Below are 127,361 nucleotides of genomic sequence, written 5' to 3' on the forward strand. Positions count from 1 at the left end.
AAGTACATTCTTGAATATTAATGCAAGAGGAAAGACAAAAAACCCTGAGAATGAGATGGAGGTGCTTACTGGAAAAGAACCAGAAGAGTTTTCTTCTTTTAAGCTGAGTATTTTCACTTCTAGCTTTAGTAAGATAGATGCTGTTTATATTGAACTTTAACTGTTTATATTGTCTGTTTGCTTTATGAAAACTGTTGCCATTCAGCTACGTGTCAATGTCTGCTCTAGTTTTAAAAATGAAAGGGAATACACTCCATATTTGATACCAGAGAGATCCTTAATATAATAAAGCTTAAAGTTTGGAGAGCGAACATTGGTTCATGTAAGAGCTGTCAGACAGACATGAGGTCCTCCTCATTTCTATTCGAGTAGGTTTTTCCCGTGTCATGGAAATTATTTTCTGTTTTTTTTTTTTGTTTTTTTTTTTGTTTTTTTTTTAATAAATCAGACTGTGTGAGAAGCAGACACTTGAACAGACGCTCGTTTAGCTGATGTGGAGAATCTGATTCACTCTCTTTCTCAGGCTACATGAAAGGTGAGTTAAACAGTTAATAGAGCTGCAGCAAGGCTCAGTTTCAGCTCAATTATCTGCATTAGGACAGAAAGCATGAAGAGTGAAGCATCTCATCCCATATTTGTGTGTTTAAGGTGTTTCAGGCTTTCGGCTCAGTGTCAGCACAGCTCTCTGATGGACTGACCTCAGAGCAGCTTTGAATACACGTGACCTGAACAGAGGGCCCTGAATAACACCTGAGCTCGTCTAAAAACATTGGGAGTGAAGTCTGATGTCAGTAAAGTACAGACATGATAATGTTTATTTCTATTTTTCTGCATGTTCATTATTGATCATATGTAAAATTAGGCCGAAAAAGTTTGAAGGTGTTTTCATGAGTGTGCTTTAATTAATAATAATTTTCAGGCTAAACACCATCAAACAAAGGAAAAATCAATGCTGGCGCTCTGAATCACAGTTATTCATTTCTTTGTTCTGCAGTCAGCACACGGTGTGTGAAAATGAATTCACGTAGGGTGGTGCATTAATAAAATCTATCAACAATAAAGTGCAATGCTGCTTTTACTGGAATAAAAAGCTACTCGCCCTGTCAGTGCTGAGAGCCGCAGCTTTTACCTGCTTTCATATTCTTGTTCTTCGTGTTCTTGTGCATAAAGAAAAATTAAAGCTAAACTGAGTACTTTCTAAATGTTCAGACCAAGAAAAAGCAAAAATAAAATGAACTTATAATCAGATTTCCTCCAACAGGTATAATTTAAAGAAAGTTCTTCGGCAGACAGGGCTCACCTGGTGAAAACACACCTGTTTGCAGAAACCATCCCTGTTAGTCTGAAGGCTCCTCCTGCACTGCCTTCATGCTCAGGTGTTTGCAGGTAAATGTTAGATAATATGAGGAAGGGGAGGGATTGTGTGTATGTATTTTAATCACACTATGGGTTTTTCTACTTTTTTACTACATCAAACATACTACATGTCCCATGAGCCTCAGCACAGAGCTGCTGAAGGAAGAGATGAGCCATCCCTTTTTCTTTGAATAGTTAAACTAAATAAGCTCATATATATATAATTTTCTCTTTAGGTTCCTTTTTGGGGCCCTGAGGCAGTGTTTCTCTCACTGCAACCATCTCAACTAATGAAGAAGAAACGTTTCTTCTGCTGTCTGTACCACCTGAGGTGAAAGAGAGCTGAGTCTCACCTAGCTGATCAGCCAGGTGTTTTCCCTTCTCAGGGGGTACCACTCTCTCCTCGTCCATGTCGCACTTGTTGCCCACCATGATCACCTGGGCGTTATCCCACGAGTACGTCTTAATCTGCGTGGCCCTGCAAACACACAGCAACATGACCTGAGCTGAGTTTCACTTTCTGAGCTGAATCACAGGCTTCCAGCCAATCACCTACCAGTCCTGGACGGCGTTGAAGGATTCCTCGTTGGTGATGTCATACATGAGAATGAAGCCCATGGCACCGCGGTAGTAGGCTGTGGTGATGGTGCGATAACGCTCCTGACCGGCCGTGTCCTGAAAACAAACACACAGCTAGTCACATGACCAGAGATGGGCACGCGTTAGTGTAATCTGATTACTTTTTTTTTGCGAGAATGTCTCATGACAGTGACGTAAGCGAGTGCGACGTTCGTGACAACAGCTGTGTGCAGATCAACAAGGGATCATATATGGAGTGCGGGAGAGAGTATGAGCGTGCAGCGTTTAAAGCGTGGAGGTACTGACCTTACTTTGAGTTTGATTTCGTAAAAAGTGACAAAAACATTAGTGTCCGTTGTGTGTGGGAAGAAAACTTCCCCTTATTAGCAAAAAACCCCCTAAACTTCCAAGCAAGCACCGAGTGCGCTACGACGTAATGGGAAATTCACAGAGAAACTCGCGGATTCTTCCACTGACCGCTGCGGCACACCTACACCAGGGTAAACCTCCGCCTACCCCACTCCTGCTTTACAGGTGAAAATAGAGCAACAGGACCGCTAGTCTTTGATTTTATTTATTTTCTGCTGTGTTTTACTTTCATCTATTTGAAAGAGTGAGTGTAAACACAAAAAAATATTTTATTTTATGTGCTGGAATGTGCAGAAAATAGGTTTAAATATTAAACAAATTTCTTCCAGTCAGAGAATGTTGCATATAATTACATTTTTGCTTGATGCATAAAGTTAAAAGATTAAAACTAATAAAACAAGTTTTAAAAAGATACTTTTCCATTTGATTACATTTTGTGTGATGGATTATGCAGAAAAAGTAGAATTGGGCTGAAAGATCTATCGCTTTATCACCTATTCAGGTTGTAAATCATGTTTTTAAAAAGTAACTAAGTAATTAATTACTTTTGAAAATAAGTAATCAGTAAAGTAACGGGATTACTTTTTGGGAAAGTAATCAGTAATTAGTTACTGATTACTTTTTTCAAGTAACTTGACCAACACTGCACATGACTGTGCCAGCTGCAAACAGACTTTAACTAATCAGCAGCCTCCAAGTACTAAAAGCTGCAGTTCTTCCAACGTCCAGCAGAGGCTCCAGCAGTGAGTCAGCCCCTTCAGACTCCGATGTTAAAGGTTTACAGCAAAAATAAACATATTTACAGCTCGATACACAAGCTTGTCTGGTCTCTATCGATAATTTCCCCCTTTATAACAACAGTATGGGGGGAGTGGTTTTAGCACTCGCCTGGAAAGTTTGCATTATTAGAGGCGTGGCCTCTTTGACTGACAGGTAAATGGTGACACAAGTGGCTGTAGCTGCTACCAGTCAATACCTCTGGACCCTGTTTGTGCTGTTAGAGCCTTTTTAATGACTTTATGTGACCAATAATATGGCTGCTGTGAGGTTACTGTACTAACAGACCATCTAGGAAGTGAAATTCTAGGTATCTGTGTCTGTGTGATGTACCCATACAGTCTGTAGATGCATACTGATAACAAGAGCGTTAGCTGATAACTTAGCATTCCAGCCTCTCGTCTGAATATGATCTGGAAACAATCAAAAAAAAAAAAAAAAACAGCACGGTGAAGGCCGAAAGTAAACTCCAAAACTTCCAGACTTCGTGGCTGCATCCATATTTAAGGTCCACTCTATGAATCTACCATGATGAAGCCATCAGTGCTGAAGCTCCAGAAATAAAGCTGTAAAAATGTCTGTAAATCTGCAGGAGAAGAAAAAGAGAGGAAGACGCTGGATTGAGACACAGCGGGGAAAAACTCCTGAAACAAACATCCTCACAAATACATAAACTACACAGCAGGTTCATTATAGATAATTTGTTTGGAACCTAAAATATGAGTGTGTTGATTCAGCTTAAGTGTTTCTTTAGACACCTGCTGGGTTTCTGCAGAAGCTCAAAGGCTTGAAAGAACAACTTCTGAAGAGTAAAGGGTGATGAATAAAAAGTTCGTTTTTAATATTTAAGCAAAACAGTCATTCAGCTAACGGCATCAGCATCCCTCCCTGTGCTAATGTATATGTGTCAGTGCTGCTTTAATAACTCTGACTTGTGATATGACAGATTGAATACACATCATTACTGTGGAAACTGAAGACGATCAATAAAAATGATCTAAGAAAGCACCAGAGACTCTTTCAGCTAGTCTCAGGCCATTGATCTCTGCAACAAGCAGCCGGGCCACAGTGTGACTTTCACGCCACCGTCCTCCACCACTTCATCCTCCGTATCACTACAGCTGCCCCGAGTCACTCTGCTAATTTTAGCTCTGACTCAACACTTCCTGATTCTGCCTTTATCCGGAGAGACACAGCGAGAGCTCGTATACGATTAATTAATTCAGACTGTGGAGTGTGTGTGTGTGTGTGTTTACGATGGAGGATGATCAGCCTCAAAAATATGCAGACAGCTGAAACACTCTCCTACTTCCTACTCCTGTATGACACTAACAGAGCCAAAAAGTCCAAAATAAATATCACGTTTTATTCCATAAGACCTGAGGCCATAAACTCATCAGAGGTTTGCACTGAGCTCGGCTGAGCGGGAGGATCAATCTCCTCTTAAACTTCTATCCAATCACACTTTTGACAACCAGAGGTGTCGCCCGTAGTGACTACATGTGTCTGTAAGCAGAGCCAGTGATCTAAAATCTGTGTTAACATGTTGAAGTTAACAGCCATAAACTACACCTCCCATGATGCTTTGGTCATAGCTCTCCATCCAACAGTTTGTGTTCAGTCTATTTTTACTCACAACGATGCTTTCAGTTTGAATCAGCTGGCTCTGATTGGCTCCAATTATGTCAACAACATACACACACACACACACACACATGCATGCACACAAACACCTTCTGGGCCCTTTGTCTCCCGCCAGGTCTCAACCTCTCCACCCTGAGAGCTCCTTTTAATTGCCACTAAAGTCAACACAGTAACGGAGTGTGTGTGTGTGTGTGTGCCTGTGTGTGTGAGCGTAAAGGGCCGCTGCCATGGCAACAACATCACCACTGATAAAAGGAGCTGTGAGTGTGTTTTTGCTGCAAGCAGAGCTCAGTCTGCTGATCCACTTTAAACGCATGCAGCTGATCATTACTGCGCTTTATGAAGACGTGCGCTCTGTCACAGCACGTTCAACATTACAGCTGACGTCACAGAATTGTAACGTTTCGTCGCAGTGTATTAAAGCAGCGAGAGCAGAGACATTAAAGGACGAGGAGACACATCACTGAACCCTCTGAGAGATTCAGCATCAGCAAAGATGGAGGCACAAGTTTAACCTGCAGGGAAAAGATGCTTTTTAAACTTTAATTTAAAGGAATAAACAGACAATTTTACAAAAACTGCCCGAATGGAACAAGTAAAGGCTAAATCCACATCAATCAAGCCAATCAAATAAAAAACAGAGCAGGAAGCATCAGTGCGATCTGCAGCGGCTAAACATTCGATCAAACCTTAGATCAGCGTTGGGCTGTCAAATGAACATCAGATGATGTCTGTGGTCAGTTTGTGGAAGGTTTTTGATTGTTTTGGTGTAGTATGCATGAAAGATGTGGTCTGATCTCGACTTAATGTGAGATCATTCTATTCATGCAGTTTTTATTTATGGACATGAAAGCAAAAATTAAAAAAAAAAAAAAAAAAAGTTAATTTCAGTAATTCTTCACAATAACTGCTCCAGTTCAATTCAGTTTTATTCAGACAGCACCAATTCAGAGCAACAATTGTCCCATGATGCTTCATAGTGTAAGATAAAGAGAAAACACCAACAATCAGACGATCCCCTGTGTGAGCAGGACGTGGCAACAGGAGGAAGAAAGAACTCCCTTTGAACAGGAAGTTAAATCACATAAGATTTGATCAGGCAAGTGCTTTAAGGTGTTTCCGAATTTCTGCTGATTGGTGAAAAGTGCATCTTCAAGCACTTTGGCTCTGCAGCTCAACATCTAAACCACATGGAGTATTTCCAGTATTTAGAATGGGTCCGCTCAGTCAGCATCCTCCTGACCCATCAGGACAGCGTGTTCTGCCATACCACAAAACCTCACCAGGAACAGGATGAGGAACATGGTGCGTCCATGGAGCTGGCCCGACCTCCAGACTTCCCCAATGGCTGCAGGTGAGCAGACATCCATTTCCCCAACAACATTTTCAGCTGAAAGATCTCTCTTAGAAAAGCTTTCATCCTTGTTAACAGCTCACTTGGTGCTGTGTCAGCTGAGATGCTCAGCATTGTAAGAGGGGCTGATTGGCTCACAAACTGTGACTTTCTCTATGGTTCATCTTCACTTTTGCACAGAGATGTATCTAAAAAAAGGAGAGACCTTGGAGAAAATGTGTCACTCTTCCAGCGACTGTATCTGAGCGGGTAACCTGAGGTTAACTTTGTATTTGGTGAGCTCAGACAACCTTCAGAGGAAGCTCATTTCTGCTGCCTGTATACTCAGTCTGCCATCACTGCCCACAGCTCTTGGTCATATGTGGGGTAGGAGTGTGTAAGTTTGCTCACTTACAAATAAATGAACTGTCTCTATTTTTTATGATAGTTTCATTTTAATGGACAGAGACAGAATATTATTTGAAAATCCAGAAATTGACATTACATAAACGTTATAAATACATCTGTATGTTCATTGAGGGAAACAAGTATTTGATGCTCTGCGAACCAGCCAGAACCTCCTACAGACTGGCTGTTTGCCATGTGGCGAACAGATTACAATCAATCAATCAATCAATCAATCAAAAACTCAGTGACCATCAATCAGTCTAAGTCTGGAGCTTCATGCGAGATCTTGCCTCATGCGATGAGGATAATCATAGGAAAAGTAGTGGATCAGCCCAGAACTCCATGGGATGAGCTTCATAATGTTATCGTGTTACACTGTAATGGATTGGAATCTTCAAGGAGGCTCATGTTCAGGCCCATCTTAAGTTTACCAGTGAACACTTAAATCAGTGAGAGAAGGCTTGGGAGAAAGACCTGTGGTCAGATGAAACCAAAATCGGTCTCCTGCTGAGGTTAGAGGAAGAGAAATGCTGAGTACGACTCAAAGAATAGCATCCCCACAGTCAGGCACAGAGGTGGAAACATTATGCTTTGGGCTGTTTTTCTGCTGAGGGTACATGATGAGGGGGCCGATGTATGACGCCAAACTAGAACCAGAACCTCCTTCCCTCAGCCTGATCACTGAAGATGGGTCAAGGATGGGACTTCCAGCATGAGAATGACTCAAAACATATCGCCAAGGCAACAAAGGAGTGGCTAAAAAAGAAGCAAGTCCTGTGAAGCTACTAAGGCTTTGAGTTGGCAACTTGAGAAGTGAGCAAACCTAATGACCAACAACAAGAAACTGCTCTGATCGCCAACAAGGCAACAAGACATGCAAGTCAGTTTATAATTTTTATGTAATGTGTTTGTTTTGGTTTTTTTTGGTTGATATTCATCTCTCATCATTAAAATGAAACCACCATAAAAAACAGAGACTCTTCATTTCAACTGGGATCAAATCATTATTCCCCCTTTAAACTTTTCTGTAAACCAGCTCCGCTTCAGTATTCATCGTCACCACGACACACCGATAAGAAGCTTGCATTAAGTCCGAGGTCCGACTGACACATTGGTGCATCTCATGCTTTTATCATCCCTTTTAAACAACATCCTGAGATACTGAAGCAGCTGTGTGTTACGTCCCTGAATGACCATCAGTGTTGAGCCCTGAGTCTGTATGAGGGAAAGAGGTTATTGTTTGGTACCAACTTTTTAAAGGGCTGTTACAGAATCCAGGTAATGTTGCATCACCTTTCACCGTCTCAGCCTTACCTGCATGGACCCTACCACCTGCCCAGGTAAGGATGATGCAAATGAGACAAAATATAAACAAAGAGAAGTTCCTGCTGACTCCTCACTGCTAATTGACGCTACCATCGCATTCCCTGACTAACAAAAGAGCCACACAAAAAAACAGACACACAAACACAGAGTTTAAACTGATAATCTGATGATCAATAATTAATTTTATGACTAAAACATTTTGTGGTTGCAAAACCACTTCTTCCTAACAGAGGGGCTGGTTCTGAGGCCTGACACCAATGCAGGTGTCCTCTGACGTCAAAGCGAACCAGGTTTAACATCTAACCACCAGCCTTACAACTTCTTTCTATTATTTTTTACTTTATAGCTAAAAAAAAAAAAAGAATATCACAGAGGCAGAGACTGAAGACATCAATGCAACAAGACACCATGTGCATAATTTGTGACATCAGCATCTGTTTCCACAAGCCAGTTCGTCTCCGGCATCTCAGACAAGCAAACCGTCCTCACCCAGATCTGCAGCTTGATCCTCTTGTCGTTGCGATACACCGTTTTCACTTTGAAGTCAATGCCCACGGTGCTGACGAAGGAGTTGCTGAAGGAGTCGTCGGCGTAGCGGAACAGGAAGGACGTCTTCCCCACGCTGCTGTTGCCGATGATCAGCAGCTTGAACATGTAGTCGAAGTTCTGGTCAGAGCCATCCCGCTGGCCGAAACGCTGGTCTGCCTTTGCCATCTGAAGATTTGAAAAGGACAAAAACACAAGAATCAGCAACATGAATATTCATCCAGACTGAGAGCTTCTTTTAAGTCTCACCTGAGATTGCAGAGTTTACATTTGCTTGTGTAACAGTCTGAGCATGTCAGTGGTATAAAAGCTCTTTTACTTTGATGGGATCAGTTGGGATGGGAAGAATCTGTCTGCTTACAGTGTTGTCACTCAGTATTCCAAACTCTCTTGATTATTTAGACCCATGAATGTATAGAAAAAGGGTAAAGAAAATCCTTTGAAGGTGATTAAACATTTAGTGAAGAGAACACCTGAACAGCAGACGTCTGTGGTCGCCTAAAACTCACTCTCATGGTGCCTGAACCTCGTACAGGTCTGATGCACTGCTGGTTTCAGTGGTGTTTCTGAGGTGGGATGCAGAGTGTTGTGCACGCGTGGACTACAGGAGCAGATTTCATGGTGGCATGAGCGTCGTTTTAACCTAGTGTAACCAGTCAACTTCACCACCAACAACATCAAGCGACTGCCTCACTGGTGAGTCCATAACGTGCAGACAAAGGAAACGTAGAATAACCAACACTGACTTCATGTTTTATTCAGTACAACCTAAAACAAGTGGCTGAGCAGATAAAACACACAGAGGTCAGAGATCTCATAGACTTCTACAGGACCGAAGTCTGTTTGCAGCCACAGCTCTCGCCCCCTGGTGGCCATTAAAAAGAAGGCAGCTTTAAGGCATTTTCCACACCGGCTTCATTTTTCACACCTGAAGGTGCGTTAGTCTTTTCTACGGCCTGTGGGTGTTTTCTGCACGGCATCCAGTATCTGCCTGCTCCTCCACAGAATGACGCGGTGCAATGTAAATCGTAAATAAATCGTCAAAGCTGTGCAGATGATTCCAGGTGTTTGATTTGTAGGTGTGGTTGAAGGAGCTGAATAAAAAAGGACGTTCTGGGTGCAAACATCAAGCAGATCCATCAGGAGAGGACACATCACAGCTTGGTCCATTCAGAGGTCAAAGGTCTGGAAGTTACATCACAACATGAGGAAGCACTGTGTGTAGCGTGAAGAGAAGAACTGCAGGTGCAGAGGGTTCAGCCCGAGCTGGTAATATCCATCAGGTGAAGCTGAACCCGAGCCATCCCGTGCCGCTTCCATTAGCGCATGTCATAATGCAATATGATTGTTACCCCCAAAACAACCACTAGTGGAGAGCATACTGTAGATAATGTAACTGAGTACATTTACTCAAGTACTTTACTTAAATACAGTCTTAATGTACTTAATGTACTTGTCCTTGAAGTATTTCTGATCTCAGCCACTTTAATTATTTTGGATGTTGTACTTTGTTTCTTCTTCTTCTGTAGATTTAAAATATAAATTAATTAACACATTAAAGGTGCAACATTAAAGTCATAAACACATTAAAGAAGCAACAATTGGTGGTTTAATGAATCAATAATCACCATAGTGATTTTATACTGGCTGTAGGTGTGAATGGTTGTCTCTCTCTCTCTCTCTCTGTTAACCTTGTGATACCTGTGCAGGCGTGCCCGCCTGTCACCCTATGACAGCTGGGACAGACTCGTCAGCTGGATAAGAAAATTAATCAATTTTATTTTATTTCTATAGCACCAAATCACAACAACAGTCACCTCGTTGTATGGGGTACAATGACTAACACAGATGCTGCAGAGGCCAATGGAAATAGTCGCGTTTTCGCTTCTTTGGATAAAAATGATTGAAAAGTATAACGAACAAAAGAGGTTTAAACTTCATGAAGTATCATGTAAAACGTGTGTGAAGGCACGGGACCAATCAGGGACCACAGAATCACACCCAGCAGGTCTGAGCTCACGTGCTGCTCTCCTGATCAGAAGCATCATACCAGAGAGGATTATCTGATCATCACCAGGTTAACATCAGCACGCTTATTATCGCTAAATGAAAGGTGAAGTTGATGAAGGTGCTGTTTGATAATCAGAATGAGCAGCCATCCCTCCAATAGGGCCTCCGCAGGGAGGAGAAGCCACGGAGCAGCCTGAATCCCCGCAGACCAGCTGCACCTCTGACTTCATCATCACCATCATCACCATCATCCCACATGGACGTCATCAAGCTTCAGCGTCGAAAAATACAAACCATCGATTAGAGAAGGATCGAAGCCATCGATCACCGACGATGATGTGAAGATGATGATGATGAGGCTGGAGGAAAATCGCAGAGATGCACGAGCCCCGGTGTCGCACCGGTGCAGGTGTGACCGACGTTTCTGGATCAGTGTGTGTGTGTCCGTATGTGTGTGTGTGTGTGTGTCCGTGTGTGTCACCTCTGCTGGGCGGATCGGACGCTCTCTCGGTGTCTCGGTGTGCAGATAAAATCCGTGTGTTCTCAGCAGTGGCTCCTGTGCTGGGGAGAGGAGGAGGCGCGTGCAGACCGGATGTTTGCTGTGAAACGATCTGAAGAGTCTGAATCTGTCCGCGCGCAGCTGTTTCACGCACGGCGGCAGGATGACATGCTGCACACAACTCCTGCTGCTCCTCACGCGCCAGCAGCGGCTCTTCCACGGTCAACGAGCGGCTCCGTGCGCGCGCAGGCGGCTCCTCTTCAACCAATCACAGCGCGCCGCTCCGCAGACGCTGCGCGCGATGACTCATAACAACGGAGGAGGCTGAAGGAGCGCGAGGACAGCAGCCTGTTGGAACTACTGCACCATCATCATCTTCATCCTCTTCATCACCATTGTCTTCATTCTCATCATCTTCATCACATCATCATCTCATCATCATCACATGATTTTCATGATCTTCGTCATCATCATTATTTTCATAATCTTCATCACATGATCATATTATCATCTTCCTCATCATCACATCATCATCATCATCTTTATCACCATTATTTTCATCATCAGTATTTTCATCATCTTCATCCCATCATCATCTTCAGCATCATCATCCTCAGCAGCAGCAGGCAGACACACTTGCAGATTCACACTGTGAGAAACTTCAGCTGAGGGATCTGATCGGTTCATGCATGTGCAGGAAACACATGCAGATGGTGCAGTGCTGTAAGAACAGGTGGAGCAGCAGGGGGCGGGGCTGGCATTTTAAAAAGAGACACAATTTACACAATGACTGAAACTAGCTCACTGAATAAACAAGTAGAACAAGTAGAAAGATATGTGCTGCCCCAACACTCACAGAGCAGAGCTGTTGCAGCCCGTCTGCAGGGCATCTGCCTTGTAGCGCAGCCTCTGCAGTCGAGACCACGCAGTTACAACAGACCTACAACCATGCAGGCATCTGCACAGAGCCCCACAAAACTGACCTCACACACCTCGCAGAAACTATATTTTTCAGCACATTTGTTTCCTTCTACACATCATTGCCTCGGTCTTTATATGAATCTGTGCGCTCTTTAAACATTTACATTATGACACAAACTATAAGGATCTGCAATGATCCAACATTTGAAACAGAACAGGTGAAAATGCTCACCTGCCTGATGCCTGCAGAGAAACCACTGTAGAACCTGACAGTCTACCTGATGGAAACTTTATTTCATTCAAAAGCTTTCCCCGTGATTTCAGCCTTGCTTAGAGTGTATATCCAGTAGATGGCGCTGTGACTCAATTTATTCACTCAGTGTCTGGGAGCTGGTGTTGTGACAAAAAGTGTTGTAAATGACTTTTTGGCATATAATCTGCCAAAGCTTTGCCAAACATATGAGTGATGAAGGATATAAAGTCACTTTGAGGCAGAAAGGACATTCCTGTCCTGTCAGTTTTTGGCAAAAGTGACTTTTACCCTTTGAATTAAATTTTTGTTTTTATGTCTTTTCATATAAAGGATGTAGCCAACAGGGCAGCAGAAATCGCAACAAACATAACATTGCTGTTTGATAAAGATATTTGAAGTGGCCAAATCAGGTTTTAAGACCATGCAAGTGAACTGCTGTTATAATATATATATATATATAGCTCCTAACCTAGAAACTGCTTCTCAGTTTTTCAGTGCGTGACAAGTGTGTATGAGTCACTGTCAAGAACTCACCAAAACTCTGAAGCCAGGACTCAAACTAATGATCCAATCCAGACACAGGAGCCTGGCAGAGGCCAATCACTGCACTCCACCTGTCACTGCATCACTCACACACACACACACACACACACACACACACACACACACACACAGTTAGGAGGAGCAGCAGATACTGGCTCTTGTTGTGGTTCAGTCAATGGCAGATGTGTCAGACAGTGTCTGTCGCTATAAATGTATCCAGTTCACTTGTTTTATTGAACAGTCTGTGTGAGAGCAGCTGCAGCACAGAGAAAAAGAAACCTGACTGAAGCTCAGCTCTTTATTTTTGACTCCAAACTTTACCTGCTTGATATTGAGCTGCATTGTTATTGATTTATTTTTAAATCATGTACAGCTCCTCAGGCTCTCCAGCCTCTCACTGCTGACCTTACTCGACCTTTTTATTCTAACTTTCATTATTTAAAGTGCGTGCCACATACTCGACTATCGTGATGCCGATGTCATCACTTCCTGTTCATATTCAGCGTGATCACCTTTTTTTCCCTGACTGAAGACATTTAAACACATGTGAAGAGGAAACTCATAAAACACTAAAGCTTTCATCACAGAGAAGAATGTAAACATCAGACAGACACCGGGGAATCATTTTCAAAGAGTTTATTAAAGCACAGAGATAACCATGAAGCTATAATCAATAACCCCTCACCGATTTACAGATCAATACAATCATCTTTCATTAAAAATTCATTTTTGTAGCTCAGATGATCAGAATACGATTAGATTCTAAGCTTTACGTGATAATTCACTGCATAAGAGAAACAGCCTGATTAAAAACAAAACAAAACAACAACAATTTTCGAAAAGCAGACGAGTTTCTCTTCAGTCTTTAAAGCTGCACTAATCACTCAAGCCTTTCAGCCTCTTTTGCAGTTTCGGTTCTGCAGACATTCACTGCCTGACTTCAAATTTAAAGACCAATTTTGATGCTTTTCTTTATTAAACATGGGAGAAAATGAACATCAGACCAGACAAAAACCTTTATCCACCAATCACATCGCAGAGGCTGATAAATTTAATCCTATTCTACTTATATAGCGCCAAATCACAACAACCGTCACCTCGAGGTTAAAGCAATCATTGCAGCTTTAAACGAGAGAAACCCTGCAGGTTCTCGCGGTTACTGTCAAAGAAGGGACAACATAATAGACCTATGACACCAAACCACAGAAAAAGCAAAGAGCAGATAAATTTAAAAGAGGAAATCAAACCATGTTTACACCAGCTGGCCTGATTTTTACATCAATGTTTATACAATATAAGAATCTAAGTCCAGGAGCCCTGACACAGAAAACCAGACAAACTGCATGTCTTTGTGTGCAACATGAAAACCATCAGCATATATATACATATATATTTATTATATTATAGTAATATATATGATTAAAATCTCCCAACTTCCACAGCGGAAGACCAGTCAGAGCAGCTGAAACACAGCTTGTGTCTCTGCTGCTGACTTGAAAACTTTATGTGATACTTCAGAAAATAAATAGAAGTATCTGCTTCATCGCGTTTCCTCGTTTATAAACCATGGCTCTGCGTCCTACGCGGCGATATGTAACAGACTGTCGGGTTTATAACGTTTAGTAGGATTCGGCATTCAAAGCCTGTTGTTGGCTCCAGGAGCCAAAAGCCCCGATGCACCAAGCCGAGCCCTGTTCCACCTGGACGTCCAGAGGATCGGATCTTAAAGGAAACTAAAGAGTGATTTCATGAACATTGCAGAGCTCCTGTGACATTCATGTGGGATTTAAGCAGAGGCCAGATTCTCCATGAAGCTTTTTTCTCTGATGTGGGCAGCGTGGGTTTCAGGGTCGTTTGAGGTCAGCTTGGTGTGTCGGGGCACTGAATGTGGTTACGAACGTCAGGTGAATAACACACGGAGGTCCATATACCAGGAGGAGTAAGACAGGACGGAAAAAACGCCGGTCGTAACACCCGCTTCTTTTTTGGAAGCTTTTTTTTTTTAACGTTCAGACGACATCTCCGAACTAGAAGCCTCATGAGGAGATGTCAGTCTGGATCATCAGGTGTGAGCTGTGCTGTGAACACAATCACGGGGCACCTGCACCTGCGGTGTGCATCAGCACAATTATACTGTGAAGTTGGGATGTTGGTGATGGTTTGGACACAGTGGGACTGACAGCGTGAACATTCAAGTATAAATGAAGTCATCACGAGTAACATGATGCTGCACATAGTGAGTAAACGCGTCACGTACGGCCCACTGGGCTACAGAGCTTACAGACATGCAGCTTTACGTTGTAACCTGAAGAGCCAGACCTGAAGCTGCTCCAGGATCTGTTTCACTAAGAAAACCATCTCTGTGCAGAACCTCAGACTGGATCTCCTGGCTCGTTTTAACACGTGAACATAAACTATCGGGACCCGAAGGGCACCTTTAACCCCAAACACTGGATAAACAAAGGAAGAGTCCACTGTCGTGTGTGTTTGGATCGGCAGTAAAACTGGTGCGGGCAGGATATACAGAAATTTTCAGTGAGAAAAACGAGAAATTAACTTCTATCCTGACGGCATTAAAATGAATTCATGGCCAGTTTCTGTTATGTTTCTATAAGAACTGCTCAAGGCGGGAACGCCTGCTGGTGCAGCAGGTGGGTGATTGAGGTGGGGGTGGGGTTTGGATGACCTGTGAGGAACTGAAGAAGCGGTTAACCCTGTAATGCCAAATGTGTCACGTGCAACATGACTTTGAGGCCTCTACATTCATCAGCGTGATTTTTTTCCTGTGTAACCGTGATAAACCGAACAATACGTTTGTAACATTTTTGTGCAGTTGCTTATAAAGTAAAAGTCATAAACAAACTGATAGTAAATAAAAACAAGTCTGTCAGGTTTAATTAAAGATTAAAAAATGTGAATGTTTGTAGTAATTATTTCATGATCCAGGCTTTACAGGGTTAACAGCTTCTCTCTGATTAACACGGGGATGTCGACGCTGCGTTGATGGACAGGAAGTGAAGTCACAGCTGGCTGCTCGCTCAGATTCATCTGTGATCGTTCCCTGTTTAGAAGCTCTGTTTATCCTGAGGGTACCTGTGTAGCCCTGACCTCTGGTCGGACTGAAGCTACGAAATCAACGAACTTATTGCTAAAAAGCAAAAAAAAAGCAAAAAAAAAAAAAAGGGGGTTTTTTTGTTATTTTTTTTTAAACAGCTGGATCTGTTTGGGGCTCCTGGACTAAAACAAAACGTTTATCTTTACATCTGGCTCCATCATCATTTTAAACATATATATATTTAAAGAGAATATCTAATAATACACTGAATGTTTATTTAACAGTCAATTATTATTATTATTATCATTATTATTATTGTTTTTATTATTGTTGATGATGGAGCCGTGCAATGGGTTTGTTTGCAGTGTTTAAACAGTTTGAGCTGGAGTGTAAAGAGCAGTTGGGGTCGTCACAGAACGTTTTTTCTTATAGAAGCGCCAAAGCATGGCAACAATGATGAAGATGACAGATGACAGAAGGCTAACAGCGATGATGGCTCCGGTTGTCCACTCCGGCTTGTCTGGGTGGGTGGGGTTTGCTGAGGAGACAAAAACATGAGGGCATTCTCAGTATCATTATTATTTTCACAGCTCGAACAGAAACATCCTGCTGGATGGTGACGGTGTGGTCCTGACAGAAACAGACTTTTTTTAAAGTCTTACTTCCGTTTCTACAGAGCGCCGCAGAGTCCATAGAGGTGAAAAATATTTCAAATGAGCGTGTGCTGAAAGCAGAGCGCTCTGATGAGGCCGTAGGAAGGACAAGAAGATTTTGTTTAGTGTTTGTTAATGAGGAAAATTTAATTGAAGGTGGACTGTCAAAAATTAGCGATTAAACAGAACGTAGAGAACAGTCTGGACCTGTTTTCATTCAGCTCTGCTGGGAGGAGCTTATGTATGAAATGACCCAGGGATGCTGAGATATAACCCTCAGCCTGCTCTGCTGTTAGCTTTTTACTAAGACTTAAACAACCTGCCCAGGAAAGACGTCCTGTATGTGCCCGTGCTCCTAAACCAAAGTCATGTGGCACAGCTGAAAGTGAACGGGCGGCACAAACCTTCAGGAAAAAGTTTTTAAGATCATCGATTTAAACTGAGTGAAGAAACGTGCAAAAGTTTGATATCTGTGGCTTCTCCTGTCTGCTCTCCTCAGATATGAACAGTTTAGTCTTCGATGTTAAACTGACACTAAACTGTTATTAATGCAAACTAACCAGTTAGATTCTACAGGGAGTACATATGTGAAGTAATCCATTACTTTAAAGAAACAGTCTCCAGGTGTTCCTCTGAGCTGAGGCGGTGTGGCGTTTACTGACACTCTGTGAGGCTGCAGTTCATGTCAGAGCAGAGTGAGGAGACTTGAACACCCCAACCTGTTCAGGAAACATGTGACTTACGGGAAGGTGAAGCAGGGTCCAGGTGAGAACTGCAGTTCACTAGAAGAGAAAAAGAAATGTGGTGAATGAAACAGCGGATGATGGAAAGCATTTCCTGTCTGCTGGAAAAACGAACAAACAAAAAACAAAAAAACTTTTAAGCTGAGTGTGGGAACACCTGTATGAATTAATTATTAATTACTCTTTAGAGCTCTCACCTGCGCATTCGATCTCCTGCAGCATCTGAGGGAAAAAAAAGTTGAGGTCAGAGCTAAAAATAGTTTTCTGAGAGCATACAAAGAACAGGAAACAGTCGCTCTGTCAAACTGTGGAGATGATCTGATTTTTCTGGTAATATCTCCTCTGACTGAGAAACTGAAGAAACAGTATGCTCACATTTGCAACCTGTTAATCAATGTGTAACCCCGCCCCATTTCCTCACGTTCTTCTGCTCCTTTTTTGCTTTTAACAGCTCCATAATCTCAAAAATAACATGTTTAAATTTCCTGTCATAAAGTTAAACAAACAAATAAAAAAAAAACAGATCAGATACAGAGATGCACAGTTTGTTTTTCAGTCAGTGACACAGAAGTGTTCAGTGTTCAGCTGCACGCACTGAAATGTAAATCTGTGTTTTGAAATGATGAACTCCGTTTCTGTAAAGTTAAAATATCACCGTTAAACTTTGCACACTGATAGTTCAGGACTGAGCTCAGCAGTGGAAGATTTTAGTCTTTTTGTAATAAAACCACAGAAAAAAAGGTCTGAATCTGAGCAAGAAGCTTGTTTTTACCCCAGAGCACTCCAGGATGTAGCGCAGGGGACGACAGTCAGCCAGGATGATGGAGTTGTCCGTCAGACTGTGGACAAAGACTTCATAAAAGTTTGAGTCTCGTGCCATGACAGTTTTCTGCAAAAGAAACAAAATACTAATTACCATCCATACGCAGGTGACGGAGGCAGCAGTCTAACAGAGACTCTCAGACCTCCCTTTCTCAGAAACCTCTGAAAACATCAACGCATTCCCACACCATCCTGCAGACATAATCCCCAGCCAGGAGATGTCCTGGACAAACACTAAACCACCCTAGCTGGCCGACACAGGTAACACCCATTCTTGACCTTTCCCTAACTGTCTCAGAATCGCTCTTCGTCTGGCCCCTCACCCAGGACCACTTTGCCTTGGTAGACCCTAACAGGGGCAAAATGCCCCTGACAACATAGCTCCTGGGATCACACGGGTACACAAACCCCTCCACCACGATAAGGTGGCGATTCACGGAGGGGGTTATTGTAATTCTTCAGCAGCTAATCAAGGTTGAAATGATTGATCACCAGAACACAGAGGTAGACTCTCTCAACTTTCATCTAGCACCAGCAACAGGTCAAATTTTGTTGCTCCGGGATTTAGAAAGTGCATTTGGTTTGAACAGAGACACAGGCTGATGTTACAAACACAGTTAAAGGCAATAAGAAGATCTTCAGCTGGACTGTAAGCACTCAGTGTTAGGACCTGAATGCAGTATGGTCCAGTGGGTCATTCTGTGTTTTTGAGTGAAGAGTTCACAGACTAAACATTACTGACTGGAGGTGACAAATGATTCCACATCTTCCACGGCGAGGTTTTATTTTTTGTTTCATTTTTCACGCTGTTGCCACTAAATGTTGTTATTGTAACTGTTGTTTCCATAATCGAGTTTAAAAAGTGAAAACGTTACTTTACTGCTGTGTAACATTTGCCTGAACCCTCCGAGTTTCAGGTTTCACAGAACGACGAGAAATGAAACGAAAAACAAAAGAGCAAAGACACACACACGCGTGCGCACGCACGCACACACACACTCTATGCAATGCCGTCAGCCACAACTTTACAACCACACGAAGCTTCCAGCTTTCACTGAGAGGTTGATAAAGCAAAGAATGTTAATAACTTTGTGACTGAGATACATCAGAGCTGCAGACCAAGAAAACAAACAAATTCTTCTGCTCTGCTTCTTCCGCTTCACCTCACGGGGAAAGTCCAGTGGAAATCTGGGGAAAGTCCTCCTGCTATTGTTCCCTTTTTAAAACTCTGTTCATCAACTTTATACGTAGATTCACCGAGTCCTAGCATCCAAGGGGAAGGTCAAAAAGCTTCCAAAACATACAGAATAGATTTGTGGATGAAACACAAAATAGATGCCACAATAGAGAAAATAAGCAATAGATGAGAAATAAAAATGAAAAAAGCTACAACTCTCTGTATATAAGGGCACCAAAAGTAAAGAGATTTGTGTTTGGTTGATTATTTTTGCTGTAACAATGCTTGTTGGCACCTGGCACCTCTTCCTCGTGCAGGTCAGTGGCCTGGTCACACACTGCTGTGGGATGGATCCCATTCATCAACTAGCGTTTGTCAGCCAGTGTGGTTGTGTTGGCCACTCTGGCACAAAAGGCTGATCCCACAAGCGTTCAGTGAGGTTGAATGCGTTCACACATACAGCCAATTTATAATCGGCAGTTAAACTAACCCATTAACCCGTCTTTTGACTGAGCCGGGCGACTCCTTTTTCCCTACAGCGCATTGCGCCACAGCCTGTGAAAGTCGCTTTGATGATTTATGATGTAATACAGCAGTCAAACCTGCTTCCTGTCTGATTACCTCACCCTCAGCCTCAGTCAGACATTCTCAAACATTCCTGATAATCTGCCTGAGATCAGACCCACTGCTGTCATGTTTCAGTGTGTTCACAAACAGGCGTTTGGCATTCGATCAGCAATTCTCTGGGAATTGCTGATCGAATTCTCTGGGAGGATTGGGAGGAAGTCTCAAAGAGATGCCGTCTTTGAGACGCGGTCTCTTTGAGACGCGGTCTCTTTGAGATGCGGTCTCAAAGAGACTGAAGTCAGACTCTGACTTCAGTCCTTCTGCCTGCAGAGTATCTCTTACTTGTCTGCATCACACAAACACAGAATCTGGTTTCCTGTTTAGCTTCAGTCTGACTTAAATGACACAAACGTGACGGATTTACTGCCACAAATCAAAGAAAACTGGTTTCAGTTTCAAAGACACCTGATTCTGTGAAAACACCACAAACCTCCACCTCAGAGCTTCCTGCTGGCTCACAGCATCACTGGCACTGATGCTCTGTTTCATGATCACTAAAATCAACTTTTCACTCAGCCAGCTGATTTTTGCTTTGTCTGAGAATCAAAAGAAACACTTAAGCAATTGAGGAAGGCCACACCCAAAACATGGCAGCTGAGGCATTAGGAAGTATAACTGGAAGGACTAGATTTGATACCCATTCAGGTATTTATGTATGGCAGGATCTGACATTGCACTCAGTGAGCATTCTGAAAACGAGCTACAGACATAACAACGAGCCTGAATGTACCTGAAGATGTGTCCTCTAGGAGCAAACATGCTGTTCTTCTCTTAGCCTTTATCAATTAATTTATTATTCACCTGTGCTATGTGAGCCCCGCCCTTCACTGCTGCTAGTCACCTAGCAGCCAAGTCACCTTGAGCGCCTGTGATCACTCGGGTTTACATTCCCTGTCTGTTTATGGATTTCTCTGAGGTGCACAGCCAGTCCAATGACCCGCCCAATGTTTGAAGTGTCCAGAGTTCTCCAAACAAGGAAGTTAAAAGAACAAAATCTATGATGTAATCGTGGTGTTGATCAATAGCAGCAGGTTGTGAAAGTGAAATGTGTAATTGCTTGTGATTTGCTGATCTAACTCTGAGAGCATGTGTGCAGCAGTAACAGCAATGGCATCATGCTGAGTGTGGTGGACTCACGTTCTGATCCTCCCAGCAGGTGCTGCAGCTGGATGAACTGGGCCCATGTGGCAGCTGGAACAGGACTGACCCATTAGAGAGCCGTGTGGAGTTACAGGTTAGACTTGATGGAGACTCTGCTGCAGAAGGCTGAAGACCAGGCAGCAGCACGAGGGCAAAAACTGAAAGTAAACAAACGGCACGGTCACACAACTTCAAAACTCTGACACTGGACCGGTCTAACACCTAAAGATTGTCTCAGAGCTACGACGGCAGTTTGTTGCTGTATAAAGCAGCAGCAAAAGTGGAACGACTGGATCTTTTCCAGATGTTTATATCTAAAGCCAGCTGTCAAATTTATAGCAGTGCTCTGATACTACATTTTAAACTGTAGGGGCACACTAATAGAGCCCTGTGGGGATCCATACTGTGTTTAAAGTCTTCGATTTGATTACCAGAACATTTCTAAAAGCTGAGCTTCAATTAAATTTTAGTTCTATAGCACCAAATCACAACCTCAGTCGCCTCAAAGTGTTTAATATATGTAAAGACCCTACAATAATACAGAGAAACACCCCCTATGAGCAAACACTTAGTAACAGTGGGAAGGAAAAACTCCCAACATTTGCTCTGTAAGTTATAACGATCATAAAGGTTCAAAACAGTCTGATAGCTGAGGCCCAAAGAAAAAATGCTGTTTATGATGCATTACTTCAGAGGGGTGGTTTACAGAGGTTTAACCCTTTAAGTGAGAGGCACGAGAGGCAGGGTACACCTGGACAGGTTGGCATTCGATCGCAAAGGTAACCATTCACTCCTGCAGCCAATTTAAAAATCACCAATTACCTTATTAACCCATCTTTGGCCCGAGTTGGAGAGAATCCACAGACACGGGGAGAACACGTAAATGCTGCACAGCTGTGAGGCGACAGTGCTAACCACTGTGACACCTGTATTTGTCATTTTTACTTTACCGATTCAGTGCTTTGTCTCGGCGACGTTTCAACTCAGTAAGTAACCGACTGCTAGCTGTCTGCTAGCTTCACCTGAACTGGACCTCCTGACCGTGTTTGTGCTGTTGGAGCATTTTAAAGAGATTATCTGTCCATTAATATGTCTGGAGTGAGGTTACTGTATTAACACACTGAGAAGTCTGAGTTCCAGCTTTTCTGAGTGAAATTCTGGGATTTATCCCGGATGTGACTGAACTCTGATAAGCAGGTATCTGTGTTTGTGTGATGCTCCCATAACGTCGGTAAGTGCAGACTGATAACCGGCATAGGTAGTATTAAAAGATAACTTAGTGTTCCACCCTCTCACCCAAATATGGTCACTTCTGGTCACTGACAAGCCAACAGGGTGGCGGCCAAAACACCATCTCTGCTGTTCCTCCGGACGAGTTTCAAAGATTTTTTCATCACTGGGAAAGTCCAGTGAGAAATGCCTACAAAGTCCTTGTGCTACTGTTGTAACAAACATGAGCCTTCATTCTGTGAGTGTGAGGACACTCCCACTGACATACTTTCACCTGTACACTGCAAGCCACGCCGCCTTGCCACTGTTAGATTCTAACCATGAAGGCGAATGCCTTTGGAAGAGTTCCTCCTCCTCTTCCTGATGTGTTCGTGTGTTGCTATGAAACACACTCCAGCACGCTGCCTCACGTTAAAACTGTGTCAGAGTTTAAAGTGTGCCAGCCTCGGCGAGCCTTCTGCTTTTTATCACAGCGTGTCCTGACAGAAGGAAACGTACAGAGTGAAAATCCCCAAACAACAGCTCACAACAAACACGTTTCCATGGAAACATCCAGCTCTGATGGATGTTTCCATGGACTGTTCAGCTGACTGAACAGTCTGTGGTTCAAAGTTTTTCAGGCTGTGAAAGTCACTCTCATGTTTTTATGATGCAATACAACCATCAAACTTCCTTTCTTCGTCAGTGAAACCTCCGACTTCAGCCTGTTAGTCAGTCCTCCTCCTGAAAACATTCCTGATAACTTGTTTGTGGGTTTTACAGGAATCTTAAACCACTGCAGGATCTCACTTCACTTACATCTGTTAAAAAACAGATTCCCGTTGCTGGTTCCTCTCAGCAATGGGAAAACAAGTCCAAGAGACTCTTATCTGAATCTGATGTTTCCTGACCAGCTCCAGTCTGACAGTCTGACGTAATGACACAAACACAATGGATTTACTGACACAGATGCAACCTCAGAGCCAGGATGGGACTAACAGACTCAAACGAGCATAGTTAAAGGAAAACTCGTCTGCTTTCAGGTTCTGAAGCTGATCCTGTGAATACACCACAAACCTCCACCTGTTATCCTCTTTACCAACAGAAACACTCAGGAAAGCAAACAGGTGAATCTGAAGCAGCTAAACACATTAATACATCACAGTTCAGGTGACCTCGTGTTTCACTCTATTTGGGATTCCCAAAAGGTTGATTGTTTTCATCTGGACGTGATGTTTTCAGTGAGAGAAACATTTCGTCACTCATCTAGGTGACTTCTTCAGTCTCAGCTGAATGAAACGTTTCTTCAGATGTAATTTTAAAAGGTCAACGTGTGAATCTCGCAGGTTGTGCAGTTAGAAAGAGAACATCCGATGAGCTCATCCAGCATGAAGCAGTGGAAAGAGGAAGTTTCAAAACACACTTAAGACTCAACCATCATGATGCATACAAACTACCCTTAAACATGAAGAAAATACTCTGAAACAACAAAGATGAGACCATTTCTCATCTAAATGTTTAGGCTACGTTCTAATTTGCAGAGGTCAACATGTGACAGGAAACAAGGCTCACAAACGGCTTGTAACAAACTTTAGCTTCCATTCATGATCAGATTCACGCGATCAGTCCCAAATGAAACCACATCAAACATCAGAGACTATCAGCAACCAACACGAAGACAAGTGCCTCCAACCAGAGCAGATCCAACCGTGTTTGGATCTGCTCTCTCTGACACTCGTGCCCTGCGCTCGGAGTGACGTCAGCTGCTCTGATGGCTGTTTGTTTGTCTTTTTTCCCCCTTCAATTGAGCTGAGCTAGTTTCATTACTGCAGCGTGGATTTGAAACTCCACCCAACAAAAAGTCCCCCAACAGCCCAGCCGGATCTCTGACTTTCCCTTCACGTTCACTGTTTTTGTGCAGACCGATGATCTGTAGGTCAAAGGGCAGGCTGCTGTTTCCACGCTCCACCTGTTCTTACTTGCAGGTGAGACTCCATCAAAGGGAAATCAGCACTGCAGAGTTCTTTAAATATGTCAATGTCACAGATTTAAAGAAAGTTGTCACAGGTTCTTCTTGGTCATTCGCCTGTTTCAATCACATTCACCCTTCAGGCAAACAGACACAGGGCTCAGGAATATAAAACGGTAACCAAAGGAATGCGCTGTTCATAATAATTTAGCGGGTCAAGATAACAGGACTGGTCATCCGTGTCAAATTGTCCCATTATTCAGGCTGATTAATCAGTTTGCGCATTTATTTGAAGGATGGAGACCGTCTGCCTCCCCTCACAGGAAGCCAACAAACAGGATTGTTTGAGGAGAAGCAAGAAACACCTCCTCTGAGCGCCGGACTTTCCAGGAAATCACTTCACATTAACTAAATCACAGCTGCGTGTGCAGAAGGACTAAAAACACTGAAGCCATCATTAAAAATATGATGTCTGTTACTTTGTTTTTATTTACTGAGCGCAGCTGGCACTGTAATATGCTGTAACTACAAGAGTGACGTCATTATTACTCGTGATCTTGTTGGCGCATTATAAAGCAACAAGTTATTTATGATGGATTCAATTCCAGCAGTCATTTTTTGGTAAATACCGAAAATCCCTTTTTGACTTTTTGGCACAGCACCGGCTATCGGAGTGCGTCAAAGTGTGTCCGCTGTGTTCACCTGTTGCAGGTGAGACAGAAACCCTGACTGTGACTGTTCACAGAAGAAATAAAGCGAAGGAGGAAAATTTGAAACAAAGATCACACACAGAGACCGTCAGAGGGACAGACAACTCACCGTACACGGAGACAATCATGATGTTCATGCTGGGAGAAATGTTGGCAGCGGAGGGTAAACGCACCAAGCACTGAGTCTGTTTGCTTTTATGTTTGCTTTTACGTCAGAAAGCCCCGCCCTCCATTGCTTCTCCCCACCCTCCCTTTTTGACGCCATCTGTCGGTGGTCGCTATCATTACACTACTTTTACGTCTCACAAACGTAATAATAATAATAATAATAATAATAATAATAATAATAATAATAATAATAATAATAATAAAATTGCGAGTTTAGACCTTTTCTGGGGGACCTCTAAATTCCATCATAGCATCCCTTAAATATCTCCAGTAATCCTAATAATAATAATAATACTATCCTAATGTCAAATTTAGCCAACTTGTCTTTTGGAGATGGTAAATGAATGAAAACAGGCTTAAACACACAGAGTTCTTCATGTCAGAATGTCACAGTGCACTTGTTAATATAGACTAGAGCAAATTCTCATGCTGGAATATCACGAGTTATCAGCCCAGGAGCTGATGAGCATTATGGTTATAGTTTCATGATCTGTTTACAGCACATTTATAGGTAGTGACAGAACCAGGGTTTTCTTTCTACATGAATTTAAAGCTGTTACCTATCAGCAGCAGCTCAATTACAATGTTGCAATAATTTCTGCTACACTATTACATTTACTATTTGCGTGACAGCACAGAGCTTGAGAGGTAACAGTGGACATGTAGTCAGAAGCACAGTTATAATGCCAAGGTACCTTGTGCTTTGTCCACATTCACTGATGGTGATCATTTCACATAACAAAGCAGCGATTTGCACTGTTATCAAATGTGGATCTCCAACCTGCTCTAATAAGAACTCAGATTATTTTTGTTATTATCATTTTTGTGTGATTGTTAGAGCAAAGAATGAGTGAGGAGGATGCAGAGATCATACAAAAGTGGGAAGACCAGGTGAGCAAATTTGCAGGTAGGGAAGAAAAACCATAACTGTCTGGGTAATTTAAAAAAAAAAATAGATTTACACCCATTTCACAGATGCATTGTGTGTTTTTATCATGGACATTCTAAATAGTATTGATATGAACTGATATGCATTTAACAGAACTGACAGGACTATAAACATGCTTGAACGGGAATGATCCTTCTGATCTTTGCTGTGTCTGCACGCCCACATTACCTGGTAATGGTCATCATTTAAAAGGTGCTGCTCAGTAACCAAACATCGTTGTGTTATTTTGTCCTAAATATACAAACCTGTCTCATCTTTGATCAGCTCAGAAAGCTGGACTACTGGATGCTTGTGGATGACATATATATATATATGTATATAGAATTTAAGAGGAAGGGGTGGAGGACATGATAGAAACAGACCTATTAGTGAACCAGGCTGGAATAAACTGAGTGTTGCTCCTGTTTCTTTCAATCTGAAATCATGTGTTGGGGTAAGTTTAATGCACTCAGAGCTGATCAGTGTCTTTAAACTGAGCTGCAGATAAAACAAACAACATTACAAAACAGTGTTGTGAGCAAAAATAAATGGATTTAATGAAACTCACTGATTATATTGGTCATTGTTGGACCCTAAATTGTTCAACATATATATCAATGACGTGTATTGTGCCCAACAAATTATACTTTTTCTATTATGCTAATATTTTTCATTCCCAAATTTATTGGATGAGATGAATACTAAAATGAATAACTGTCATAACTGTGGAGCGGTGAGGAGTGTGGACCCAAATGCAGGCACTAATGATTAACTGTGAGTGAGTTTTATTTTTACTGGAAAGAGAAATGCAAACAAAAGCAGGGCATGGCAGTGACTTAAACTAACAAAACCTAAACTGGGAGAAGCTACAAAAGAATAATACAAAGGAACAAAAAGCCTGTGACTAGAAACCTGAGACAGGGAAACACGGAACATGAAGACCAGTGAGGAGAAACATGCAACCTGGAACATGGAGAAATACAACAGGAGACATGCAGTAGAAATGCACACAGAGTGACACACAACTAAGACAACAACATACGGAGACAAATAAGGAGACTGGAACTAAACCTTCACTAGAGTCATGACACCAGGAACACAGGGGAGGCACAGAAACAGAACAGAAACCTCAACCAGGAACTATAAATGTAATACAGAAAACAATAATTCAAAGAGTATAACTTAAACCAAAAAACACTGGCTCACAGACCCAGTACTGCGACAATAACAGCACGCTTTAGCTTGATTGATGAGCTTTCTTGGGGTAATAACAGATGAGAGACTTAGTTGAAAAACACTTGTTAATGAGGTATTCATCCCAAAATATCAAGAAGCATTCCAATACTGTCAAAGGAAGCTAACAGCAGTGGCTAATATTTCCTTTACACCACCTTATTAGAATAACGGGAGCATCCACATGGTGCATCAGCAAACAGTCAACCTTAAATACAGGAAACGGATCACTGTAGGTCAAAGACACAAGACCACAGGACTGGTTTGCTCAGGAGCCACACTCCAATGTAATTTACTTTCCATTCCAGTAGGTGGTGCATCACTACACAACATGTAAGGTGGAGCTGAACAACAAGACAACACTTGTATAGAATTGTATAACATAAAAAACAGTGATCAGTTTTTTATGATACCTTAATCATCTTATGGTACCATATCACACTCATTAGAGCACTTCACTGTCACACTGCAGGCTTACTTGTTGCTCCTAGAGTATTTAAAAGTAGAATGGGAGGGAGAGCCTTCAGTTTTCAGGGGAACCAGCTTCCAGTTTGGATTTAGGAGACAGACGCTGTCTCTACTTATACGATTAGGCTTTAAACGTTCCTTTTTGCTAAAGCATATAGCTAGTTTTGGATCAGGTGACCCTGAATCCTCCGCTTGCTGGGGAATTCCCATGATGCATTGAATGTTTCTTCTTCACTCTGTGTGTTTATACATCTCTCTGCATTTAACTCCTTAGTGCCTGAAATATGATGTATTTTCAGAAAAGTACATTTCTTTGAAAATGGAGATATTATTGAACCATTTGACAAATTTGTCTAAAAAATTAATTACATTTTAATTTCAATCATATTTACTATGTTTGCCCTTTAACAAAATTGTTTAAAAATGTATTGTGTAATTTATTAAGGTTTTCCCTGGGGAAAATTATATCAAATATGTTACACTAGGTGTTAAGAGATTTAATTTACGAAATCAGTAGAATATGTCAGAAACTCCACAGACAAAAACAACTGTGTTTTTGGGATTTTCATGGACTTTTATCGGACAGTTTATTGGATGTGATTTTTTGTTGAGAGAGAAGAAAATTATACTTTTTGTGTTTCTGTGCTTGGAGTGAAAGGAACGGTCTGAGTGTAAAGCTCTTCAAGATGAGGTACAACTATATAGTTTTAATGAGATATAAAGAAGAGAAAAAGATCAATGATGAAGATGAAGAGAGAGCTGAGTATAAAAGCAAAGCTTTCAGTGCACCAGCTGATCTGCATCCCCAGCCTCACTTACGGTCACAAGCTCTGAAAGAATGAGATCTTGGATACAAGCGATGGAGTTTTCTCCGAGGCGGGGCTGGCCTCTCTCTCAGAGAGGGAGTGCAGAGTTCAGTCATTCAAGAGGAGCTCAAAGTAGAGCTACTACACAGCAAAAAGAGCCGGTTGAGGTGGTTCTGGCATCTGCCTAGGATGCCTTCTTTTAGGCGAGGTGTCTTAGACATGTCCCACTGGGAGGAGTCCCCAGTGCGGACATGATGGCGAGCTTACAACCCCTGAATGGCCTGGGAACGCCGGTGTGAGTTGGAGGAGATGGCTGGAAAGCTGGAAGTCTGGGCTTCCAGATAAGCGGAAGGAAATGGAAAGATGGATGAACTGATGAATGGATGGATGTCTGTCTTCAGTTAGTTACTACTTCATACTTATTGTAACTGTCCCTGAGACAGTCATGCTTACTTTAGTTCATTTATTTGTTGGAAAGAATACAAAATGTATTGGATAAGATTATAAACGTGCAGCATTGATTGAACTTGAACTGGTTACAAAATAAGGGTTTGTTAAAGATGTAAAGTTTGTTTGAGGTAGAGTTTGTAATGGTCACATGACCAGAGTTTGGCTGAGAGCACAACCCTGGCATTGTGGGTCAGAACTAGCATGGAGCTACAGATGCTGCTACAGCCACAACATTAATGTTATTCTGCATGTGGTCCAAGAGGCACACAAGGTATGGTTTTCATGTATATTGTTTATAAAATGCTGCATACATGTACAGGACATTTTCAGTAATATCTATTATTTTGCATTTTTTCTGTTCTGCTGGCTCAAGACTGTTTATGGACACTAACATGAGAGACTTTGATAAGATAAAAGATATTTATGTTGTAAACTTTGTGTTTTCTTCACTTTTCACAGTGTTTGAAGACAATAAGAGAGAGAGAGAGAATGTTTTTTTTTTCGAAGACATCAGTATGATGCGTGGCCATTCTTTGTTGGACCCCTGTAGTTACACTTATTCAGAGTTTTAATTAACATTCCAAAACTGGAGGCACTTGCTTTGATGTGTCCATGTAATCATGAAGCTCTAAAAACAAGATAATGTGACAATATTTTGTATTTTATGTACCTTATGTTTGCTAATGTGTAATTAGCAGCATACTTATAGTTGTTGTTGAGGTTTATAACAATAAAGATAATTAAAAACTGATAACTTATAGCAAAGTGGTGGGATTAAATAGGCATGCACTTCTTCCCACTCCTTATCGATATGTAAACTGAATCTGCTGGTGTCCGATTTGGGTTCTTTCTGTCTGCTTTCATAACAGCTGGGGTTATTTAATCATGTGTGATATCACTTATGTGTGCTATGGTTTATGCAGCGAAAACATGTTTACAGATGTGTAACGATGTGCAGCCATCAGCATGTTTTTATCTGGAGTTTGGTGAATGTCTATCAACAAACATTTCTTTGAATTCGGTGATGGATCACACGAAGCAGTTTCCTGCTTCACCTCTAGCATCACGTAGTCTCTCTTATCAATCTACTGCCATACAAATTCTCTTGATGTCTGTTTGCATCATTTACACAACACACTCCCCACTCACTTTAAAATAAAGTGTGTAACTGTGCATGTGCTGGAATATACATATGTATATATGCTGCACGCAGAACACTACATAGGTACATTTATGTTTGTTTCATTTATATTATTTAAGTGTACATGACTCAGCAAACTTTGAGAAGACTGTGGCTGGTGATAATCATCTGTTGTTTTCTGAAGATGACAATAAAACAGAACAGAGTGTATAATTTTTATATTGGGTGGAGAAATAAATACGTTTTATTATTTTGAGCTATTTAAATTAATTTCTAATGCATCTGCAAAGTGACCTTTGTTTGGTGAAGTAAATGTTGTTGTATTTGTATTGTAGGTCTACACTAATATAGTTATACATGAATATTATCTGAGTATATATCATTTGGAAGAATTTATTATTTAAATGTACAGTACATGTTCAAAATAAATGAGGAAGTCACAGGTTTAATGCTGCGGTATATTTTTATTTTCATTTTTGGTTATGCTAACAGAGAATCAGAAATCCTGACATTTCAATAATATACAAGCCAAACTGTCAGTGAAGTTTTTACTCCTCATATTTTCTGGATTTCACAATCCCGTCAATCCACTGACGGTATTTTGAGATGTCTGTATAGATGTTGGGTTTATTGGGGTAACTGCAGTTTTTGTTATAGTTGAAAGAAACAACGCCAACAGCCAACCCGTCGCACAGCAGAGGACCACCAGAATCTCCCTGTGAGGAGGAAGAATTTTAATTTACCAGCTTTTATTCAGTTTTTTATATATTTGCAATCAAGGAGCCATTTTAAACTGAAAGGACAGAAAACATACCTGACAGAATCCTTTGGTTGTTTTGTATCCACCTGCACAGATAACATTGGCAGGAAGACCATGCCATAGTTCCTCACAGACCCTTGGGTTAATGACAGACACGTTCACCACCCTCAGCTCATCAACAGATTCACCATCAGTTTTAGTTTTTCCCCATCCAGCCACCTGACACACTTGGTTTTCTTCAAGGTGTATTTCAGCAGGTGGAAGCTGAATTGTTTGTACCCTTTCATTTAGCTGAACTTTGTAAAGCAGCTGGAGACATGACATGAAGTAAAAAATATAAATATGTTCATACGATAGTTCTTTAGTTATAATTTGAATAATAAAACCACACGAACATGTACTTACTTCAAGGAGCATGATGTCATTACCCTGTCCAATGTTTTGATAATTTTCACGAATGTTTTTGTTTTTAATCTTTATTTTTTGATGATTGTCATTCTTGAGATTGTGGTTGCCGAGAACAACGTCTGTGGGGTTGCTGAAGGAGTGATCAATGAAAGGAAATCAACACATTTTCTAAATGCATTTCAGTGACATGAGTTAGAGAGTACAGGAAAAGATGTCTGATTACTCACTATTCATCACAGTGTGCAGCCGAGACTACAAAGTCCTCAGTGATGAGAAATCCTCCACAAACATGTTGACCCTTGTTGTTCTGCACAGAGGCCATGTAGTGCGAGGAGTTCTCTGGGGCTTTTTCACCATTTATGATATCACTTCCATGTGCTGAAAAAAGGAAATCAAAATGAAGTTACTGTTCCATTAAACAATTGGAGTATAATAACAAAGACTTGCAGTTCTTACCAAGTCGTCCGAGGCATGCCAGAACATGGACAAACAGAAATTTCTGCAGACCCAGCATGATGCCAGCACAAAGGTGAAGTTGTGTTTGTAGGAGTGTCGAGGTGAACCTTTTATACGTCAGTTTGCTTCATTGCCAAATAAGATTATAATCCATCAAATTTGGCATTCAGCCACATCCTTTACTCAGCGCAAGATTGAAACTGGTGTTATCATCATGTTCATCAGCTTATCGGTGTGAAACACACAAATCATGTTTAGTTGTCGTTATTTTAACTCCATTTGCTGCTCACTTTTATTCATGTATTTAAGAGCCTTTGGGCCTCCTGATCATGTGTGATTATAAATCACTTTTAATGGGTGAAACTTCGTCTGTAACACTGAGATTCTTCTCTGTGGAAATCACACTTGGTCAGATTGAATGAGTGGCTGTTTTTGTAGTTCACACTCATTTCTGACTTTCTTCTTTGCTGTCTTTCAGTCTCGTTATGAGGACCTGCTTCTCCTCACTGTGACAATAAATCAGGTAAATCTGAAAACTAAAACCTTCCCCTTGTAGTCAGTTCACTCATCTTCACTCCTGATCATCTCAACAAATGAAAACATTTTTTCTTTTTGTAATCGAGTCGGCTGTGTTACTAACACTGTCACAGACTGCCGGCCTGTCCATCATGCACTTCACCTTTCACCCTCACCTGGTTTTCAAGATTTTATTTTTAAAAATCACAATCAAAACATTTGAAAAAAAAAAAATCAGGAAACGTGGGTATAGGTAGACCCAGCTGTTCCCCTCCCTGCTCGTCCATGTTAAAGGTGGCCTGCTGGGCCCACAGGTTACGGGGGCTCAGAAGAATGAGGAAGGTTACATCAGGATGGACATGCAGCATAAAATATTTGCATAATCAAACACATGGACCAAAAAAACTCCACACAGCTCGGCTGACGCCCAGATTGAGGCATGAAACTTGTGCAGACAGTCTGACAGTCATCAGGCTCAGACACCGTCCTCGTTCACACCACCTCAAGCTTCAACAAACACCCAAATGAAAGACCTTAAATATTTCATTGTTGATCAAACACTCAAACATTAAAATATAATAAAAAACAGTAAAATAAATAAATAAATGAAACCACATAAATAAAACCAGAATTTCTGTTCATGTTTTGTGCAGATATTTAGAAAGTCCTGACAGCTGCCACAATGTGAATAACAAAAAAAAGATTTTGATAAAAAATGTTATATTATGATATATATGATAATATAACCTCCACATGTGGACAAAAACATTCCAGATAAACAGGCCAGGATGAGCTGTGGGTGTCAGTGATCTGTCAGCCAGACAATAAGGACCAGGACCAGTATGGACCAGGTAGCAGACCCAACACACAGGAAGTTCAATGGTTTCAGTGATTTATTTATCATGTGGATCATTGCAGGCAGAGCGAGCAGTCTTGACATCATGTGTCTGCACAATTGCATCACTCACCTGCTAAACCTACGCTCCTCACAGCTGACAGAAAGGAGCTGCAGCGTGTTTTCTGAAACACACAGCTTTGTGTCTGACAGCCTTATATTTCTGAACCATCCATGCCGGGGTCACACCCCCACTTTAGTTTTATTTGGATAAAGACTTTTATATACTTTGAGCTCCTTTGATGAACTCAGTTTTTTTTCCTATTGAGCTCTTTAGGGTGATTTTCAGCCTGATGAACTCTTTGATTTAGTTAGCTTTTATTTAATTGAGCTCTACTTTATAGAAGCTACTCTGTTGGAGGTAGTGGTTAATACCTTGGCTGCTGTAACACAGGACTTTCTAAACTTTTGTGATAAGTACAAAAATTGTTATTTGTATGTTTTTAGACTTCAGAGCCATGAAAAAAAGTTTGAGTTCATTAAAGAGGCCGGAGCTGTGGGCGGGGTGGGGCTTTTGTTTTGTTCTTCCTCCTTACACATCTTTGGAGCAGGAGTTGCAAATTCGATTCCCACCCGGTATCCAGGAGCGGTCCTGGTTAGACCCCCCCTACTAAAACCAAGCCCTGAAATGGCGCGGCTACGTCTGCAGCCTGTCCCAGCTCAGACACAAAAGCATTTCACTACATGAAATTGTTTACGTGATTGTTTATGTGACGAATAAAAGGTTATTTGATTTTGTCTCCCAGGTGGATGTGTGGGCAGGTCGTGTCTACCAGGCCTGCCTTGTGCACCTGAGAGCTACCTATTCATCAGTGAGTATTTATGCTTGGCCGTGCCTCCGGTTTGCAGCCAGATCCTCATCTTCATTGCTACTCAATTCAATTCAATTCAATTTTATTTATATAGCGCCAAATCACAACAAAAGTCGCCTCAAGGCGCTTCATAGATACAGAGAAAAACCCAACAATCATATGACCCCCTATGAGCAAGCACTTTGGCGACAGTGAGAAGGAAAAACTCCCTTTTAACAGGAAGAAACCTCCAGCAGAACCAGGCTCAGGGAGGGGCGGCCATCTGCTGCGACCGGTTGGGGTGAGAGAAGGAAGACAGGATAATAGACATGCTGTGGAAGAGAGACAGAGGTTAATAACAGATATGATTCAATGCAGAGAGGTCTGTTAACACATTGTGAGTGAGAAAGGTGACTGGAAAGGAAAAACTCAATGCATCATGGGAATCCCCCGGCAGCCTATGTCTATTGCAACATAACTAAGGGAGGATTCAGGGTCACCTGGTCCAGCCCTAACTATATGCTTTAGCAAAAAGGAAAGGTTTAAGCCTAATCTTAAAAGTAGAGATAGTGTCTGTCTCCCGAATCCAAACTGGAAGCTGGTTCCACAGAAGAGGGGCCTGAAAACTGAAGGCTCTCCCTCCCATTCTACTTTTAAATACTCTAGGAACAACAAGTAGGCCTGCAGAGCGAGAGCGAAGTGCTCTAATAGGGTGATATGGTACTACAAGGTCATTAAGATAAGATGGGGCCTGATTATTTAAGACCTTGTATGTGAGGAGCAGGATTTTAAATTCTGGATTTAACAGGAAGCCAATGAAGGGAAGAACAGGATAAATATGCTCTCTCTTTCTAGTCCCTGTCAGTACTCTTGCTGCAGCATTTTGGATTAGCTGAAGGCTTTTCAGTGAGTTTTTTGGACATCCTGATAATAATGAATTACAGTAGTCCAGCCTGGAAGTAATAAATGCATGAACTAGTTTTTCAGCGTCACTCTGAGACGGGATATTTCTAATTTTAGAGATGTTGCGCAAATGGAAGAACGCAGTCTTACATATTTGTTTAATATGTGCGTTGAAGGACATGTCCTGGTCAAAAATGACTCCAAGGTTCCTCACAGCGTTACTGGAGGCCAAGGTAATGCCATCCAGAGTAAGAATCTGCTTAGATACCATATTTCTAAGATTTTCAGGGCCGAGTACAATAACCTCAGTTTTATCTGAATTAAGAAGCAAAAAGTTAGCGGCCATCCAGGTCTTTATGTCTTTAAGAAATTCCTGCAGTTTAACTAATTGGTGTGTATTATCTGGCTTCATGGACAGATAGAGCTGGGTGTCATCTGCATAGCAGTGAAAATGTATACTATGTCTTCTGATGATACTGCCTAAGGGAAGCATTTATAATGTAAACAGAATTGGTCCTAGCACCGAACCCTGTAGAACTCCATAATTAACCTCAGTGTGTGAAGAGGACTCTCCATTTACATGCACAAATTGGAGTCTATTAGATAGATATGATACAAACCACTGCAGTGCAGTACCTGTAATACCTACAGCATGTTCTAACCGCTCTAATAGGATATTATGGTCAACAGTATCGAATGCTGCACTAAGGTCTAGCAGGACAAGCACAGAGATGAGTCCACTGTCAAAGGCCATAAGAAGATCATTTGTAACCTTCACTAAAGCTGTTTCTGTGCTGTGATGAGCTCTGAAACCTGACTGAAACTCTTCAAATAAGCCATTCCGCTGCAGATGATCTGTTAGCTGTTTGACAACTACTCTTTCAAGGATTGGCCTATAATTAGCTAAGACTGCTGGGTCTAGAGATGGCTTTTTGAGTAAAGGTTTAACTACAGCCAGCTTGAAGGCCTGTGGTACATAGCCGATTATTAGAGATAGGTTGATCATATTTAAGATCGAAGAATTAATTAATGGCAGGACTTCTTTGAGCAGTTTTGTAGGAATGGGGTCTAAAAGACACGTTGATGGTTTGGAGGAAGTAATTATTGAAGTTAACTCAGAAAGATCAATTGGAGAAAAAGAGTCTAACTTAACATCAATGCTAATAAGAGTAGCTGTGCCAAACATATGAGTGATGAAGGATATAAAGTCACTTTGAGGCAGAAAGGACATTCCTGTCCTGTCAGTTTTTGGCAAAAGTGACTTTTACCCTTTGAATTAAATTTTTGTTTTTATGTCTTTTCATATAAAGGATGTAGCCAACAGGGCAGCAGAAATCGCAACAAACATAACATTGCTGTTTGATAAAGATATTTGAAGTGGCCAAATCAGGTTTTAAGACCATGCAAGTGAACTGCTGTTATAATATATATATATATATAGCTCCTAACCTAGAAACTGCTTCTCAGTTTTTCAGTGCGTGACAAGTGTGTATGAGTCACTGTCAAGAACTCACCAAAACTCTGAAGCCAGGACTCAAACTAATGATCCAATCCAGACACAGGAGCCTGGCAGAGGCCAATCACTGCACTCCACCTGTCACTGCATCACTCACACACACACACACACACACACACACACACACACACACACACAGTTAGGAGGAGCAGCAGATACTGGCTCTTGTTGTGGTTCAGTCAATGGCAGATGTGTCAGACAGTGTCTGTCGCTATAAATGTATCCAGTTCACTTGTTTTATTGAACAGTCTGTGTGAGAGCAGCTGCAGCACAGAGAAAAAGAAACCTGACTGAAGCTCAGCTCTTTATTTTTGACTCCAAACTTTACCTGCTTGATATTGAGCTGCATTGTTATTGATTTATTTTTAAATCATGTACAGCTCCTCAGGCTCTCCAGCCTCTCACTGCTGACCTTACTCGACCTTTTTATTCTAACTTTCATTATTTAAAGTGCGTGCCACATACTCGACTATCGTGATGCCGATGTCATCACTTCCTGTTCATATTCAGCGTGATCACCTTTTTTTCCCTGACTGAAGACATTTAAACACATGTGAAGAGGAAACTCATAAAACACTAAAGCTTTCATCACAGAGAAGAATGTAAACATCAGACAGACACCGGGGAATCATTTTCAAAGAGTTTATTAAAGCACAGAGATAACCATGAAGCTATAATCAATAACCCCTCACCGATTTACAGATCAATACAATCATCTTTCATTAAAAATTCATTTTTGTAGCTCAGATGATCAGAATACGATTAGATTCTAAGCTTTACGTGATAATTCACTGCATAAGAGAAACAGCCTGATTAAAAACAAAACAAAACAACAACAATTTTCGAAAAGCAGACGAGTTTCTCTTCAGTCTTTAAAGCTGCACTAATCACTCAAGCCTTTCAGCCTCTTTTGCAGTTTCGGTTCTGCAGACATTCACTGCCTGACTTCAAATTTAAAGACCAATTTTGATGCTTTTCTTTATTAAACATGGGAGAAAATGAACATCAGACCAGACAAAAACCTTTATCCACCAATCACATCGCAGAGGCTGATAAATTTAATCCTATTCTACTTATATAGCGCCAAATCACAACAACCGTCACCTCGAGGTTAAAGCAATCATTGCAGCTTTAAACGAGAGAAACCCTGCAGGTTCTCGCGGTTACTGTCAAAGAAGGGACAACATAATAGACCTATGACACCAAACCACAGAAAAAGCAAAGAGCAGATAAATTTAAAAGAGGAAATCAAACCATGTTTACACCAGCTGGCCTGATTTTTACATCAATGTTTATACAATATAAGAATCTAAGTCCAGGAGCCCTGACACAGAAAACCAGACAAACTGCATGTCTTTGTGTGCAACATGAAAACCATCAGCATATATATACATATATATTTATTATATTATAGTAATATATATGATTAAAATCTCCCAACTTCCACAGCGGAAGACCAGTCAGAGCAGCTGAAACACAGCTTGTGTCTCTGCTGCTGACTTGAAAACTTTATGTGATACTTCAGAAAATAAATAGAAGTATCTGCTTCATCGCGTTTCCTCGTTTATAAACCATGGCTCTGCGTCCTACGCGGCGATATGTAACAGACTGTCGGGTTTATAACGTTTAGTAGGATTCGGCATTCAAAGCCTGTTGTTGGCTCCAGGAGCCAAAAGCCCCGATGCACCAAGCCGAGCCCTGTTCCACCTGGACGTCCAGAGGATCGGATCTTAAAGGAAACTAAAGAGTGATTTCATGAACATTGCAGAGCTCCTGTGACATTCATGTGGGATTTAAGCAGAGGCCAGATTCTCCATGAAGCTTTTTTCTCTGATGTGGGCAGCGTGGGTTTCAGGGTCGTTTGAGGTCAGCTTGGTGTGTCGGGGCACTGAATGTGGTTACGAACGTCAGGTGAATAACACACGGAGGTCCATATACCAGGAGGAGTAAGACAGGACGGAAAAAACGCCGGTCGTAACACCCGCTTCTTTTTTGGAAGCTTTTTTTTTTTAACGTTCAGACGACATCTCCGAACTAGAAGCCTCATGAGGAGATGTCAGTCTGGATCATCAGGTGTGAGCTGTGCTGTGAACACAATCACGGGGCACCTGCACCTGCGGTGTGCATCAGCACAATTATACTGTGAAGTTGGGATGTTGGTGATGGTTTGGACACAGTGGGACTGACAGCGTGAACATTCAAGTATAAATGAAGTCATCACGAGTAACATGATGCTGCACATAGTGAGTAAACGCGTCACGTACGGCCCACTGGGCTACAGAGCTTACAGACATGCAGCTTTACGTTGTAACCTGAAGAGCCAGACCTGAAGCTGCTCCAGGATCTGTTTCACTAAGAAAACCATCTCTGTGCAGAACCTCAGACTGGATCTCCTGGCTCGTTTTAACACGTGAACATAAACTATCGGGACCCGAAGGGCACCTTTAACCCCAAACACTGGATAAACAAAGGAAGAGTCCACTGTCGTGTGTGTTTGGATCGGCAGTAAAACTGGTGCGGGCAGGATATACAGAAATTTTCAGTGAGAAAAACGAGAAATTAACTTCTATCCTGACGGCATTAAAATGAATTCATGGCCAGTTTCTGTTATGTTTCTATAAGAACTGCTCAAGGCGGGAACGCCTGCTGGTGCAGCAGGTGGGTGATTGAGGTGGGGGTGGGGTTTGGATGACCTGTGAGGAACTGAAGAAGCGGTTAACCCTGTAATGCCAAATGTGTCACGTGCAACATGACTTTGAGGCCTCTACATTCATCAGCGTGATTTTTTTCCTGTGTAACCGTGATAAACCGAACAATACGTTTGTAACATTTTTGTGCAGTTGCTTATAAAGTAAAAGTCATAAACAAACTGATAGTAAATAAAAACAAGTCTGTCAGGTTTAATTAAAGATTAAAAAATGTGAATGTTTGTAGTAATTATTTCATGATCCAGGCTTTACAGGGTTAACAGCTTCTCTCTGATTAACACGGGGATGTCGACGCTGCGTTGATGGACAGGAAGTGAAGTCACAGCTGGCTGCTCGCTCAGATTCATCTGTGATCGTTCCCTGTTTAGAAGCTCTGTTTATCCTGAGGGTACCTGTGTAGCCCTGACCTCTGGTCGGACTGAAGCTACGAAATCAACGAACTTATTGCTAAAAAGCAAAAAAAAAGCAAAAAAAAAAAAAAGGGGGTTTTTTTGTTATTTTTTTTTAAACAGCTGGATCTGTTTGGGGCTCCTGGACTAAAACAAAACGTTTATCTTTACATCTGGCTCCATCATCATTTTAAACATATATATATTTAAAGAGAATATCTAATAATACACTGAATGTTTATTTAACAGTCAATTATTATTATTATTATCATTATTATTATTGTTTTTATTATTGTTGATGATGGAGCCGTGCAATGGGTTTGTTTGCAGTGTTTAAACAGTTTGAGCTGGAGTGTAAAGAGCAGTTGGGGTCGTCACAGAACGTTTTTTCTTATAGAAGCGCCAAAGCATGGCAACAATGATGAAGATGACAGATGACAGAAGGCTAACAGCGATGATGGCTCCGGTTGTCCACTCCGGCTTGTCTGGGTGGGTGGGGTTTGCTGAGGAGACAAAAACATGAGGGCATTCTCAGTATCATTATTATTTTCACAGCTCGAACAGAAACATCCTGCTGGATGGTGACGGTGTGGTCCTGACAGAAACAGACTTTTTTTAAAGTCTTACTTCCGTTTCTACAGAGCGCCGCAGAGTCCATAGAGGTGAAAAATATTTCAAATGAGCGTGTGCTGAAAGCAGAGCGCTCTGATGAGGCCGTAGGAAGGACAAGAAGATTTTGTTTAGTGTTTGTTAATGAGGAAAATTTAATTGAAGGTGGACTGTCAAAAATTAGCGATTAAACAGAACGTAGAGAACAGTCTGGACCTGTTTTCATTCAGCTCTGCTGGGAGGAGCTTATGTATGAAATGACCCAGGGATGCTGAGATATAACCCTCAGCCTGCTCTGCTGTTAGCTTTTTACTAAGACTTAAACAACCTGCCCAGGAAAGACGTCCTGTATGTGCCCGTGCTCCTAAACCAAAGTCATGTGGCACAGCTGAAAGTGAACGGGCGGCACAAACCTTCAGGAAAAAGTTTTTAAGATCATCGATTTAAACTGAGTGAAGAAACGTGCAAAAGTTTGATATCTGTGGCTTCTCCTGTCTGCTCTCCTCAGATATGAACAGTTTAGTCTTCGATGTTAAACTGACACTAAACTGTTATTAATGCAAACTAACCAGTTAGATTCTACAGGGAGTACATATGTGAAGTAATCCATTACTTTAAAGAAACAGTCTCCAGGTGTTCCTCTGAGCTGAGGCGGTGTGGCGTTTACTGACACTCTGTGAGGCTGCAGTTCATGTCAGAGCAGAGTGAGGAGACTTGAACACCCCAACCTGTTCAGGAAACATGTGACTTACGGGAAGGTGAAGCAGGGTCCAGGTGAGAACTGCAGTTCACTAGAAGAGAAAAAGAAATGTGGTGAATGAAACAGCGGATGATGGAAAGCATTTCCTGTCTGCTGGAAAAACGAACAAACAAAAAACAAAAAAACTTTTAAGCTGAGTGTGGGAACACCTGTATGAATTAATTATTAATTACTCTTTAGAGCTCTCACCTGCGCATTCGATCTCCTGCAGCATCTGAGGGAAAAAAAAGTTGAGGTCAGAGCTAAAAATAGTTTTCTGAGAGCATACAAAGAACAGGAAACAGTCGCTCTGTCAAACTGTGGAGATGATCTGATTTTTCTGGTAATATCTCCTCTGACTGAGAAACTGAAGAAACAGTATGCTCACATTTGCAACCTGTTAATCAATGTGTAACCCCGCCCCATTTCCTCACGTTCTTCTGCTCCTTTTTTGCTTTTAACAGCTCCATAATCTCAAAAATAACATGTTTAAATTTCCTGTCATAAAGTTAAACAAACAAATAAAAAAAAAACAGATCAGATACAGAGATGCACAGTTTGTTTTTCAGTCAGTGACACAGAAGTGTTCAGTGTTCAGCTGCACGCACTGAAATGTAAATCTGTGTTTTGAAATGATGAACTCCGTTTCTGTAAAGTTAAAATATCACCGTTAAACTTTGCACACTGATAGTTCAGGACTGAGCTCAGCAGTGGAAGATTTTAGTCTTTTTGTAATAAAACCACAGAAAAAAAGGTCTGAATCTGAGCAAGAAGCTTGTTTTTACCCCAGAGCACTCCAGGATGTAGCGCAGGGGACGACAGTCAGCCAGGATGATGGAGTTGTCCGTCAGACTGTGGACAAAGACTTCATAAAAGTTTGAGTCTCGTGCCATGACAGTTTTCTGCAAAAGAAACAAAATACTAATTACCATCCATACGCAGGTGACGGAGGCAGCAGTCTAACAGAGACTCTCAGACCTCCCTTTCTCAGAAACCTCTGAAAACATCAACGCATTCCCACACCATCCTGCAGACATAATCCCCAGCCAGGAGATGTCCTGGACAAACACTAAACCACCCTAGCTGGCCGACACAGGTAACACCCATTCTTGACCTTTCCCTAACTGTCTCAGAATCGCTCTTCGTCTGGCCCCTCACCCAGGACCACTTTGCCTTGGTAGACCCTAACAGGGGCAAAATGCCCCTGACAACATAGCTCCTGGGATCACACGGGTACACAAACCCCTCCACCACGATAAGGTGGCGATTCACGGAGGGGGTTATTGTAATTCTTCAGCAGCTAATCAAGGTTGAAATGATTGATCACCAGAACACAGAGGTAGACTCTCTCAACTTTCATCTAGCACCAGCAACAGGTCAAATTTTGTTGCTCCGGGATTTAGAAAGTGCATTTGGTTTGAACAGAGACACAGGCTGATGTTACAAACACAGTTAAAGGCAATAAGAAGATCTTCAGCTGGACTGTAAGCACTCAGTGTTAGGACCTGAATGCAGTATGGTCCAGTGGGTCATTCTGTGTTTTTGAGTGAAGAGTTCACAGACTAAACATTACTGACTGGAGGTGACAAATGATTCCACATCTTCCACGGCGAGGTTTTATTTTTTGTTTCATTTTTCACGCTGTTGCCACTAAATGTTGTTATTGTAACTGTTGTTTCCATAATCGAGTTTAAAAAGTGAAAACGTTACTTTACTGCTGTGTAACATTTGCCTGAACCCTCCGAGTTTCAGGTTTCACAGAACGACGAGAAATGAAACGAAAAACAAAAGAGCAAAGACACACACACGCGTGCGCACGCACGCACACACACACTCTATGCAATGCCGTCAGCCACAACTTTACAACCACACGAAGCTTCCAGCTTTCACTGAGAGGTTGATAAAGCAAAGAATGTTAATAACTTTGTGACTGAGATACATCAGAGCTGCAGACCAAGAAAACAAACAAATTCTTCTGCTCTGCTTCTTCCGCTTCACCTCACGGGGAAAGTCCAGTGGAAATCTGGGGAAAGTCCTCCTGCTATTGTTCCCTTTTTAAAACTCTGTTCATCAACTTTATACGTAGATTCACCGAGTCCTAGCATCCAAGGGGAAGGTCAAAAAGCTTCCAAAACATACAGAATAGATTTGTGGATGAAACACAAAATAGATGCCACAATAGAGAAAATAAGCAATAGATGAGAAATAAAAATGAAAAAAGCTACAACTCTCTGTATATAAGGGCACCAAAAGTAAAGAGATTTGTGTTTGGTTGATTATTTTTGCTGTAACAATGCTTGTTGGCACCTGGCACCTCTTCCTCGTGCAGGTCAGTGGCCTGGTCACACACTGCTGTGGGATGGATCCCATTCATCAACTAGCGTTTGTCAGCCAGTGTGGTTGTGTTGGCCACTCTGGCACAAAAGGCTGATCCCACAAGCGTTCAGTGAGGTTGAATGCGTTCACACATACAGCCAATTTATAATCGGCAGTTAAACTAACCCATTAACCCGTCTTTTGACTGAGCCGGGCGACTCCTTTTTCCCTACAGCGCATTGCGCCACAGCCTGTGAAAGTCGCTTTGATGATTTATGATGTAATACAGCAGTCAAACCTGCTTCCTGTCTGATTACCTCACCCTCAGCCTCAGTCAGACATTCTCAAACATTCCTGATAATCTGCCTGAGATCAGACCCACTGCTGTCATGTTTCAGTGTGTTCACAAACAGGCGTTTGGCATTCGATCAGCAATTCTCTGGGAATTGCTGATCGAATTCTCTGGGAGGATTGGGAGGAAGTCTCAAAGAGATGCCGTCTTTGAGACGCGGTCTCTTTGAGACGCGGTCTCTTTGAGATGCGGTCTCAAAGAGACTGAAGTCAGACTCTGACTTCAGTCCTTCTGCCTGCAGAGTATCTCTTACTTGTCTGCATCACACAAACACAGAATCTGGTTTCCTGTTTAGCTTCAGTCTGACTTAAATGACACAAACGTGACGGATTTACTGCCACAAATCAAAGAAAACTGGTTTCAGTTTCAAAGACACCTGATTCTGTGAAAACACCACAAACCTCCACCTCAGAGCTTCCTGCTGGCTCACAGCATCACTGGCACTGATGCTCTGTTTCATGATCACTAAAATCAACTTTTCACTCAGCCAGCTGATTTTTGCTTTGTCTGAGAATCAAAAGAAACACTTAAGCAATTGAGGAAGGCCACACCCAAAACATGGCAGCTGAGGCATTAGGAAGTATAACTGGAAGGACTAGATTTGATACCCATTCAGGTATTTATGTATGGCAGGATCTGACATTGCACTCAGTGAGCATTCTGAAAACGAGCTACAGACATAACAACGAGCCTGAATGTACCTGAAGATGTGTCCTCTAGGAGCAAACATGCTGTTCTTCTCTTAGCCTTTATCAATTAATTTATTATTCACCTGTGCTATGTGAGCCCCGCCCTTCACTGCTGCTAGTCACCTAGCAGCCAAGTCACCTTGAGCGCCTGTGATCACTCGGGTTTACATTCCCTGTCTGTTTATGGATTTCTCTGAGGTGCACAGCCAGTCCAATGACCCGCCCAATGTTTGAAGTGTCCAGAGTTCTCCAAACAAGGAAGTTAAAAGAACAAAATCTATGATGTAATCGTGGTGTTGATCAATAGCAGCAGGTTGTGAAAGTGAAATGTGTAATTGCTTGTGATTTGCTGATCTAACTCTGAGAGCATGTGTGCAGCAGTAACAGCAATGGCATCATGCTGAGTGTGGTGGACTCACGTTCTGATCCTCCCAGCAGGTGCTGCAGCTGGATGAACTGGGCCCATGTGGCAGCTGGAACAGGACTGACCCATTAGAGAGCCGTGTGGAGTTACAGGTTAGACTTGATGGAGACTCTGCTGCAGAAGGCTGAAGACCAGGCAGCAGCACGAGGGCAAAAACTGAAAGTAAACAAACGGCACGGTCACACAACTTCAAAACTCTGACACTGGACCGGTCTAACACCTAAAGATTGTCTCAGAGCTACGACGGCAGTTTGTTGCTGTATAAAGCAGCAGCAAAAGTGGAACGACTGGATCTTTTCCAGATGTTTATATCTAAAGCCAGCTGTCAAATTTATAGCAGTGCTCTGATACTACATTTTAAACTGTAGGGGCACACTAATAGAGCCCTGTGGGGATCCATACTGTGTTTAAAGTCTTCGATTTGATTACCAGAACATTTCTAAAAGCTGAGCTTCAATTAAATTTTAGTTCTATAGCACCAAATCACAACCTCAGTCGCCTCAAAGTGTTTAATATATGTAAAGACCCTACAATAATACAGAGAAACACCCCCTATGAGCAAACACTTAGTAACAGTGGGAAGGAAAAACTCCCAACATTTGCTCTGTAAGTTATAACGATCATAAAGGTTCAAAACAGTCTGATAGCTGAGGCCCAAAGAAAAAATGCTGTTTATGATGCATTACTTCAGAGGGGTGGTTTACAGAGGTTTAACCCTTTAAGTGAGAGGCACGAGAGGCAGGGTACACCTGGACAGGTTGGCATTCGATCGCAAAGGTAACCATTCACTCCTGCAGCCAATTTAAAAATCACCAATTACCTTATTAACCCATCTTTGGCCCGAGTTGGAGAGAATCCACAGACACGGGGAGAACACGTAAATGCTGCACAGCTGTGAGGCGACAGTGCTAACCACTGTGACACCTGTATTTGTCATTTTTACTTTACCGATTCAGTGCTTTGTCTCGGCGACGTTTCAACTCAGTAAGTAACCGACTGCTAGCTGTCTGCTAGCTTCACCTGAACTGGACCTCCTGACCGTGTTTGTGCTGTTGGAGCATTTTAAAGAGATTATCTGTCCATTAATATGTCTGGAGTGAGGTTACTGTATTAACACACTGAGAAGTCTGAGTTCCAGCTTTTCTGAGTGAAATTCTGGGATTTATCCCGGATGTGACTGAACTCTGATAAGCAGGTATCTGTGTTTGTGTGATGCTCCCATAACGTCGGTAAGTGCAGACTGATAACCGGCATAGGTAGTATTAAAAGATAACTTAGTGTTCCACCCTCTCACCCAAATATGGTCACTTCTGGTCACTGACAAGCCAACAGGGTGGCGGCCAAAACACCATCTCTGCTGTTCCTCCGGACGAGTTTCAAAGATTTTTTCATCACTGGGAAAGTCCAGTGAGAAATGCCTACAAAGTCCTTGTGCTACTGTTGTAACAAACATGAGCCTTCATTCTGTGAGTGTGAGGACACTCCCACTGACATACTTTCACCTGTACACTGCAAGCCACGCCGCCTTGCCACTGTTAGATTCTAACCATGAAGGCGAATGCCTTTGGAAGAGTTCCTCCTCCTCTTCCTGATGTGTTCGTGTGTTGCTATGAAACACACTCCAGCACGCTGCCTCACGTTAAAACTGTGTCAGAGTTTAAAGTGTGCCAGCCTCGGCGAGCCTTCTGCTTTTTATCACAGCGTGTCCTGACAGAAGGAAACGTACAGAGTGAAAATCCCCAAACAACAGCTCACAACAAACACGTTTCCATGGAAACATCCAGCTCTGATGGATGTTTCCATGGACTGTTCAGCTGACTGAACAGTCTGTGGTTCAAAGTTTTTCAGGCTGTGAAAGTCACTCTCATGTTTTTATGATGCAATACAACCATCAAACTTCCTTTCTTCGTCAGTGAAACCTCCGACTTCAGCCTGTTAGTCAGTCCTCCTCCTGAAAACATTCCTGATAACTTGTTTGTGGGTTTTACAGGAATCTTAAACCACTGCAGGATCTCACTTCACTTACATCTGTTAAAAAACAGATTCCCGTTGCTGGTTCCTCTCAGCAATGGGAAAACAAGTCCAAGAGACTCTTATCTGAATCTGATGTTTCCTGACCAGCTCCAGTCTGACAGTCTGACGTAATGACACAAACACAATGGATTTACTGACACAGATGCAACCTCAGAGCCAGGATGGGACTAACAGACTCAAACGAGCATAGTTAAAGGAAAACTCGTCTGCTTTCAGGTTCTGAAGCTGATCCTGTGAATACACCACAAACCTCCACCTGTTATCCTCTTTACCAACAGAAACACTCAGGAAAGCAAACAGGTGAATCTGAAGCAGCTAAACACATTAATACATCACAGTTCAGGTGACCTCGTGTTTCACTCTATTTGGGATTCCCAAAAGGTTGATTGTTTTCATCTGGACGTGATGTTTTCAGTGAGAGAAACATTTCGTCACTCATCTAGGTGACTTCTTCAGTCTCAGCTGAATGAAACGTTTCTTCAGATGTAATTTTAAAAGGTCAACGTGTGAATCTCGCAGGTTGTGCAGTTAGAAAGAGAACATCCGATGAGCTCATCCAGCATGAAGCAGTGGAAAGAGGAAGTTTCAAAACACACTTAAGACTCAACCATCATGATGCATACAAACTACCCTTAAACATGAAGAAAATACTCTGAAACAACAAAGATGAGACCATTTCTCATCTAAATGTTTAGGCTACGTTCTAATTTGCAGAGGTCAACATGTGACAGGAAACAAGGCTCACAAACGGCTTGTAACAAACTTTAGCTTCCATTCATGATCAGATTCACGCGATCAGTCCCAAATGAAACCACATCAAACATCAGAGACTATCAGCAACCAACACGAAGACAAGTGCCTCCAACCAGAGCAGATCCAACCGTGTTTGGATCTGCTCTCTCTGACACTCGTGCCCTGCGCTCGGAGTGACGTCAGCTGCTCTGATGGCTGTTTGTTTGTCTTTTTTCCCCCTTCAATTGAGCTGAGCTAGTTTCATTACTGCAGCGTGGATTTGAAACTCCACCCAACAAAAAGTCCCCCAACAGCCCAGCCGGATCTCTGACTTTCCCTTCACGTTCACTGTTTTTGTGCAGACCGATGATCTGTAGGTCAAAGGGCAGGCTGCTGTTTCCACGCTCCACCTGTTCTTACTTGCAGGTGAGACTCCATCAAAGGGAAATCAGCACTGCAGAGTTCTTTAAATATGTCAATGTCACAGATTTAAAGAAAGTTGTCACAGGTTCTTCTTGGTCATTCGCCTGTTTCAATCACATTCACCCTTCAGGCAAACAGACACAGGGCTCAGGAATATAAAACGGTAACCAAAGGAATGCGCTGTTCATAATAATTTAGCGGGTCAAGATAACAGGACTGGTCATCCGTGTCAAATTGTCCCATTATTCAGGCTGATTAATCAGTTTGCGCATTTATTTGAAGGATGGAGACCGTCTGCCTCCCCTCACAGGAAGCCAACAAACAGGATTGTTTGAGGAGAAGCAAGAAACACCTCCTCTGAGCGCCGGACTTTCCAGGAAATCACTTCACATTAACTAAATCACAGCTGCGTGTGCAGAAGGACTAAAAACACTGAAGCCATCATTAAAAATATGATGTCTGTTACTTTGTTTTTATTTACTGAGCGCAGCTGGCACTGTAATATGCTGTAACTACAAGAGTGACGTCATTATTACTCGTGATCTTGTTGGCGCATTATAAAGCAACAAGTTATTTATGATGGATTCAATTCCAGCAGTCATTTTTTGGTAAATACCGAAAATCCCTTTTTGACTTTTTGGCACAGCACCGGCTATCGGAGTGCGTCAAAGTGTGTCCGCTGTGTTCACCTGTTGCAGGTGAGACAGAAACCCTGACTGTGACTGTTCACAGAAGAAATAAAGCGAAGGAGGAAAATTTGAAACAAAGATCACACACAGAGACCGTCAGAGGGACAGACAACTCACCGTACACGGAGACAATCATGATGTTCATGCTGGGAGAAATGTTGGCAGCGGAGGGTAAACGCACCAAGCACTGAGTCTGTTTGCTTTTATGTTTGCTTTTACGTCAGAAAGCCCCGCCCTCCATTGCTTCTCCCCACCCTCCCTTTTTGACGCCATCTGTCGGTGGTCGCTATCATTACACTACTTTTACGTCTCACAAACGTAATAATAATAATAATAATAATAATAATAATAATAATAATAATAATAATAATAATAATAAAATTGCGAGTTTAGACCTTTTCTGGGGGACCTCTAAATTCCATCATAGCATCCCTTAAATATCTCCAGTAATCCTAATAATAATAATAATACTATCCTAATGTCAAATTTAGCCAACTTGTCTTTTGGAGATGGTAAATGAATGAAAACAGGCTTAAACACACAGAGTTCTTCATGTCAGAATGTCACAGTGCACTTGTTAATATAGACTAGAGCAAATTCTCATGCTGGAATATCACGAGTTATCAGCCCAGGAGCTGATGAGCATTATGGTTATAGTTTCATGATCTGTTTACAGCACATTTATAGGTAGTGACAGAACCAGGGTTTTCTTTCTACATGAATTTAAAGCTGTTACCTATCAGCAGCAGCTCAATTACAATGTTGCAATAATTTCTGCTACACTATTACATTTACTATTTGCGTGACAGCACAGAGCTTGAGAGGTAACAGTGGACATGTAGTCAGAAGCACAGTTATAATGCCAAGGTACCTTGTGCTTTGTCCACATTCACTGATGGTGATCATTTCACATAACAAAGCAGCGATTTGCACTGTTATCAAATGTGGATCTCCAACCTGCTCTAATAAGAACTCAGATTATTTTTGTTATTATCATTTTTGTGTGATTGTTAGAGCAAAGAATGAGTGAGGAGGATGCAGAGATCATACAAAAGTGGGAAGACCAGGTGAGCAAATTTGCAGGTAGGGAAGAAAAACCATAACTGTCTGGGTAATTTAAAAAAAAAAATAGATTTACACCCATTTCACAGATGCATTGTGTGTTTTTATCATGGACATTCTAAATAGTATTGATATGAACTGATATGCATTTAACAGAACTGACAGGACTATAAACATGCTTGAACGGGAATGATCCTTCTGATCTTTGCTGTGTCTGCACGCCCACATTACCTGGTAATGGTCATCATTTAAAAGGTGCTGCTCAGTAACCAAACATCGTTGTGTTATTTTGTCCTAAATATACAAACCTGTCTCATCTTTGATCAGCTCAGAAAGCTGGACTACTGGATGCTTGTGGATGACATATATATATATATGTATATAGAATTTAAGAGGAAGGGGTGGAGGACATGATAGAAACAGACCTATTAGTGAACCAGGCTGGAATAAACTGAGTGTTGCTCCTGTTTCTTTCAATCTGAAATCATGTGTTGGGGTAAGTTTAATGCACTCAGAGCTGATCAGTGTCTTTAAACTGAGCTGCAGATAAAACAAACAACATTACAAAACAGTGTTGTGAGCAAAAATAAATGGATTTAATGAAACTCACTGATTATATTGGTCATTGTTGGACCCTAAATTGTTCAACATATATATCAATGACGTGTATTGTGCCCAACAAATTATACTTTTTCTATTATGCTAATATTTTTCATTCCCAAATTTATTGGATGAGATGAATACTAAAATGAATAACTGTCATAACTGTGGAGCGGTGAGGAGTGTGGACCCAAATGCAGGCACTAATGATTAACTGTGAGTGAGTTTTATTTTTACTGGAAAGAGAAATGCAAACAAAAGCAGGGCATGGCAGTGACTTAAACTAACAAAACCTAAACTGGGAGAAGCTACAAAAGAATAATACAAAGGAACAAAAAGCCTGTGACTAGAAACCTGAGACAGGGAAACACGGAACATGAAGACCAGTGAGGAGAAACATGCAACCTGGAACATGGAGAAATACAACAGGAGACATGCAGTAGAAATGCACACAGAGTGACACACAACTAAGACAACAACATACGGAGACAAATAAGGAGACTGGAACTAAACCTTCACTAGAGTCATGACACCAGGAACACAGGGGAGGCACAGAAACAGAACAGAAACCTCAACCAGGAACTATAAATGTAATACAGAAAACAATAATTCAAAGAGTATAACTTAAACCAAAAAACACTGGCTCACAGACCCAGTACTGCGACAATAACAGCACGCTTTAGCTTGATTGATGAGCTTTCTTGGGGTAATAACAGATGAGAGACTTAGTTGAAAAACACTTGTTAATGAGGTATTCATCCCAAAATATCAAGAAGCATTCCAATACTGTCAAAGGAAGCTAACAGCAGTGGCTAATATTTCCTTTACACCACCTTATTAGAATAACGGGAGCATCCACATGGTGCATCAGCAAACAGTCAACCTTAAATACAGGAAACGGATCACTGTAGGTCAAAGACACAAGACCACAGGACTGGTTTGCTCAGGAGCCACACTCCAATGTAATTTACTTTCCATTCCAGTAGGTGGTGCATCACTACACAACATGTAAGGTGGAGCTGAACAACAAGACAACACTTGTATAGAATTGTATAACATAAAAAACAGTGATCAGTTTTTTATGATACCTTAATCATCTTATGGTACCATATCACACTCATTAGAGCACTTCACTGTCACACTGCAGGCTTACTTGTTGCTCCTAGAGTATTTAAAAGTAGAATGGGAGGGAGAGCCTTCAGTTTTCAGGGGAACCAGCTTCCAGTTTGGATTTAGGAGACAGACGCTGTCTCTACTTATACGATTAGGCTTTAAACGTTCCTTTTTGCTAAAGCATATAGCTAGTTTTGGATCAGGTGACCCTGAATCCTCCGCTTGCTGGGGAATTCCCATGATGCATTGAATGTTTCTTCTTCACTCTGTGTGTTTATACATCTCTCTGCATTTAACTCCTTAGTGCCTGAAATATGATGTATTTTCAGAAAAGTACATTTCTTTGAAAATGGAGATATTATTGAACCATTTGACAAATTTGTCTAAAAAATTAATTACATTTTAATTTCAATCATATTTACTATGTTTGCCCTTTAACAAAATTGTTTAAAAATGTATTGTGTAATTTATTAAGGTTTTCCCTGGGGAAAATTATATCAAATATGTTACACTAGGTGTTAAGAGATTTAATTTACGAAATCAGTAGAATATGTCAGAAACTCCACAGACAAAAACAACTGTGTTTTTGGGATTTTCATGGACTTTTATCGGACAGTTTATTGGATGTGATTTTTTGTTGAGAGAGAAGAAAATTATACTTTTTGTGTTTCTGTGCTTGGAGTGAAAGGAACGGTCTGAGTGTAAAGCTCTTCAAGATGAGGTACAACTATATAGTTTTAATGAGATATAAAGAAGAGAAAAAGATCAATGATGAAGATGAAGAGAGAGCTGAGTATAAAAGCAAAGCTTTCAGTGCACCAGCTGATCTGCATCCCCAGCCTCACTTACGGTCACAAGCTCTGAAAGAATGAGATCTTGGATACAAGCGATGGAGTTTTCTCCGAGGCGGGGCTGGCCTCTCTCTCAGAGAGGGAGTGCAGAGTTCAGTCATTCAAGAGGAGCTCAAAGTAGAGCTACTACACAGCAAAAAGAGCCGGTTGAGGTGGTTCTGGCATCTGCCTAGGATGCCTTCTTTTAGGCGAGGTGTCTTAGACATGTCCCACTGGGAGGAGTCCCCAGTGCGGACATGATGGCGAGCTTACAACCCCTGAATGGCCTGGGAACGCCGGTGTGAGTTGGAGGAGATGGCTGGAAAGCTGGAAGTCTGGGCTTCCAGATAAGCGGAAGGAAATGGAAAGATGGATGAACTGATGAATGGATGGATGTCTGTCTTCAGTTAGTTACTACTTCATACTTATTGTAACTGTCCCTGAGACAGTCATGCTTACTTTAGTTCATTTATTTGTTGGAAAGAATACAAAATGTATTGGATAAGATTATAAACGTGCAGCATTGATTGAACTTGAACTGGTTACAAAATAAGGGTTTGTTAAAGATGTAAAGTTTGTTTGAGGTAGAGTTTGTAATGGTCACATGACCAGAGTTTGGCTGAGAGCACAACCCTGGCATTGTGGGTCAGAACTAGCATGGAGCTACAGATGCTGCTACAGCCACAACATTAATGTTATTCTGCATGTGGTCCAAGAGGCACACAAGGTATGGTTTTCATGTATATTGTTTATAAAATGCTGCATACATGTACAGGACATTTTCAGTAATATCTATTATTTTGCATTTTTTCTGTTCTGCTGGCTCAAGACTGTTTATGGACACTAACATGAGAGACTTTGATAAGATAAAAGATATTTATGTTGTAAACTTTGTGTTTTCTTCACTTTTCACAGTGTTTGAAGACAATAAGAGAGAGAGAGAGAATGTTTTTTTTTTCGAAGACATCAGTATGATGCGTGGCCATTCTTTGTTGGACCCCTGTAGTTACACTTATTCAGAGTTTTAATTAACATTCCAAAACTGGAGGCACTTGCTTTGATGTGTCCATGTAATCATGAAGCTCTAAAAACAAGATAATGTGACAATATTTTGTATTTTATGTACCTTATGTTTGCTAATGTGTAATTAGCAGCATACTTATAGTTGTTGTTGAGGTTTATAACAATAAAGATAATTAAAAACTGATAACTTATAGCAAAGTGGTGGGATTAAATAGGCATGCACTTCTTCCCACTCCTTATCGATATGTAAACTGAATCTGCTGGTGTCCGATTTGGGTTCTTTCTGTCTGCTTTCATAACAGCTGGGGTTATTTAATCATGTGTGATATCACTTATGTGTGCTATGGTTTATGCAGCGAAAACATGTTTACAGATGTGTAACGATGTGCAGCCATCAGCATGTTTTTATCTGGAGTTTGGTGAATGTCTATCAACAAACATTTCTTTGAATTCGGTGATGGATCACACGAAGCAGTTTCCTGCTTCACCTCTAGCATCACGTAGTCTCTCTTATCAATCTACTGCCATACAAATTCTCTTGATGTCTGTTTGCATCATTTACACAACACACTCCCCACTCACTTTAAAATAAAGTGTGTAACTGTGCATGTGCTGGAATATACATATGTATATATGCTGCACGCAGAACACTACATAGGTACATTTATGTTTGTTTCATTTATATTATTTAAGTGTACATGACTCAGCAAACTTTGAGAAGACTGTGGCTGGTGATAATCATCTGTTGTTTTCTGAAGATGACAATAAAACAGAACAGAGTGTATAATTTTTATATTGGGTGGAGAAATAAATACGTTTTATTATTTTGAGCTATTTAAATTAATTTCTAATGCATCTGCAAAGTGACCTTTGTTTGGTGAAGTAAATGTTGTTGTATTTGTATTGTAGGTCTACACTAATATAGTTATACATGAATATTATCTGAGTATATATCATTTGGAAGAATTTATTATTTAAATGTACAGTACATGTTCAAAATAAATGAGGAAGTCACAGGTTTAATGCTGCGGTATATTTTTATTTTCATTTTTGGTTATGCTAACAGAGAATCAGAAATCCTGACATTTCAATAATATACAAGCCAAACTGTCAGTGAAGTTTTTACTCCTCATATTTTCTGGATTTCACAATCCCGTCAATCCACTGACGGTATTTTGAGATGTCTGTATAGATGTTGGGTTTATTGGGGTAACTGCAGTTTTTGTTATAGTTGAAAGAAACAACGCCAACAGCCAACCCGTCGCACAGCAGAGGACCACCAGAATCTCCCTGTGAGGAGGAAGAATTTTAATTTACCAGCTTTTATTCAGTTTTTTATATATTTGCAATCAAGGAGCCATTTTAAACTGAAAGGACAGAAAACATACCTGACAGAATCCTTTGGTTGTTTTGTATCCACCTGCACAGATAACATTGGCAGGAAGACCATGCCATAGTTCCTCACAGACCCTTGGGTTAATGACAGACACGTTCACCACCCTCAGCTCATCAACAGATTCACCATCAGTTTTAGTTTTTCCCCATCCAGCCACCTGACACACTTGGTTTTCTTCAAGGTGTATTTCAGCAGGTGGAAGCTGAATTGTTTGTACCCTTTCATTTAGCTGAACTTTGTAAAGCAGCTGGAGACATGACATGAAGTAAAAAATATAAATATGTTCATACGATAGTTCTTTAGTTATAATTTGAATAATAAAACCACACGAACATGTACTTACTTCAAGGAGCATGATGTCATTACCCTGTCCAATGTTTTGATAATTTTCACGAATGTTTTTGTTTTTAATCTTTATTTTTTGATGATTGTCATTCTTGAGATTGTGGTTGCCGAGAACAACGTCTGTGGGGTTGCTGAAGGAGTGATCAATGAAAGGAAATCAACACATTTTCTAAATGCATTTCAGTGACATGAGTTAGAGAGTACAGGAAAAGATGTCTGATTACTCACTATTCATCACAGTGTGCAGCCGAGACTACAAAGTCCTCAGTGATGAGAAATCCTCCACAAACATGTTGACCCTTGTTGTTCTGCACAGAGGCCATGTAGTGCGAGGAGTTCTCTGGGGCTTTTTCACCATTTATGATATCACTTCCATGTGCTGAAAAAAGGAAATCAAAATGAAGTTACTGTTCCATTAAACAATTGGAGTATAATAACAAAGACTTGCAGTTCTTACCAAGTCGTCCGAGGCATGCCAGAACATGGACAAACAGAAATTTCTGCAGACCCAGCATGATGCCAGCACAAAGGTGAAGTTGTGTTTGTAGGAGTGTCGAGGTGAACCTTTTATACGTCAGTTTGCTTCATTGCCAAATAAGATTATAATCCATCAAATTTGGCATTCAGCCACATCCTTTACTCAGCGCAAGATTGAAACTGGTGTTATCATCATGTTCATCAGCTTATCGGTGTGAAACACACAAATCATGTTTAGTTGTCGTTATTTTAACTCCATTTGCTGCTCACTTTTATTCATGTATTTAAGAGCCTTTGGGCCTCCTGATCATGTGTGATTATAAATCACTTTTAATGGGTGAAACTTCGTCTGTAACACTGAGATTCTTCTCTGTGGAAATCACACTTGGTCAGATTGAATGAGTGGCTGTTTTTGTAGTTCACACTCATTTCTGACTTTCTTCTTTGCTGTCTTTCAGTCTCGTTATGAGGACCTGCTTCTCCTCACTGTGACAATAAATCAGGTAAATCTGAAAACTAAAACCTTCCCCTTGTAGTCAGTTCACTCATCTTCACTCCTGATCATCTCAACAAATGAAAACATTTTTTCTTTTTGTAATCGAGTCGGCTGTGTTACTAACACTGTCACAGACTGCCGGCCTGTCCATCATGCACTTCACCTTTCACCCTCACCTGGTTTTCAAGATTTTATTTTTAAAAATCACAATCAAAACATTTGAAAAAAAAAAAATCAGGAAACGTGGGTATAGGTAGACCCAGCTGTTCCCCTCCCTGCTCGTCCATGTTAAAGGTGGCCTGCTGGGCCCACAGGTTACGGGGGCTCAGAAGAATGAGGAAGGTTACATCAGGATGGACATGCAGCATAAAATATTTGCATAATCAAACACATGGACCAAAAAAACTCCACACAGCTCGGCTGACGCCCAGATTGAGGCATGAAACTTGTGCAGACAGTCTGACAGTCATCAGGCTCAGACACCGTCCTCGTTCACACCACCTCAAGCTTCAACAAACACCCAAATGAAAGACCTTAAATATTTCATTGTTGATCAAACACTCAAACATTAAAATATAATAAAAAACAGTAAAATAAATAAATAAATGAAACCACATAAATAAAACCAGAATTTCTGTTCATGTTTTGTGCAGATATTTAGAAAGTCCTGACAGCTGCCACAATGTGAATAACAAAAAAAAGATTTTGATAAAAAATGTTATATTATGATATATATGATAATATAACCTCCACATGTGGACAAAAACATTCCAGATAAACAGGCCAGGATGAGCTGTGGGTGTCAGTGATCTGTCAGCCAGACAATAAGGACCAGGACCAGTATGGACCAGGTAGCAGACCCAACACACAGGAAGTTCAATGGTTTCAGTGATTTATTTATCATGTGGATCATTGCAGGCAGAGCGAGCAGTCTTGACATCATGTGTCTGCACAATTGCATCACTCACCTGCTAAACCTACGCTCCTCACAGCTGACAGAAAGGAGCTGCAGCGTGTTTTCTGAAACACACAGCTTTGTGTCTGACAGCCTTATATTTCTGAACCATCCATGCCGGGGTCACACCCCCACTTTAGTTTTATTTGGATAAAGACTTTTATATACTTTGAGCTCCTTTGATGAACTCAGTTTTTTTTCCTATTGAGCTCTTTAGGGTGATTTTCAGCCTGATGAACTCTTTGATTTAGTTAGCTTTTATTTAATTGAGCTCTACTTTATAGAAGCTACTCTGTTGGAGGTAGTGGTTAATACCTTGGCTGCTGTAACACAGGACTTTCTAAACTTTTGTGATAAGTACAAAAATTGTTATTTGTATGTTTTTAGACTTCAGAGCCATGAAAAAAAGTTTGAGTTCATTAAAGAGGCCGGAGCTGTGGGCGGGGTGGGGCTTTTGTTTTGTTCTTCCTCCTTACACATCTTTGGAGCAGGAGTTGCAAATTCGATTCCCACCCGGTATCCAGGAGCGGTCCTGGTTAGACCCCCCCTACTAAAACCAAGCCCTGAAATGGCGCGGCTACGTCTGCAGCCTGTCCCAGCTCAGACACAAAAGCATTTCACTACATGAAATTGTTTACGTGATTGTTTATGTGACGAATAAAAGGTTATTTGATTTTGTCTCCCAGGTGGATGTGTGGGCAGGTCGTGTCTACCAGGCCTGCCTTGTGCACCTGAGAGCTACCTATTCATCAGTGAGTATTTATGCTTGGCCGTGCCTCCGGTTTGCAGCCAGATCCTCATCTTCATTGCTACTCAATTCAATTCAATTCAATTTTATTTATATAGCGCCAAATCACAACAAAAGTCGCCTCAAGGCGCTTCATAGATACAGAGAAAAACCCAACAATCATATGACCCCCTATGAGCAAGCACTTTGGCGACAGTGAGAAGGAAAAACTCCCTTTTAACAGGAAGAAACCTCCAGCAGAACCAGGCTCAGGGAGGGGCGGCCATCTGCTGCGACCGGTTGGGGTGAGAGAAGGAAGACAGGATAATAGACATGCTGTGGAAGAGAGACAGAGGTTAATAACAGATATGATTCAATGCAGAGAGGTCTGTTAACACATTGTGAGTGAGAAAGGTGACTGGAAAGGAAAAACTCAATGCATCATGGGAATCCCCCGGCAGCCTATGTCTATTGCAACATAACTAAGGGAGGATTCAGGGTCACCTGGTCCAGCCCTAACTATATGCTTTAGCAAAAAGGAAAGGTTTAAGCCTAATCTTAAAAGTAGAGATAGTGTCTGTCTCCCGAATCCAAACTGGAAGCTGGTTCCACAGAAGAGGGGCCTGAAAACTGAAGGCTCTCCCTCCCATTCTACTTTTAAATACTCTAGGAACAACAAGTAGGCCTGCAGAGCGAGAGCGAAGTGCTCTAATAGGGTGATATGGTACTACAAGGTCATTAAGATAAGATGGGGCCTGATTATTTAAGACCTTGTATGTGAGGAGCAGGATTTTAAATTCTGGATTTAACAGGAAGCCAATGAAGGGAAGAACAGGATAAATATGCTCTCTCTTTCTAGTCCCTGTCAGTACTCTTGCTGCAGCATTTTGGATTAGCTGAAGGCTTTTCAGTGAGTTTTTTGGACATCCTGATAATAATGAATTACAGTAGTCCAGCCTGGAAGTAATAAATGCATGAACTAGTTTTTCAGCGTCACTCTGAGACGGGATATTTCTAATTTTAGAGATGTTGCGCAAATGGAAGAACGCAGTCTTACATATTTGTTTAATATGTGCGTTGAAGGACATGTCCTGGTCAAAAATGACTCCAAGGTTCCTCACAGCGTTACTGGAGGCCAAGGTAATGCCATCCAGAGTAAGAATCTGCTTAGATACCATATTTCTAAGATTTTCAGGGCCGAGTACAATAACCTCAGTTTTATCTGAATTAAGAAGCAAAAAGTTAGCGGCCATCCAGGTCTTTATGTCTTTAAGAAATTCCTGCAGTTTAACTAATTGGTGTGTATTATCTGGCTTCATGGACAGATAGAGCTGGGTGTCATCTGCATAGCAGTGAAAATGTATACTATGTCTTCTGATGATACTGCCTAAGGGAAGCATTTATAATGTAAACAGAATTGGTCCTAGCACCGAACCCTGTAGAACTCCATAATTAACCTCAGTGTGTGAAGAGGACTCTCCATTTACATGCACAAATTGGAGTCTATTAGATAGATATGATACAAACCACTGCAGTGCAGTACCTGTAATACCTACAGCATGTTCTAACCGCTCTAATAGGATATTATGGTCAACAGTATCGAATGCTGCACTAAGGTCTAGCAGGACAAGCACAGAGATGAGTCCACTGTCAAAGGCCATAAGAAGATCATTTGTAACCTTCACTAAAGCTGTTTCTGTGCTGTGATGAGCTCTGAAACCTGACTGAAACTCTTCAAATAAGCCATTCCGCTGCAGATGATCTGTTAGCTGTTTGACAACTACTCTTTCAAGGATTGGCCTATAATTAGCTAAGACTGCTGGGTCTAGAGATGGCTTTTTGAGTAAAGGTTTAACTACAGCCAGCTTGAAGGCCTGTGGTACATAGCCGATTATTAGAGATAGGTTGATCATATTTAAGATCGAAGAATTAATTAATGGCAGGACTTCTTTGAGCAGTTTTGTAGGAATGGGGTCTAAAAGACACGTTGATGGTTTGGAGGAAGTAATTATTGAAGTTAACTCAGAAAGATCAATTGGAGAAAAAGAGTCTAACTTAACATCAATGCTAATAAGAGTAGCTGTAGATAATATTACATCTGTGGGATGATTATTGGTAATTTTTTCTCTAATGATAAAAATTTTATTTGTGAAGAAGTTCATGAAGTCATTACTAGTTAACGTTAAAGGGATGGTTGGCTCAAAAGAGCTTCTATGCCATATGTTAAAACAAGATCTAGAGTGTGATTAATCTGTGATATCAGCATGGCTGGTTTTGTACACAGGCAATATTCACAGCCCTCCCTTTTTTTCTCCGTATCCTGCAGATGATGTTCCTGCAGCCTCCGACTAACTCCTCCAGTGACTTAGAGATGGAACAGCTAAGATACTGCACAAGAGGGGCTCAGAACACTGCTACACTCCTCCACATTAAAAGGAATCAGTGGAGATGAAACCTGTTCTATTTCAGTTATGTAACTGTGGCTATGGTTAACAGAAGATCACGTACACACACTGATCTTCAGGAGATGTGCTTTAGAGATATCGCATGCATAAATGCATTCTGTGCCGTGTAGTTTGAGCCTGATTACGCTACAGAAAACTTTATTCAACCATCCCGCTTCTTTCTACTGTAGTTGCTGAACAGACCACAGTACTGTGCAGAAGTGTTGAGCCACTCCTCTTCTTTAAATATTTCAATTAGTGGGTCGCTCAAGACTTTTGCACAGTAGTGTATGTATCGGATATAGAAAGGCAGTACCTTCTAAAGTGTTTGCACGGAAAGATTCTTTACTGTGGAAATACTCGACACAGCCAAAATAACACAAGCTGAACCACACAAACCACATTTTTCAGATCGAATGATGCTGACAACCATGCTGTTTCAGTCTTGGCATGATGTGTAGAGCACTTTGAGTACTCGCTATATAAGTGCTATATAAGAATCAGTCCATTTACCATTTATGGAAATTTTTTGAGCTAAATGTTAAAACAATGATGATTGTCGGTTGGTGGTTTTTGGTGTTACCAAATTTAAATTCCTGAGTAGAGGTGTGGAGATGAAACATTCCTAATGCTCAGGAATGTTTACATTCAGACTGCACAAAAAAGCTTCTTTATTTTTGCTTTTTTATTTTTGTAAGCCAGATGAAAAAGAGCAACCAGCTGTTTTTGGACAGTTTTATAATTTTAGATATTGTGATCATAGATCACGTTTTACAATACATGCACAATGTAATTCAGCATTATTTGCGGCTGTATAGCCTGTATGATAAATAAATATGTTGCCAAATAAATATAAAAACCAGAAAGCTACACAAAACAGGACAGTTCATTTACAAACACAAGTCTAACTTAAGTTTCACACTTTTTTGTTAGAACAAATCAAATTGTTAGTTAAATTTACACAAAATGTCAGAAATCTGCAGTGTCATGGACAAAAATTTCAACCTAATTTTTCATGATTTCTTGGTTAACCCTGTTAGGTCATTCCCAAAACTTTCCCCTCTTCCTAAACAACCAAATCCCACGTGTTGCCTTTTTTAAAAATGTTTTTTGACATGGCACATTTTTCCACCAATAGGAAAGAGGTAGCTTCTTTTCCCTTTCTTTACTGTTTTCGTCCTGTCCTTAGAAAATGTTTTATTTTCAACTGTTTCTTCCGCACTAAACGTGACGATAGTATTTAGGAAGAAAGCATCGCTTGTATATATTTTTAAAAACTAGGGGTGGCAAGAGATCATTTTTGGCTGGCCCACGCCAGACTTTTATAAATTAAAATGGATTATATAGTTTTGTAAACTGCCCTAGAGCTTCCTCTAGTGACTCCTTTGTAATATTGCTTTGATTACTTTGGAAAAAGAAAAATTGAGGAAGCAGAAAATCCAAGATGGCTGAACGTAATAAGTATTATTAGCTGATATGGAACTTCAAATGTTGTTGCTTTGTACGAGATTTTTCTGTAAGTACTAGTGATGATAAAATAATAATTGCTTTATTTAAGGTGAGTCATTTAGCCTGGCTGAACCTTCTCAAAATCAGAATCAGAATCAGAATCAGAATCAGAATACTTTATTGATCCCTGGGGGAAATTATTTTTTGTTACAGTGCTCCATTTTAAACCAACATTAAGACAAGACAGACAATACGCTAACTAAGAATAGTACAATATATACATATATATACATACATACATACATACATAAGTCACTTATAAATAAATATTTGGAAAAGAAACATGTGTAGCTGTAGCAGCAAACAGTGTGTTAAGTGGATGCGTTGTACAGGGAGATGGCCACAGGCAGGAATGATTTCCTGTGTCGTTCAGTGGTGCTTTTCGGTAATCTCAGGCTGGAGATGCACAGACATGTCAGCTCTCATATCATCACTCGTGTTGTACTGTAAATACTTCAACCACAAATATATACCACATTTTTTAACTGGTAACCAAACAAACACGTCTTTGAACTGAGGGAGAAAACAGAGACCACAGAGAAGGACCCCCCCATCCAAAACCTTCTTTATTAAAGAGAAAGTTCTTACCATAGGACTACCACTTTCTCCGACAAAACACTAAATCTACTTGTTCCTCACTACAGCAGCAACTACACAAAAACATTATCACCAAACACTGCCCCCTAATGGTGAAGATCTTTATTTAATTTAGCTAAATCTGATTACAAGAAGAACCTTTACGGAACAAACACTGATGCTGTTGCAATGTATTATACATATTTACAAATACATATTTAAAAGCAGTGCACAATGATGTAAAGATTTATTGCTTTTTGTTTTATTTGAATTGAACCAATGTTTGAAGTATGTTTTCTCTTTCATAAATAAAATCATTTATATAATAAAATAATGAATAATTGTGGGTAAAAGCTCATCTAATGCTGGAACTGAACATTTGACCCCCTGACCCATCCCTGGCTTAGTTCCTACCCTTTGTGGTCAAACACAACTACACATCAATGTTGTTGTTGTTGTAAACAAAGTGTTTAGATTGACATGGAAAAAGAGTAACCAGCTGTTTTTAAGAGTCTTTTAGTTTTAGATATTAAGGATAACAATCAAGTCTAACAACATAGATCACAATCCAGTCCAATAATATTCTCTAAACTTTGCATTTCTTTTTGTTGAGAATGGGTTTGACCCATAAAAGTAGTTTTGATATGTCTCTATAGATGTTGGGCACATCCAGATACTCATAAATTCTGCGAGGAGGAAATATTATATTTGATTTTGTTTTACTGAGGTGTACCTCAGTAAAGTTAGCTATGTTGCCACCACTACAGATTGTTAGACAGCACACCAGTAAAGTTTAATACGGGGCACGACTCATTGGATAGATGAGGAGATCTGCTGCCCTTGCTTGCTAGAGGTTAAAAGGGTCCCACACCTTTCATGTCCTAGCTGGTGCTTTCTCTTTTTGTTTTGTTTTTTCATTTCTCCAAAATCATTTTATTACTGGTCCTTGATGACATTCATTGTCAATACAGAATAAGGGGGAAAGTGGTAAGAACTACAACAGACAGTGGCTGAAACTTTATTAAAGCATTCAGTGTGTTTGGTGAACAAAGTGAACCTGAGGAAGGGGAGTCGGAGTCAGATCAAAGCTCTTCTGAAGAGACCAAAGCTGACAACCTCGACACATTCACCATCCTGGGGCAAGATGGCGGTCTTGAGTACCAGCCTCCCTCCACATCAAACAAACCACATCACAACACTGGCCTGCCTGCCTCAGCTGCCTGTGAGCGTCTCTTTAGCTGTACTGGACTACTGTTCACTGCAAAGCGAGCAAGGATAAACTACTAACTTTGAAAATCAACTGCTCCTCAAAATTAACAAGAAATCCAAAGAATGACAGTGGAGGATGAACACAAAGGAACTCTAATCTAAAGGTACAGTAGGGCAGGGTCAATAAAAGAAAATAATTTTTTTTATAACAGCTGCTGTATGGTTCATTTGAAAAATTTTAAGTTCATTTGACTTGTTCTATGATTTGCAGGTTAGAACACAATCTCATATGAAAGAATTACATAGTTTTGTCTTGAAAACGTGATACCTAAGAGTTTGGTTTTATTTGGGTCATTCAGGGAAAGTCACAGCACTTGTGACCATCACCCAGTTGAACTGCTATTGCACTTTAATTTGTTTTTCTTTTAATTAAAAAACAACTACTTTGAGATTTGTATTCCATTGTCCTCCTGCTGTCAAAAAAAACCTATTTAACCTTTGCTCCGAGTACATTTTAAATCAGCTACTTTTTATATTTACTCGAGTACATTTTTAGACAGGTAATTTTACTTGTACTTTAGTAAAATTTCATCAAAGTAATATTACTTTTACTTCAGTAGAATATTTTAATTCTCTTTCAACCTCTGTTCATATCCAGGAATAAGAGCTGTGTTTTTTGGGTTAAAGTCCTGCCTGTAAATCTGCATTGGGGTTGACTCCTGCCGGCTTCACAGACAATTTATGACTCTTTTGGGTTGAATAGAGCTTCTCATATCAATACAATTTAATTATAATGTAGTTGGTAGAATTTGGAGGTTTGGACTCTTTTGTATACATATACTGTGTAATATTATATACTTATTTGCCTTTGTGTTGAGATTAAGAGTCGATGCTCTACACTCGCAGTTACGAAACTATTACTGCTGTTGGTAAAACTGCACATACACTCACAGAGCTTTTCATCTGTTGAATTATCATTCATTCAGCGTCTCCAGCATTAATGTGAATTTATTATTCATTATCTTCATCCTCATAAATCTGTACTCCAGCTGTAGTAAGATATAGTGTACATAAATGAAATCTAGTGCGTTGCTGTTTGAGCCTCATTTCCCTGCTTCGGCTACAGCTTCTTCATCGCCCGGCCCGGCTTCGGCTTCTGCTTCTTCATCGCCCAGTCCGGCTTCGGCTTCTGCTTCTTCATCGCCCGGTCCGGCTTCGGCTTCTGCTTCAGCATCGCCCGGTCCGGCTTCGGCTTCTGCTTCAGCATCGCCTGGTCCGGCTTCGGCTTCTGCTTTAGCATCGCCTGGTCCAGCCTTCATGTCTGCACCCTCGTCTGGTCCAGCTTCATCTTCTGCTTCAGCATCGCCTGGTCCAGCCTTCGTGTCTGCATCCTCGTCTGGTCCAGCCTTCGTGCCCGCATCCTCGGCCACAGCATCCTCATCTTCACCCACTGCACCTGGTCCAGCCTCCGCTTCAGCGTCTTCATCAGCTTCGCCTGGTCCAGCTTCAGCATCCTCATCAGCCTTGCCTGGTCCAGCTTCAGCTTCGGCGTCCTCATCAGCCTCGCCTGGTCCAGCTTCAGCTTCGGCGTCCTCATCAGCCTCGCCTGGTCCAGCCTTCGTGTCTGCATCCTCGTCTGGTCCAGCCTTCGTGTCTGCATCATCGTCTCCGCCTGCTGCGGTCCCGGCTTCCGTGCCCTCAGCCTCGCCTGGCCCAGCCTCGTTTGGGTCTGGAGCTAAACGGCTGTTTTCTGGACCGCTGGCTGGGCTACTGGCCGGGCGCCGTTGCCTGACTGGCCGCCGTTGCCTGAGCGGCCGCCGTTGCCTTCCGCACGGCCGGCCCCCGGACCCTCTTCGCCTGAGCGGCCGCCGTTGCCTTCCGCACGGCCGGCCCCCTGAACCTTTTGTGCGCCTCCACGGCCTTCTTCGTGGCCGGCCTCCTGAACGGTCCCATCCTGGCCTCCTGTGTTATCGGGCCCCTGGCCGGCCACCTGAACTGTGTTTTGGACTCTGCTCCCCTGTGAGTTTTTTTTTTTTTGTGAACGTTTGTTTGGGACTCTGGGGCCTCCGTTTGGTCGTGGCCCGGTCCCTCCATCCTGGGCCCCCTGCCGCCCGCCCGGGTCTGGTGGTGTGTTTTTGTGGCTGTCAGGGGCCAGCCCTTGAGGGGGGGGGGGGTACTGTCATGGTCCTGCGGCCATGACTGAGTGACTTTGTGTTTGTGTCCCTTATTGTTATTATTCTCTTTATTATTCATGGGCTGTTTTGGGATGGTTTGTGTTTTGGGATTTTAGATACTGGGTTCTGGGTTTGTGCTCCCTCTGTTGGTCCCTGGTGTTAGTGTTCCCCTGTCTCGTCAGGTTAATCAGGTCCAGCTGTTTCCCCCACCTGTGTGTGATTTCCCAGTGTCTCTTTGTGTACTTATAGTGTGTGATTTCCTCTGCTCCTCGTCGCGTCGTCTGTGTTCATACCTGGTGTAATCCCCTGCGTGCTCTCCCTGCTGTTCTCCCTTCATGCTCAGGTTTGCTATTTCTTTGTGTAGTTTCTCCCAGTTAGTTCATCCTTAGTTCTGTTTTACCATCCCCACTTTATATTTGATATTATCAATAAATCACCCTCACACCTGAATAAGTGCTGCGTTTTGAGTCCTCCTTCCACTCTCCACACGGCCGCTGCCCCGGACCGTGACAACCACAACCATGAATGGCAAGAAATACAAATATGTAGTAGAGACAGTTCATACTAAAACATTTTTTTTAAATCCTTTTGTCTGACTAAAAGTTCTAAGTAAAGAAGAAAGATATTTTGTAGCAATCTTAAAATCTTTAGCATGCCCTTTCCCTCTGAGTTTACAAGGTGGTTAGAGATGAACACTAAAAAGGACTAACAGCCCAAATAACAGGATGTAACAGCGTTTTTGAGCTGTAATGATGCACTGCCTGCTGGAACTCTTTTAGCAGACACAGTGGAAAAATATTGGAAAACTGGGAAGTGTAGAAACTAAAGATATGTAATCAAAAATATCTGTGGCTCTCTCATAAAAAAATGGAATTTATTACCATGTACTCCACAACGTTAGTTGGCCTTGTAGCAGTGAAGTGCTATAATTTGAATGCTGACGCAGTGCTGATGTTTGAGTAATATCTGTGCAGCTACACTGACTCATTTAGTGACAGCAGATTACAGTTTGTCTATATCAGTTTTTCCTTTACAGGCACAGCTGCTGCTCATTGAGGAGCCACGCCCAGTTAGTTTTAGGTTTGTGTCTTATCACTTTGTGTTTACACACCTCTCTGCATTCAATCAGTACTTAGTATTAATCTCGCTCTCTTCTACAGCGTGTCTCTGTCCTGTCTTCCTCCATTCACCCCCAACCAGACAGCCCCCCTCCTCCCTGAGCCTGGTTCTGTTGGAGGTTTCTTCCTGTTAAAAGAGAGTTTTCCTTCTCACTGTCACTAAGTGCTTGCCCATCGAGGGTCATCTGATTGTCTCAATTATTGTACAGTCTTCACCATGAGGTGTTTATTGTTATGATTTGTTGCTATAAAAAATGTAATTGAATTGAATTTGGACTGTGGGAGAAAAACCAGAGCACCCAGAGGTCTGGCATAAGTCTCATTATCATGCAGACACGGCCAGAGCAAGATGTTTAGTTGTTGTCTGCTTTTCTACCACTAGAAGGCGCCATTTCAACATTTCATGCTGCTGAAGCTAAAATACTGTCTTTGAGACCCATCTGATAGCAGACAGTTGCAGTGCCGGGTGCTCGGCTCATGATGAGGTGATTTCTTTTGTCCCAGGTTCTGTCTGTTTTTGTGTTTTTTCTTACAGGTGCAGATCCTTTGCACTTTTCTATCTGTGCGCTATCCCTTTATTATGTTTTCTCTTTTTTTCTTCCCATTTCTTTTTTTTTCTTTCTTTTTTTGTGTGTCCCGTTTGGATCTTTAGCTATCAGAATTGTTGTCTTAAGGCCAAGAAAGATGCCAAACGGATTTATTTTACCAAGTGGATCATCATGGCCTTGCCATATTGGTCCATTTGATTGACCTTTATTATAATTATGTATTTATTTTACAAATGGGACAGACATGACTGGGGGATAGGACAGGGAGAAAGAATGAAAGAAAGAGAGGGAGAGAAAGAAAACCAGAGGGGAGAAGAGACGGTGAGAAGGGGGGGAAGAAAGAAAGAAAAACAAACAAAACACCTGGATCACCTGTATGGAGAAAAAAAAAACAGAAGAGAAAGCCAACAAAAAAAAGAGCAACATAATAAATACAGCACCATCACAATAAACTAGCTAGCAGTAGATAACAGTAGATACTAAATATTAAACGATATTGTGCAGCACGCAAGATAGACAGCGCACAATGTGCTTTGAGGCAGCAGCCAAGAAAGCTGTAGTCCGTGTCTGTGAACACCCGTGTGCACACCTGTGTGGATCAACATGCTTGTATTCCAAAGGTTTCTCCATGTAACGATCTGCTAGGGAGTGTGGGGAGCCATAGCCCCGTCCCCCAGGGCATGAAGCAGGTATGGAGGAGATCCAGGCCCCAGATATCCAGAGGCCCCAGAGTACGAGGACCCGAGGAGGACCACCAAAAGAGGGGGAACCGTGTCACCCTGGGTGGCATGGTTCCTTCCCATTTCTTTTTCTTTCTTTTTCCTCCTGCCTGTCAGCTTATACACATCACACAGACTGCAATAAAGGAAATAACACTAATGAAATGAGTAAATAAACAGACAAAAAGACAAAAGATAAAGTTTCCTTTATTGTCGCTATACTTAGACTACAGTGGTATATAACCTGATTCTGTGAAACAATTTAAAAATTTTGCCTGTCAGCTACTATGTTGTACTGTTGATATTGGTCACATGGGGTGGGAAACACCTTTGATACTTTTATTACTTTTATTTACTGATTTATTTTTATCTTCTTTTTCAATTATATATTTATTTTGTTTATTGATTTCATTGTATGCTTAATGTATGGTTTTTAACTGCTATCTCTGTTTTATTATTGGAAAGCACTTTGGTCAACTTTGTTGTTTTTAAAGTGCTATATAAATAAAGTTGGATTGGATTGGATTGGATTTAGACCCACATGATTGTTGCTGCATGCCCTCCTGGGGTAACACTGAATGTGGTCACTCCCACTCTCACCGACTCACACCGATTGTGTTACTTTAGTCATGTGGGAACAGCAAACTGTAGCAGTGATCATATGACAGAATTATTCTCTTTAGAATTTTAGTTGTTATATTTTAGGGCAAATTTTTTACCTTCTCACGACAATATTACAGATGAAATTTGGACTGCGAGATATTTTTATTTCTGTTTTTGGTTCCTCCGATGAAGCAATCGCCAGCACCGTGTTTACATTTTAATAGATTAGATTAGATTAGATTAGATAGAACTTTATTAATCCCTCGGGTGGGTTCCTCTGGGAAATTCGATTTCCAAAAAAGCACAGCATCGACAGAAGTTACAGAGTTGCAGAATATTATATATATATATATACACACACACACACACACACACACACACACACACACACACACACACACACACACACACACACACATATATATAAATACAGAGACAATATAAATAAAATATACGAAGGGGATAAATAGAATAAATAGGAATAAAAAATAAAAATACAAGTGAATTGCACATTTCAAGTAAGAAATGTAATAATGTAATGAAATGTAATAAAGTAATAATACAAAACCAAAACTTTATGGGTTTTGTTTATCACTATTTGGGTTTTTTAGAATTGAGTTGATCCACAGGCGGTATTTTGAGATGTCTGTAAAAACGTTGGGTACATGAGGATAGTCACAGTTTCTTTTTTTGTTGAAGGAAACGACACCAACAGCAATTCCTTTGCATATCAGCGGGCTGCCTGAATCACCCTGTGAGGAGGAGGAAGACTTTTGAGTTGTCTTTTTAAGTTTCAGTTTTCGATAACAGGCCAAATTACAACGTCAGTGATTGGACGGGAAACATACCTGACAGAACCCTTTGTCTGTGCCATAACCACCTGCGCAGATTACATTAGCAGGAAGACCAGGCCACAGTTCCTTACACACCTTTATGTTGATGACAGGCACATCCACCACTCTCAGCTCATTAACAGTTTCACCAGCAGTTATAGTTTTTCCCCATCCAGACACCTGACACACTTCATTTTTTCTCAGTTGTACTTTAGCAGATGGCAGTGGAATTATTTTTACTCTCTTGTTTAGTTGAACTTTCCTGGAAAGCTGGAGACAGTTAGCATTAGAAATGCTCGCACTGTTATGCAGTGTAAATAATTAGATCACAAAATGATATCACCTTAAACCTTTAATGTTTCAGTATTAGTTTAGTTCATACTTACTTTAAGGAGCATGATGTCATCACTGTGCCAAGCCGTTTGATAAAAGTTGGGCTTGAATTTCTTTTTAATTGTTATTTTTTCTTGATGGGACTTCTCGAGATTGTGAGTGGCGAGAACAACGTGCGTGGGATTTCTGGAACAGTAATCTTTGTAATCAATACACTTTCTAAATCAGTTTTAAATGCTGTCAGTCACATTCTGCCACTGAAAAAGAATAATGACTTACTCTTTGGCACAGTGTGCAGCAGTGAGCACAAAGTCTGCAGTGATGAGAAATCCTCCACATACATGACCGGTGCTGCTCTGCACTGAGGCCATGTACAGCAATGAGTTCTCTGGAGCCTTTTTACCCTTTATGATGTCACTCCCATGTCCTCCAAAGAGGAAAAAAAACAAGTTGATGCTCCCGTCAGATAGTCACAGAATGATAATCGATGATTAATTCTTACCAGCTTGTGTGAGACATGTGAAGACATGGAAGAACAGAAGTTTCTGCAGAGCGTGCATGATGCCATCAAAACACCACATGTGTCATGTTGACCCTTTTTATGCTGCAGCTTGCTTCAATGACTAACCACATCCTGTAAGGTAAGCTACACATACATAGATAATCTTTCATTATCAATATGAAACACATTTATAATTTTGCGTGTGTGTGTATATATTTATTTTAGTGTCCAACACATATATTCACATTATTTTTCTTTCGTTATCACCATTTGAGGCTCAATTTCAGATCAACTTTTGTGATTTAAGACTTTTCAGCTTCCTGATTCGGTTCATTGGGCACCTTTTTGGGCCTCCTTTTTTTCTGAAATAGAAATAAATTGACTTAAACATCTTTAAGTCAATTTAAAAACATTCGTTAGGGTTTTCATTTCCTTGTTTGTGATGTGAGATTATTATACTATCTTATGCCACCTTATACTTCTAATCAAAGAATTGTTGAGTCATTATACGGCTATAGGCCACATTATGCCTTGGATTAAAGATTGTGAAATCATTACACTGTTTTATGATGCTGCTGATTTATAAGAAATACTGTTTTCAGAGAATCATGGCCTTATTTGTCTGATTAGAAAGAACAGAACATACTGCACAGGAAGCCAAGGTCATAACTGAGGCTCACTGAAAGAGAAAGAATGTGGATGTTTAGGTTTTATGACCTTGGAGGGGGCTGAAGCTATAAGAATGTGAGAAACGTTCAGACACTTCGAGATCTGGTGGACACCCTCCTGTCCACAACTCCCGTCCGGACGATTATGCTCAAAGTGTTGTATGGAAGAATGAGAATTGTATGGAATAAAGAGATCGCTGATTGAGCATTTATACACCGAGTGTTGTTCTTCCTTCAGCCCAAAGATCAAAGAATTGGGATATTTAACAGTGACTATAAGGAGAAACTACACTAATTGAAAAAACAAACAAACACTTTTTTTTTCCAGAATAAGTTTGTTAAATTTCGGATACTGATCCAGTTACAGTAAATAAGCTGACTTTTCTTTTTTCATTGATGTAAGAGGAGTGATGAGACTGATATGGAAAAAGAGAAACAAGTAATAAAACACTTTAAGTGTCTGTCTGTGGTTTCCAACCGCCTCTCTCAGTTTTGTTCCACATTTCCTGTGTTTGCATCTAAATGTCTGAAAATTGACACATTGGCTTGACACCATGAACTGGGTCGCTGAAACCACAGTGTCTAGCTACACAGACATATTAAACATATCTGTTTAACTACTACCAGGGGTGAAACATGATCGAATTAGTACAAATAAACAAAATCACTTTAATAAATAAATAAGGATTGTTTTTAATTTAATTATCGGAGTGATAAATCAGAGGAAAAACTAAAACTAAAAATCAATTAAAGGGGATCACTTATTATCCCACTTATGATTAAAGTGTTCTTCTGACATTATTTATCTTCTTTTGTTAAATCAGTTACCTGCTGCCAGTAGGTGTGTCTATGTTTCGGATACGTATACTGTGTAATTTTATATACTTACAGTGGGGCAAAAAAGTATTTAGTCAGCCACCGATTGTGCAAGTTCCCCCACTTAAAATGATGACAGAGGTCAGTAATTTGCACCAGAGGTACACTTCAACTGTGAGAGACAGAATGTGAAAAAAAAAATCCATGAATCCACATGGTAGGATTTGTAAAGAATTTATTCGTAAATCAGGGTGGAAAATAAGTATTTGGTCAATAAGAAAAATACAACTCAATACTTTGTAACATAACCTTTGTTGGCAATAACAGAGGTCAAACGTTTACTATAGGTCTTTACCAGGTTTGCACACACAGTAGCTGGTATTTTGGCCCATTCCTCCATGCAGATCTTCTCGAGAGCAGTGATGTTTTGGGGCTGTCGCCGAGCAACACGGACTTTCAACTCCCGCCACAGATTTTCTATGGGGTTGAGGTCTGGAGACTGGCTAGGCCACTCCAGGACTTTCAAATGCTTCTTACGGAGCCACTCCTTTGTTGCCCGGGCGGTGTGTTTTGGATCATTGTCATGTTGGAAGACCCAGCCTCGTTTCATCTTCAAAGTTCTCACTGATGGAAGGAGGTTTTGGCTCAAAATCTCACGATACATGGCCCCATTCATTCTGTCCTTAACACGGATCAGTCGTCCTGTCCCCTTGGCAGAAAAACAGCCCCATAGCATGATGTTTCCACCCCCATGCTTCACAGTAGGTATGGTGTTCTTGGGATGCAACTCAGTATTCGTCTTCCTCCAAACACGACGAGTTGAGTTTATACCAAAAAGTTCTACTTTGGTTTCATCTGACCACATGACATTCTCCCAATCCTCTGCTGTATCATCCATGTGCTCTCTGGCAAACTTCAGACGGGCCTGGACATGCACTGGCTTCAGCAGCGGAACACGTCTGGCACTGCGGGATTTGATTCCCTGCCGTTGTAGTGTGTTACTGATGGTGACCTTTGTTACTTTGGTCCCAGCTCTCTGCAGGTCATTCACCAGGTCCCCCCGTGTGGTTCTGGGATCTTTGCTCACCTTTCTCATGATCATTTTGACCCCACGGGATGAGATCTTGCGTGGAGCCCCAGATCGAGGGAGATTATCAGTGGTCTTGTATGTCTTCCATTTTCTGATGATTGCTCCCACAGTTGATTTTTTCACACCAAGCTGCTTGCCTATAGTAGATTCACTCTTCCCAGTCTGGTGCAGGTCTACAATACTTTTCCTGGTGTCCTTCGAAAGCTCTTTGGTCTTGGCCATTGCTGAGTTTGGAGTCTGACTGTTTGAGGCTGTGGACAGGTGTCTTTTATACAGATGATGAGTTCAAACAGGTGCCATTCATACAGGTAACGAGTGGGGGACAGAAAAGCTTCTTACAGCAGACGTTACAGGTCTGTGAGAGCCAGAGATTTTCCTTGTTTGAGGTGACCAAATACTTATTTTCCACCCTGATTTACGAATAAATTCTTTACAAATCCTACCATGTGGATTCATGGATTTTTTTTTCACATTCTGTCTCTCACAGTTGAAGTGTACCTCTGGTGCAAATTACTGACCTCTGTCATCATTTTAAGTGGGGGAACTTGCACAATCGGTGGCTGACTAAATACTTTTTTGCCCCACTGTATTTGCCTTTGTGTTTTAGATTAAGAGTCGATGCTCTACACTCACAGTTAAGAAGATATTACTGTGGTTAGTGGAACTGCACTCACAGAGCTTTTCATCGGTTGAATTATCATTCATTCAGCGTCTGCAGCATTAATGTGAATTTATTATTCATTATCCTCATCCTCATAAATCTGTACTCCAGCTGTAGTAAGATATAGTGCACATAAATGAAATCTAGTGTGTTGCTGTTTGAGCCTCATTTCCCTGCACTGAAGCTCAGAGGAAGACTTGTATGGGTCTCTGTTGAACCACTAGAACATGCTGTTTCAGTAGATGAAGTTGTTATAATGTTTGATAAAATCTTCCAGCACAGGTGTGTGCAGTATAAAAAAAATCCAAGCCACTGCAAACCAGGTCATTCTACTATTACCCTCAAATCTTATGTCTTTTTGCCAATAATCACCCTTCTCCACAAACATCAGGTGACTTGTGAGAGTGAGGACAAGCATTGTGTAATGCATTTAAGGTAAAAACAAACAGAATCTCCACCGAGCACATGTTGGAGCCGACAGTAAGCCGACAAAATCCTCATATTACTTAAATACCAAAAAGTAGTCATTCCCTGAACCCAGCATGTTTTTGAGCTTTACTGTACAAGGAATATAAAAAATGAAATGTTATGAAAAGTATTTTCTCATTTTCTGCTAGAAGAATTTGGCTCTACAGTCATTAGCCTGTATCCATGGTAACACCTGGAGGCTTAAGAAAAATATCAAGTCTGAATTTGATTACTTCTTTTGATATTGAACTTCAGTTTAATTGGAAAAAACTGAATTAAAATTTTGAGAAGCAAAAAACCATACAAGGATGCAAATATGTCTTTCGTCACAGGCAAACTGAAGCGTGGTCCACTACAAAGGCAGAAATAATATTAAAAATTCAGCCTTTTGGCTGTTACAGAAAGAAATGACAGATTGAGTGTGGGATACGTTTGTATTTTTGTTTTTGGTTAAACTGATGAAAGAATCAGAAATTCTCACATTTCAATAGTGAAAAGAAAAACTTTAAGTAAATTTTTTACTTAAATTACTTTACTCAATCTCTTTTTTTTCCAGAACCTCGTCGATCCATTTACGGTATTTTGAGATGTCAGTATAGACATTGGGGTAATTGGGGTAATTGCAGTTCGCATTATAGTTGAAAGAAACAACCCCAACAGCAAACCCATGACACACCAGAGGACCACCAGAATCTCCCTGTGAGGAGGAAGAATTTTAATTTATCAGTTTATGTTCATTATGTTTATGTTTTTAAGATATGTGAACATGAAACCTGTTTAAACTGAAAGGACAGAAAACATACCTGACAGAATCCTTTGTTTGTCTTATATCCACCTGCACAGATTACATTGGCAGGAAGACCAGGCCATTGTTCTTTACAGACTTGTTTGTCAATGACAGACACGTCCACCACCATCAGCTCATCAACAGGTTTACCATGAGTTTTAGTTGTTCCCCATCCAGCCACCTGACACACTTGGTTTTCTTTTAGGTTTATTTCAGCATGTGGAATTTGAATTATTTCTACTCCATGGCCCAGTTTAACTTTCTCAGACAGCTGGAGACACAACATGAAGTAAAAAATATATCTATGTTCATACGATAGTTCTTTAGATATAATCTGAATAATGAAACCACAAACACATCATGTGAAACTGTTGTGAACATGAACATGTACTTACTTCAATCAGCATGATGTCATTACCCAGTCCAACGTGTTGATAATTTTCATGGATGGTTTTGTTTTCAATCTTTATTTTTTGATGATTGGCGTTCTTGAGATTGTGGTTCCCGAGAACAACGTGTGTGAGGCTCCTGAAAGAGTAATCAGTGAGAGGTAATCAATACAATGTGTTTTAATGACATGAGTCAGAGAAGCAGAAGCAGAAGATGTTTGATTACTCACGAGTCATTACAGTGTGCAGCCGAGACTACAAATTCCTCAGTGATGAGAAATCCTCCACAAACATGTTGACCCATGTTGTTCTGCACAGAGGCCATGTAGTGCATGGAGTTCTCTGGGGCTTTTGTACCATGTATGATGTCACTTCCATGTGCTGAAAAAAGCAGAGTAAAGGAAACCAAAATGAAGTTAACGTTCCATTGAACGATCAGAGGACAATAACAAAGTTTTGCAGATCTTACCGAGTCGTCCGAGACATGCCAGAACATGGAGGAGCAGGATTTTTTGCAGACTGAGCATGATGCCAGCAAAAAGGTGAAGTTGTGTTGGCACAAGTGTGAAATTGACCTTTTATACAGCAGTTGCTCTGTCAAATCTGATGATCACAATTTGACTTCTAACCACATCCTGTTTTTTTGGGCACTTGTATTATCTTTACATTATCTTGTTCATCAGTATTACACTACCTCATCATCCTGAAACACACGGGCTGTTTAATGGTTGCAAGTTTCTCACAGTCTCTCACACCACAACTTTTGTACACAAGCAGGCATGTCTAAACCTTCATAAAGCTGGGTTGTTGAAACATTTTTACACCACTGTTAAAGCTCAAAACAACAATATCCCACTGAGTTACTGATTTCATACTTGAACCAAGACTAATAACATTATGGTACTTGGCTCATAATCTGTCCACCAGCAATGTAAAAACAGGAAGGAGATGCCTTTTCATTTAGCGCCTCCTTGGGACCATTTCTTCCACTGTGTGAACTGTTTATGGAGCGAGGTTCTCCTATGGAAAAGTGGTAGTGCCCTCCTGTATGGAGCTTGGTCTCTTGAATGAATAATATGTAAATAGTGCTTTGGCAGTAAAGAGAGTTTTGGAAAGAATCATGAGTTTGAAGCTGGAAATTGGAGACTGGAAAGGATGTGCAGGAAGATTCAGGATCGAAACTGAAATGTTCCAACAAGTGAAGAGAGTGTGTGGAGAAGATGGGAGGAGCACTGTGAGGAGCTGATGGATGTGAGAAAACGAGAGAGAGGGAGGAGAATGGCTGGAGGATGGTGAATATAATGAATCAGGAAGTGTAGGAAGACACAAATGATATGAAACGGAATTCTTTAATAGCAATACATTCTGGGTAGTCGCTACCATGTTGTTGTCCATGCAATACCAAAACAAAGATGGACACCAACAAGCATGATACGATACAGATAGAAGATAAACGATGAGGGAAAGGAGCGTCGTTAGGAGGGTTTAAACACAACGAATGGCCATTTTATCTTTAGGACCTACTGATGCTAACAGTAGTGGTGAGCACACAGCAAACATGTTAAGAATGATAAACTCACATGGAACTTTATGTTTACTGAGAGCAAAGTGGTTTTTCTCATTAACTGAAGAATTAATCACTGAGAGGTGGTGTGCATCACCACAGAAGATGTCTGATTACTAATGAGGCTATACGACATGCATCATAGACCACAGAGTATTTGGTGATTAGAAATCATTGATATACATCACCTCTGGTGTTCTGCACAGAGGCCATGTGCTGCACTGAATTCTCATGGGCTTTTTTGCCAAGTATAGTTTTACCAAGAAATTGTGGTAGCGTATGCAATGCCATACTCTCTGCAAACATATAGCTCAAAAAGTGTCGAATGAATTCTGTTAAAATGTTGTAGGGGTGTAGAGCGGGGTCATCTTAACAAAGCATTAAAATCTGGCTCACATCCACCGTTGACCGTCTTCAAGGTCAACTTCAAGATTTATTGGTGGAAAACTGAAAAAGAAGCCTTTTAAAATTAAAAGTGCTTAAAAGTAAAAGTGTGGTGTGTATTGTCGACATATAGAAAGGAACACATAAAGACTTAAGGATTTTTCTGGAAACCACACAGCTCCCCTGTGACAGAGGAAGATCGTGACAAAGGAGACTGAGACAATGGCCGTGTTCCAAAATCGCCTCCTATCTCCTATTAATGGCTGTGCCTCATGTTATCTGTCTGAGCTGCTACACCCTTATGTCCTGCCTCATTCTCTCAGGTCAGCAGACCAGATGCTTTTGCTCGTTCCAAACACTCAACGTAAGCACAGAGGTAGGAATAAAGTGCTGCAGTTTGCAGTGCTTCTTACCAAAATAATCCAGTGTAAACTCGGGTTTCAGTCCAGTGGTAATCTCTGAAAATAGGCAGTTCTGATAAGTGAGAGGAGGCTGAAGGAAAATCAGTATATTTTGATATAATGTTACCGTGCCACATGCGTGTGCCAACATTCAGGCATTAATCTAACACAGTAACAGTATTAATTACAGATTCAGCAGAGAGAAGCTGCTCGCTGTGTGCGCACTGCTGAGAAAAAGAAGCTGAGCTCGGTTTATTTCTGCTCTGTTTCATGAAAACTGTGTTAGTGAGGAGCAAAGAGTGGGCTCACCGACACACTCGGCATGAAGACTGAGTGAAGAGTTTCAATACAGAGAGTTCTCTCTCGTTCTGATAACATCTCGCCTCCGAAAAATAAACTCTTCTATTAGCAGCTATTACAGCCATCGCAGGCTGAATACAGGATTTTTTTTCCATGTTAAATTTTGTGCAACTTGCAAGAAACTTTGTGTCATAGACTTTTCAATTCACATTTGCCTGACTCATTTAAATATTCTCCACCTGAAAGTAAAACTCTTATAAATACTTCTGCTCGCAGCTTTCAGTCACCGACTCTTCAGCCTTTTCAGTGAATCCAACAGGTTATTAATGTCTCAAAATCTTTTAAGTCTCAAAATCTCAACCTCTCAAAATCACTGTAAATCAGACACAGCCGTCACAGATATTTTAGAGCTAATAATCAATCAAATATCTTTGCTTTTATGATCCTAACCTCATTGTGTCACTGACACTCAATATTCACATTAAACCACTAGGTGGTGATCTCTGATATATTTTGTGGGCACTGTGTGGCTTCAACCCAGTTCACAGTAATACTGGTAAAACTACAAAATTAATGATGATTATTAAAAAGCACATATGATTAACATGTGAGCAAATTGGCAAATTATATTTTTTAGTTTCAAAACTACTGATGATTGTTATAACACATTAAGAACACTACTGGCTGTGTGTGTGTGTGTGTGTGTGTGTGTGTGTGTGTGTGTGTGTGTGTGTGTGTGTGTGTGTGTGTGTGTGTGTGTGTGTGTGTGTGTGTGCTCAGCGTATAAAGCTGTGCATAACAGTGGACTTCAGTGAATTCAACATTCGCTCAGCGAGAGTTGAGACAACATGTTCTGCCGGAGGAATTTCAGTGTTTTCATCTTGTTCATGCTTCTTTCCATCATCCAGTCAGGTGAATGATGTTTTGTACTTTAATTTACATTACTGATATCTCTCAGTTGGTGTAGGATGTGTGCTCACTCATCTGTTCTTGACTTAAAAATCTGCTGATTTTCTTATGTGACTGGATTTTTTTTTTTTTGTTTTAGGTCATGGTTCTGAGATTATTGGAGGGAAGGAAGTTAAGCCACACTCACTGCCCTTCATGGCTTATTTGACAAGTAAGAAATTTATGTGTGGGGGGACATTAATCCACCCACAATGGGTCCTGACAGCTGCTCACTGCACTGGGTAAGAACCCGAGGTTCACTTTTCCTAAATTTCCAAATCAAAATATTGCAGTATTTATTTTTAACAGAAGATGTGAAGTGTAATGCTAACTGATATTTTTTCTTACCCAGAGCGTAACTCCTCCTGACAGGCAGGGGCTGCACTAAAATGTTTCATGCTTTTATAAGAACACAACTTTTAAACCTTTCACCTTGAAAATGACATACTACAGTTGTCTTTACTCATTGTGATGTCAAAGGATCTTGTAGTGAAAAAATAGTAAGTGTGTTGTACAGCTCTCTCTCCATGCTTTGACCTTGGGTGCTAACAGTGAAGGTCAAGGTCAAATGCATAGCCAAACTAGGTACTCATGTCCCCTAAGATGTTTGAAGATGATCCATAAACAATTGTGGGCAATTTCAAGTTTGATGTGGCTTTGACCTGATTTTCACCAACATGAAATCAGCTTTAGTTGTTATTTGTGTCTGACATCACACAACGCTTGAAAACTAGCAAACAGACAAACAAACACAAAGAACCGATTACATCCTGCCCTCCTTCAAGTAGAGAAAAATACACTCCTGACCTTTTGATGTAAGTGAAGTGTCATCACTACACTGAGTTTTTCTTTTGCAGAATGAGCAAGGCGATCCTGGGAGCGCACTCCATCGCCAAAGAGGAAGAAGAGTGGAGGCAGGTCCGAGAGGTTGAGAAACGTTTTGCTCATCCTAACTATTTCAATCATAATGTGGGCAATGACCTCATGCTGCTCAAGGTAAGCTGAAAATTCAGTGTCCAGTAGCCGGTCAAGCAAATATACAACAATGAAAATAAGTTTGTTTCTACCTGATAAAGTGCATTTCTGGGTATGTTTATACATGTTTCAATAATTCGCTCCAACTATTTCCCATTTTCCAAACAAAATATATGAATTATTAAGTAGTGACCCAGACTTTATCACAGTGGCAAGTCGGTAACATATAGATAGTCACTGTCAAAATGTAACATTTCTTTTTAACCATTTCTCAGCTTAAGGAACCAGTATATGCAACCAAGTCAGTAAAATGGCTCCAGTTGGGCAAAATTGTCAAAGACCCTGCAGATGGCACCACGTGTCTGGTTGCTGGATGGGGAAAAACTGAAGAGAACCGCACCTCGGATGTTCTCAAGTCTGTCCGCGTGACTGTGATTGGCAGACATAAGTGTAACTCTTGTGAATATTACAACTACGCACCTTTAATCACCAGTGACATGGTATGTGCTGGTTCAAATGGCAAAAAAGCAGCGGATACCTGTAAAGTAAGTATGAAGAATGTATATGAGCATGTAATCATTGAGCTCAGCACCATTTTGACGTTTTGACACCTGTAAGTGAGAAAAAAGGTCTACAGTGCATATGTACTTGCTGCAGGGGGATTCCGGAGGCCCACTGCTGTGCGGCTTTCAGCTGGTTGGAGTTACTTCTTTTGGAGCTGGTTGTGGGGACATTTACAAGCCTGGAGTCTACTCGTTTCTCTCAAAGAGGCAACTCAAGTGGATCAAAGAAACTATGAAGTCTTAAAAGTCATCAGGCATCAGTCCACATAAACTAAGCTAGATGACAATGTTTTATGCTTTTATGATGTTTAATCGGCTGAGCTATCACTTCATACCTTTCACTTGACCAGCATCATTTTATTATCTCATTGATTATGTTATATTTTATGGAATCTTTGTCACTGCTGGCTTGCTCTAATCGTTACAGACTGTGCACATAGCAGCCTGTGGTTAGTCCGTTTATGCACACACAAAAGTAAAACAACAGTGAGACTGTCCAGTCTGTCGCCCAGAGACATTCACTATGTCCAGTAAATGAATATGAGGATTTTGAACAGATTTTTTCACAAAGATAAATTTTTAAATATGTTTTCTTGTTTAGTTTTGTTCAGTATTTGTACTTGACACATCCCCTCCCTGCCAAAAGACAAAACAAAAAACAAAATTGATACAAAACAATATTTTACTTTACTTTTACTTTCTGCTTTTCCTACTTTCTAATAAAGCTGAAGTAAAGATATCTTTCCTTCTGTCTGTGTCTTATTTTTTGTACTGTAATTCTCTCAAAGTGTCATGTTTTTACAGTAACTTCTAATTCTCACATCATTAAATCTTAATCTTAATTTAAGAAATCTTTATCAAAAATTGGTAATCAGTCCTTCATTTTTAACCAAATTAAATGTCTTTTAAGCCTAAAAAGGCAGTCAGGCCACATTCTTGATTTGTTCTTTGTCAAACGAGCCCTTTGTGGCTTATTTATTTACATATTTGATGAGGTAAAAATCATTTTGCTTCTCTTACATTTTCAAATAAAATATAGCAGTGTTTTTTTTTTTATCACACTGTCTCATAGGTAATACATTGTGTGATTGTGTGTTTTTTTAAATTGCGATCATAAAAAAACCCCACATAATTAATTTGATTTAACATTTCACAGAATTAACAGGTGCATCAATGATATAATGTTACCATTAATACCGTTACACCAAAATATTTTGCTTTATAGCCTCAAGGTTTTGTCTGGCATCACTGGTTAAGCACTAGCCTGGTTTTCCTCCTATTTTTCTGAAAGAAGATTTTCTGTTACACTCAGAAAAATTATGGTTCTTAAATGGTTCTTCAGATGGCTTCATGGTTCTTTAAAGAACCATCATACGTCAAAGAACCTTTTTATTTTGTGGATGGTTCTTCAGCTATTACAAATGGTTCTTTAAAGAACAAAAGGTTCTTCATCCTTAGCAATCTAAGTTTGATGGTGTAAATGGCATAAATATTTATTCACTATAATGAGGCTGTGAATTATACTGTGTGTTTTCTTTGTGTGCATGTGTGTGCGAAGGGAGAGGGCGGGTTACCTGGCAATTACCCTTTAAGAGAAGATGGTAGGAAACTGAATATTCAAATAAAAGTTAGAAATATTTGCTTAAAAATATACTGGTGGCAGGGGTGGGGGGGAAAGCCTAAAGACCCTAACCCCCCCCCCCCCCCCCACACACACACACACACACACCCCTAACCCCACAAACACATTATGAATATGGTGAGTTAACAAACAGTAGACACAATACACACATTCAAGTACTGTACTTTAGTTTTAAATTTTAATAAAGCATTACTATTTTCTACTCCAAGGCATTACTTTTGAGATTATTATATATTTTTGAAAATACAGCATAATGATAATACTAGTTATTGTAAACTTTACAAACCACCCAGCAGTATGTAAAGTCAAATTATAAGATACAAGTAAATAACAATTGCAGAACAGAATGTCAGTGTAATGAACACACACTTCGTTTTGACAAAGCGCACAGCTTAGGTAAATGATCTGAGTAGTTGTTCATCACTGAGCAATTTGTTAATATGTGTTTCGAGCCAAATAAATGACAGGGAGAGAGAGTGACGTCAGAACACGTCATACTATAACCTCCCGGGAGCGAACGGAGGGGGTCAGTCGTTGGGATGCGCATGCGCAGACAGAGTGTGCGAGCGGCGGGCCTTGACCTTTCGGGGGAAAAAAAAAACTCACGGACGGTGACAGCGAAACGGATAACAGTCTTCAGTACCTGCTGGACTTTGAAGCTGTGGATTCTGGGACTGTTAGAAAAGGTAAAACATTTCCATTAAAACCTTATTACTGTTTTGTTTTTGTTACTCGTCATTGTAGCTTGCTGTTAATGTTGTGCTAACAGTAGCGATTAGCTAGATACGTTAGCCGTTGAGGTCAGCGCAATTTAGTATCCGGTATACAGAAACTGTTTTCCTAACAAAACCACTGTTATAATTAAGTGAAGGTGCTCCCAGCTAATTTGAACCTTTGGCTTCTAAAATATGTGGTTCAATTGCGTGCTGCGTACATAACCTAATGTCAGCTAGACCGAAATTAAAATTTAATATATTGTTAAAGTCACTAAAATGGCGCCTGAAGCCTGTTGTGAGCTCTGTGTCTGCTCTAGAAACTCTGAAATTCTGTAGATCTGAGCCGTACATTAAATACTCACATGAACCTGTACTTTGAATTCTGTATGAGCTGTATAAAATACAGCTATGCATAAGAGTTTTGAATGAATAATTAGATTAGATAACTCTTTATTGTCTAATCGAATTATATAGAAATGAATAGAAATGTGACATGAGAAGGTGTGTCTTTGACTGTTCCTGCATAACTTAGTTTCCGACTAGTTGACAAGTTATGCTCCGGTCATTTGATGTTTCCAAGATAGATGTTCTTTTGTAATATAGTTACATTTTTTTGTATATTTCATTTATCCACCATCATACATCATACATACAAGCTAAGAAGAGGTCGTTATACTAACAAGAGGTATCAACGCTGGGCCAAAGTTCAGCACATGGTTAAAGTTTGTAATCCAGCCAGGGTGTAAATATCACTCAGCAGCCAGAGCTGAAGCAGGTAGCATCAACACATAAATCTACTCTACCCGGCTTAAATCACAAGAGCACCTCTGACCAAAAAGCTGTAGATTTTTCTTGTTTGCACAAATTAATCCAGATTCACATTAATTGTGTTCACAGCTCCAACAAAATGAGGAAGAGGAGGGGGAGAAACACAATTAGATTGAATTACAATTGGATGGAAGTTGAGGACAAGGAGAAGGAAGCTTTGGATGAGGAGGAAGAGAAGCAGCAGGAGCATCTTTAGGGATCCCTATGATGTCATTGAGGTTTGTTTCATTAATATGGTCCTCTCACAAAGAAAGATGACTTGTTTTAGTTCACGTACTTCCTGTATTAAATAGTGATATGCAAAATGTTGTGAAAAACCATGGAGCAGGTACGTATAGTGCATCTGCAGGTAAATGAACATCAAATCTCTAAGACAGACTGAAATCTGTATATTTATCACCCTTATGATAAAACCCATGTCAGCCATTGGTTTATGGACTTTGTATTTTGAAGCCTCAATATTTGCTTTATTGCTGTTGCTATGTTGGGACCATATTAGGATGAGGGATCAGAATCTGGAGTCATGCACACTATTGTTTCATTTAGTGTGTATCCATAAGATTCGTACAGCAGATCCAAGTTGTGCCTTGAAAACAGGAAAGTCGTCTGCATAGAGGAGAACTGTAATAGCAGGCTTGTACAAAGTGAGGCTTTGTGCACTCGTTTTACTTCTGTCACCCTGTTTTGATGCAGATTTCACTTGAAATCAGGCAAGAACTGGACTTATTTTTTACAATGTGTTCTTGTGAATTGATTGTGTATCGCATATGTTTGGTTTGACTTTCTGCAAGACAACAGTCGTCCACTGGCCAAAAAAGTTTTCCAAATACCTCCACGTGATCTAGCCTGGATTTAGAAAAGAATAGCAAAAAAATCTGCACCTCCTGCTTCAGATGCAGTTTGTGTTTCTGTGTTCAGAGGCAGCGGTGAGACCTCGGATCATCCAGCTGGAGAGCCTGACCAGGAGGAGTCGAACATTAACTCAGCTCTTCCAGGGCACCCTGCAGACTCGGCTGTTGGCATCGGCGAGGGATGACGTGAACGCCAAACTAGAGTCCATCACAGGTCAACTGCAGGTATGCGAGTCAGACCTTCTGAGGAGGGTTTCACTTTTCTCTCTTCTTTATAATTGACTCTTTTCTCTCTCTTTCAGCTCCTTGTCTCAGAGTGGGAGGGATTTGAAGCACAAAGGGAGGAACTTGTCATTTGGTTGGCTGATATGGATGTCTGCCTGAGTGAGGTTGACCAGCTGACAGGAAACACCAGTGAAAAACTGAAACAACTGCAGGTGTGGGCTTGTTTTGATATGACATATTTGATATGAAACATACGTCAGAGACATTGTCCTAAACTGGACTAACAAAGGACCATGAGTACAACATGAAAAGTACATTACAGAGCGTAAGGCTGAAGTTCATTGATCATTTTAATCATAAACTTGTTGTTGAAATGTTTTTACTGAACATGCAAATATCTGCTGATGAAAATGTGTTGATTTATTGGTCTGTTATGAAGCTATTGCTATTTCTAATGTGTTTTATCACTTTCTGATGTTTTATTAATTAAACAATACATGTATTATTTGTTGTGTTACCTGTAGATATAGTATTTATATATATTTATTTATAGTATAGCCAATATATTTAATTATTACTTTTTAAAACACTAATATGTGACATGTATCAGTAGTGATGTTGTGCTGAGGGTTAAAATGCCTTTTTGTCTTTTGGTAACTACAAAATGACAATAAACCATTAATATATGTCTATGCTGTGCTCGTATTTATTTTACCCTACTCAAATTCAATTTATGATGCATTTTATTTTGAAAGATTTAAAATGGTTTTTTAAAGAACCACTCAAAAAAGGTTCTTTAAAATGGTTCTTTTAAAGAACCATTTGAAGGAGCTTTTTAAAAAAGGTTCTTTAAAGAACCATTTTTAAAAAGGTTCTTTGAAAAACCATTAAAGGTGCCCCAAAGAACCATTTCTTGATGGTTCTTTGGGGCACCTTTAAAGGTTCTTCAATGAACCACTGAAAGAAATGGTTCTTCAAAGAACCATTGTTTGAAAGGTTCTTTGTGGCACCAAAAAAGGTTCTTCTATGGCATCAGTCTAAAGAACCACTTTTGGTTCCAGTTGGCACCTTTTATTTTTCTGAGTGTAGGGTAAACAAGTTCTCTAGCACTGCTTCTCTAACCTGTGGGGTTCCACAAAGTTCAGTCCTTGGTCTATTGTTTTTGTTTTTTACATGCTACCTTCAGCATTATTCCATTCTTTTGTTTCTTATTTCCATGCCAATGATATTCTGCTGCTTATGTCTTTTAAGCCTTGTCAGCTGGATAGACCTTAGTTGATTGTTTATCCGAGATTTGTGGCTGGCTCTCCAATAACTGCTTTGTTTTAAACTCCAATAACACCAAGGTCGTGATAATAGCTGCTCCCGATATACATTCAAGAATCAGTCAAGTGATTACTTTGTTTGGAGCTTGGACGTCTGTGCGTTGTCATAAAATAATACATAAACTAATTTAAGTCTATTAGCAGCATCCAACCAATCATCCAGTTTTTTTATCTAATAAATGCTCATTTGACTTCTCACTTGTTGGTGAGAAGTTGGTAGATTGGATCTGGCTGGTTTACGCTTTTTTATCAGTAAGTAATGTAAAAAAATATTGATTTTTAGATCTGGTGCAACAGCACGTGCGCTAAATATGTTTCCTTCTCTCCTTCATTTCTTTATTTTAACCATTTTTCTTGTCTCACACTTAATAAATACATTTCAGAAATTAGAGCTTTTGATTATTTAATTATCTACAATTGAAGAAGTCAGATGCAAGTCCATGATACTGTTCTTAGGAACTGTTTGATTTGGCCAGTTGTCACTATCTTCAGATCCTGTAGCAAATTGAATGAACCACAGAAACCACAATTTCCAGATAAGATTTAAACTTCAGAGCACTTCCTCAGACTCACGGTTATGAAACTTAGCTGTATTTAGACAGTTACCCCATTTCACCATCCTCAGAAGTTTATTGATTAAACCTGATTAAAAATGAAATGTCATCCATATTAATAAGGCTCATGAAACTGTAGACAAGATGGAAACTGAATAGCTGTTAATTGTAAAACTTTGTCTGATATTTATTTATTGCCCCACTGGTCCAATAATTAACACATTGCTTAATATTGACTTTATATTCTCAGTTTGATAGCATAATGGTGGAGTACGATGCTAATAGATGGAATAGTTAAAAGGTTTTTGCTAGGTTCTGATTATGTGTGTAAAAACATTGTCCCTTCAGTCGTAAGTATATTTCAGTCATTATAGAACTGCACTTGTGTTTTACCAAAGAAAGCAATTTTTAAATAAAAAAATGTATTGACAGCGATTTAACAGCACAAGTACAATCCCAGGGTGTCAAAGCAAATCTTTAATTAAGTAAGATTTAACAAGTCTTTTTTCCTGAGAATCGTGTTGATCCAGTAAAGTTGTTTTGAAATATCTGCATTGTACCATCTCCACCCCAATGTTCTGTGTATTTCCTCAGTGCTCCCTGTATTTCCTACTTCTGTTCCCAGTTTAGTTCCCTAGTTTCTTGTTTTTGGTTTTATTTTCTGTATTAGTGTAAGAGTATTCCTAGTAGTAAAAGCTGCCTTTTTGAATTTATTCCCTCGTGCTTGAGTCCTGCTTTGAGTCCACAGCACCACACTGTGACAGCAGCTTGACCAAATCAATTCATTGAAAATGTATTACAGTTTCTATTTAAATATTAAAGCAATGAATAAACACTGTTCTCACTTGTGTCTGTAGGTACATGAATAAAATGTGATCATGTAGAGCTTTTACATTTTTTAGGCTTTAAGTCGCTGCTAATATTGAGGATTTAGCAAGTAAGTAATACATTATTTACTAATCAGTTATTTATTACTGAAGATCAATTATTTACTTTATGATTGTAAATAATTATTACATATCCATTCATCCATCCTTATCAGGGACGCTGTCCCAGGTTGCTCTGACATCCTGCTACTGTATGTTGATTATTGTCTTTGGCGCAAATTTGTACAGTGTGTAACTTGGAATCTCTCGGCTGTGGTAGACTCCACATGTAGAGGCTTTATTGTCCATGACAGTTCCTTTTCCTCTTTAACTACCTGAGGAATTCTTGGAGCAGCTCATCTCAGGTGCATGTCTTCCTGATGCATTTGCATCTTAGACTGGGCTTTGAAACTCTCTTATCCTCGCCACGTCTCTTTCCTTTGTTAATAGACTTGTAGGTGCTGGACTTTGGATCATGGTTTTCATGTCGTGACATCATGATCATCTATCTCCTACTGTGGATTATTATTCCAGTTGGGTATATGACAGCTGTGGTGATGCATGCATTAGTGGCTTGGATCTTACTTCTACTGTTTAACTGGCATCAAAGCACTTGCCTTACCTACTGTGTTTGGCTGTGATGGACCTTCGAGCATCTTTGTCATGGTTCCCCCATTTAACACAAAAGAAATCTTTATTATAATCAATTAACTCAATAATCATATAAATAGTAACAACAAAAAGAGACAGCACCGCTGCTTTAATGATAAATCAGACAGGTCAACCCAAAGAGATAGTGACCACTTCAACAAAGAAAACAACTATAAGGCTTCAACAGAAAAAGACAGCAACGCTGCCAATACCCAGGCAGGCCAAACAAACTAATGGAGGCCGCCGTCACTTAAGGGAAACCACCGCTCAGTTAAGAACTACTCACAAAGAGCCACGCACGGTGGGGCTGGTCACACACAGCAGGCCTTTTCCATACCTAGACCAGTATCACACACTGCCCATCACAGAAGAACTCCACCAGAAGCCTCTCCCACATCCACACTGCTCTTCTCCAGCTTATATCACCTCTGAGGGTAATTGGTGGTAAACGAGGGCAGATGAGCAGCAGGTGTGTCCTAAAGGAGAAGGCAGGGGCAGAGAGAGACAAGGGGAGGGGCAAGAAAGAAGGAGGAGGAGAGGGAGAAGACAACACCACGCCCACACACTCCCACAGCCTCACAGGATGTAACAAGGTACTTGCACCTGTCCTGTATATCTGCTGATCTGCATTCTGGTAGCTCCACTCCTACAGTCTGGATCACCTCCCCTCTCATTGCTATCATTTGGCCACGCTTGAATTACATCCTGATATCCTCACTGTAGATCGTGGTGAGGTGGATCAGTGACGAGTCGATGTCTTGCTTGCTCTTGGTGTACCACTGGTCATCACCTGGTCTTTACTTTGCAGACGGTGGTTGATGGCCGATATGAAAATTGGTGACTGAATCTTGAGAAAATAGAAAATGAATCTTTAATTGGCACATGTAATTCCTGCTTTAATAAGTCAGAGGTTAGTTTAGATATATTAAATAATTTTATTTCCATTCATTATTTATGGAACACCAGGACTGACATAATGAATTAATTAAATACATTTATTTTATTTTTTTTAAATAAACTGCTAAGCTAATGACAAAAACACAGTTTTTAATCCAATTAACACTTGGTGTCATTTGAGTTCTCACTCATTTCCAGCACATTTGCACATTTAAACTTTTGTAAATAAATGACTTGATTTAGAAAAGTTTAAATGTGCAATAATAAGCAAAACTCTTGTAGCTCTAGTGGTACAGCATGTGTACTGTATAAAAACAAAAGTTGTTGACTTCTCTCCCTTTTTAATTATTTGTGGACCATTTTCATTTGGATGGTGAGGCAGCACGGTGGCACGGTGGTTAGCACTGTTGCCGCACAGCAAGAAGGTCCTGAGTTCAATTCTACCATCAGGCCGGCGTCTTTCTGTGTGGAGTTTGCATGTTCTCCCCGTGTTTGCGTGGGTTCTCTCCGGGTACTCCGGCTCCCTCCCACTGTCCAAAGACATCCAGCTTGTGGGGATAGGTTAATTGGATAATCCAAATTGTCACTAGGAGTGAATGTGAGTGTGAATGGTTGTCTGTCCTTGTGTGTTAGCCCTGCGACAGACTGGCGACCTGTCCAGGGTGTACCCTGCCTCTCGCCCTATGACAGCTGGGATAGGCTCCAGCGCCCCCCGCGACCCTGAAAAGGATAAGCGAATGGATGGTGAGACACCATCTTGTCTCACATTTGTAAACACATAAAGAGTGTTTTTGTTAAATTTGTTCATCTAAAATTGAAGAAGTCAGATGCAAGTCCATGATACTGTTTCTTGGAACTGCTCGACATGGTCATTTGTCACTATCTTTCTACAGCAAACTAGATGAACGGCAGAAACCACAATTTCCAGATAAGCATCAAACTTCAGTGCACTTCTCTGAACTCACAGTTGTGAAACTTTATTATTTAAAAGAAAATACATTTTTGCAGTTTTTTCAATGTCTAAATTAATGAAATGCAGTCTGTTGCTGTGTAGATGGGGCCTAATTACTCTGCCAAGAAAACCAGAGGTGATGTTTCATAGCGTCTCTTTTTTACAGCCATTACAAGGTGCTGTATCTCCTGTTTCAGTCATTAAGCTGTTCGATAACTCCATCAGCATGGCATTTTTTTTTATCCACACAGGACATCTAAGCCAAACAGTAAGACCTCCTTGACATCCTAAAATGTTAGCCAGCATAATGTTCACTTACAACATTGTGCTTATGTTTAGCTATTTCTTGTTAGCCTTTTGGAAAGGGGGGGGGGGGGGCATATGTCTGATAACTAATCAAAATTAAATAAACCTCTTCCTCTTGGTTTTCTCATGTCAGAACCCTAACTTTGGTTTAGGAGTGAGATGAGGAGGAGAGTAGTGGTTGAGGAGGCGGATGAAGAAGATGAGAAAGAAAAAATTAGAGAGAGAAAATTAAAATGTAAAAAATGTAAATGTTCAAAAATTGTTTGAAATTGATTTTGATGATTTTCAAAATTCAAATAACTGATAATTACTTATCTAATGCTGGTATATCAATTTTTTTTTTGTTCATCTTTGTTTATCTACATCAGCAGAAAAGCAATAAAAAAAAAAAGGATTCACTTTCTGTCCTTGATGATTGCTGCAGCCAACACAGCAGAAGATAACTAACAAGAAGGAAGTGATAACTAGTTATTGGACGTGAATGCTAATGGTTATCATGTCCAATAGCAGGCAGCCGAGTGTTGTGTGCATGACATCAGATGCAAAACCTCGATAGGCAAATAGCAGTTCAGTTACAGTAAGTGAACATCAGTAATTCAGTCCAAATTGGTTCTCAAACAAAGCAATTATAAAACAGCTGGTGTAGTTGCAATTATCACTGATGTTTCCTATCACTGTGGCTTAATCCAGGGCACATTTTTCTATGCACATATTATATATTTCTATGAATATACAGTGGGGGTCTAAAGGGGTTCTGAATAGTCTCGATAATTTCACACCATTTAAAAAATCATATAAAAGATGAAACTGGAGCTAAAATATCAGAATCTCAGGAGTGGGTCCACACCTCCATACACATTTCTTCCAGCTCTCTGTCTGTGTATGACCAGTCTTTTGCAGCTGAGGTGTAATAAAGAACAAAAGCACTGTTGACCTGCCCAATAATGACACCTCCTTGGTGGCTGAAGCTCAGGGGTTAGAGCAAGTCATCTGCGAAGGTTGGTGGTTCAATCCCTGGGTGCTCCAGTCCACATGCCAAATATCGTTGGGCAAGATACTAACTCCAAGTTGCTCTCCGACGAAGAACATAGAGTATGATTGTTGTAAATGTTGGATAGACACTTACATAGAAAAAGCATATTAAATATTTGTGAATGGGTGAGGCTAACTGTGTAAAGCACCATATAAGAACCAGTCCATTTACCAGAGTCATTCTTTTTCACAAATCTTTTAGCAGCCTTCTTGAAACATATGTTATCAGTATTATTGTTACTATTCATAGTAGTACAACAGTAGAGGTGATGTTAGTATTATTACTGATTATTGTATTATTATTGTTATTTATTGATGTGTCATGTAGCATGACAGATGTTCAATGTGATTACACAGACATTATGTAGGAGCGGATAATGGATAACAGGTACTGATCTTTAGAAAACTATTTCCTTTAACTATCTAACACATTTTAGGGTCGACTTGAAAGAAAGGCAAATATGAAAAGTAAAAGTGAGGTCAGAGGTCAAATGTGACATTTGGATGTAAACTATAATGTGACATTTAGAATTCCCATAGTTTTAAATGGCTCTGTACAGCATTATTATCACTTCAACATTTAAATGTCTATTTACCTTGAAAGAGAGGTCAGAGGTCAAATATGAGATGATATTTTAAATCTTTATTTAAAGATTAAAGACTGTGTCGCCCTCTCTCTGCCGCTCCCTACGCTACTTTCTATGTGCTGACAACAGAGGTGGGAAGTAACAAAGTACAAATACTTACACATGAGCTTCATATGTTTCCATTTTTTCATTTTTTCCAGTATTCATAATTTTGTTTCTGTTAGATTTTTGAGTTTTTGCTGCTTTCAGTCATTTAGACTATCGTGCATTTTTCTTTTTTTATGCCTTGTCACAGAAGTATTTGTTTTGTTCTTTGACCATCAGAGGGAGCCAGGTGTGCATCGGTCTGAGGAGAGCTGCTTATTGAGTCTTCTTACTGTACAGGTCTCTTGTTGTAATCCAGGAAAAGAATCATCCCATGATGGATATGAACATAGGTCATTATTATTATTATTTATTATTGTTATTTCAATTCAATTTAATTCAATTTTATTTATACAGCACCAAATCACAACAACAGTTGCCTCAAGGTGCTTTCAAAGGTCATCAGACAAAAATCAAATTGTAAGTCTTGTATGGAACCAGGCAGCAAAAAATTAGGAACACTCGAAGGCTGTAGGCCAATAATTTATTTTGTGAAAAGAAAAAAGGTGTTACTATCTTAGTGCAATCTTTCAAGTACAAACAAGTTAACTGATAACTAAAAATATGTATATTTAAAGGTTTCCTTTATTTGTTTATCCAAAAGTACAAATAATACTTATAATAGGAGACCAGGCAATTTCTTCTTACAGACATTTCAGCCGCCCTCAGTTGGTCAACACTTCTGTCATCAATTCTAGTTTTCAGCCAATAAGCCCCATGAGACTTAATTTTAATTTTTTTTTCAGAAAATGCGAAGCATTTGTATGATTTTGTTTGCCTGGACTTCCTTAGAGATTTGTAGACAGACACAGCTCAAATGAACAAAAGACAAACAAACAAAAACAAAACAATTAAATCTCTCCAGACACATGAATCATTTAAATTCATGTACATAGAGTTTCTTGACTAGGTGTTTTAAGTAAATAGTAAGTACTGTGTACCAGCACCAGAAATAACACTTTGTTGTTTTAAATGGCCTAAACTACTGTTATTTAGCTAAGTGTAAATGCAAATAGCACACAAAGTAGAAGACATGAGGTAGCGTAGCTCACTGAGTTCAGCAGGTGTCACGTTGGTGTGTGGATGTGGAGAAGAGAGGACCCAAACGCAGGACCCGCAGGCTGGTGAAGCACTTGGATGGTGTTTATTGTGATGACAGGATGAACAGAACATGAGACTAATGAATGGCTGAACTGGAATCACATGTGGGATTGAGGATGACAAGACAACAAACTGGAGGAATCTAAGGACTTAAATACATAGGATGATGATGATTAGAAACAGGTAAGTACACAGCTGAACTAAATCTGACTAATAACACAGGAAGTAGAACTAAACAAACCGGAAACACGTGGAAAACTAAACTGTGAGAGAGTGTAAACTGAAAATGCTGGGCCAGGAACCCTGACAGCTGGAGAAGCTTGGGTTCAAATCTACCACGACGGGCCGTCATCATCATCGTCATTTTCTTTATAAAGCGCTTTAAAACAACCACAGCTGACACAAAGTGCTGTACACTGGAACATGTACAGCACTTTGCATCAGCCATGCTGCATCTCTTGCTCTTGCTTTCTCTATCTGCATTTCTTCTTCACAGCTCAAACTTCTTTATGTTAAAACCTGCTCGTGTAGGATAGCTGAATACGTTAAAATCCAAGATCATCAGTAGATTATATGACGTGGTATCAACAATAAAACAAAAATAATAAATATGCATGTAATTTGAAAGTTTTAAAAAGTGAAAAAAGGAGAAATATATAACTCAAATTATTTTCAGTGTGGAGCAGTGAAAAGTGATTTTTATATCTGACTACTTAACACAAATGTAGCTTCAGTTCTGCACTTGGGTCATATAGAGCGGTGTTCCAAGTGCAAATGTAATTAGAGAAAAGCTAAAGTTACAACGTTCATATTTACACATTGGTGGGCCAGACAAAAAGTGCTGATGTGCTGCTACTTATTATCATCTGAGGCATATCAGAACACAAATAAGTACAAACTAATGCAGAGTATACGCCTCACAAGAACATGATTTTATCACAGCTTGCAGTAACATCCTTTGATGAATGTGGTTTTGCAACTTTCCAAAACACAGACTTCAAGTTTTAGAATAAACACGGAATATTATATACGCCCCTTTCTTACCAAAAGACTTGAATTTAGACGATAAGTGAGCTACTTCTACTCTTCTGCTTACTGAGAGTCCTTATTTCTGTTTTCTCTGGGTGGACAAAAATGACAGCTTGTTTAGCTCGTACCTTGAAGCAACAAAATGAAACTGGGGTTTAATAGAAAATTAAAAATAGTTTGTTATTTAAACTTTTGTTTGAATCAGCTGCAATGCAACCCGATACACTCAGATAACATGGGTGGGACTTTCGTGCCATCATGGGAACTCTTTAATCTTGGTGTTTTCATATAAGTGCTAAGATGCCTCGACAGATAGAGGCTTATACATGTACAGCCTTATTACATTGTGGTAAAAATGTCCTAAAATTTTTTAATGAGCATTAAGATTTTTTAACAGTTAAATAAAGTCAGTGTTTGGTGACCACCAGCTTTATGTAACTCAGTTAGCTTCAGTTTTATTTATATAGCACCAAATCAGAACAGCAGTTGTGTCAAGGTGCTTTATAATGTAAGGTAAAGATAATATATGTATAAAAATATAACTCCCTATGAGCAAGCGCTTTGGCAACAGTGGGAAGGAAAAACTTTCAAAACTTCTGGATTAGCTGAACGCTATTCAGGGAGTTTTTAGGACTTCCTGATAATAATGAATTACAGTCTTCTAGCCTAGAAGTAATAAATGCATGAACTAGTTTTTCAGCATCACTAAGAGGCAGGATATTTCTAATTTTAGAAATATTGCACAAATGGAAGAAAGCAGTCCAACATATGTGTTTAATATATTTAATATCCTGGTCAAAATGACTCCAAGGTTCCTCACAGTGTTACTAGAGGCCAAAGTAATGCCATCCAGAGTAAGAATACTTGGTAGTACTAGACCACCATTGTGGGGTTTTTTGTTTGTTTGTTTTGTTTTTTTTAATTTTTAGACTTATCCATAACTTTTTTTTTTAATTAAAAAAAACTGAAGCATTAATTAATGGCAGGACTTCTTTGAGCAGCCTTGTAGGAATGGGGTCTAAAAGGCATGCTGATGGTTGGAGGAAGTAATTACTAAAGTTAACTCAGAAAGATCAATTGGAGAAAAATACTCTAAATGAATATCAATGGTACTGAAAGTAGCTGTGCATAATGTTTTGTCTGTGAGATGGTTATGAGTAATTCTTTCTCCAATGATTAAAATTTTATTTGTGAAGAGGTTCAGAAAGTCATTACTAGTTAATGTTAAAGGAAGATAATAACAACAGTGGGCAATCTTATCACTACATGCTAAACATGTCAACACTTATCTTGACTTCTTTTACCACATCCTTAATTGGAGCAAAGATGTAGCTTAGTCAATCACGCTATCTTTGGTTGCTCTGGAACCTTTTCACTGACTGCATTGCAACACAGTCTGTCACATTAATCTACATTTCGTCCTTCATTTCATCATTTTACATTTTATAAAAAATGAAAATAAATCTGGGTTTTATATGATCAACTTTTGGTGAGTGAATGAATGAATGAATGATCCTGAGAAGATGGCAGGCAAAAGGACAGGCAAGTGAGAACAGTGGGTTGTTTAGGTTTCCACAATTGAGACACAAAGTGAATAAAGTGAATCTTGCCGTGGAGGCCGGCGTCCAGATTACTGAGCTGCAGGTGAGTTGAGCAGTGACTTGACAAGGTTACTGGAGGCACAAAGAAACAAAGAGGAAAAGGTAAGTACGAAGCATAGACATGGAAACATGAAACAGTGAGGCCTGGTTACCACCATCAGGTAGCTGATCAACTGGAGGAGAATAGATGACAACACTGGTCTTCAGTACAGCCTCGCTGATTGCCATCAATGGATAGCAGAAATAGAGAATAGAGAGAGACCTGCGACAGTCTGGTGACTTGTCCAGGGTGTACCCTGCTTCTCACCCTAAGACAGCTGGGATAGGATCCATCTTGATAAGGCGGGGGGGGTGTCAGAATGACAGTGTGTAGTATTTCACATCAACTTGAAGTGGTGGCCAAATGTAATCTGACCATACTGAGTCGGAACCTTGTAAGTCTCTCTGCAGCTTCTCTTCTCTTCTTTCATCATCTCTCCAAACCCATCACCAAAGAGGCTGTGTCTGCTCCTAGATCCCCCCCCCCCCCCCCCCCCAAAAAAAAAAATGAGTAGGGCTGCCACAATTAGTTGACTAGTCAAGTTTACGTTAACTATCAAAATTGTCGACGACTTATTTAAACAGTCAACGTGTCGTTTGAAGCTTTGTAAAATCCTGAAAGACGCAGGGATAAGTAGTAGAATTTAAAAGAGTAACAATGGATTGAAACAGAAGATGGCAGCAATGCATCTACAAAGATGCCAGCTGCCGTTAAACGCAGAAGAAGAAAAAGAAGCAGTCTCCGGTATCGTAGCTGGCGGCCACATTTGTAGGCCGATTACGTTACAGTGACGCAACGAAGACCGTTCAAATTTGAAGACTCTGACAAATACGTCCTCCGTTTCCCCAGAGACCCAGAGATGGGTCGGGTGTATTCTTCATGGCCCAACCTATCCCAGAATTCATAGCGCGACGCAGCCAATTCCAGTTTCCAACAATGGAAACTGGAGTTATATATGACACCTATAACTCTGTCTGTGTCACAAAATAAACTTTTAAGATTTTCTCAGGTGAGGATGTAGCTGTGTAAACTTCAAATATCTGCTCAATTTATCAAAACATTACATATTTGCAAAAGTACCACGGAGTTTTCGGAGACGTCTGTTACCCACCAGCTCGGCGACCGGGAGGTCAAGGCTCACTAGAGCTGGCGAGAACAGCGAACTCCTGGCACATCGTTTTCAAACCCCCCGTGGTCTTTCGCTACTCAGGTTAAACGTGATATATAGGCCACTTTGATAACTTAAAAATTTTATTATTTTTACACAACAGAATAAACGTCTGTGCCTATTAGTTAATTCATTAATTAATACCCAAGCTTTTAGGAGAAACCATCTGTTAAACTTGTTCACGGTGGTTAGGAACCATAATACTCCCTCTACAAACGCTTATAGCTGCCTATTTAAATAGTTCAAACACCAAATATACCTTAAACTGTGATTGTAAAACACCTTAATATCACTTCAGAGTTTACATGAATATTAATATTTGAAAATTAGGCTCGCAGCTCAGTCCACTCTAGAATCAGAATCAGAATCAGAATCAGAATGGGGTTTATTGCCAAATGTTGAGCAGGTTTACAACATTAGGAAATTGCTGCGGTGCTTCAGTGCAAACATAGTGTCATAAATAACACTTAAATAGACATGGAAAAAATAGGGATAAGAATTAAAAGTGCTACGTAGAAAGATATGTGCATGAGATATACATGAGATATATACATGAGAGTAAGAATTAAGAGTGCTACGTTGAAAGATATATACATGAGTGCAGGTGGTGATCAGTGCCAAACATGGAATGATGCAGTGACACAGCGTAGGGTCATGTGTTAGTGGCGGGGACAGCCATATGGTTATTGTTCATGTGTCCAACAGCAGAGGGGAAGAAACTGTTCTTATGGCGAGAGGTTCTGGTGCGAATGGACCGGAGCCTCCTGCCTGAGGGGAGCAGGTCAAACAGACTGTGTCCAGGGTGAGAAGGGTCAGCTGAGATCCGAGCTGCACGCCCCAGTGTCCTGGAGGTGTACAGGTCCTGCAAAGATGGGAGTCTGCAGCCAATCACCTTCTCAGCAGAGCGCACAACACGCTGCAGTCTCTGTTTGTCCCTGATAGTGGCTCCAGCGTACCACACGGTGATGGAGGAGGTGAGGATGGACTCGATGATTGCAGTGTAGAACTGCATCATCGTCCGTGTTGGCAGGTTGAATTTCTTCAGCTGCCTCAGGAAGTACATCCTCTGCTGGGCTTTCTTGATGACGGAGGTGATGGTGGGCTCCCACTTCAGGTCCTGGGTGATGGTGGTACCCAGGAAGCGGAATGAGTCCACAGAGGTGATGGGGGTGTCAGTCAGGATGATGGGGGGGAGTGGGGCTGTGTGCTTCCTGAAGTCCACAATAATCTCCACTGTCTTCTGGGCATTCAGCACCAGGTTGTTGTGGCTGCACCAGGACACCAGACGTTCAACCTCCCTCCTGTAGGCAGACTCGTCCCCGTCCGAGATGAGTCCAATAACGGTGGTGTCATCTGCAAACTTGATTAGCTTGACAGACTGGTGGGTGGAGGTGCAGCAGTTGGTGTACAGGGAGAAGAGCAGAGGAGAAAGAACACAGCCCTGAGGGGAGCCGGTGCTGATGGTCCGGGAGTCCGAGACATTCTTTCCCAGCCTCACATGCTGCTTCCTGTCCGTCAGGAAGTCAGTGATCCACCGGCAGATGGGATCAGGCACATTCATCTGGGAAAGCTTGTCTCGGAGATGGTCTGGAAGGATGGTGTTGAAGGCAGAGCTGAAGTCCACAAACAGGATCCTGGCGTAGGTTCCTGGGGAGTCCAGATGCTGCAGGATGAAGTGTAGGGCCATGTTGATGGTGTCATCTACAGACCTGTTGGCTCTATATGCAAACTGCAGGGGGTCCAGGAGGGGGGCCGTGAGGGTCCTGAGATGGGAGAGAACTAGGCGCTCAAAGGACTTCATGACCACAGATGTCAGAGCCACGGGTCTGTAGTCATTTAGTCCAGTGATCCTAGGTTTCTTGGGGACAGGGATTATGGTGGAGGACTTGAAGCAGGCAGGCACATGACATGCCTACAGTGAGGAGTTGAAAATGCCAGAAAACACTGGGGCCAGCTCGTTTGCAGTGTCTGAGGGTGGCAGGAGACACGCCGTCTGGGCCGGGAGCTTTCCGAGCATTCAGGTTCTTAAACTGCTTCCTCACATCTGCTTCATGAATATGAAGAGTTGTGGTGGGAGGAGGTGGTGTGAAATCCTCTTTTGTGTGGGGTGAGGAGGGGGGTGTTGTAGGTGAACGGTTTGAAGGTGGTGATGGCTCTATGGAGGGGGGAGAGGTGGGGGAATTAGTGTCCAAAGTGTCTCTATTGTTGGGGCCGTTGGAGGTGTGAAGGCTGCCTGATGGCTCGTCAAAACGACAGTAGAAGTCGTTAAGGGTGTTGGCCAAGAGCAAGTCATCAGTGGAGTGGGGGGTTTTAGGCTTGTAGTTTGTGATATTCCTAAAACCTTTCCACACAGAGGCCGAGTCATTCTCTGAGATCTGCTGCTGCATCTTCTCAGAGTGCTGATGTTTAGCAATGTCCACTTCTTTAGTGAACCTGTACTTGGCCTCTCTGTAGCAGTCCCTGTCTCCGCTTCTGAACGCCGTTCTCTTTTCCAGCCACAGCTTTTTGAGTTTAGGAGTAAACCAGGGTTTGTCATTGTTATAACTCACCCTGGTGCGTGATGGCACAATGCTGTCCTCACAGAAATGGATATAGGAGGTGACAGTGTCCGTAAACTCGTCCAAGCTGTTAGAAGCAGCCTTCATTGTGTCCCAGTCTGTAGACTCCAAACACGTGCGAAGCTCCTCCACAGCCTCGTTGCTCCTCGTTGCTAGCACAGCTGGCTGCCGGCAGAGCCTGCGGGAACGGTGGGGGCGCTCCTCAGCTCTTTTCTGGGTGGGTGGCACAGCTGCCCCTCCTGGTCCTCCCAGGGCTCTCATGCTCTGGGGGCCTCTAGATGTCTGGGGGCTGGATCTCATCCATGCCTGCTTCATGTCTTGGGGGGCAGGGCTATGGCTCCCCACACTATTAGATAGTTAGATGGAGGAACTGTTGGGTTTATCTAAGTACAAACCCTGCTGGAACGTAAGACAACCAACCGCAGCAGCAAAACAAGACACAAGACAGAGCTCTTTGTGAGCTCACTCGCGAGGAAAGCCGACCAAGGTCAAGCGCTGTTCCTTCCACATGAACCCCGTCAACCTCGGACGGACTCCTCGTACAGCTACTTTTACTGACAACAGTGATTACATGAATATGCATAGTTTGTGTGTGTGTGTGTCAAAATATGAGCCTGTGAAAACTGCTCAGTCAGGCCTAACAATGTTTTACTATGTTATCTGCAAAGAGATGAAACTCCCATGATGACCGGTGCCAGGAGCCTCCCGGGAGAATAGTGGGAGTCCTCCTTGCAGCAGCCCAACTAAGACAAAAGACTGTTGTAACTGAAAAGATATAGAGTGTGTGCTCTGCCATACCATATATCACCAAACAAGATGCGACCTTCCCATGAACTTAACATGTGTATGAGGTATGCCGAAACAGCAGAAGGGAGGGGAACGTCCTCCCCTCTCATGGTGCACACAGTGCACACAGAACCTTAGCAGACCTAAATAAGGATGACATATTTTATCAACATACAAACGATTATATATCTCTAAGCATAAATGATTATATTTTTCTAAGTACAAATAATAATCTTAAGTTATCACTCTCATAGGAACCTTTTGAATACAAGCACATTCACGTGCACAGGTGCGTGAGCATCAACTTATCCAGGTTGATGCTGTGGTCTCCCTACTGTGTTGTTCTCTTTTTTCTTGGTTTCTTCTTTTTCTTCCAGCAGGTGATCCAGCGGATTTTTAGTCTCCTTTCTCACTGTCCCTCTTGCCCTCTATTTTTCTTTCCCTCTCCTTTTCTTGAAATTCTCTTCTCTGCGTTTTTCCCTTTCCAGTCCCCCAGTCATGTCTTTTCCATTTGTAATTACTTAAATTTTAAAATAAACAAATAAATAAATACATAAATAATAATAATAATAAAGATCAATCAAGTGAACCGGTATGGATAAGCCATAATGATCCACTTGGAAAAATAAATCCGTTGGGCATTTCTCTTGGCCTTCACACAATAATTCTGATTGCCACAGTGCCGAACGGGACAGGCAAAGAAAAAGAAAAACCCCCAAAAGAGAAAAATGCTAACTTGTACTGACACTTTTGGATAATGTGTAATGAACTAAAATGAGTTTCTTAACAAAGCAGATGAAGCAGCTTTCACATACACACTCAGTGATACGATACACTCGTGAATCATCTCAGTAATGAAACCTGCATCTCAGCCGTCATCTTGGTGACTTCTGACCTCTCCTTCAAGGTAAATAGAAACTCTCTGAAGGTTGAAGTGATAATAATGTTATATATGATCATTACTGTCACTGTTTGTATTGAGAACATATAGGCATATATGGAATGATATATAGAAATTCCTGAGAAAGCTGGCCTCTTCTTTAAGGTCAAAAAAGGTCAAACTTTTATAAAATGACTTTTATCTTTAAAACTCTGCTTATAATTCTGCTCCCTTTGTTTGTACTGGAAACGTTTAGGAGAAGATACTGGTGTATGGGCTATCACATTTGACCTCTGACCTCACTTTTGCTTTTCACCATCCAATGCATCTTCTTCCGCTTTATCCGGGGCTGGGTCACGGGGGCAGCAGCCCAAGCAGAGAAGCCCAGACCTCCCTCTCCCCAGCCACCTCCTCCAGCTTATCCGGGGGAACACAAAGGCATTCCCAGGCCAGCCGAGAGATATAATCTCTCCAGAAAAGACTATCGTATAGAGCCTGCTCCACACACAAGCTGCACAGGCACCTGAGAACTGTCCACCCATCAGTGGAATGGGAAGATAAAACACAGTCAGTTGAGTGTGATATTAATATTTCTAAATGCCAACCTTTCCCTTAATTAAAGATCTGGGCATTCATTTTTTTTCTTTTTGTTTTGCATATTTTAATCAATATTTTATTGTGTTGTGGTTTGCAGTATCTTGTGTTGTTTCCTTTTAAATTTGTTTATAAGGAAAAATCTGAAAATTTAAATAGTTAAAAGTTGAATTGTAAATAGTTGTTTTTGTATTTTTGTAATTTTTTTTTACATTTTATGTGGAGTGAATAAATAAAAGAATATTTATATAATAAAAATATATATAAATAAAAACACATATTTTTTTTACATTAGTAGTTCATTTTGTGCATAATTTTATATTGTTGTTGATAATAAATTAATTAAAGCAACAAAACAACCTGAAGAGACTCTGGTCAGCTGGCACTAACAGCATCACTGTAGTTTTGTGAAAACAGGAAGTTGAAGGGATAATGGTGATAGCCTTGATATTAGCTTATCTAACATTCACTTGACAAAAAGTCATTTCACATAGTATCTGAGTTTCTTGTTTGTTTTGTTAACTCATATGTTTGCAATGACACTGAAATAAAGGAAATGAGACTGCGGCTTGTCAGAAGCATTTTTATTTCCATTTTTTGGTCACGATGACAAAGCAAGCAGAGAAAACCACTTCAAAATGTTTAAGTTTCAGTATGCAAAAGACGAACTTTTACACCAAACTGTTTCTGCCAGTCACAGTTTTGTTGATCCATTGAACGTATTTTGTGATGTCGGTGTAGACGTTGGGCTCCTCTGGGTAATTGCAGATACCATTGTGGTTATAAGAAACAATGCCAACAGCTAACCCTTGACACACCAGAGGTCCCCCAGAATCACCCTGTGAGGAGCAAAGATTTTAATTTTTCTATTTAAAAAAATGATTCTTTTGTTGATGGAATACAAGTTTAACTTTCAGTGAAAACAGAACACATACCTGACAGAATCCTTTGTCTGTGCCATATCCACCTGCACAGACAACGTTGGCAGGAAGATGACCCCACTGGTCCTCACAGACTTGTTTCTCAATGACAGACACGTCCACCACCATCAGCTCATCAACAGGTTTATTAGCATCAGTTTTAGTTTTTCCCCATCCAGCCACCTGACACACTTGGTTTTCTTGAAGGTGTATTTCTTCAGGTGGAAGCTGAATTGTTCGTACCATGTGGCCTAGATGAGCCTTCTCAGACAACTGGAGACAAACACAATAAAGTAAAAATGCCATTTTTCTTATGATTGCTCTTTTGTTGCAATGTAATTAGAATAATAAGACCGCAAATATGTCATCTAAAACTGTTGTGAACATGAACATGTACTTACTTTAATCAGCATGATGTCATTACCCTGTCCAACCTGTTGATAATTTTCATGGATGGTTTTGTTTTCAATCTTTATTTTTTGATGATTGCCGTTCTTGAGATTGTGGTTGCCGAGAACAACGTATGTGGGGTTGCTGAAGGAGTGATCAATGAATAAATCAACACATTTTTTAAATGCATTTCAGTGACATGAGTCAGAGATTACAGGAAAAGATGTCTGATTACTCACTATTTATTACAGTGTGCAGCCGAGACTACAAAGTCTTCAGTGATGAGAAATCCTCCACAAACATGGTGACTGTTGTTGTTCTGCACAGAGGCCATGTACTGCATCGAGTTCTCTGGGGCTTTTTTACCATCTATGATGTGACTTCCATGTGCTGAAACAAGTAAAAGAACAAACTAAAGAAAATGTAGTTAATGCCATATTAAATGATCAGAGAATAATAACAAAGCTTTCTTACCGAGCTTTCCGAGGCATGCCAGAAGATGAAGGAGCAGGCTTTTCTGCAGACCGAGCATGATGCCAGCGAAATAGTTACCATGTGTTTGAGTGTCTAGGTGAACCTTTTATACAGCAGTTTGTCTCACTGACAAGTATGATTACAATCAATCTTAATTTACTTTCTGTTACGCCCCAGTCTAGGGGTACAGGAATGTAGCATAAGAGTTAAAAAAGGAAGTAACACCTTCTAACCACATTATTTATGCGACGCAAGTTTTCATGTTTGGCAATTTACATGATCTTTTTTGTACAAAAGGCCCCATTGTTACGGTTTTATTCTGTTCAGTTGTTAGTTCACCTGTAGTTTTTTAGAGTGGCCACCCCGCCGTTTTGTATGAGAGAGACTATGGGCAGGGAGAAACGTGGGCAAGGCACCTGAGCTTTTCTGCTCCAGATTACCAGCAGAGAAGTGGTCATTCCGTGAGAAGTGTGTGTTAATGAGCAACGTAAGTTTGTGATGTGTGAGAATGTGATAATAAGATCAGAGCGATCCCACCGTCCCTCCTGTTTTTGTGTAATATCCAAAACTATGGTTAGCGGGCGATATTTAACAAGCCCTGTGTTATGAGCCCTGTTGTTATTTGCTAATGGTCTGACATTAAGAAGTGTTGGGAGTGATGGTAGCATCAGCAGATTTTGATCACTCTCTGTTTTTGGTCTGTTGATATTTATAATGATGTTGTTAATTATTATGATTTGGGAAAGTTATATAGTGATGTTTGTGTAGACAGTGAGAAGTTCAAGGGATCAAAAAATATGTGGTTCCTTATTATAAAGGAAACGCTCTCAATATGGGATTCATAATGTTTACTTGGGGTCCTATCTCCACCATTTAGGACCCAAATGATGTCAGTAGTACCCGGGTTGGTCAGACTGAGTGAGTGATGACTGTGATGAATTGACTTCACCTGCTGTGATGGTACCTAAGTGGATAATAGAGTATGAGATGTTTGGGGAAAGAAGTTTTGCTCCAAGTCTATGTGGATGTATACCATCGTATCTGAATGACTGTGTGAGTTCTCAGCAGAGGTTGACATTGTCAGTGAAGGAGACGGTGCAGTGGGAGTGGTTTGTGGCTCAGCTGCAGGGGAAGGGTGGAGCAGTGGGTTTTGGGGTGTGGTGTAGGCGGAAACTGACTCCCACAGCTGTTCTCAATCACCTGGTCATGCCTTTGAGACATATCTATTCAGCAGACAGGCAGGCATGTAATTTAATTACATTTTATATGATGGATTATGCAGAAAAAGTAGAATTGGGCTGAAAGATCTATCGCTTTATTACCTATTCAGGTTGTAAATCATGTTTTTAAAAAGTAACTAAGTAACTAATTACTTTTGAAAATAAGTAATCAGTAAAGTAACGGGATTACTTTTTTGGGGAAAGTAATCAGTAATTACTTACTGATTACTTTTTTCAAGTAACTTGACCAACAATGCTTGTGACCATTACCCAGTTTAACTGCCATTGCACTTTAATTTGTTTTTCTTTTAATTAAAAAACAACTACTTTGAGATTTGCATCCCATTGTTCTTCTGCTGTCAAAAAAAAAACTATTTAACTTTTACTCTGAGTACATTTTAAATTAGCTACTTTTTACTTTTACTTGAGTACATTTTTAGATAGGTAATTTTACTTGTACTTGAGTAAAATTTAATCAAAGTAATATTACTTTTACTTGAGTAGAATATTTTAGTACTCTTTCAACCTCTGTTCATATCCAGCAATAAGAGCTGTGTTTTTTGAGTTAAAGTCCTGCCTGTGAGTCTGCATTTGGGTTGACTCCTGCTGGCTTAACAGCCAGTTTATGACTCTTTTGGGTTGAATAGAGCTTCTCATATCTATACAATTATATCAACACAATTTCATTCTAATGTAGTTGGTAGAATTTGGAGGTTTGGACTCTTTTTTATAAGTATAATGTGTAATTTTATATACTTATTTGCCTTTGTGTTTTAGATTAAGAGTCGATGCTCTACACTCACAGTTATGAAACTATTACTGTGGTTAGTGGAACTGCACTCACAGAGCTTTTCATCTGTTGAATTATCATTCATACAGCATCTGCAGCATTAATGTGAATTTATTATTCATTATCCTCATCCTCATAAATCTGTACTCCAGCTGTAGTAAGATATAGTGCACATAAATTAAACCTTTTGTGTTGCTGTTTGAGCCTCATTGCCCTGCACTGAAGCTCAGAGGAAGACTTGTATGGGTCTCTGTTGAACCACTAGAGCATGCTGTTTCAGTAGATGAAGTTATTAAAATGTTTGATAAAATCTTCCAGCACAGGTGTGTGCAGTATTAAAAAAAATTCAAGCCACTGCAAACCAGGTCATTCTACTATTACCCTCAAATCTTGTCTTTTTGCCAATAATCACCCCTCTCCACAAACATCAGGTGGTGACTTGTGAGAGCGAGGACAAGGATTGTGTAATGCATTTATAGTAAAAACAAACAGAATCTCCACCGAGCACATGTTGGATCTGACAGTAAGCCGACAAAATCCTCATATTACTTAAATACCAAAAAGTAGTCATTCCCTGAACCCAGCATGTTTTTGAGCTTTACTGTAGTATGTTTCTGTTCATCATTCATAGAGCAACAAACAAGGAATATAAAAAATGAAATGTTATGAAACATATTTTCTCATTTTCTGGTAGAAGAATGTGGCTCTGCAGTCATTGACCTGTATCCATGGTAAAACCTGCAGACTTAAAATTATATTATGAATATAATTTACCAATTAAAAAAAAAAGTAAAAATAATAAAGCTGTACCAGAAGAGCTGTTCAAGTCTGAATTTGATTACTTCATTTGACACTGAACTTCAGTTTAATTGGAGAAAACTGAATTAAAATTTTGAGAAGCAAAAAAACATACAAGGATGCAAATATGTCTTTCGTCACAGGCAAACTGAAGCGTGGTCCACTACAAAGGCAGAAATAATATAAAAAATTCAGCCTTTTGGCTGTTACAGAAAGAAATGACAGATCGAGTGTGGGATACGTTTGTATTTTTGTTTTTGGTTAAACCGATGAAAGAATCAGAAATTCTCACATTTCAATAGTGAAAAGAAAAACCTTTTTATTTTAAGTGTTTTACACAAAAAAATGTTTTCGGAAACTTATTTTTTTCCAGAACCTCGTCGATCCACCGACGGTAATTTGAGATGTCCGTATAGACGTTGGGTTTATTGGGGTAATTGCATTTCGCCTTATAGTTGAAAGAAGCAAAACCAACAGCAAACCCATGACACACCAGAGGACCACCAGAATCTCCCTGTGAGGAGGAAGAATTTTAACTTATCAGTTTATGTTCATTGTGTTTATGTTTTTAAGATATGTAAACATGAAACCTGTTTAAACTGAAAGGACAGAAAACATACCTTACAGAATCCTTTGGTTGTTTCATATCCACCTGCACAGGTTACATTGGCAGGAAGATCAGGCCATTTTTCTTTACAGACCCTTGGGTTAATGACAGACACGTCCACCACCCTCAGCTCATCAACAGGTTTACCACGAGTTTTAGTTGTTCCCCATCCAGCCACCTGACACACTTGGTTTTCTTTTAGGTTTATTTCAGCATGTGGAATTTGAATTATTTCTACTCTGTGGCACAGTTTAACTTTCTCAGACAGCTGGAGACACAAGATGAAGTAAAAAATATATCTATGTTCATACGATAGTTCTCTAGATATAATCTGAATAATAAAACCACATAGAATAATCCTTTAATTGTCCCACAAGGGGAAATTACACAACATGTAAACTGTTGTGAACATGAGCATGTACTTACTTTAATCAGCATGATGTCATTACCCTGTCCAACCTGTTGATAATTTTCATGGATGATTTTGTTTTCAATCTTTATTTTTTGATGATTGCCGTTCTTGAGATTGTGGTTCCCGAGAACAACGTGTGTGGGGTTGCTGAAAGAGTAATCAGTGAGAGGTAATCAATACAATGTGTTTTAATGACATGAGTCAGAGATTACAGCAGAAGATGTTTGATTACTCACGAGTCATCACAGTGTGCAGTCGAGACTACAAAGTCTTCAGTGATGAGAAATCCTCCACAAACATGTTGACCCTTGTTGTTCTGCACAGAGGCCATGTACTGCATCGAGTTCTCTGGGGCTTTTTCACCATCTATGATGGCAATAACATGTGCTGAAAAAGTCAAATAAAGCAAACCAAAATGAAGTTAACGTTCCATTAAACGGTCGCAGGACAATAAGAAAGACTTGCAGTTCTTACTGAGTCGTCCGAGACATGCCAGAACATGGAGGAGCAGGATTTTTTGCAGACTGAGCATGATGCCAGCAAAAAAGGTGAAGTTGTGTTGGCAGGACTGTGAAGTGGAGGTTTTACACAGCAGTTGCTCTGTCAAATTTGATTATCACATTTTGACTTCTAACCGCATCCTGGTTTTTTTGGGGACTTGTGTTATCTTTACATTATCTTGTTGTCTTCCTGAAACACATGGGCTGTTTAATGGTTGCGAGTTTCTCTCTCACACCACAACTTTAGTACACCATCAGCACATGCACACAAACCTGCCTAAACCTTCAAAAAGCTGGGTTGTTGAAGCATTTTGCACCACTGTTAAAGCTCAAAACAACAATTCTCACTGAGTTGCTGATTTCATATTTGAACCAAGACTAATAACATCATGGTACTTGGCTCATAATCTGTCCACCAGCAATGTAAAAACAGGAAGGAGATGCCTTTTCATTTAGCGCCTCCTTGGGGCCATTTCTTCCACTGTGTGAACTGTTTATGGAGCGAGGGTTGCAGGATTTGTCCTGTAGTAGGGCACTACGACTCTTCTGTAGAAGGCATTATTATGGAGCATGGTCTTTTGAAGGAAGAATATGTAAATAGTGCTGTGGCGGTAAAGAGAGTGTCAGAAAAATTCATGAGTTTGAAGCTGGAAATTGAAGATGTGATGCTGAAGTCAGTTGGATGAAGCAGTAAACATCCGTGCAGGTGAAGGGAGCAGAGGCAATGAGGAAGTGTTGATCAGGTGTTGATTGGGTATGGTGTTAAGGAGAGAAATGCTGATGGTGTTGGATTTTGCCAAAAGGATGGAAATGACTGTGTGGTGAACCTCGTGAAAAACGAGGAACATGTATAAGAGTGGAGCAAAGTGTAAACATGTGGAGTGCATCTTTGCAGAAGAAACAAAAGATAGTAGACTACTAAGACAGGCTCCTTGTGGCAGGGCAGAGTTATCAGATGACTGTAAAAGTCTAGCTGAAGTGCTAAGGGAAACATGCCATACCATCTGTAAACATGATAGCTCAAAAAGTGTCGAATGAATTCTGTTAAAACATTGTGTGTGAAGCGGGGTCATGTTAACAAGCCATTTAAATTTGGCTCACATCCACCTTTGACCGACTTCAAGGGCAACTTCAAGATTTATTGGTGGAAAACTGAAAAAGAAGCCTTTTAAGATTAAAAGTGTGGTGTGTATTGTCGACATATTGAAAGGACTGCATAAAGATTTAAGGATTTTTCTGGAAACCACACAGGGGAGGACAGAGGAAGAACATGACAAAGGAGACTGAGACAATGGCCGTGTTCCAAAATCGCCTCCTATCTCCTATTAATGGCTGTGCCTCATGTTATCTGTCTGAGCTGCTGCACCCTTATGTCCTGCCTCATTCTCTCAGGTCAGCAGACCAGATGCTTTTGCTCGTTCCAAACACTCAACGTAAGCACAGAGGTAGGAATAAAGTGCTGCAGTTTGCAGGCCTTCTGACCAAAATAATCCAGTGTAAGCTCAGGTTTCAGTCCAGTGGTAATCTCTGAAAATAGGCAGTTCTGATAAGTGAGAGGAGGCTGAAGGAAAATCAGTATGTTTTGATATAATGTTACTGTGCCACATGCGTGTGCCAACATTCAGGCATTCATCTAACACAGTAACAGTATTAATTACAGATTCTGCAGAGAGAAGCCGCTCGCTGTGTGCGCACTGCTGAGAAAAAGAAGCTGAGCTCGATTTATTTCTGCTCTGTTTCATGAAAACTGTGTTAGTGAGGAGCAAAGAGTGGGCTCACCGACACACTTGGCATGAAGACTGAGTGAAGAGTTTCAATACAGAGAGTTCTCTCTCGTTCTGATAACATCTCGCCTCCGAAAAATAAACTCTTCTATTAGCAGCTATTACAGCCACCGCAGGCTGAATACAGGATTTGTTTTTCCATGGTAAATTTTGTGCAACTTGCAAGAAACTTTGTGTCATAGACTTTTCAATTCACATTTGCCTCACTCATTTAAATATTCTCCACCTGAAAAATCAAAATCACTGTAAATCAGACACAGCCGTCCCAGATATTTAACAATCAATCAAATATCTTTGCTTTTATGATCCTAACCTCATTGTGTCACTGACACTCAATATTCACATTAAACCACTAGGTGGTGATCTCTGATATACACTCAACAAAAATATAAACACAACACCTTTGTTACTGCTCCCATTCCCCATGGGATGGACGTAGAGACCTAAAATTCATTCCAGATACACAATATAAACATCCCTCCCAAACAGTGGTCACAAATCAGTCCAAATGTGTGGTAGTGGGCACATCTGCTATATTGAGATAATCCATCCCACCTCACAGGTGTGCCACATCAGGATGCTGATCTGACATCATGAGTAGTGCACAGGTGTACCTCAGACTGCCCACAACAAAAGGCCACCCTGGAATGTGCAGTTTTGTCTCACAGCAAAATGCCACAGATGCCACAAGCAATGAGGGAGCGTGCAATTGGCATGCTGACAGCAGGAATGTCAACCAGATCTGTCGCCCGTGCATTGAATGTTCATTTCTCAACCATAAGCCGTCTCCACAGGCGTTTCAGAGAATATGGCAGCACATCCAACCGGCCTCACAACCGCAGACCTCGTGTAACCACACCAGCCCAGGACCTCCACATCCAGAAGGTTCACCTCCAAGATCATCTGAGACCAGCCACCCAGACAGCTGCTGGAACAATTGGTTTGCACAACCAAACAATTTCTGCACAAACTGTCAGAAACCGTCTCAGGGACGCTCAACTGCATGCCCGTCGTCCTCATCGGGGTCTTGACCTGACTCCAGCTCGTCGCCGTAACAGACTTGTGTGGGCAAATGCTCACATTCGATGGCGTCTGGCACGTTGGAGAGGTGTGCGCTTCACGGATGAATCATGGTTCACATTGTTCAGGGCAGATGGCAGCTGAGAATGTCCCAGTTCTTGCATGGCCAGCATACTCACCGGACATGTCACCCATTGAGCATGTTCGGGATGTGCTTGACCGGCGTATACGACAGCGTGTACCAGTTCCCACGAATATCCAACAACCTCGCACAGCCATTGAAGTGGAGTGGACCAACATTCCACAGGCCACAATTGACAATCTGATAGACTCCATGCGACGATGTGTTGCACTGCATGAGGCAAATGGTGGTCACACCAGATACTGACCGGTTCTGGGTCCCCAGACCCCCAATAGCGCAAAAAACTGCACATTCCAGGGTGGCCTTTTGTTGTGGGCAGTCTGAGGTACACCTGTGCACTACTCATGATGTCAGATCAGCATCCTGATGTGGCACACCTGTGAGGTGGGATGGATTATCTCAATATAGCAGATGTGCCCACTACCACACATTTGGACTGATTTGTGACCACTGTTTGGGAGGGATGGTTATATTGTGTATCTGGAATGAATTTTAGGTCTCTACGTCCATCCCATGGGGAATGGGAGCAGTAACAAAGGTGTTGCGTTTATATTTTTGTTGAGTGTATTTTGTGGGCACTGTGTGGCTTCAACCCAGTTCACAGTAATACTGGTAAAACTAGAAAATGAATGATGATTATTAAAAAGCACATATGATTAACATGTGAGCAAATTGGCAAATTATATTTTTTATTTTCAAAACTACTGATGATTGTTATAACACATTAAGAACACTACTGGCTGTGTGTGTGTGTGTGTGTGTGTGTGTGTGTGTGTGTGTGTGTGTGTGTGTGTGTGTGTGTGTGTGTGTGTGTATGTGGTGTCTGCTCAGCGTATAAAGCTGTGGATCACAGTGGACTTCAGTGAATTCAACATCCGCTCAGCGAGAAGTACGACGACATGTTGTGCCTGAGGAATTTCAGTGTTTTCATCTTGTTCATGCTTCTTTCCATCATCCAGTCAGGTGAATGACGTTTTGTACTTTAGTTTACATTACTGACTAAAAAATCTGCTGATTTTCTTATGTGACTGGATTTTTTTTGTTGTTTTGGGTCATGGTTCTGAGATGGAAGGAAGGAAGTTAAGCCACACTTGCTGCCCTTCATGGTTTATTTGACAAGCAAGAAATCTATGTGTGTGTGTGGGGGGGGGGGGGGGGGGGACATTAATCCACCCACAATGGGTCCTGACAGCTGCTCACTGCACTGGGTAAGAACCCAAGGTTCACTTTTCCTAAATTTCCAAATCAAAATATTGCAGTATTTATTTTCAACAGAAGATGTGAAGTGTAATGCAGATGGAGATAATTAACACACCCACAAACTGCTCCAATAATATCTCGATTTAGAGTGAGTACAATATAAATGTTATTGCTGGATTTTCATACAATGCAAAAATAAATATGATCAATATAAAGCTTTATAAAGGTAACTGATGTGTTTTCTTACCCAGAGCGTAACTCCTCCTGACAGGCAGGGGTTGCACTAAAATGTTATGCTTTTATAAGAACACGACCTTTAAACTTTTGACCTTGAAAATTACATACTAAAATTGTGTATTTTATTATCTTTACTCATTGTGATGTCAAAGGGCTTTGTATTGAAAAAATAATAAGTGTGTTGTACAGTTTGAAGATGATCCATAAACAATTGTGGGCAATTTCAAGTTTGATGTGGCTTTGACCTGATTTTCACCAACATGAAATCAGCTTGAGTTGTTATTTGTGTCTGACATCACACAACGCTTGAAAACTAGCAAACAGACAAACAAACACAAAGAACCGATTACATCCTGCCCTCCTTCAAGTGGAGAAAAATCCCTTTTTTTTTTTAATCTATAACATTTAATAATGTTGAAGTTTGTCACTCAGTTGGAGGAAAGTGTCATGCAGATCCATCTGAGGCTCAGTAACAGCCATAGCCCAGGCGTATGTAATAATACACAACTATGATTTGAACAGTTTTACACACTCCTGACCTTTTGATGTAAGTGAAGTGTCATCACTACACTGAGTTTTTCTTTTGCAGAATGAGCAAGGCGATCCTGGGAGCGCACTCCATCGCCAAAGAGGAAGAAGAGTGGAGGCAGGTCCGAGAGGTTGAGAAACATTTTGCTCATCCTAACTATTTCAATCATATTGTGGGCAATGACCTCATGCTCACACCAGGTAAGCATAAAATTCAGTGTCCAGTAGCCGGTCAAGCAAAGATACAACAATGTAAATAAGTTTGTTTCCACCTTATAAAGTCCATTTCTGTGTATGTTTATACATGTTTCAATAATTCGCTGCACCTTTTTCCCATTTTCCAAACAAAATATATGAATTATTAAGTAGTGACCCAGACTTTATCACAGTGGCAAGTCTGTAGCATATAGATAGTCACTGTCAAAATGTAACATTTCTTTTTAACCATTTCTCAGCTTAAGGAACCAGTAAATGCAACCAAGTCTGTAAAATGGCTCCAGTTGGGCAAAATTGTCAAAGACCCTGCAGATGGCACCACGTGTCTGGTTGCTGGATGGGGAATAACTGAAGAGAACCACACCTCGGATGTTCTCAAGTCTGTCCGCGTGACTGTGATCGGCAGACATAAGTGTAACTCTTGTGAATATTACAACTACGCACCTTTAATCACCAGTGACATGGTATGTGCTGGTTCAAATGGCAAAAAAGCAGCGGATACCTGTCAAGTAAGTATGAAGAATGTATATGAGCACGTAATCATTGAGCTCAGCACCATTTTGACGTTTTGACACCTGTAAGTGAGAAAAAGGTCTACAGTGCATATGTACTTGCTGCAGGGGGATTCCGGAGGCCCACTGCTGTGCGGCTTTCAGCTGGTTGGAGTTACTTCTTTTGGAGCTGGTTGTGGGGACATTTACAAGCCTGGAGTCTACTCATTTCCCTCAAAGAGGCAACTCAAGTGGATCAAAGAAACTATGAAGTCTTAAAAGTCATCAGGCATCAGTCCACATAAGCTAAGCTAGATGACAATGTTTTATGCTTTTATGCTATTTAATCGGCTGAGCTATCACTTCATACCTTTCACTTGACCAGCATCATTTTATTATCTCATTGATTATGTTATATTTTATGGAATCTTTGTCACTGCTGGCTTGCTCTAATTGTTACAGACTGTGCACATAGCAGCCTGTGGTTAGTCCGTTTATGCACACACAAAAGTAAAACAACAGTGAGACTGTCCAGTCTGTCACCCAGAGACATTCACTATGTCCAGTAAATGAATATGAGGATTTTGAACAGATTTTTTCACAAAGATAAATTTTTAAATATGTTTTCTTGTTTAGTTTTGTTCAGTATTTGTACTTGACACATCCCCTCCCTGCCAAAAGACCCCACAAAAAACAAAACTGATACAAAACAATATTTTTTACTTTATTTTTACTTTCTACTTTTCCTACTTTCTAATAAAGGTGAAGTAAAGATATCTTTCCTTCTCTCTGTCTCTTATTGTTTGTACTGCAATTCTCTCAAAGTGTCATGTTTTTACAGTAACTTCTAAATCTCACATCACTAAATCTTAATCTTAATTTAAAAAATCTTGATCAAAAATTGGTAATTAGTCCTTCATTTTTAACCAAATTAAATGTCTTTTAATTCTAAGAAACCTGCCTAAAAAGGCAGCAAGGCCACATTCTTGATTTGTTCTTTGTCAAATGAGCACCTTTCTCTCGTGTGAATCAACCAGTTGCCAGGGTTACCATGTGTTTGTAGGAGTGCGAGGTGAACCTTTTATACAGCAGTTTGCTTCACTGACAAGTATGATTACAATCAATCTTAATTTACCCTCTAACCACATTATTTATGCAACTCAAGTTTTTATGTTTGGAATTTTATCATGTTTAAAGTCCCTCATGAGTCTGAAACACATTTGTGTGGCTCAATCATCATCATATTAGCACCATTTGCTACTTGCTTTGACTTTTTGGTAATTTAAGACTCTCTTTTTGGACTTGCTGTTTTCTTCCAAATTTATAAATTATAAAATGCTGCTGACAGCATTTTGGTAAATGGCCCGTATTTGTATAGCACTTTACTAGTCCCTAAGGACCCCAAAGCGCTTTACACATTCAGTCATCCACCCATTCACACACAGGTGATGGCAAGCTACATTGTAGCCACAGCCGCCCAGGGGCGCACTGACAGAGGCGAGGCTGCCGGACACAGGCGCCACCGGGCCCTCTGACCACCACCAGTAGGCTACAGGTGAAGTGTCTTGCCCAAGGACACAACAACCGAGACTGTCGGAGCCGGGGCTCGAACCGGCAACCTTCCGATTACAAGGCGAATTTTCAAAGCTAGATGACATGCGAATAAAGCTAGTGCCAGCATAGAGAGACGTGCACACCTACATATATTAGTTGGCTTTCTCTCGTGTGAATCAACCAGTTGCTAAATTTGCATTTCTGATACATATCTGTGTAATATCAGTTAACTTCTTACTATTTAACCATCAATTATTTAGTAAGTACTTCAGCAAATGTTATCCAGCCCTATGAAAACAGAAGTAAGATCATTAGCAGATTAAAGCTTTGTTGTGTCAGTGTTTCCTCTCCAGTTGTTGCTCATTGAACAGTCACGTCAAACTTCTGTCTTCACAGAAATTAAGTCTGGTTTGCTTTCTGCTAATACCAGAATATGGTTTTGAGCCAGTAATGCAATATATATAATTTTACTTCTCACTTTCTTCCAGCAGATGACACCAAGTTGATAATTGGGACTTATTTCATATTATTGCAAGCTTCCTTATATGTAATCAGGCCCAGTGCACCCGAGAGTTTCATACTAATATAGCTGGTGGATTGACTTTTAATAATAACAATGGATTGGATTTATATAGCGCTTTTTCAAGGCACCCAAAGCGCTTTACAATGCCACTATTCATTCACTCTCGCATTCACACACTGGTGGAGGCAAGCTACGGTTGTAGCCACAGCTGCCTTGGGGCAGACTGACAGAAGCGAGGCTGCCATATCGCACCATCAGCCCCTCTGGCCAACACCAGTAGGCGGTAGGGTAAAGTGTCTTGCCCAAGGACACAACGACCAGGACAGAGAGCACGGGGATCGAACCGGCGACCGGTTACAGATACGCTTCCCAACCCCCTAAGCCACGGCCGCCCTTTTGGAGGTTTTGTAGTTTCCATATAAAAAGATGACCTAATGTGCTTTAGTTTTACAGTGTGTTGCATGCATTCTTAAGCAACATCCAATCTTACAACAGAAAGTAAAATCAGTACACAGCATATAATCAATAAGCAACAGATTGTAGCCAAAAATATCCTTCTCCCCGTCATTTCTATTTTTGCTCACTCAGTTTGGGATTTGTTCATTCCAGGCTTGTTTTCTCTGTGTCACGGTTTGACAGGCAGACCGTGGGGGTGTAGGGAAGGAGGACCCAGGCGCGGTGCTCTGTGTGCGAACAGTGCGTTTATTTACAGTGTATGGTGCAAAACAACAATAAATCCCCGTGTTTCCCAAGACTACCGTGTCGTGTCCTCCTTGTGCTCTCTGCTCCGTGTCTGCACTCCGGGTGCTCCCTGCCCTTTGAGCCTCCCACGCTCCTCCTGCGGGAAACAATAGCGGCAGCTGTCAGGATACTTAACAATAGCAGGCATGCACTAAACGACTAACCCTAAACTGGGTGACTAACGTGGAGTCTCACGGAACGATCCCGCGTCGGTGGGAGCTCCAAGACTCTCCTAAGTAGCTCCCCCGACGAGGCCTGATCAGCAGGTGTGTGGCTTCGGGTGTGGCCAGTCCGCCAGCAGGGCCACACCCACCAGGTCTGAAGGCGCCCGCAGAAACAGATACACACACACACACACACACACACACACACACACACACACACACACACACACACACACACGTGCAAACAAGGAGAAGGACAGCAACACCAAATATACATACAATAATAATATAATTCATAGCTGCTCGGGGACCCTGACACTCTGATCTTTCACACAGCAAAGTAAAGAAGGCAAACTGAAGACTTAACACATTTAAATGACATTATCAAAGTGCAGCTCAGTGCAGCAAACTAGATAAAACACAGAAACCACAGCATTCAGATGAGCTGTTGTTATAGTTACTTTAACAACATATATGCACATACTCATCTTTCACATCTGTGTTCACATTCAGAACACTTTCACTTATGCTGATGTCTCAGTGACTGTGTGTTTGCACTATTAATCTGACTTCATTTCTGATCTGAACCTGTAGACGGCCTCATAAATATCTTTATAAATGCTGTATTACAGTGTGAGTCCGAAACCTTTATTATGTGGTGATTTTCACACAATATCTTAAACAAACTCGTTCTTCAGTTTTCTGCTCTTAATATCATTTGACTTTTGTAATGTTTACACTTTGCTCCTCGTGTTCCTCCATGTTTTTAAATCAGGTGACTTCTCTCGGATGTTTTAAACACAGATGTAATTTTATTACAGAAATATCAGTTGGTATTTTGCATGATGACTCATTTTTTACTCTTACTACTCATCCCAAATTCATTCATAACTTAAATCAAGTTATGAAGCTATTATGTTAAGCCAAACAAGCTATAATATATTATAATAAGCTAGATAATGCTGTTTTATTTGTATTTTTACAGAATTTTGGGGTATTTGTGGTACCAAGATGCTTAAAGTGGACATAAACCACTACACGTATTAAGTCTAATTTACACCATGGAGCCCTACTACAAAAAACCCCCCAAAACTGTCATCCATGAACTCTGTCTGTGAAGCTGGAATTTCAAAATAAGAGTTTAAAGTTTCCGTTTAAAGAGTGCAGCACCATCTTGTGGCAGTACAGAATATGAAGTCACAGGGTTGGTTGGTTGGTTCTTCACTGTTGGTTAGCTCATATGAATCCACCTGTTGGCCGTAATGTTCAGGCATTTTAAGAAAGCGTTTTATGAATGAGGACTGTGTGGAGGAGACAGTGTTTGAGTCATGTTCCTTGTAGGGATGGGAACTGATAAGAATTTAGCAATTCTGATTTCATTATCAATTCTCAATGGTTCCTCTTTGAAAGTCACCACTATCGCCAAACATCATATTACGTTCATGCAAATTAATTACATGCTGTTGGTCACATGTTTGTACATGTTGGAGATATGTGCCCTCTTTGTTGTGAGTAGTTACTTAAAAGAATTAATGTATTACACATATTACACAAAGCACTTTTTACAGAAGTATTAGCATTAATGAATTAGTAGTAAGAAAAAGTAATTCAATAGTTACATTACTTTCACGTTAGTCTGTAAAATGACCGGAAACACACTATCTCACAATCATCATGTCACAAAATTAACCCGAGGCTACAGCCCCACACACCAACACAAATCCCTATCCTGATGAGGACACGTATGATCATTCTTTTAGTATTTAGGTATGAACACAAAGCCCACATCACAAAGAGAAGATGAAAGCCAGCACAAAGAGACTTTAAAGCAGGGGTGTAAAACTCCAGGCCTCAAGGGCCGGTTTCATGCAGGTTTTAGATATAATCCTGGTTCAACACACTTGAATCAAATAGTTAGTTCATTACCCGCCCTCTGGAGAACTTCAAGACATGTTGAGGAGGTAATTTAGCCATTTATTTGCCTGTGTTGGATCAAGGACACATCTAAAACCTGCAGGTTGAGGCCTGGAGTTGGACACCCCTGTTTTAAAGCTATCATCAACGTGATTCTGCTTTAGAAACATGAACAGGTAGAAATGGAAGCTGCAGCCTGACTGCTCATCAGTTTGTTACCTGTTGAAGTTCAGGCTCTGGCTGCTGGTCTGGAGTCTGCATACGCTCACATTTCAAGACACAAACTGAAACCAGCTGATTGCAGTTTAAGTACAAGAACCAATAAATCGGATCGATAGACAAGCAGACTAACAATGACAAGGAACTGGAACACTGGTTCTCGATTCCCATCCCTAGTTCCTTGGTCAGGTGTACAAAACTAGCCACTCAATCAGCTGGCAGAGCAGATGTTCACAAGATGCAACTAAGTATTTTAGGTAGTATTAAAGTTTAATATTTAACCCTGGGGGTAAATTACACTGTGATTTTATTGTAAGGTAAAGACTCTACAGTAATACAGAGAAAACCCTCCAAATCAGATGACCCCCTATGATGAGCAAGCGCTTTGGCAACAGTGGGAAGGAAAAACTCCATTTTAACAGGAAGAAACCTCCAACAGAACAAGGCTGAGGGAAAGGCAGCCAAAGACACGCTGTGGAAGAGAGCCAGAGATTAAATTATAATAAGTATGTTTGCAAATACTTGCACTCTGTGTGATCATCAGCCTTCTTAAAATCTCGGGCACCCCAAATAACACTGGATGAATATTCCTGGAAGAATAATGAATGAGAAACTATTGTTTCTTCACTGTTTTCTTACAATACTGCCAATAACAGCGCTGATTTCCCCCAAGACCTTCAGCCTCTTGTGTAGTTTTCTGTACATTTGTAATATTTTGTAAAACACAAATCAGAGCTTGGAACAGCCTGGGAAGTCAATGAAATTACAATTGTTCAGCTGGGAATCATGAACTTTATTCATTACTGTGCAGTCTGTCTGTGCTTTTCATAAATAACTCTTCTTATATATATCACTATAATCACTTTTGTTCCACATATGTCTCTCTTAGCTCTTCCTTATCAGGAAGAACACTCTATATAAATATCATCTTTATACAAATCTATAATCTGTGACATTACATATTTATTTTCCTTTTTGTTTTATGCAAAAAAAAAAAAAAAAAGTTTGTCTAACAAGTGAAGAAAGCAGAGGCACTACCTGAAATGTCAGAGAAGTAACAAGGAAATAACAGATTTAGATTTAGATATAAGCTCGAACACTCTGCAGTCATAATTATGATATTATAATTGGAGTTGGAGCACGTGCAGTATATAATCACTGCATTGGCGGTCCTAATGGGCGATGGAAAAACAATCGGTGCCTGTACCATTCCCAATAGGCGCTGGCTGATGTCGGGGCAGCATGAGTACGAGCAATTTTATTTATTTTTTGCCGATGCCCGTGATGCCCCCACCACGATGCCGTATCGTATGCCGTGTATCAGAGCGATCCCACCGTCCCTCCTGTTTTTGTGTAATATCCAAAACTCTCTGTTGTTGGTCTGTTGTTATTTATAATGATGTTGTTAATTATTATGATTTGGGAAAGTTATATAGTGATGTTTGTGTAGACGGTGAGAAGTTCAAGGGATCCAAAAATATGTGGTTCCTTATTATAAAGGAAGAGGTCTCAATATGGGATTCATAATGTTTACTTGGGGTCCTATCTCCACCATTTAGGACCCAAATGATGTCAGTAGTACCCGGGTTGGTCAGACTGAGTGAGTGATGACTGTGATGAATTGACTTCACCTGCTGTGATGGTACCTAAGTGGATAATAGAGTATGAGATGTTTGGGGAAAGAAGTTTTGCTCCAAGTATATGTGGATGTATACCATCGTATCTGAATGACTGTGTGAGTTCTCAGCAGAGGTTGACATTGTCAGTGAAGGAGACGGTGCAGTGGGAGTGGTTTGTGGCTCAGCTGCAGGGGAAGGGTGGAGCAGTGGGTTTCGGGGTGTGGTGTAGGCGGAAACTGATTCCCACAGCTGTTCTCAATCACCTGGTCATGCCTTTGAGACATATCTATTCAGCAGACAGGCAGGCATGTAATTTAATTACATTTTATATGATGGATTATGCAGAAAAAGTAGAATTGGGCTGAAAGATCTATCGCTTTATTACCTATTCAGGTTGTAAATCATGTTTTTAAAAAGTAACTAAGTAACTAATTACTTTTGAAAATAAGTAATCAGTAAAGTAACGGGATTACTTTTTTGGGGAAAGTAATCAGTAATTACTTACTGATTACTTTTTTCAAGTAACTTGACCAACAATGCTTGTGACCATTACCCAGTTTAACTGCCATTGCACTTTAATTTGTTTTTCTTTTAATTAAAAAACAACTACTTTGAGATTTGCATCCCATTGTTCTTCTGCTGTCAAAAAAAAAACTATTTAACTTTTACTCTGAGTACATTTTAAATTAGCTACTTTTTACTTTTACTTGAGTACATTTTTAGATAGGTAATTTTACTTGTACTTGAGTAAAATTTAATCAAAGTAATATTACTTTTACTTGAGTAGAATATTTTAGTACTCTTTCAACCTCTGTTCATATCCAGCAATAAGAGCTGTGTTTTTTGAGTTAAAGTCCTGCCTGTGAGTCTGCATTTGGGTTGACTCCTGCTGGCTTAACAGCCAGTTTATGACTCTTTTGGGTTGAATAGAGCTTCTCATATCTATACAATTATATCAACACAATTTCATTCTAATGTAGTTGGTAGAATTTGGAGGTTTGGACTCTTTTTTATAAGTATAATGTGTAATTTTATATACTTATTTGCCTTTGTGTTTTAGATTAAGAGTCGATGCTCTACACTCACAGTTATGAAACTATTACTGTGGTTAGCAGAACTGCACGTACACTCAGAGCTTTTCATCTGTTGAATTATCATTCATACAGCATCTGCAGCATTAATGTGAATTTATTATTCATTATCCTCATCCTCATAAATCTGTACTCCAGCTGTAGTAAGATATAGTGCACATAAATTAAACCTTTTGTGTTGCTGTTTGAGCCTCATTGCCCTGCACTGAAGCTCAGAGGAAGACTTGTATGGGTCTCTGTTGAACCACTAGAGCATGCTGTTTCAGTAGATGAAGTTATTAAAATGTTTGATAAAATCTTCCAGCACAGGTGTGTGCAGTATTAAAAAAAATTCAAGCCACTGCAAACCAGGTCATTCTACTATTACCCTCAAATCTTATGTCTTTTTGCCAATAATCACCCCTCTCCACAAACATCAGGTGGTGACTTGTGAGAGCGAGGACAAGGATTGTGTAATGCATTTATAGTAAAAACAAACAGCATCTCCACCGAGCACATGTTGGATCTGACAGTAAGCCGACAAAATCCTCATATTACTTAAATACCAAAAAGTAGTCATTCCCTGAACCCAGCATGTTTTTGAGCTTTACTGTAGTATGTTTCTGTTCATCATTCATAGAGCAACAAACAAGGAATATAAAAAATGAAATGTTATGAAACATATTTTCTCATTTTCTGGTAGAAGAATGTGGCTCTGCAGTCATTGACCTGTATCCATGGTAAAACCTGCAGACTTAAAATTATATTATGAATATAATTTACCAATTAAAAAAAAAAGTAAAAATAATAAAGCTGTACCAGAAGAGCTGTTCAAGTCTGAATTTGATTACTTCATTTGACACTGAACTTCAGTTTAATTGGAGAAAACTGAATTAAAATTTTGAGAAGCAAAAAAACATACAGGGATGCAAATATGTCTTTCGTCACAGGCAAACTGAAGCGTGGTCCACTACAAAGGCAGAAATAATATTAAAAATTCAGCCTTTTGGCTGTTACAGAAAGAAATGACAGATCGAGTGTGGGATACGTTTGTATTTTTGTTTTTGGTTAAACCGATGAAAGAATCAGAAATTCTCACATTTCAATAGTGAAAAGAAAAACCTTTTTATTTTAAGTGTTTTACACAAAAAAATGTTTTCGGAAACTTTTTTTTATTCCAGAACCTCGTCGATCCATTTACGGTATTTTGAGATGTCGGTATAGACGTTGGGGTAATTGGGGTAATTGCAGTTGTTATAGTAGTTGAAAGAAACAACCCCAACAGCAAACCCATGACACACCAGAGGACCACCAGAATCTCCCTGTGAGGAGGAAGAATTTTAATTTATCAGTTTATGTTCATTGTGTTTATGTTTTTAAGATATGTAAACATGAAACCTGTTTAAACTGAAAGGACAGAAAACATACCTTACAGAATCCTTTGTTTGTTCCACATCCACCTGCACAGATTACATTGGCAGGAAGACCATGCCATAGTTCCTCACAGACCCTTGGGTTAATGACAGACACGTCCACCACCCTCAGCTCATCAACAGATTCACCATCAGTTTTAGTTTTTCCCCATCCAGCCACCTGACACACTTGGTTTTCTTTTAGGTTTATTTCAGCAGGTGGAAGCTGAATTGTTTCTACTCCGTGGCCCAGTTTAACTTTCTCAGACAGCTGGAGACACAACATGAAGTAAAAAATATTCTTCTTTAGATTCTTCTCTATTTTTTAGATATAATCTGAATAATAAAACCACATAGAATAATCCTTTAATTGTCCCACAAGGGGAAATTACACAACATGTAAAACTGTTGTGAACATGAACATGTACTTACTTTAATCAGCATGATATCATCACCCAGTCCAACACTTTTATAATTTTCATGGACGATTTTGTTTTCAATCCTTATTTTTTGATGATTGCCGTTCTTGAGATTGTGGTTCCCGAGAACAACGTGTGTGAGGCTCCTGAAAGAGTAATCAATGAGAGGTAATCAATACAATGGCTTTTAATGACATGAGTCAGAGAAGCAGAAGCAGAAGATGTTTGATTACTCACGAGTCATCACAGTTTGCAGCCGAGACTACAAATTCCTCAGTGATGAGAAATCCTCCACAAACATGGTGACCGTTGTAGTCCTGCACAGAGGCCATGTACTGCATCGAGTTCTCTGGGGCTTTTTCTCCATGTATGATGGCAATAACATGTGCTGGAAAAAGTCAAATAAAGCAAACCAAAAAGAAGTTAACGTTCCATTAAACGGTCGGAGGACAATAAGAAAGACTTGCAGTTCTTACTGAGTCGTCCAAGACATGCCAGAAGATGGAGGAGCAGGATTTTTTGAAGACTGAGCATGATGCCAGCAAAAAAGGTGAAGTTGTGTTGGCAGGACTGTGAAGTGGAGGTTTTACACAGCAGTTGCTCTGTCAAGTCTGATGATCACATTTTGACTTCTAACCGCATCCTGTTTTTTTTTGGGCACCTGTATTATCTTTGCATTATCTTGTTTATCATTATAACACTACACTGTCTTCCTGAAACACATGGGCTGTTTAATGGTTGCGAGTTTCTCTCTCACATCACAACTTTAGTACACCATGCACACAAACCTGCCTAAAAAAAAATAAGTTTGTTTCCACCTTATAAAGTCCATTTCTGTGTATGTTTATACATGTTTCAATAATTCGCCTCACCTATTTCCCATTTTCCAAACAAAATATATAAATTATTAAGTAGTGACCCAGACTTTATCACAGTGGCAAGTCTGTAACATATAGATAGTCACTGTCAAAATGTAACATTTCTTTTTAACTCTTTCTCAGCTTAAGGAATCAGTAAATACAACAAAGTCAGTAAAATGGTATGTGCTGGTTCAAATGGCAAAAAAGCAGCGGATACCTGTCAAGTAAGTATGAAGAATGTATATGAGCATGTAATCATTGAATTCAGCACCCTTTTGACGTTTTGACACCTGTAAGTGAGAAAAAGGTCTACAGTGCATATGTACTTGCTGCAGGGGGATTCCGGAGGCCCACTGCTGTGCGGCTTTCAGCTGGTTGGAGTTACTTCTTTTGGAGCCGGTTGTGGGGACATTTACAAGCCTGGAGTCTACTCGTTTCTCTCAAAGAGGCAACTCAAGTGGATCAAAGAAACTATGAAGTCTTAAAAGTCATCAGGCATCAGTCCACATAAGCTAATCAAGATGACAATGTTTTATGCTTTTATGCTATTTAATCGGCTGAGCTATCACTTCATACCTTTCACTTGACCAGCATCATTTTATTATCTGATTGATTATGTTATATTTTATGGAATCTTTGTCACTGCTGGCTTGCTCTAATTGTTACAGACTGTGCACATAGCAGCCTGTGGTTAGTCTGTTTATGCACACACAAAAGTAAAACAACAGTGAGACTGTCCAGTCTGTCGCCCAGAGACATTCACTATGTCCAGTAAATGAATATGAGGATTTTGAACAGATTTTTTGACAAAGATAAATTTTTAAATATGTACAGCCGCGCCACTGTCTCAGTAAGAGCTGAGGAGAGTCCCAGATGAGGGCTCACTCAGCAGCCGCGGAGCAGAAGCCAGGGGGGGTTGCAGTGACGCGCCCGTGAGCTCCGCCGGCAGCCAGCTGTGCCTGAGTGACCGAGCCCCAGGCCGAGAGGCCGGGGGCACCCCACCTCCGAAGTGGCCCGAGCGAGCCCCATGCTCCAGGCCCCGATAAGCGGCCGCCAAGGAGTGAGCCGGTGTGTACCCGGACGCCCACCCCCAGACACAAAGAACCACCAACGCACCGATGTCTGAGGGAGTCCGCCACTGGCAGGGGAAGTGGTGGTGGGTGGAGATAGGCCTCCAAACCTTGGAGGGCCTGAGATGTCCCCAGAGAGGTGGTGTCTGATACCCAACCTGACATATAGACACAGACATACAGGCACACACAGACACAAACATCCATTCCCACCCTCATGCTCTCATATGCACTTACTCCACACTCAACCAACGTGGAGACAGACATAAAGAGACGCTGTACACACGATCACACTCCCCAAGCGTACTCTACGAACCGGGTCTAGGTACCCTTGCCCCTGGAGGGGGGAACTGCACCCAGACCCAGGTGGTGTTACCCTTTTCCCTGCGGTGGGGAGAGGCAGACCGCCCCGACTCCACAGCAGCAGGGAGGCCCCACATTCCAGACCGCAGTCGGACGACCAACTCCTCCTCCTAGTCCTAGCCCCCCCGCTCCAGCAGGCCGCAGAGAACGGGGGTGAGAGAAGACTCCAAACCTCCCTCCACCCGCTCATTGTAGTGTTGATGCATGTGTGTTCTATGGTGCAATTAAAACCCAGGAGGGCATGGAGCTACCTGCCAGAGAGCAGCAGGTAAGCGCATAGTCCCTCCTGCTAGCCCTCAATGTCTACGTGTATTCAAAATTGAGAGGTGGGCAACGACGCCAGGGGTGAGGTGTACACCCTGATGGTAATTTGGACTCCGTGTATCGTGCCCACCCCCAAGATCCTCTATGTATGTAACGAGAGTGTGAGTAATGTGAATGTCTAAGTTGTGGGATAAAATTGAGGCAGAGGCAGCCAGAAGGGGACAGAGGGGGGGGTAGCCTCCTCTGCACCCTGGTGACATACCCCTACTCCAAGGCCCTGCATGTGTGGGTGGTTGTGGTGGAGCGGGAAGAGGGATTTGTACTTTGTCACATCCCCTCCCCGCCAAAAGACCCCACAAAAAACAAAATTGATACAAAACAATATATTTTACTTTACTTTTACTTTCTACTTTTCCTACTTTCTAATAAAGCTGAAGTAAAGATATCTTTCCTTCTGTCTGTCTCTTATTGTTTGTACTGCAATTCTCTCAAAGTGTCATGTTTTTACAGTAACTTCTAAATCTCACATCACTAAATCTTAATCTTAATTTAAAAAATCTTGATCAAAAATTGGTAATCAGTCCTTCATTTTTAACCAAATTAAATGTCTTTTAAGCCTAAAAAGGCAGTCAGGCCACATTCTTGATTTGTTCTTTGTCAAACGAGCCCTTCGTGGCTTATTTATTTACATATTTGATGAGGTAAAAATCACTTTGCTTCTCTTACATTTTCAAATAGAATATAGCAGTGGTTTTTTTTAATCACACTGTCTGATAGGTAATACATTGTGTGATTGTGTGTCTTTTTAAATTGTGATCATAAAAAACACCACACAATTAATGTGATTGAACATTTCACAGATACATATTTATTGTATTGTATTGTATTGTATCTTTATTTCAGACATATACAGAAAAAAAACAATATATACACAAGTACACATACTTGCATTTACAAATTCGAATATATATGTAAATACACACACGTATGTGCTCAGACTTATAAACAAGTATTGTATCAAGTCAGTCAGATACTGATTTGGTCAGTTAAGTAGAAGAGGGGGTTGTTAATTGCTGCTTTGGTGTTAATACAATTAACAGGTTTCTCAATGAGAAAATGTTACCATTAATACAGTTACACCAAAATATTTTGCAAGGTTTTGTCTGGAATCACTGTTTAAGCGCTAGTCTGGTTTTCTTCCTATTTTTCTGAAAGGGTATTTCTCTGTTAGGGTAAACAAGTTCTCTAGCACTGCTTCTCTAACCTGTGGGGTTCCACAAAGTTCAGTCCTTGGTCTATTGTTATTTTTCTTTTACATGCTACCTTCAGCATTATTCCATTCTTTTGTTTCTTATTTCCATGCCAATGATATTCTGCTGCTTATGTCTTTTAAGCCTTGTCAGCTGGATACACCTTAGTTGATTGTTTATTCGAGATTTGTGGCTGGCTCTCCAATAATTGCTTTGTTTTAAACTCCAATAACACCAAGGTCGTGATAATAGCTGCTCCCGATATACATTCAAGAATCAGTCAAGTGATTACTTTGTTTTGTCCATCCACTGTTCATTATCTTATTGTAAGATGTTACTCCTCTCAGCATTTAAGGAAAATTTTTAAATTGTAAACTATTGTCTCCTCATTTTAACCAGAGGATTACAGTAATCTACAGGGTGGGCCATTTATATGGATACACCGTAATAACATGGGAATGGTTGGTGATATTAAAGTCCTGTTTGTGGCACATTAGTATATTTTGAGGGGGCAAACTCCCCCAGATGGGTGGTGACCATGGTGGCCATTTAGAAGTCACCCCACTGACAGACACATCCACATCCACCACCATCAGCTCATCAGCAGGTTTATCATCATCAGTTTCAGTTTTTCCCCATCCAGCCACCTGACACACTTGGTTTTCTTTTAGGTTTATTTCAGCAGGTTGAAACTTAATTGTTTGTACCCCATGGCCTAGATGAGCCTTCTTGGACAACTGGAGACAAACAACATAAAGTAAAAATACCAGTTTTCATATGATTGCTCTTTTGTTGCAATGTAATTAGAATAATAAGACCGCAAATATGTCATGTGAAGCTGTTGTGAACACCAACATGTAGTTACTTTAATCATCATGATGTCTAACACCTTTATAATTTTCATGGATGGTTTTGTTTTCAATCCTTATTTTTTGATGACTGCTATTCTTGAGATTGTAGTTCCCGAGAACGACGTATGTGAGGTTGCTGAAGGAGTAATCAATGAAAGGAAATCAATACATTTTCTAAATGTGTTTCA

General features: G+C 40.5%; 9 protein-coding genes and 2 pseudogenes across 9 annotated transcripts in view; 3 read left to right on the forward strand and 8 right to left on the reverse strand.

Moving 5' to 3' along the window:
- The window catches only part of rab3b (RAB3B, member RAS oncogene family), a 14,660-nt gene extending 3,579 nt beyond the window's left edge, over positions 1-11,081 (reverse strand). The window contains exons 1-4 of the mRNA XM_086281642.1: positions 10,830-11,081; positions 8,282-8,506; positions 1,913-2,031; positions 1,710-1,834 (exon numbers count right to left, since the gene is read on the reverse strand). Coding sequence (XP_086137768.1) covers positions 1,710-1,834; positions 1,913-2,031; positions 8,282-8,506 — 469 coding nt within the window. The 5' untranslated portion in view covers positions 10,830-11,081. The remainder of the gene's footprint in view (positions 1-1,709; positions 1,835-1,912; positions 2,032-8,281; positions 8,507-10,829) is intronic.
- A 19,238-nt stretch (positions 11,082-30,319) lies between these two features.
- On the reverse strand, positions 30,320-31,560 carry LOC147301327 (mast cell protease 2-like; annotated as a pseudogene).
- Positions 31,561-53,870: 22,310 nt separating this feature from the next.
- On the reverse strand, positions 53,871-55,096 carry LOC147301328 (mast cell protease 2-like; annotated as a pseudogene).
- A 13,615-nt stretch (positions 55,097-68,711) lies between these two features.
- Positions 68,712-69,862, reverse strand: LOC147301329 (mast cell protease 4-like). The gene is made up of 5 exons (XM_086282431.1): positions 69,805-69,862; positions 69,582-69,729; positions 69,356-69,488; positions 68,985-69,239; positions 68,712-68,888 (listed from the first exon to the last, which is right to left on the reverse strand). The coding sequence occupies exons 1-5, from the start codon at positions 69,860-69,862 to the stop codon at positions 68,712-68,714; spliced, it is 771 nt and encodes a 256-aa protein (XP_086138557.1).
- Positions 69,863-73,932: 4,070 nt separating this feature from the next.
- LOC147301330 (granzyme B-like) lies at positions 73,933-75,243 on the reverse strand. The gene is made up of 5 exons (XM_086281826.1): positions 75,153-75,243; positions 74,914-75,064; positions 74,690-74,822; positions 74,311-74,565; positions 73,933-74,204 (listed from the first exon to the last, which is right to left on the reverse strand). The coding sequence occupies exons 1-5, from the start codon at positions 75,208-75,210 to the stop codon at positions 74,040-74,042; spliced, it is 762 nt and encodes a 253-aa protein (XP_086137952.1). The 5' UTR covers positions 75,211-75,243; the 3' UTR covers positions 73,933-74,039.
- Positions 75,244-78,153: 2,910 nt separating this feature from the next.
- Positions 78,154-80,551, forward strand: LOC147301331 (granzyme K-like). Its single transcript, XM_086283547.1, has 5 exons — positions 78,154-78,244; positions 78,381-78,522; positions 79,138-79,276; positions 79,531-79,800; positions 79,913-80,551. Exons 1-5 carry the CDS (start codon positions 78,181-78,183, stop codon positions 80,060-80,062), a joined length of 765 nt encoding a protein of 254 aa, XP_086139673.1. The 5' UTR covers positions 78,154-78,180; the 3' UTR covers positions 80,063-80,551.
- A 1,478-nt stretch (positions 80,552-82,029) lies between these two features.
- Positions 82,030-84,743, forward strand: LOC147301332 (uncharacterized). Its single transcript, XM_086283548.1, has 4 exons — positions 82,030-82,146; positions 83,074-83,222; positions 83,898-84,080; positions 84,158-84,743. The coding sequence occupies exons 2-4, from the start codon at positions 83,166-83,168 to the stop codon at positions 84,326-84,328; spliced, it is 411 nt and encodes a 136-aa protein (XP_086139674.1). The 5' UTR covers positions 82,030-82,146; positions 83,074-83,165; the 3' UTR covers positions 84,329-84,743.
- A 17,079-nt stretch (positions 84,744-101,822) lies between these two features.
- Positions 101,823-102,995, reverse strand: LOC147301333 (mast cell protease 8-like). Its single transcript, XM_086281825.1, has 5 exons — positions 102,936-102,995; positions 102,701-102,851; positions 102,473-102,605; positions 102,087-102,344; positions 101,823-101,990 (listed from the first exon to the last, which is right to left on the reverse strand). The coding sequence occupies exons 1-5, from the start codon at positions 102,991-102,993 to the stop codon at positions 101,823-101,825; spliced, it is 768 nt and encodes a 255-aa protein (XP_086137951.1). The 5' UTR covers positions 102,994-102,995.
- A 2,899-nt stretch (positions 102,996-105,894) lies between these two features.
- Positions 105,895-107,370, reverse strand: LOC147301334 (granzyme B(G,H)-like). The gene is made up of 5 exons (XM_086282342.1): positions 107,237-107,370; positions 106,999-107,149; positions 106,777-106,909; positions 106,364-106,618; positions 105,895-106,257 (listed from the first exon to the last, which is right to left on the reverse strand). Exons 1-5 carry the CDS (start codon positions 107,292-107,294, stop codon positions 106,063-106,065), a joined length of 792 nt encoding a protein of 263 aa, XP_086138468.1. The 5' UTR covers positions 107,295-107,370; the 3' UTR covers positions 105,895-106,062.
- Positions 107,371-112,346: 4,976 nt separating this feature from the next.
- LOC147301335 (granzyme A-like) lies at positions 112,347-113,159 on the forward strand. The gene is made up of 3 exons (XM_086282798.1): positions 112,347-112,368; positions 112,624-112,898; positions 113,010-113,159. The coding sequence occupies exons 1-3, from the start codon at positions 112,362-112,364 to the stop codon at positions 113,157-113,159; spliced, it is 432 nt and encodes a 143-aa protein (XP_086138924.1). The 5' UTR covers positions 112,347-112,361.
- Positions 113,160-121,856: 8,697 nt separating this feature from the next.
- Positions 121,857-123,049, reverse strand: LOC147301336 (granzyme B(G,H)-like). Its single transcript, XM_086282531.1, has 5 exons — positions 122,992-123,049; positions 122,753-122,903; positions 122,529-122,661; positions 122,113-122,367; positions 121,857-122,006 (listed from the first exon to the last, which is right to left on the reverse strand). The coding sequence occupies exons 1-5, from the start codon at positions 123,047-123,049 to the stop codon at positions 121,857-121,859; spliced, it is 747 nt and encodes a 248-aa protein (XP_086138657.1).
- Positions 123,050-127,361: the final 4,312 nt, after the last annotated feature.

Source organism: Aulonocara sp. 'chitande type north' Nkhata Bay, linkage group LG23 (assembly GCF_057382095.1).
Source record: "Aulonocara sp. 'chitande type north' Nkhata Bay isolate Kocher_YH1m ecotype deep benthic linkage group LG23, A_spYH_male_GT1.1, whole genome shotgun sequence".
Classification (NCBI taxonomy): domain Eukaryota; kingdom Metazoa; phylum Chordata; class Actinopteri; order Cichliformes; family Cichlidae; genus Aulonocara; species Aulonocara sp. 'chitande type north' Nkhata Bay.

Coding starts and splice junctions, on each gene's coding strand:
- LOC147301329 (XM_086282431.1), bottom strand. CDS start 69,862: ATGCACGCTCTGCAGAAACTTCTGTTCTTCCATGTCTTCACATGTCTC. Junction 69,730..69,804: donor CACATGTCTCACACAAGCTG/GTAAGAATTAAT, acceptor TCCTCTTTGGAG/GACATGGGAGTGACATCATA. Junction 69,240..69,355: donor ATGACATCATGCTCCTTAAA/GTAAGTATGAAC, acceptor AACTGTCTCCAG/CTTTCCAGGAAAGTTCAACT.
- LOC147301334 (XM_086282342.1), bottom strand. CDS start 107,294: ATGCTCAGTCTGCAAAAAATCCTGCTCCTCCATGTTCTGGCATGTCTC. Junction 107,150..107,236: donor GGCATGTCTCGGACGACTCA/GTAAGAACTGCA, acceptor TGACTTTTTCAG/CACATGTTATTGCCATCATA. Junction 106,258..106,363: donor CAACCAAAGGATTCTGTAAG/GTATGTTTTCTG, acceptor TCCTCCTCACAG/GGAGATTCTGGTGGTCCTCT.
- LOC147301333 (XM_086281825.1), bottom strand. CDS start 102,993: ATGCTCGGTCTGCAGAAAAGCCTGCTCCTTCATCTTCTGGCATGCCTC. Junction 102,852..102,935: donor GGCATGCCTCGGAAAGCTCG/GTAAGAAAGCTT, acceptor TACTTGTTTCAG/CACATGGAAGTCACATCATA. Junction 102,606..102,700: donor GCTGCACACTGTAATAAATA/GTGAGTAATCAG, acceptor TCACTCCTTCAG/CAACCCCACATACGTTGTTC.
- LOC147301335 (XM_086282798.1), top strand. Junction 112,899..113,009: donor AAGCAGCGGATACCTGTCAA/GTAAGTATGAAG, acceptor TACTTGCTGCAG/GGGGATTCCGGAGGCCCACT.
- LOC147301332 (XM_086283548.1), top strand. CDS start 83,166: ATGAGGAGGAAGAGAAGCAGCAGGAGCATCTTTAGGGATCCCTATGAT. Junction 83,223..83,897: donor ATCCCTATGATGTCATTGAG/GTTTGTTTCATT, acceptor CTCCTGCTTCAG/ATGCAGTTTGTGTTTCTGTG. Junction 84,081..84,157: donor CCATCACAGGTCAACTGCAG/GTATGCGAGTCA, acceptor TCTCTCTTTCAG/CTCCTTGTCTCAGAGTGGGA.
- LOC147301330 (XM_086281826.1), bottom strand. CDS start 75,210: ATGCTCAGTCTGCAAAAAATCCTGCTCCTCCATGTTCTGGCATGTCTC. Junction 75,065..75,152: donor GGCATGTCTCGGACGACTCG/GTAAGATCTGCA, acceptor TGCTTTTTTCAG/CACATGGAAGTGACATCATA. Junction 74,823..74,913: donor GCTGCACACTGTAATGACTC/GTGAGTAATCAA, acceptor TTACTCTTTCAG/GAGCCTCACACACGTTGTTC.
- LOC147301336 (XM_086282531.1), bottom strand. CDS start 123,049: ATGCTCAGTCTTCAAAAAATCCTGCTCCTCCATCTTCTGGCATGTCTT. Junction 122,904..122,991: donor GGCATGTCTTGGACGACTCA/GTAAGAACTGCA, acceptor GACTTTTTCCAG/CACATGTTATTGCCATCATA. Junction 122,368..122,528: donor ATGATATCATGCTGATTAAA/GTAAGTACATGT, acceptor TTGTGTCTCCAG/CTGTCTGAGAAAGTTAAACT.
- LOC147301331 (XM_086283547.1), top strand. CDS start 78,181: ATGTTCTGCCGGAGGAATTTCAGTGTTTTCATCTTGTTCATGCTTCTT. Junction 78,523..79,137: donor ACAGCTGCTCACTGCACTGG/GTAAGAACCCGA, acceptor TTTCTTTTGCAG/AATGAGCAAGGCGATCCTGG. Junction 79,277..79,530: donor ATGACCTCATGCTGCTCAAG/GTAAGCTGAAAA, acceptor ACCATTTCTCAG/CTTAAGGAACCAGTATATGC.